The sequence below is a fragment of the Pelophylax lessonae genome, assembly GCF_965119305.1.
Source record: "Pelophylax lessonae genome assembly, chromosome: 9".
NCBI classification, from domain to species: Eukaryota; Metazoa; Chordata; class Amphibia; order Anura; family Ranidae; genus Pelophylax; species Pelophylax lessonae.
Window position 1 is genome coordinate 74,347,318 of NC_138776.1, and position 144,179 is coordinate 74,491,496.

At 42.6% G+C, this 144,179-nt stretch overlaps 1 protein-coding gene across 1 annotated transcript; it reads left to right on the forward strand.

The window, feature by feature from the left end:
* The first annotated feature begins 6,913 nt into the window (after positions 1-6,913).
* On the forward strand, positions 6,914-94,788 carry LRRC27 (leucine rich repeat containing 27). The gene is made up of 10 exons (XM_082269125.1): positions 6,914-7,035; positions 25,561-25,691; positions 27,308-27,366; positions 62,898-63,050; positions 67,124-67,334; positions 75,580-75,669; positions 81,412-81,505; positions 85,736-85,878; positions 87,864-87,990; positions 94,501-94,788. Exons 1-10 carry the CDS (start codon positions 7,015-7,017, stop codon positions 94,645-94,647), a joined length of 1,176 nt encoding a protein of 391 aa, XP_082125251.1. The 5' UTR covers positions 6,914-7,014; the 3' UTR covers positions 94,648-94,788.
* The last annotated feature ends 49,391 nt before the right edge of the window (positions 94,789-144,179 follow it).

Below are 144,179 nucleotides of genomic sequence, written 5' to 3' on the forward strand. Positions count from 1 at the left end.
TCGGTCACCTTGGTGGCTGATTCCGATATATCGGGGAAATTGCATATCGGCCCTTTGCCGATAATCTGTCCATCTCTATTTCAAACCATGCTGAAATTGCAGCAAAATGCGTGCACTTGGGTGGCATGTATTCTTAATGGCACCTCAAACATGGTATAATTTTGCCGCCATTGTCGTGCATCACGAACGTGTGTAGCTAAAAAGTGCACAAGCTTCTTTCGCGTGACAAACGTGCATAGGGCGGCCTATTTAAGTGAATAGGCTGCCCTATGCCCTACACATGGAAAAAAAAGCTAGTGGCAACAAGTGTTCCCGATAGGCGAGATGTGAACGGGGCCTAAAAGAAGCTTGTGTAATATATGGAGCGACAGATGCTTTGCTTTAGACGACAAAATGCTCGGGTGTGAACAGGAACCATTGAAATGAATAGGATTTTGCTTCAAGCTGCAAATCACCCCAATATAACTGGCTCCTAAAATGCACATCTTCATCACATTCTGCCATCTGTTCTTGTCAGTGGCGTACAGACAGGTGCCACACATTGGGGTCGGGGTGTCATGCCGGCGCCGCTTATTCGGCGGTTCTGCTTCCCTTTTCGAGCATAGGGAGCTTTGACCTCTAGTAGCAGTCCCTGCCAAGATGGCCCATGTAAGGGAAATGACGCATGCCCGCTGGAGCGCATTTCTGGCCCCTGTGGCTGGCATGCATTTCACATTGCAGAATAACGCTTTTCTTCATGCCTTGCACACCTGTGAAGACCCCAGAAACATTTACATCCTGATTCCACTGTCACCAAGCGTATCATTCCACACCTTCTTGTCTTGCCATCAAGCACCTCTGTGGTAAGTGTGCGCACAACGGTATTTCACGCTCCGTTCACATATTGGCGTTCTAGTTTGCGGGCAGAATCGCAAATCGCGAGACGCCCGCATGATTCCCGTCACTTCCAATGACACCCCAAAAGTTAGGTGATTTTTGCCGTGATTGTCGCCTGACGAATCGTGGTAAAATTGTGCAAACAGAATCGTGGGATGCCTGTCGCCCCAAAAGAAGTTCTTGTCCTTTTTTTAAGCGACAGACGACCCATGATTCTCTTTGCATGATTTTACTACGACTAGACGGTTGACAATCATGCAAAAGCCACCCCACATTTGGGCCGCCATTGGACGTGGCGGGAATCGTTTGGGCGTCCCGCGATTTGTCGTGATTCGGAATTGCGGCGATTCTGCCCGTGATTCGGGATGCTAATATGTGAACGGAGCCTGAGATTATTTCCAGATGGGGGGGGGGTTGTTGGGGTGCCAGATGGGGGGGGGGGGGTTGAGCCAGATGAGAGTGGTGTTGGGGTGCCAGGGGGGTACCAGATATAGGATCTGCCAAATGCTCTAGGTACACCCCTGGTTCTTGTGACTCATAACAGAAACCTTTGTGCATAAATTATCCAAGCTCTGTATAACAAGGACTCTCCTTTGCTGCAGACACACATGTTATAGAGTTTATTAGTGATCAACTCTCCCTTCACTCCTAATAACGCGCCGGATCCGCTTTGAACACTTTTGGCCCCACCAGGCGGCTGTAGCCCGGCCTCGGTTGCCCCGGTAACGCGTTGTTGTGGTGTGTCAGGTGACGTTGCGCCGTGCACGTGCTGGGGAATAGATGCTTCCACACTGCAGGAGGCTGGAGGAGAGTTCATGTGCCGCACAGAGCACTGTCCGGGCAGGTAAGTAGGTGACACCACAACTCCCAGCATGCTCAGTCACTAGCTGTCCCTGGTGCTGAATTACTGCTGAAGATCTGAACGTGTGTAATTATGTGCTGTGATACAGAAAGTCCCCATCTCCTGCACGGCATGGATCAGGAAGGGAGGACATGGATTCTTGTCACCTGTGGGAGTTTTATCCACTTAAGTCCCCTGTCATTTAGCTCTGCAAGCCTCCATTCACACCATGCAAATGCAAAGGAGAACGCTTTCCCGCACGCTGCTTGTACGTTAGTCTATTTACTTCACCACGCTCGAGAAAAACGCAAAAGAAGTCCCTGACCGTTCTGCAAAATTGTTCCACACCGAATCGCATCGCCGCAACCGCAGCATCATGTGCACGCAAAAAAAAAGTACACCGGGGGGTGCAGCTCTACGGGTCAGGAACGTGATTATGCACACATCCCCGATCTGCGCATATGTGAATCTAGCTTTTCTGCGAGGAACATGCAAATTCCTTGAGGCTCTGTTCACGCCACAGCGCATGCTGGAAACCTGCGTTCTGCACGGGCTTCCCAAGGACTGGGTGCGCAATCTGCTGCAGGTGTCAATATATTCCTAACACTTCAAATGCAGATCGCAAACACAGTGCGTTTGCCTGCACCAGATTGCGTGGTACCACAATACAACGCGAATTTTGTGTGGTGTGTTTTTTAAAACTAGCGCATGCACTACTGTTTGTGCGATTTCAGCTCATTGTAATGTATGGTACCATCAGCTTGCCCAAAGATTAATCAAAATGTTTCCAGTTCCTGCTGAACTGGCTACATTTAGATCTGTCTATGGCAGGCTTTACCCACGATAGCCAATCAAAATTCACCTCTCACTGATCTGATTTAAGGTAAATCTAAACTCACAGTAGCACATTGTTGATTTTGCTAAGAACCTCTGAAAGAAGTCTTACTGCCATGATTATGATGATGCTGGACCAACTTTCAATGTGTTAGTCCAGCTCTAGGAAGACAATGCTGATTGCAATTTTTTTTTTTTCCAAGACAATTTTTATTGAAGAAAATTACAGTATACAATGAGTAGAAACAGTCGTCAAACAGATTGTCATTTTAATCAGACTGTTGGCGTTGTCACCCCATCAAGGGAAGTAAGTTGACACCAAAATTTTAGAGGAATTCACACCTTATACCAAAGCAGCAGTCATTTTTTGCAGCACAAAAAGTAGGGCATGCACTACTGTTTGTGTGATTTCAGCTCATTGTAATGTATGGTACCATCAGCTTGCCCAAAGATTAATAGAAAGTTATCCGGTTCCTGCTGAACTGGCTACATTTCGATCTGCCTATGGCTGGCTTTACCCACGATAGCCAATAAAATTCACCTCTCACTGATCTGATTTAAGGTAAATCTAAACACAGTAGCACATTGTTGATCTTGCTAAGCACCTCTGAAAGAAGTCTTACTGCCATGATTAGGTTTCAAAAATCCACTTGAACCTTGAGGGGCCGAGACCGGAAAAGCCCGTGGTGATTCCTGGTGCCAGCATAAGGCATGTACTGGTGGAGTTACTGAGAGTGGCAATTATTTCTCCTGAATAATGCAGGACCAACTTTCAATATGTTAGTCCAGCTCTAGGAAGACAATGCTCGTTGTCCTTTTTTTTTTTTCCAAGACAATATTTATTGAGGAAAATGACAGTATACAATGAGTAGAAACAGTCATCAAACAGATTGTCATTTTATTCAGAGGGTTGGCATTGCCACCCCATCAAAGGAAGTAAGTGGACACCACAATTTTAAAGGAATTCGTCTCCTTATACCACAGCAGCAGTCATTTTTTTGTTAATTGCCACACACACACCACAGTGCGAGGACAATAATATTTAAACACTAAGTGGACAAATATATTTTCTGGCAGGAACCCAGGTATATTTTTGCAGAAGCAGAGGTTACACAGAAAATTTGGAGTGCACAGTGGGTTTGATTTACTAAAGTAAAATAGGCTTTTCACTTTGCAAGGGAATTTTTCCTTAGCCTAGTGAATAAGGTGAAGTTCTGCCAACGTCCACTATCCAATCACGTGCAAGCAAAAATACTTTTTTTTTTTTCCCTTCCACGTCACGTCCTTCCCTTGCCAAGAGACAGGCTTATTTGCCTTTAGTAAATAAACCTCATTATAATTTGGTGTGCACACACTGTGACCTATATACAGTATCTCACAAAAGGGAGTACACACCTCACATTTTTGTAAATATTTTATTATATCTTTTCATGTGACAACACTGAAGAAATTACATTTTGCTACAATGTAAAGTAGTGAGTGTACAGCTTGTATAACAGTGTAAATTTGCTGTCCCCTCAAAATAACTCAACACACAGCCATTAATGTGTAAACCGCTGGCAACAAGTGAGTACACCCCTAAGTGAAAATGTCTAATTTGGGTCCAATTAGCCATTTTTCCTCCCCCGGTGTCACGTGACTAGTTAATGTTACAAGGTCTCAGGTGTGAATGGGGAGCAGGTGTGTTAAATTTGGTGTTATCACTCTCACTTTCTCATACTGGTCACTGGAAGCTAGGGATGCACCGAATAATCGGCGGCCGAACATTATTCGGCCGAAAATAGAAAAAATAGCACTTTCGGTGTTCGGCCGAATAAGTCAAAAGGCCGAATAATTTTGTGCCGAACAATAGGGCTGAAGAGTAAGACTCACTGAATGTGTGGGGCGGGCTGCAGTGCACTAGTGAGTAATGTATGTATGCGGCTGTGCTCCTTTCCAGGCTCCTACTAGTCCACCTCCAGCCTCCTACTACCACCACTATGAGAGACTGTCTGTCACTGTATAATCTGATCGAGTCCACACTGACACTGACTGACTGTCACTGAGTAATTGATGTTACCACATTAACCCTGACCTTCCCAGTGCCCTGTATCTGCAATTAAAATTTACAAGGCTGCCTGCATGCTTCCTGATTTCCATTCCCAGCATCCTTCCCAATCCCTACAGTGTCACTAACATTAACCCTATGGTACAAGGCTGCAGTGTGCACTGAATCCCATTCCCTACAGTAACATTTAGGGAGAGAGAGAGAGACATGAGAGGACAAGAGAGAGAGAGAGAGAGAGAGACATGAGAGGACAAGAGAGAGAGACATGAGAGGACAAGAGAGAGGACAAAAAATTGGCAAAATAAATGGAAAAAATGCGAAACACCGCGTTCGGTATTCGGCCTTCGGCCTTCGGCCAAACATTTCATTATTATTCGGCTTCGGCTTCGGCCAAGAATTTCATTTCGGTGCATCCCTACTGGAAGCAGTGCCATCTTAAGAGCAATAAAGGGCCCCGGGCAATGCAGTGCACTGGGGCCCCGCCTACACAATCACCCACGAGAACAAAAATGCAAATTATGGATAAGGCGATATTTATTGGTACAGCAGTGCCAGGCTAATGACAGCTTCCAAGTTTGGCGGCTGTGTCCAGTGATCACACACACACACGGACGGGAGTCAGACTCGACTGTCCTGTGTGCGCCTGTTTTTATGGAGGCGGACAGGCATTCCTGCAGTTGTGGGCTCCCCCTCCACGACCCTAGTGGCCTGACACCAGTGCAGGGTCAACAGGCGCTTGCCACCTGCTAAGTTCGGTGGCAGGAATTGGGACTAATGCTTGGCTGGGGCTGGGTCGCTGGGCAGGTGAGGCCCCCGGGCAACTGCCCAGCATGCCCATTCAGTAAGATGGCCCTGACTGGAAGTTCAACATGACACCTCATGGCAAAGAACTCTCTGAGGATCTGGAAAAAAATAATAGTTGCTCTACATAAAGATGGCCTAGGCTATAAGAAGATTGCAAAGACCCTGATACTGAGCTGCAGCATGGTGGCCAAGACCACACAATGGTTTAACAGTACAAGATTCCACTCAGAACAGGCCTCACCATGGTTGACCAAAGAAGTTGAGTGCACATGCTCAGCATCATATCCAGAGCTTATCTTTCAGAAATAGACATATGAGTGCTGCCAGCATTTCTGCCAAGGTTGAAGGGTCAGCCTGTCAGTGCTCAGACCATATGCCGCACACTGCATCAAATTGGTCTGCATGGCTGTTGACCCAGAAGGAAGCCTCTTCTAAAGATGATGCACAAGAAAGCCCGCAAACAGTTTGCTGAAAACAAGCAGACTAAGGACATGGATTACTGGAACCATGTCCTGTGGTCTGATGAGACCAAGATTAAGTTATTTTGTTCAGATGGTGTCAAGCATGTGTGGCGGCAACCAGGTAAGGAGTACAAAGATAAGTGTGTCTTGCCTATAGTCAAGCATGGTGGTGGGAGTGTCATGGTCTGGGGCTGCATGAGTGCTGCCGACACTGGGGAGCTACAGTTCATTGAGGGAGCCATGAATGCCAACATGTACTGTGATATACTGAAGCAGAGCAGGATCCCCTACCTTCAGAAACTGGACCACAGAGCAGTATTCCAACATAATGACCCAAACAAACTTCCAAGATGACCACTGCTTAGCTAAAGAAGCTGAGGGTAAAGGTGATGGACTGGCCAAGCATGTCTCCAGACCTAAACCCTATTGAGCATCTGTGGGGCATCCTCAAATGGAAGGTGGAGGAGTGCAAGGTCACTAACATCCACCAGCTCAGTGATGTCATCATGGAGGAGTGGAAGAGGACTCCAGTGGCAACCTGTGAAGCTCTGGTAATCTCCAAGCCCAAGAGGGTTAAGGCAGTGCTGGAAGATAATGGTGGCCACACAAAATATTGACACTTTGGGCTCAATTTTGACATTTTTACTTAGGGGTGTACTCACTTTTGTTGCTAGCGGTTTAGACAATAATGGCTGTGTGCTGAGTTATTTTGAGGGGACAGCAAATTTACACTGTTATACAAGCTGTACACTCACTACTTTACATTGTAGCAAAGTGTCATTTCTTTAGTGTTATCACATGAAAAGGTATAATAAAAAATTTCCAAAAATGTGAGGGGTGTACTCACTTTTGTGAGATACTGTATCCTTTTTTATTTGTTCCAATAGTGTAAGTAAACTGACAGTTATTTTTTTGTACACTAAATAAGCTTATTTTTGATTGCATATTTTTTTCTTTATTCTATTTGCAGATCTTGGTAACCAATGGATAAGGAATCCCCCAGAGATGATCACAGCAATGATGCTCACTATGCCACTGTGAAGTCCAGTGTTAGAGCAGTGGACCAGCAACACCAATCCAAATCTTCTTCCACTTCTAACACTTTGGACCTAAGCAAAAAAAATCTCTGTAGTCTCAGTGAAGAACTGTACATGAACAGTCCTTGTATTAAGGTGCAGTATACACTTGCGATCCTGCTTCATATATCTATAGGGAATAATTTATACATACTTGCAGCTCTGACAGTGTACACTCCGCTCCGCCATGCTCACACTACCAGGCTTCTGCAGTATGGCAGTGAGGTCAAAGCAGGAAAGATGTCTGTTGCCGTTTGTTCACTGCCACTTGCCGAGTTGAACTAGCCTGGGACTCTAAAAAACAAAAATCTTGCGCTCACCTAAATCTAAAATTCCAAATAGATATAATAAATGCAGAGCAGCAGCACACAACGTTTCCAACTTTCCCTATAGAACCCCACCTGTGCCGCGCTTCAAATATGTGACCTCCAAGTGGCATCACGTGAACGCAGGTTAGGTTAAGTGAAAAAAGGAATTTAGATAGGGATTTCTTTCCAGTGATCAGTTAAATAGGGGTGGGAGTGAGGGGTGAGCACAGGGTTACATTAATCCCAGAGCGGGGCTTTAATTTATCTTTATAATATTAAACACCACCTATGCTACTTTACATAATTTATCTTCATAATAGTAGACACCACCTATGCCACTCTCCAAATGTGTGACCTCAAAGTGTATAATAAAATCAATCAATAGATATACCAATGCTCATAGATTACATATATCAACTAGAGCTGCACGATTAATCGTATGAAAATCGCGATCTCGATTCACCCCCCCTGACGATCTAAACCTGACATAAACCTGACATATTCTCGATTCTTTGCATAGCTGAGGGAGCAGAGAAAACAGCTGTGGAAAACTCCCAGTAACTATAAACAAAATGATTACATTGTATCTTTCCTCCCGCAAATGCCTATCAGCGTTAAGTCTCCCAGTAACTATAAACAAAATGATTACATTGTATCTTTCCTCCCTTAAGTCTCCCAGTAACTATAAACAAAATGATTACATTGTACCTTTTCCTTCCCTCTGCCAGGGAGAAAGGAAGTTTAACCTCTTAAAGACTAGACCTTTCTCTGACACTTGTTGCTTGCAAGTTAAAATCATTTTTTTTGCTAGAAAAGTACTTAGAACCCCCAAACATTTTTATATATTTTTTTAGCAGAGACCCTACAGAATAAAATGGCGATTGTTGTAATATTTTATGTCACACTGTATTTGCGCAGCAGTCTTTCAAACGCAATTAATAAACTTTAATGAATAAAAAAAAAAACGTAACAGTAAAGTTATCCCAATTTTTTTTTGTTACACAGAGAATCGTGAGAGAATCGTGATCTTTATTCCAAGCTAAAAAATCGTGATTCTCATTTTGGCCAGAATCGTGCAGCTCTAATATCAACTCAGTGTATACAGCAAATCTCAAATAAAGTCTTTAGTGATATTCTTCTCCTCTGATTTACCCATAAAATCCACCATGTGAAAAATATAAAGTTCCACCACCTAGAAATAAATGATGGCTGATTTCATCACATAAATGTAATTCTCTTAAAGTCCTGGAGTAGGAGAGACTGTTCACTGTCGTTAGGGCTTCATTCACACCTGGGTGTTTGTGGCTGCTGCGATTCTCTCCGCGATCCCAAAACTCTGTGCAAAAATGACAACACTTGTTCAGGTGCTATTCATTTTCAATGGCACCTGATCGGGGGTGCTATTTTGCCATGATTGTTGTGCAATAAATTTCGTGGCAAAATCACACCTGCAAAAGAAGGAGCAGAAGCTTCTTTTGGGCGACAGCTTTGCGCGCTGCGGTTTGCAGGGTTAGAGGAAGATTTATTGCTTCTTGAGGTTTTTATCACAGCAAAATCCCACCTGTGTTTAGGCGCCATTGAAAAAGAATGGCACTCAAAGCGCTTTGCAATTTGTGATTTTTGCACAGCGTTTTGTGATCGCTGGCAGAATTGTAACGATTCGGTCCGCAATCGCAAACGCCCAGGTGTGAATGGAGCCTAAGAGAATTATACATTTACATGATGAAAATAGCCATTCATTGTTTCTAGATGGTGGAACTTTATGTATTTCACGTGGTGGATTTTGTAGGTTAATCAGAGGAGAAATATATTAATAAAGACTTTAGTTGAGATTTGCTGTATATGATTGATATATGTAATCTATGATTGGTATATCTATTGATTTATTTTATTATACACTTTGAGGTCACACATTTGGATAGTGGCATTGGTGGTGTTTAGTATTATAAAGATTAGGGATGCACCGATCCGATATTCAGATTGGATATCGGCGCCGATATGGCCATTATAGCTGGATCGGGGGATCGGTAACATTGACCGATCCACTGGCCGATCCGGTTTTTGCTTGGTAACGGCTCAGCCATCCCTTACTAGGTGCAGTAGTAGTATGGGATGGGAGCCACTACTTCCTGTATAGGTCCGACTCGCAGGCGGAGTGATATCAGATGCACTCCGCCTGTGAATGGAGGAGCCGTACACATGAAGCAGCGGCTTTGCTCTGTACTGCAGCCACTTGCTTTGTGTGTAGCTCCGGATCGGTATCGGCAATTTCACAATGCCAGATATCGGTATCGGTATTGGGTCCAAAAAAGTCGGATCGGTGCATCCCTAATAAAGATAAATAAAGCCCCGCTCTGGGATCAATGTAACTCACTCCCACCTCTTATTTACCTGATCACTGGAAAGAAATCCCTATCTAAATTCCTTTTTTCACTTAACTTAACCAACACTCACATGACGTTACGGTCCTGAGTCCTCTTCTCTTTTGTTTAGTTCCTGCTTGGCCACGTGAGATTTTGTAACATTTATTTATTTATATATATATATATATAAATTCATTATTTATTTTCAATTCTTTTGCACTAAAAGTTATATTTTAAGTCAAGTGGGCAAGGTGTGCAGTAATTTGAGATTATGCTTGTTTCTGCTTGGGATCCTTCTTTAGCTGTCACTATCCGTGTGACATAGACACTCCCTATTTAATGGCCCCTAGCAGGGGTCTGGCCCCTTATCTCAAGAGAGAGAAGAGGACCGATGTAATCACAGGGGGACAGTAAGGTATTAGTGGTCTTTTTCTTAGGTTTTCTTCATAGGTTAGAGTGGAGTGGGAGGGAAGAGTGGTATAAAATGTTGATTTATCCTGGAATGGGACCTTATGCTTTCTAAAGACACGCCCAATTCACACCTAACCAGTGGCGTAACTACCAGGGTTGCAAAGGTCGCTCTTGTGACTGTGCCTTGGTGTTCTGTAACGGGGCCACTGCAGAACATGGGTTTGGTTCACACTGCCGCGATGTTTGCGACTTCCTTGTGACTTGCTTGCAATTTCCTTGCTACTTCCTTGCGACTTTTGTGATTTAGCATTGCGGTCTATGGCATTCAAATCACAGAAAAGTAAAAGGGCCTCTTGACTGGTGTAAAGGGCCCCTGGGATTAGTAGAAAATACCCAAAAAACAATAAGGTGTGACCACCCTCCTCCTGCGCTTGGTATCCAAGCCCCTTGACCACACTCCTCCCGGGACTCACAACTGGCTTCTTAGATGGCTTAGGTCTTGCTGCCCATAACGGACTGGGGTAGTCTCTGAGGAAGAGGCTGGGCCTCGAAACGCGTCAGCCGTCAACTCATCAGTTATGAACGATTGTATGGACTATACCCGGACGTTTGAGTAATTGAGCTTGATATGACTTACTTTATCTACGTCTGTGAGTAGCCATTTTTTAATGTTACTTCAATAAAGCCTTCTATTGAGGATAATGCGCTAGGTCGGTGCGCCCTTATTAGTAGAAAATACCCTGGGCTCAAAGTGAAGGGCCCCAGGACCAGACAAAAGAGCCCTGGCAGTCAGGGTGCCATTTGTGGTTTCTTGCACCGGGACCCTGAAGGTTCTATTACGCCTCTGCACTTTTGGAGCACATTTCCATAAGTAATGGGCTGTCGTTTAACACTTGGAAAGAGTACAGGGGCTTCTTTGGGTCATGATTGCGCATTTGTGGCCCCAATAGACTTCAAAGGGAGCGTCTTAAAAATGCGCCATTTTTTTACAATGCTCCACAGCTCACCTAATGCTTTCCGGGATGCCATTAAAGTTCATGTGCGTGTAAAAGAAGGTGTCCCAATACTTTTGACAATATAGTGTACCTAACTCCACATGAATTTTAGGGGGTAAATTCCAATTTGGGCTCCAGGGCCTCCAACTCACATATTTGGATAATATTAATGGTTAAACAGTATTGTGTCTATGTTGGCACGTTGTCATATTTGTATTTCATTGTGTATTTAACTGTTTGCCTGGAGTTAAGTTATTTACAAAGTGTTGCAGTTCACAGCAATCCATCAGAAATGTTGTCACTGGTTTCATCTATTAAACTGATGAAATGTCACCTTCTATAAATGATTGCAAATTGTTGAACATAGGCCATAATATTTTGAATGCAGCGATAGTTAGGAACAACAATGTGGTTTTTCTAGTGACTGGGGTGTTTGTGAAAGGTATAAACTGTACCTGTGACACATAATCTATGGATTCTATAGACCGGTATGAAGCCTGGCTATGTTGCTGTTGCCTAGACATTAACAAGTTTACCTGACCATAAAGCACCTGTCATTGCTAAAATGTGGTTAATGAGCCTTTCTCCAGGTCACCTTACACGGTGAAGTTGTTTGATGGGTTGTAAGAAGTGTGTAACCTTTATTATAGTGTGAGTGCAGGCCTCCATGGTGATGCCCAACACTCCCTTTCCCCTGCACTCACAGGAAGAGGGTTGCTGATGCTGGGCGCCATTCAACCCAGGAAAGGATAGATCCCATTATTGGTGATCCTATTGAGATATCACCAAAGAGGGGGTGAATATTACAATGAGAGTTGATTTTTATTGTTTTTACAATTAGTGGGCTATTTTTTTTTTTTTTTTTTTTTTTTTTTTATGACGTAGCCTTAGGTTTAAAAGAAAAAAAAATGTAACCCACACACATACACTGCCCTTCACCCTAAGCTACTAATACAGCTCCAGGCTTTCTGAACCCAAAGCCAAAGCACCAAGACAGTTGGTTGCTTAAAGTGCAGGTCCACCCTAAGGCTCCGTTTCCACTATTGCAACTTGACACATGTCAAGTCGCACAGCAAGTCAAAAGCCATTCATTTCAATTTGGCCGGTTCTAACTGCTGCAACTTCAGTCGCCGTGACTTGAAAAGTGGTTTGTGCACTACTTTTGGGCCGACTTCAGTGCGACTTCCTTCTATAATGAGGGACAAGTCGCACTGAAAGCCGCAAACAACTTACACTACGAAGTCGCGCTAGAAGAAGCACGACTTCGTAGCTGCGATAGTGGGAACGGAGCCTAAAACTTAAATCCCTGCCTCTTTAGACCTCCACAATCTAACACCAACCTTTCTAGTCCTGTAAAGAAGAAATTAATATAAATACCTTTTTTGAAGCCGATCCGGTCTCCAGCGGCAGAAGCTCTGCGGAGGACATGACCGACGATGGCTGAGAAATGAATGGGGAGTGACGTCACCCATAGACTTGCAATGGGGCTTCCATTGTCAGATGTGTCCTCTGCACCCGCCTCCACAGCGAAGCTGCGAATGACCGCTCAGAGTGGGATCGGGTCAGATCGGCTTCAAAAAAGGTATGTATGCTGATTTCCTCTTTACAGGGCTAGATATGTTAGTGTTAGATCATGGATGTCTGTAGCTGCAGGGATTTTAGTGTTAAGGTGGACTTCTACTGCAAAGAACCAGCTGTGTGTTTAAGCAGAGCCACTAATTGTCTGGAAAGGCTTGTTCACACCGTCTGTTTGTAATAGCCATGTGCACTGGGCACACAAATAGCTGTTTGTGTAGCTGCCATTTTGTTCACGCTTAAAGTCTCCCTTGCTATTTTGTCATAAGAATGCATAGCCACAATGTCTTTTCCTCCCTCCTTCCTTTACTATATACAATACACAAATTGTTAACTGATGCCAGGACCTTATCAGTCCATTGATCAGACACGCAGACCTCTCCATTACCCAATCCACAATTTCAGTCTGGAAACCCTAATAAAACTGTCACCCTCGTAAGCTTGTGCAATCCAGAGAACTAACAAATACCGGTCTTAAATAGCTCAGTTGAAGTAAACTGCCAATATACTTTTATGCTAGACTGGTTAGCAGCCAAGAGTCTAAAACGTTAGCATATTTCTTATCATGAAATAATATTACAGCCAGAATATAGACCTATTTTCCTCCCTTAGTTAATTTGTCGCTTTTTAAGCCCAAACACCGCTACCCTAGGAATACTGGGAGCAGAACCAGCCCAATGCCTCTCCTACACGAACTGGGCATCTGAAACCTATCAAATGTATGTTCATTTTGAAGCTAAATTCAGGCTGGACAATAATCTGCATGTTAGCAGGCTGTATACAGAGATATGTATACCTATAGAAAACTGTATCTGGGACATAGTCATAAACATAGTGACATCCCAGAAACTACTCCTCAGGCGCTTAATTGGTCAGATGGCCTTTGTCAACACCCCTTTGGTACCAGAGAAAAGGGGAATGCCAGGGCATTTTGACAGCTCTCGTGTTCAGTACCATCAAGCAACTGAAGACCTGTCAGGTTATGAGAACCAATTGATCATCTTGCTCATTGACTGAAATCTGCTGAAATCTCCTTTTTATTTCTTCTCTGTTGCTTTGTCTCTTTATCTCTTTGTAACATCCTTTTTCTGTAAATACGTTTTTTTGCACCATTCTCACCTTTTCATTATAAAACCCTATTTTGAAAATTGTTGAAATTTGTCTCCTAAAGGCCCGTACACACGTACCGATCGTCGGCATACAAACGTCGGTGGACGAAGGATCTGCCGATTGTACGCGTGTTAGTATGGTGCCTCCGACAGATGTCTGCGCACAATCCGCGGACAAAAGTCTTTCTTGCAAACATGAAAATATTTGTATGCCGACACCAGAACGGACGATTGTTCGCCTGTCAGTACACAATTCTGCCGACACACAGCTACAAATCCCAACACGCATGATCAAACCAAATGAGTTCCCGGAAGAATTTTCTCTAGTAAACTCATCATTTTATTCAGAAAGAACTTTCGGCTCGCGGAAGTCCAAGAAATAGGTGAAATGCGGAGCACATGCTCATCTTGATAAATGTGAGAAGAAGGAAGATGCTGCTCATAATGCCATACTTTTCTAATAAAAAGGCATGTGTTCTGTTATGATGAAGATAATGTTTGTCTATTCTATCTGTTCTATCAAATTTTAGAATTAAATAATTTGAACTCTTCACCATTATTTTTGTATTTTCACACCAAAGATCTAACTATTGATATGACCCTTTATTCTTGTATGAATTAATGTCTAAAACATATTTTTCAGGTTATGCACAATATTAAACATGTTAACAAATTCAGATAGGCCATTTTTTATTTTCAATTTTCTTTATTTTTTGGATCTCAGCAAAAAAAAAACAAAGCAAACATCAATACTTTCCGTATAATAAACTAAACATAAAAAAGGTCCATTTGGACAAAATTAAACTAGAAACTGGCAAACAGGGGTAAAATAAATAATAGGGGGTTACAAAAATTAAAGTTGCTGGTAACTGAAATCAGGTTGCCATGAGGGCAGGTTTGGATCCTGCTGGCCATATTGCCACTGGCCATGTGGCATTTGGCGAGGTGGTGGGTGTTGTGGAGGTGGAGGTGGAGGTGGAGGTGGAGGGCACGGGTGCTCCTGGCATGCATGGCTGTGCTCATTAAGTATGCCGTTTTCAGCCTTTTGCAGCACATCGAGGATGATTTTTCTGGCATACTGACACTGCCTGAGGTCCACCTTATCTAAAATTTTTGCCGTCATGTTGCCGAAGGACTCATTGGCCTCCGGTTTCCGACGTAGGGCTATGGTGGCCTCCTGGATAAACTCGTCGGTGATGTCATCCACGTGCTTCCTCTTTTGCCTCCGTTTGGCAGGAGGAGGTGGTGGTGGAAATAGTTCCACAGGCTCCTCAGGCTCCGCAGGCTCCCCAGGCTCCTGGCTGCAACCTGGCTCCTCCTCAGTGACACTTCCCTGTTGATGAAATGAACAATTGATTAGAATGTTATAGTGTATATAAAAAGTCATGTTTGTTATATTATTGTGAACAAATAGCAGACTTTACATACAGTGGCGTATCTAGGGTCTCCAGTGCCCTTGTTGAGGAGCTGTATTTGGCAACAACCCCCCCCCCCCCCAAGATCAATGTAAAACTGTAACCCACCCCCCCAAAAAAAAATTAAAGGGCATTAAAAGTTTCTAATTTGCCCCTTGTTTGCCCAGTGTAGAGCTCTCTAGTGGGCAATCATTGTCTCAGGTGTGAAAAAGAAAGAGAGGGTTGAGAGATAGAGAGAGGGAGAGAAAGAGGGGGTGTGAGAGAGAGAGGAGGGGGTTGCAGAGAGAGAGGGGCCTGAACTTGCAGAGGACTTGATGTAGGGCATTGAGGGTGAAGCAGTGCAGGGAAACAGGAATAAGGAAGCCACCTGCCTTGCTGACCCAGAGTGAGAGACCAGAGACATGGAAGCAAGGATGGATGGATCATTTGCAGGAGCTGTTAGTTTTGTATTAAAAAAGGTTGAGCCAGAGGAATGCTGAGGCTACAGCAGTGTTTGTTAGGACCAGAGGTGTGCTGGGGATGCAGCAGTGTTTGTAAGACCAGAGGTGTGCTGGGGATGCAGTGAGAGGCAGTCTCAGTCTCCTGGTCTTTTGGCTCAGCTGCTCTCAATGTTTTACACCTGCATGAAGCTGCTCTCAATGTTTTACACCTGCATGAAGCAGCTCTCAATGTTTTACACCTGCATGAAGCTGCTCTCAATGTTTTACACCTGCATGAATCCGCCTGCAAACTGGGGGTTCTGGGGTGTGCAGGCTGAGTGGATTGTTAAAATAAACAATAAAACAATGCCAATGTTTTTGTGACCCACCCCCCTTGGCCTGCGCCCCTGGCGGTTGCCTGTCATGCCAACCCCTTGCTATGCCCGTTTACCTAAAGGGTCAATTATGGTTTAGCTTATAATTTTGTTACATGATTACATTTTAGCAGACAATATATTGTGAAATGCCATACCTGAGTAAAACTCTCCTCCAGGAAATCCTCATCCTGGCTTGGATCTACAGACACTGAGCCCTCTGCCGAAGTCGAAGGCAGCGTAGAAATTGACGGCCTGGATTCCATGGTGTCTGCCAGGAACCGCATGTTATCAAAGTACCACAGCCGTGGTACATATACATTCCGTGCCCCTGCTCCAGACTGGGTGGAATCTTCTATTTTTTTTAACTCCCGCCTGTAGGCAGTGCGAATACTGTTTATTTTTTTGCGGATATAATCAAAATTTGCCCCAGGACAGACGGGCTTGTAGAAGGCCACCAAATGTTCCATGGCCTGTTTTCTGAGTTTTCTATTTTTATAATCTGCGGACTTGACTTGCCACAAACAGGGCAGTTGCCTGAATTCATCAATGAAACTGATGAGAAAGTTGTGGGTGGTGAAATTGTCCACCATATTGCAGGACAGTATATGCCTGCAAGACACAAAACAACACAAAACATATTAAAAGAGCATGTATTTTGGCACATAATAAAGATATTCCTAATAAAAGCTGTATAGGGCCCAAAACACACACTTTCTATTAAAAGAGTCGTACCTTTGTTTGTGGGGAAAAGTCGTGATTCGCCGCTCGATCGTGCTCCAACTCTCGATATGTCCGCTAGCGAATCGTCGGCCGAACGATCTGGCGTCCTTTAAATACATGAAGAAAGGATGTGTATGACCAGTGTTCAAATGTGCCACATCCCTAATGGACAGTACATAGAGAGGGATTCCCCTAAATGGGACTTTTTAGGCACAGAAGGATCTAGTATTATAATAATCAACGGTGATTTAGATAATAATGGTGATTTTTATTAAATGTGTATAAACAAAAAATTAAAAACATATACAAGCTATACCAAATGACACCAATGATCAACCAAATAGCAGAACTTTAACCCGACATGTTTCGAAGATAATAAACTTTCTCTTCTTCTTCAGGGGAAGCTCAAGTAAGTATTAGGGTTGACAGTGTCTAGACTTAAATAGCTTGTACAAGGGGTTAAAACCAAGGAAGCTGGGCTTGATCTGACTGGCGGTGTGGGCTGCTGATATGTATATGCAGCTTAGATGGTATGACAGGGTAAGCTGACCCGAGACCTCCACTATGGGCGTCTGAAGTCCAATAAAGTTAGGAAGCCAAACACGGTGCCATATCTTATCCCTTTTCATAAATGGTGTTAAAGCCAGACAGCTTAAAGGATGTGTAGATGGGCAGACCGATCCTCTCCAGCGAGCAGACAGCAGACAGTATCTGCTGTCTGCTCGCTGGAGAGGATCGGTCTGCCCATCTACACATCCTTTAAGCTGTCTGGCTTTAACACCATTTATGAAAAGGGATAAGATATGGCACCGTGTTTGGCTTCCTAACTTTATTGGACTTCAGACGCCCATAGTGGAGGTCTCGGGTCAGCTTACCCTGTCATACCATCTAAGCTGCATATACATATCAGCAGCCCACACCGCCAGTCAGATCAAGCCCAGCTTCCTTGGTTTTAACCCCTTGTACAAGCTATTTAAGTCTAGACACTGTCAACCCTAATACTTACTTGAGCTTCCCCTGAAGAAGAAGAGAAAGTTTATTATCTTCGAAACATGTCGGGTTAAAGTTCTGCTATTTGGTTGATCATTGGTGTCATTTGGTATAGCTTGTATATGTTTTTAATTTTTTGTTTATACACATTTAATAAAAATCACCATTATTATCTAAATCACCGTTGATTATTATAATACTAGATCCTTCTGTGCCTAAAAAGTCCCATTTAGGGGAATCCCTCTCTATGTACTGTCCTTTAAATACAGCGCAGGCGTCAACTCCTCCTCCAGTGGCGGGCTTGTGCAGGGGTGTGTACGTGCCGAAGATCAGGCCTACATGCGACACTCACACCTGAAGCAGAGGAACAATCTTTTAATCAAGAAGAATGTCTGAAAGATCTCAGAGTTCATCAAGTGGGGGCCGAAGTGATTGGGCCACCAGAAAATCAAGGGCTACACCCATGTCAAAGCCAGAAATGGTGGAGATGGTCTCCATTTTAGAAAAAATGGATTATGATGGCAAGTTGGCTAATTACGAGCGGCCCAATGCCAGGAAAGATGGCATCATGGACAAGGTGGTGGCCTGTTTGGTCAAAAAATTCGGTGTCGAGCGATCGAAAGATCAGATTCGGAAACGGTGGTCTGACCTCAAACACCGTGAGCAGGATCAGCTTTCCCAAATCCATCGGATTTTGAAAAAAAGTAAGTTTTATTTTTTCTTTATTTTTTTAATCATGCAATATGTTTTTTATAATTTGGTGTATGTTGTATTAACATGTCTAGATTATAATGTCTATGTAAAAAGTTAGATTACTCATTTTATTTGTCATGTCGTGATTTGATCGATCTATTGTTGATGTTTTAGTATATGACATTAAAAGTCAGGAAGCCATAGTTAAAAATATATGTATTGTGTTGCAACGAACGTTCTTTCCTGCACGAATCTTCTCAGCAAACATTCCTATTAATCACAGATTATTATTCAAACCTTTAAATAGGAGAAAAACGTAAACTCCGTGCCAAACTATGGGAAAGGAGGAGGAGAGGTCTGGCAGCTCCATCGGCAGTTGCCGAACAAGATGAGGACATGGGCACAGAAGGTGGCACAGATTCCACTAAAGGTAATTGGTTCCTATGCACTGTCAAACATTAATGTACCATATTTTTCGTAGATAACCATGTACATGTCTTCATATTTGTTACTAAAAGAGCTATCAAGCAGGGCACCATGTCCTAACAAATGTACCTCTTGTGACTTTTATGATATGGCCAATGTTTTGTATTATGTAGATGAAGACATTATTCCGGAAATAATCCTGGTGGAGCCAACAAGTGATGAGACACCAGAGCAACAAGAAGGTTGGTAGTCACAGATTTTTGTGTAGTGGGATCATAGAAATATGTGTATTTGCAATGATTGTTTAACCTTATATTCTTGTATTCCCTTACAAATTTACATTGCAGATGTTGCATCATGCCAGGATGTGGCATCCCCAGCCAGGTCAGAAGCCCGATCTCCTGGCAACTTGCCAAGCAGCATGGAAGCCAGTTCCGAAACTGTGGAGGAACCAGGACCAAGTGTCCAAGAGCCAATTGTGTGCCCACGTAGGTTTTTGCAGAATGATTTTTATCAGTGTTATTTTTAGCCTCCAATTTACAACACTAGTTCCCTATGGGAGCCTCTTTATTTGAATGGAAGTCGCACCGTAAGTCGGATCAGGATGCTCTGACTTGCGGGGCCACTTGCGTTGTGAAGATTTTTGAGGGGGAACTACACCAAAAAATTGAACAACCCACCGTGGGTGTCCCCCCAAGTTCACAACCAGGCCTTTTGTGTGTGGTATTGAGTTTGAGGGTATGCCCACAACAAAAAGACAGCGTGGGTTACCCCCAAAACCCCTACCAGACCCTTATACAAGCATGCAGCTTGTCAGGCCAGGAAAGAGAACGAGCAAGCGGACCAAACACCCCCTGGACCACAGCAGGACACATGCCCTCAACATGGGGGGGTTTTGTTGCTTTGGGCCAGGGGGCCTCTGCACCGCACACCCAAAAGCACCTTACTCCCATGTAGAGGAGGACAAGAGCCTCATCCCCACAACCCTGTCTGGTGGTTTTGGGGGGTCATGCGGCCAGGGGGTTCCTAGGACTTTGGAAGCAACCTTTAACAAAGGGTGGCCCCCAGATCCCAGACCCCAATCCCTATGTGAATGGGTATGGGGTACATAGTACCCCTACACATTAACCACATAAATGGAAGTGTATGTGAATAACGACAGGAGACGTTTATGAAATGTTCTTAAAGATCTTCATCCGGTCTTCTCCACTCTGCTCTTTGGATCTTCTCCTCTCCACTCTTCTGCTGTCCAATCTTCTGCTCTTATGTTGTCTGCTCTTTTGCCCTAGGCTCTTCTTCTTCCTCCTGTCCTCCTCCGATGCTGTTGCCGTGCATTCTGCCCGTCTCTGGTCTCTGCATCTTAATATATATACATTACGACCATGCCCTCACAATGACGTCATCATGCGTTCACACCCCTAATAAATCTATAGTAAGCTCAGGAGACCGGCAGAATCATCAGCAACAGCATCGGAGGAGGACAGGAGGAAGAAGAAGAGCCTAGGGCAAAAGAGCATAAGAACAGGGTAGGTATTAACTCGAGAGGAATTTAAGATTACCTGGACACCAAATGTTTCTCTATTATTATGACCTCATGTAGGTGATTCACATTGACTCATTTTTTTTTATTTTTTACAGACCATGTTTTACATAGTTGCACATTAGCCAAATTGACCCGTGAGGCTCTCCAATGCTGCGCAGACCTGGAACAAATAAAGGAGACTGCAACGGCATTACAAATCAAAATGCGCAATTTTGTGGACATGATTGGCAAATTTTAAGCCACAATTTTACTACGTTTTTAATGTTTGTATTGGGATGTTCCTGATGTTACAAATTTTTTATAATGTTTTATGGCATTTTAATTACACTCAGATGTTAAAGAGTGTACCCAAGTTTGGGAAAAGCACTTTACAACACCCTAACCCTAACCCTAACCCTAACCCTGTGAATGTTTGATACTAAAACGTTTTTACATTCAACAATGTGTGTTCAATTCTTTATTAGACTTTCGTTGGGGGGTCGAGGTCTAAAGCTGTGTAAAGAAGCACTAAATGTATGATGGCTGTCCTATTCCCATATTTACATGTTAATGAAAGCATTTTGGACACTGCCATATGCGAGTTGCTGGAGGTGTCAATGAAATGTTAAAGATACCCCCAGTTTTAACGCATATCACAGTGCGATCTGACATTTCACACAGGATCGGATCACACAAGTTTGAACGATTGTGCGATCCTATCCTGATGCGGCTGAATAAATGCATCATGTGCGACTTTTGTGCGAGTGCAGTGCGAATTGAGCCATACAAACTGTATAGCTGATTTTCGCATGAACATCTGATCGCATGTAATAAAGGAGCAGTGCGCTACGATATTACATGCCATCAGATGTGCAGTGTGAATTGAGACATACACTTTGTATGGCTACATTCGCACTGAACACGCATACAAGTCGCACATGACCCTTTATTTCTGATGTATCTGGATTGGATCGCACAGTGCTTAACACTTGTGGAATACAATCCTGTGCAAAAAGTAAGTGGCGGGTCACCCTTATGCAATGCTGGAAGGCTGCAAAGTCGCAGACTTCCCGCGTCGCATAAGTGTGACTCAACACTCAAGGTACTAGCAGTCCTAGGATTCAATATGGCATTGATATTGCCAGTAGCAATCAGTGTAGGGAGATCAGTGTAATCTATAGTGTATTGCTTGTTCGTTGCTCTAGTTCACTTTCCATTACCTATATATATAACACTTTGAGATGAACAATGATCAAGTTTCACATAACACTGACATATCCTAACATTGGTGGGCAGTGAGAAGGATGTCATAAATGAACACAACATAACAGGTGTAGGTACTTTGTTAATACCCTAATGTATTATATGAAATATATAGTATGGGCAACTTCTGGACAATGAACACCAATGTAAGGTGACATTAGATGAACCTTGGGTGTGACCTAGTTCTCAATGTGACAGGGTTTGTGTACATTTTGTGGGGTGCAGAAGGCCCTTGTATTTACACCACTGGCTAAAAAATAACACATGGCCATCATCACTTTGGATCAGCTGGTGAGAGACTACAGTCAAGAAACACACTGATGAATGTATTAACCCTTCCAAAGTCACACATATATAACACATGATTAACCCAAATAATTGTGTTTGGCATATGTGCCCAAATGATTATAATCCACAATACAGAATCATTGCAATTTTTGTTTAATGTGTTGAAAAATAATATATCTCTGACATTTATCTTGTGTGTCCAATCTTTAACAAGATTAATGGGTGTGTGACAGTGATTGCTGCCAGGACACAGCTCCTCTCCCCACGAAATAGTCCAGATATTCCTGGCGGATCTGACGGGCCCTGTGTGATGCCAATGCTGACCGTCCAACTTCCATTGACGGCATGGACTCCACTTGGTTAGAAGGTTGGGCCTCTCCACTTGTACCTGGCATAGCAGGGTCAGTATCCAGTTGCTGCAATACATAATTTTGTGCATTCCTGCGTAGGAAGTTGTGCAAAATGCAGCAACACAAGACCACATTATCCACTTTGTACAGTGCCAGGTTTATGGACGTCAGGAATATCCGGAACCGGTTGGCCATTATCCCGAAGGCATTCTCCACAACTCTGCGAGCTCTGGACAACCGGTAGTTGTAAATCCTTTGGTCTGGGGTGAGGTTCCTCTGAGGGTAGGGCTTCATGAGATGCTCCCCAAGCGCAAAAGCCTCATCTGCGATAAACACAAAGCTCATACCCTCAACAGTTTGCTCCCTGGATGGCAGGTTCAGAGTGCCGTTCTTTAGACGACGAGCGAACTCCGTCTGATCAATAACTCCCCCATCCGAATTGCGGCCATTTTTGCCAATATCCAAAAAAATAAACTCATAGTTTGCATTAACTATGGCTAGCATGACTATACTAAAAAAACCTTTATAATTATAAAAAAATGTGCCGGAATTCGGAGGGGGGACAATGCGGACGTGCTTCCCATCAATAGCACCCCCACAATTGGGAAAATTCCACTTCTCCAGAAATTGATCAGAAATCTCCAGCCATTGCTCTGCGTTTGAAGGAAACTGTGGGGAAAAAATAAAAAAAAATAAAATTAGTGCTTGAGCACATCACATTATTAATTACACACACAGTTGTCTGTTAAATGCTTATGCAACTTGCTAAAAAAATATACAACAGGAAGGCAAAGGTTTGGATATGGGGATGTAACATCTACATACATTTATTTTCAACCTCCTATTGTTCTTATATTGTAAAGGGCCATACACACTAGAAGATTCTCTGAAGACTTTTTCGTGCAGATTTACCTTTTCTATGTAGTGCAAGGGCCTACCAGATTGCATAGGATTTGAAAGTGTTTGTTGGACCTTATATTATTTGGTTTTGGTAAATCGGAAGGATAAATTGTTCTGACAATCTTCTAGTGTGTATGGCCCATTATACTCACCAGCTAGAGCTGAGATTTACAAACTACGGCCATCCAGCTGTTGCAGAACTACACATCCCATGAGGCCTTGTAATTCTCTGACATTCACAGACATGACTAGGCATGATGGAAATTGAAGTTCGTGAACAACTGGTGGGCCATAGTTTGAAGACCTCTGAACTTGAGCTTTGGTATATGCTGACTTTGAGATTTAGCATGTGGGTGGGGGATGGGTAAGTAAAACTGGGCATTTATACATCAATAAGGGCTTGTGGTCAGTGAAGGTTTTAACATCATTACATAAACATACAGAATCATAGGTGGGAATGGATGGACTGATGTATTTTAGATAAATCATTAACTAGGTACTAAAACATTGGCCAAGGAATAATTGTTTGAGGGAAAGCAATAAAATTAGATAAATTCGACATACTGTTAACAGGCAATGCATTTAGGGACACATAGGAGAGAATGGTGGGGTGGTTTGTGGGTAATTTTACAAATGGTTAAAGATAATCTACATCTTTACTACTATGTGCATGCGGACAGAGGGTAGTTTACAAATAATGGCCTGTGTCAATTGCTGTACATCCAAAAACATCATAATTCAGGTGAAACTAGTAATACATGTAATGTAATGTAAAAAATCAAACATACCTTGATATAGTCCTTCTGCAAGACCTTGATGATGGCAGAGCAGGTCTCAGGGATGATGACTCCAAGTGCTTGGGGGGAGATGCCTGTGGTGAACTTCAGATCCTGCAGGCTTCTCCCTGTTGCAAGATACCTCAACGTCGCAATTAACCTTTGCTCAGGAGTAATTGCAAGCCGCATACAAGTATCCTGCTTCAGAATATAGGGGGACACCAGGGCAAGAAGACGGTAAAAGATGGGATCCGTCATCCTCAAATAATTCCTGAAGTCATCAGGATTATTTTCCTGGAGCTCCCTCAGCAAGGACATATGAGAAAATTGATCACGGTTAAGCAACCAATTTTTCGTCCAGGAGGTCCGCTTCTTCTTCCTATTGCTCGTACGTCGTCTCAGAGCCAAAACTCCAACACTAACGACAGCAACGGACGAATTCACGGTCGCCATAATAAATTCTCGAACGATGTCTCGGAAAATAGCGAAATGTCGTCAACCAAACAAATGCTACCGAAATCAGCGCGAGATGCCCAGAAGGGTCACGGCCAAACACTCACTTCCTCTTTTGTAGCGGCGAACGTGCGTGGAACGTAGTGACGTCATTTTCTGTCGGAAGACAAATGTCCTGGGCAAGTTTAGAGCACTTTTCAACAGACAAACAACAAACACACCAGCCGCGAACATTTGTAGGACGTTCCGTCGGCCGACGATCGGTACGTGTGTACGGGGCTTTAGGCTTTTAATGCACACTCAAAGAACCCCTGTCTCTTGAAGAGCTCTCTGAATATACCTGTCTCTCTGGCTGCTGGCACGGTGGCACCTAGATTATATTAAACTATCCAGTGAATTCCAGTGTGACTCTGCTGTTTGTGCCCATACAGCAAAAAAGTGCCCGTGCTCCTAAAGACAAAACACATGTCCAACTTCGATTTCCTGATACATGCCAAAGTGTCCAACATAGACTGTCACTAACAGACTATTTTGACCTTCTATTAGCCCTTCTAAAAGCCCTTTGATTCACACTGCCACACAGCTCAGGGTTCATAGATCCATGTCCTCCAATTCATTTATTGAATGCACTATACACATATCGCAATTTGCTCCAGCAGTGGGTTTTTCTTTTATGAAAATACCTGTGGTGTTAGCAGCCTGTAGTTTCTGTTGGGTAAGTATTCCACAGATTTTGTTTGCAGTTTTGGGTAGAGGACATGGCTTTTGTTTCGGAATTTGAATTAAGGGTTAAGGTTGGGTTTAGTAGTTGGGCTTCTGTAAGGGTTGGGTTGAGATTAAAGTACAACGAAAGCCAAAACATTTATATCAGTGTGGGTAGAGTTAGGAATACTTTAAACCCCTGTCAGGTTTTTTTTAGCCATTTGCGTCCCTTGGAGAAGCTTTCTCTTCACTTTGTGTTTTGTAGACACTACAGTAAATGAGAGACCTCTCCAAAGTGAGCAAAATCCTCTCCCACAGTTGTCACTGGAACCAGTGTTCCCATTGTAGATTTCTTCTCTATTCCTGTTATGGTGACAATTCAAAATTTAGATTTTTCTTTTATTATTAGGCCCAGTGGGGACACACATGGCAACAAAAATGGGCTCTAACCACCAATCCAAAACTGAAAAAAAAAATTTGACTTTAGATACAGTGTATTGGATTATATTTGAGGGATCAAAAGTGGCCTGATCACTTTTAATGTCATCTTTTTATTTTGCTTTCAGAATCTGCACCTTGAAGGGAATGTGCTTAGCTCCCTTCCTGAGAGTCTTTTCCTGTATCTGCCAAACCTTGTCTGGTTGGATCTTCGCAACAATAAAATCACAAGTCTGCCGAGTACAATTGGGAAGCAGAGGTACATTTTTATTACAAAGCAAGCAAATGTAGGTTTATTTGTAATGGGTACAAATTTGACCATGCCACTGCTGGACGCAGTTGTTCACACACAGGGTGTGCATAGAGGTAGTTTCTCCGCCCGCAACCACATGTCTGAATGGGCCCTTATGGTGCCAATGTAACAAGGCTTTCTTTTGATGTTGTTGTCTAAAAAAGATTTTTTGCAATATATTCCAAAAAACAAATATATTGCAAAACAGTGTTTGTTTTCTAGAATGAGTAGTTTTAATCTTAAAACTAGCGTTTCTGTAGCCAGAAACTGCAGATGTATTCCTTAATTTTTCTTCTTTATAATGACTCTGAAACATATTCCTGGTACAAACCATGTACAAACAAAGCTATTTGCATATAAAACCAAAGGTTTCTCTATTTTGTGCACTTTTTATGCAGTGCAAAAGAAAAACAAAACTTGAAAATCGTTAAAGAAAAAAAAGTAAAGAAAGAAGCTACTAATTCATTATATTTAATTTTTATTTAGATTTTTTTTTTAATTCGTGTGAGAACTGATAGAATAAGGGGCACTGATTTTAATTTATGCATAAAAAAAAATCAACATTCATTGTAACAATATTGTTACAATGTATTTATGATTAAAGCCTGCATACATTTGCAGATTTCATTCACACAGAAGCAACTGTCGGCTTCTAAGAAATAGAGCAGGTGGTACGGCCATGGATTGTTTATTTTTTTTTTTTTTGTTTTTGGGCATCCCTTGGTTTTTTAAAAGTATTCAACTGGTTAAATCTAGCTGTTTTCTGCACGTTACTAAAAATAGACATTTCCAATGTGATATTTTACAATAACAGTAAAGGAAAATGGAATAAAAAGTCCCCAGATAGACTCAGGTCAGGTTGATTTACTATATCTTATTTACTGGCCTTAAAAAAAAAAAAAAAATTTAAACTGTGGATAAGCTATAAAAGCTTTTTGTCCGGTAGGGCTTTTATTAAATGTAGTTGATTGAATGAAGTGTGGTAAACACAATACAGTTGTATGGTTTATACAGTATAGATTTCAAAAAATGAAAAAAAAAAAATAAAAATAAAGAACCCATCAGTTGTTAGATTTCCCAATTGTGAGCGTTTTTAGTATCCCCAAACATACGCAGTGAGTATCATATTTTGACTTTTTATACATCAATTGAGCAAAATCAACTAAGGAACTCAGATGGTTTTAAAATACAAGCACCTGTGAATTATTTACTCTGCATGATGCATAATTTAAAGAGGACCTTTCCATTATTGAAACAGTTACAAAATAATTAATGTAATTAAAAAAAGAATAGATAGAAACCAGTACACAGGTACCAGTGTAGCATATGCTGCTGCTGCTTTCCATTCTTGCCTGGCTTCATATAGAGCCACAATACTGGATGTCCTGGAGCACACAACTTCTATTGGGACCAATTGCAGTTGCATGGTCTGCAGTGGCTATAGTATTTTAGTTATTGGTGCTTAGTTACACAGATATCCTTGTTTCTGCACACTGTAACGGATTTCTCTGGATGTTTTCTATGTTAGGTCTGTCCCTCTTTTATGTTGTATATAGGATAAATGTTTATATTCCCTCCCGCAGGCTACTGAAGTATCTTCTTTTAGAAGGAAACCCAATACAGGCCCTTCCTGTACAGCTTGGTAAGTGTGTAATATTTAGTACATATATTTAAATATTTATCATATAGATTACATCATTTGTGGGCCAGAGCTTGTAGAGCTTGAAGGTCTTCTATACCTGGGTAAAGGAAGATCGGATATAAACAAAAAGCTATCTTTAGATTCAAAGGGCAATGCTTTTTAAGAATTATGCCTCAGCTTCTGAAGCTTTGGACAGCTGTTGATATGTAAGGTAGATGATCACTAAAATCTGAGAAACCTCACATTGTATTTTGGGTCTTTGTTCTGGCTACTATTACATCATTGGGAAGCTCTACTTTGTCTCTATTTTCCACCATAATTGACATGTAAGATGTAAAGAGCATACTTGCCCACTGTCCCGTTTTTGCCGGGACAGTCCCGGCAAATAGGAGCCTGTCCCGGGTAATTTACATTGTCCCGGCAATGTACTTATTTACACTTTGCACTTAATTAATGTACTTATTTATACTTTGTACTTTATTTATATATTACATTTTTTGTATGGTCACACCTGAGCACATTTGACATTTTAGAATTGCAGGGAATTGTGACGAGAATTTTAAACTTTAGACAGAAGTAGTAGCTGAATGGGAGAATTATTCCAACTCTGCTACTTTGGCCTCAAGTTTAAAATTCCCTTTTCAATTTCCTGTAATTCTCTCTTTATTGAGTAGACCCTATAATCTGATGATAAGTAGGCAGAGATTAATTACGTGGAGTGGGCGGAGCTTCAGGGAAGTGGGTGTGGTAAGTAATTGATAGCTGTGATGCAAAGTGTCCCTGGAAATTGCAGCGCACTTTTAACACATGTCAATTTCTGCAGTGCATAACATTGTCATTCATTTAGAATGGCTTCCCTGTGCACAAGTACAGTAGCTGCCGGTATACCTCAAGGCATGTACAGTGTACAATTAGTTGTGTTGCCCTGCATTCCAAAAATGGTGTAGGTACATTTTTGTTGCCAGTTGAGATGTGTTGACAGAACCATTCAAAATTAAAGTGCCACATTGTGATATTGTAGCCCAGATGCATATTCCAATATAAAATTAGATTTTACTGTATAATGATGTAGAATAATTGTAAAGGTAGAAAATGCTAAAAATACATAATAAAATCCATCTTTGTCAATATTTTTTTTTTTTTGCATCTTCCTTCCCTGATGAGGGAGGTAAGGCATAGCCCCTGAAACATGTTGGATTTGTGTAGATCACATCTGGTTTTACATTGGAATACATTTGGACTAAACATCATTGTGTTGCGCTTTGAGTCTAGATTTACTCTTTAACTTAAATTGGGCATGGAAACCCTTTGGCTATTAGTCTAGTGCCCAGACACCATACATCAGCACTGTCCTCACACCAATGGGTGGTAATAAGGAAAGCCTGTGACAGCAGGCAGGGGCTTCTCCCCCTGAACCTGCTGTCACATTGAAAATCCACCTGCCCACACAGCCACGTCATTCATTCACAGCACTCTGTAAATCAAGAAAATACAAGTCCCATCTGCCACCATGGCAAGCGACGTATAGTTCTCAATGGACTGCAAGGACAGTAATGACTACTCTCATAGTCCACTGATGCTTTCTCCAGAATTCAAACGGAAAGCCCAGAGGTATGGGCAGAAATCTGGAAAACATATCTGCAGGAACCTGACATTGCACCCGCAATCACCTATTTGCAAGAGCAGTGCTTTGCAGGCTGCTGGGGGGAAAAAATATTAAATGTACTTTTTTTTTTCACTTAAAGGTAAACTTACCTTTTAACCGGTTGCCGACCGCCGCACGACTATATACTGCGGCGGTCAGCCCCGGCCAGGCAGAGTGACGTAGCGGTACGTCACTAGCCTTCGCCGCTCTGGCGCGCGCGCACCCGCGGTCCCGCCGATGACTCGATTGGGTTCAGAACCGATCAGTCATCAGGTCCAGGCCAATCATTTTTGGTCTGGACCTGTTGATCGGTCCTGCCCAATCAGATCTCCCTCTAAGCCTGTGAAATGTAAACACAGGCTTAGAGGAGATGTGCCCTCCCCTCCCAACGGTCTTTTCGGATCCAGCGTGAGAGGAGAGCACATCTAATTGTAAGTACAGCACCAAGCACGTACATACACACTTAGATAGGCACATTTCACCCCCGATCGCCCCCCCAATTAACCCCTACAGCACCTGACACAACACACACTATATACAGCATATAGCATATACCTATATACCTGTATAAGTGTGATTTGTGAACAGGTGTAGCCCTTGCGACTCCCCCTTTTCCACTCAAATTACCCCCCACCCCCCCCTAATAAAGATTTAACCCACTGATCTCCCCTGACCCCCCCCTGATCACCGCCGTTAACCCCTACACCCTCTGTCACATCAGCACTAATACAAACGCAATATACGGTGTTATTGTATTTTTGTATTAGTGTGATTGTGATCAGAATTAGCGCAGGCGACTAAGTTTCTGTCCCAAGAAGGTTTAGGGTCCCCGCCACCCGCCCAATAAAGATTTAAGCCCCTGACCCCCCCCTGATCACCCCTACACCCCCTGCCATAACACACACCGTATACAGTATATAGCATTTTGCTATATACCCGTATAAGTGTGATTTGTGGTCAGGTCTAGCGCTTGCGACCCCCTTTTTTCCACTTGAATTACCCGCCACCCCCCCCTAATAAAGATTTGAGCCCCTGATCTCCCCTGACCCCCCCCTGATCACCGCTAGTTAACCCCTACACCCTCTGTCACATCAGCACTAATACAAACGTAATATACTGTGTTTTTGTATTTTTGTATTAGTGTGATTGTGATCAGAATTAGCGCAGGCGACTAAGTTTGTGTCCCAAGGAGGTTTAGGGTCCCCGCCACCCGCCCAATAAAGATTTAATCCCCTGATCCCCCCCTGATCACCCCTACACCCCCTGCCACAACGCACACTGTATACAGTATATAGCATTTTCTATATACCCGTATAAGTGTGACTTGTGACCAGGTTTAGCGCTTGCCACCGTTCCTTTTATCCTTAGGATACCCGCCAGTCCCTTCCAATAAAGATTTAAACCCCTGATCCCCCCCTGATCACATCCCGTTAACCCCTACACCCTCTGTCACATTAGCACTAATACACACATAATATACTGTTTTTACTGTATTTTGTATTGGTGTCATTGTGACTTGAGTTTGCGCTAGCTAGCTAGTTTCTTTCCCAAAGGAGGTTTAGGGTCCCCGCCACCCCCCCCCAGATCCCCGGCGCATAGTTTAGAAGTAACCCCTTGATCACCACACACGCACGCACGCACCTACACTTCCATTTCTAGTATAGTGTTTGAACAGATCAATATCTGATCTGATCAGAGCTATACTAGCGCCCCCATAGTTTAGGGTTCCCAAAACGCGGTGTTTGCACGATCAGCACTGATTCCGGCCAGCACCTGCGTTTAACCCTTTCACCCAGGTAAGTGTAGTAATCAATAGATTACTGTCACTTACAAAAAACACAAGACACAAAACCGCTGTGTTAGCAGAGTCAGGCCTGATCCCTGCTAGCATTAGCAGTTTTTTTGGTAGCGCTTGAAATAGTCTTCGACAACCAGGTGCTTTTATTACCTGTGAGTCGCATCACTGTACGGGTAAATTTAGTTACCAAAATGTCTAAACGTTCGTACAGTGATGAAGCTATTTACAGTATGATGACCATGTCAGGTGAGAGCGATGGGGAAGCCTCACCGGCAGAATCAGGGTCAGTATACGAACCAGATGACAGCAGCGGCTCCCTGACAGACAGCTCCGACGACAGATGGGTCCCTGTTAGACCCAGGCGTACCCGACCCCATTCTGGTGTTGTTGAAATGCAGGAATCGCAGGGTGCTCGTATGGAGCAGAGTGTGGGTACTAGTGCCGCTCATCCTTCTGGCGACCTGGCAAGCGCCAGCGGCCTAGTACAACCTGGACCTAGTACAACCAGCACTGCAGTAAGACCTGGTGACGTGGCGAGTCCCCTAAGTGCAGTTGAAGCTGGTGCGGTGGCTAGCACAAGTAGTGGCCCGCAGCCACCGCGTATTCGAAGACAGGCCCGTAGAGCCCATAGTGCCCTCCCTGATGCGCTGGCATATCCCAATTGGCAACCCACTGATTCTACAGCGCCAGTACTTCCCCCATTCACCGCCCAACCTGGAATCCACGTGGAGACAGCTGGTTTTACGCCCCTGAACTTTTTTGAGCTGTTCTTCACGGAAGATCTTTTCAGATCTATTGTGGATCAATCAAATTTATATGCTCAACAATTTATCGCCGCCAACCCAAATTCGCACCTTGCCAGACGATTCGGCTGGAATCCTATAACGGTTTCCGAATTTAAGATCTTTCTGGGCCTTTCCCTCCACATGGGCATAACTAAACAAAGTGAATTGCGGCTATATTGGTCCACTAGCCCAGCTCACCATATGCGCATGTACTCTGCCTCCATGTCCAGGGGGAGATACGAGCAAATTCTGCGATTTATGCATTTCAGCGACAATGAAATCTGTCGTCCTCGGGGAGACCCTGCATACGATCGGCTCCACAAAATTCGGCCCCTCATAGACCACTTCAATCAGCGGTTTGCAGCCTTGTTTACCCCCGAACAAGTTGTCTGCATTGACGAGTCCCTGATTAAATTTACTGGCCGTCTTGCTATCAAACAGTACCTCCCCAGCAAGCGTGCCAGATACGGGGTCAAGTTGTATAAGCTCTGTGACAGGGCCACAGGCTATACAGTTAATTTCCGTGTCTATGAGGGAAAAGATAGCACTGTGGAGCCCCCGAACTGCCCAGACTACATAGGGAGCAGCGGTAAGATTGTTTGGGACTTGGTGTCACCCTTATCCGGAAAGGGGTACCATTTGTACGTGGACAATTTTTACACAAGCGTGCCACTATTTAGTCACCTGCTTGATTTACAAATTGGCGCATGTGGCACCGTGCGACCTAATCGCCGGGGCTTCCCCCAACGGCTTGTAAATTCCCGTCTTAGTCGGGGGGCGAGAGCCTGCTTGAAAACGGACAAATTACTTGCGGTGAAGTGGAAGGATACACGGGATGTTTATGTTCTGTCCTCCCTTCACGCAGACACGACAGTCCAAATCCCTACGGCAACTGGCGTTATGGAGAAACCCCTCTGTGTCCACGAATATAACCTTAACATGGGAGGGGTGGACCTTAACGACCAGCTTTTGGCGCCGTATTTAGTTGCCCGTAAAGCCAGACGCTGGTACAAAAAAGTGTCTGTTTACCTTTTCCAATTGGCTATGCTGAACGCCTTTGTCCTATACAGGGCGTCAGGACGAACTGGACCCTTCCGGGAATTCCAGGAAGCGGTCATCCTTGCCTACCTGTACCCAGGAGGCATGCCTGCCCAACTTCCCCTTCCAGATGCAGTGAGCCGGCTGCATGAGAGGCATTTTCCTTATGCCCTCCCGAGTACCCCTACCCAAATACGACCCCAAAGACGATGTCGTGTCTGTAGCAGGCGCGGATTTAGGCGTGACACCCGTTATTATTGTCCCAAATGTCCTGACCATCCTGGTCTCTGCATCGGGGAATGTTTTGAGCGCTACCATACACTAGTGGAGTATTAGTGTAGGGTACAGCACGACACAGTGTAGGGCACATAAACACAGGGTCTCGAAGGATGTTGGATGTCCATCGACATTTTGAGAGACCCAAGCTGGAAGAGAAGATCGCAGAAGATCGCACTCCCTCCCAAATCAAGAAATAAAGGAACAGTTAGAAAGTAAAATAAAAGGATCCAAAAACTGTTGTGGTGTCAGTAATTTTATATGTCCTTCTACTCCTTCCTACTATACTTTTTTCAATGTCCTTTGTTTGTTTTTTCATTCTTTTGTGACCTGTTTCTCTTGCAGGTAATTGTCGGCTACCACGCATTGATTTTATATATTCTGACACAAACAGCGTTTGCGCTCAGCATATATGGATACCTTTGCTGATAGCAGCTGTGGTGATTTTCTGATTTCAGCACTGCAGTTAAAATCTTATTTTGGTATACGTGGATAGCGCCGTGTATACCCATCATTAAATTCAGTGGGTGGTTGTTTGGGCGGTTAATGATGAGAATCCAAAAACTTTTGTTGTGTCAGTCATTTTATATGTCCTACTCTTCCTAATGTACTTTTTTTTAATGTACTTTGTTTGTTTTTTCATTCTTTTGTGACCTGTTTCTCTTGCAGGTCCCTCGTCGGCTACCATGCATTGATTTTATATATTCTGACACAAACAGTGTTTGCGCTCAGCATATATGGATACCTTTGCTGATAGCAGCTGTGGTGATTTTCTGATTTCAGCACTGCAGTTAAAATCCTATTTTGGTATACGTGGATAGTGTCGTGTATAGACATATGCCGGTTTTCGGTAATTCGATATATCGCGGTATTGCATAGCCACGGTATTGTTATTGTGGCATTTTTAAAATACCGAGTTTCTCTGTCAAGTCTGCCTGACTTGTGAATTGATACATTTCAGTGAGCTGGATGACTCATTCACTCACTCAGCTAACACCTTTCAGCATTAAGTCTCCTAACTATAAACAAAAATGATTACATTTGTATCTTTTCCTTCCCTCTGCCAGGGAGAAAGGAAGTTTAACCTCTTAAAGACTGGATCTTTTTCTGACACTTGTTGTTTGCAAGTTAAAATCATTTTTTTTTGCTAGAAAAGTACTTAGAACCCCCAAACATTTTATATATTTTTTTAGCAGAGACCCTACAGAATAAAATGGCGATTGTTGTAATATTTTATGTCACACTGTATTTGCGCAGCAGTCTTTCAAACGCAATGATTAGACTTTAATGAATAAAAAAAAAAAAAAAACGTAACAGTAAAGTTATCCCAATTTTTTTTTTTTGTTACACAGAGAATCGTGAGAGAATCGTGATCTTTATTCCAAGCTAAAAAATCGTGATTCTCATTTTGGCCAGAATCGTGCAGCTCTAATAAATATATATATATATATATATATATATATATATATATATATATATACATACACACACACACACGCATAGCAGCCCACATTACATTATTATATAGCCATCAAGCAGTGTCTACAAAAAATGCAGAAAGCTTGCCAGAGCAGGAACTGCAGGTTAGTCGCATGGTGCAAAAGCAGGATGGATTTCAAGGCCACTGAATTTTAAAAAAATGCTGCATGCACCTTTTTTCTGCGGAAAATGAGGGCATAGCAGCCCGTTCAAATCAATGGGCTGCTATGCCTGTGCAAATGTGGGCCGCCAACCCGCATACATGTGAACCGCCAACCCGCATACATGTGAACCAGGCCTAAAGCAATAGTAAAGTCATTTATAAACAACACCTCCTTCAGGTTTAACCACTTCTTGACCACAAGGATTTGCCCTCTTAATGACCAGGCCATCGGATCGGAGCCGAGCGCCAGGACCAGTTATCACCAGTTAGGCCAGACACTGCTTGATGACCTATTTTAGGCCTGGTTCACAGAGTCTGTACTGACTGACTATATAATAATGTGCATAAGTGAACCAAAGCCCCTAAATTCAGCAATGAAATTGAAGTGAGGTGGAAATTTAATAATTTAAATTTAATAATAGAATACCGTGATAATACCGTATACCGTGGCAAAACCTTAATCAATTAATCGCAGCATGAAAATCTGATATCGTCACATGCCTAGTCGTGTATACCCATCATTAAATTCAGTGGGTGGTTGTTTGGGCGGTTAATGATGAGTAATACTACGCATTATTCCTGTGCTGATTTCTGATAGGTTCTCTTTTTTTCCCTTCAGCCCACAGGCTGCATGAAAAAAAAAAACCTATATGCCAAACAAGGACCAGCAATGTACTGGTACGTTGCTGGACTTTGAGTGGTTGTACCAGGATGATGCCTGCAGATTTAGGCATCATCTTGGTATCGTTTTTTACAGCCAGCGGTCGGCTAACATGTAAAAGCAATCCTAGCAGGTAATTGGCCGCTAGACTGCTTTTACATGCAGTGGGAGGGGTCTCCCCCCCCCCCCACCGCCGCCTTCCGCAGCCTTCCGTGGTTTTTCTCGGGCTCTCCTGTCCCACCGGTTAACCCGAGAGTGCAGCCGGTGGTTCAGTTATCTAACCATAGAGCTAATTGAAGATTAGAATGGCTCCAATCATCTCTATGGCCTAAGATGCCGGAGGCTACGAGCATTTCATGACTTCTTTTTCGCCAGAAATAAACAGGGCCATTGGGAAATTGGGAAAGTATTTTATCACACCAATTTTGGCGTGGTCAGATACATTAAGGTCAGAGGAGAGATCTAGAGTATAAAAGACCCCAATTTTTTTAAAAAAGAGTACCTGTCACTACCGATTGCTATCATAGGGGATATCTAAATTCACTGTGATAACAATAAAAATGATTTAAAAAAAAAAAATTAAAGGAAAGGTGGCAAAATAACATAAAAAAGCAAAAAAAAAAAAAAAAAAATTGAGCCCCCCCCCCTTTCCCCCCGTGCTTGCACGCAATGGCACACGCAAGCGTTGGTCTAGTGTCATATGTAAACCGCAATTTCAGCATGCATGTGAGGTATCGCCGCGATCGCCAGATCGAGTGCAGTAATTTTTGCAGTAGATCTCCTCTGTAAGTCTAAAGTGGTAACCTGTAGAGACTTTTAAAGTTTTTAAAAATGTACGTACGTTGTTGCCGCTGCGCAGGCGTGCGCAATTTTTAAAGCATGTCATGTCAGGTGTCTATGAACTCGGCATAAGATCATCTTTTAAATTTTACCAAAAAAATTGGAATTATATAGTGTATTTGTGCAATAAATTAAAAAAAAATGTATTTTTTTCGCAAAAATTGCGTTTGGAAAATCTGTGCGCAAATACCGTGTGACAAAAAAATTTGCAACATCCCCCATTTTATTCTATAGGGCCTCTGCTTTAAAGAAATATATAATGTTTGGGGGTTCAAAGTAATTTTCTAGTAAAAAAAAAATATTTTTTCATGTAAACAAAAAGGCACAGAAAAGGCTTGGTTTTCAAGTGGTTAGAAGAGTGGGTGATGTGTGGATAAGATTGAGCATAAAATGCCGGGACAGTTCAAACACCCCCCAAATGACCCCTTTTTGAAAAGTAGACACCCAAAGCTATTTGCTGAGAGGCATGGTGAGTCCATGGAATATTTTATATTTTGCTACAAGTGTCGGGAAAATTATTATTTCTTTTTTTTTTGTTGTTTTTTTACAGAAAGTTGTCACTAAATGATATATTGCTCACACATGCCATGTGTATATGTGAAATGACACCCCAAAATACATTCTGCTGCTTCTCCTGAGTACAGGGATACCCCATGTGTGAGACTTTTTGGCAGCGTAGCTGTGTACGCGCCCCCGAAAACCAATCCACATCTTCAGGTTTTCTAATGGCGTAAATTGCTGATTTTACCCCTGACTACCTGTCACAGTTTCAGAGGCCCTGAAATTTCAAGATAGCACAAAACCCCCCCAAATGACCCCATTTTGCAAAGTAGACACTCCAAGCTATTGGCTGAGAAGCATGGTGAGTCCATGGAATAGTTTATATTTTGCCACAAGTTTCGGGAAAATATTTTTTTTTTTTTTTTTAACACAAAGTTGTCAGTAAATGATATAATGCTCACGCATGCCATGGGTATATGTGAAATGACACCCCAAAATACATTCTGCTGCTTCTCCTGAGTACAGGGATACCCCATGTGTGAGACTTTTTTGCAGTCTAGCCGAGTACAGGACCCCGAAAACCAACCTCCACTTTCAGGCTTTCCAAGGGCGTAAATTGTTGATTTCACTCCTGACTACCTATCACAGTTTCGGAGGCCCTAAAATTCCAAGATAGCACAAAACCCCCCCAAATGACCCAATTTTGCAAAGTAGACACTCCAATCTATTTGCTGAGAGGCATGGTGAGTATTTTGCAGCTCTCATTTTTTTTGGAAAATGAAGAAAAAACAGGAAAATGCATTTTTTTTCCTCTTTTTTCAATTTCCAAAACTTTGTGACAAAAAGTGAGATCTGCAAAACACTCAACATGCCTCTCTGCAAATAGCTCAGGGTGTCTACTTTCCAAAATGGGGTCATTTGGGGGGGTTTTGTGCTATCTTGGAATTTTAGGGCCTCCGAAACTGTGATAGGTAGTCAGGAGTGAAATCAACAATTTACGCCCTTGGAAAGCCTGAAAGTGGAGGTTGGTTTTCGGGGTCCTGTACTCGGCTAGACTGCAAAAAAGTCTCACACATGGGGTATCCCTGTACTCAGGAGAAGCAGCAGAATGTATTTTGGGGTGTCATTTCACATATACCCATGGCATGTGTGAGCAATATATCATTTACTGACAGCTTTGTGTAAAAAAAAAATAAATATATATATATATATATATTTCCCGGAACTTGTGGCAAAATATAAAATATTCCATGGACTCACCATGCCTCTCAGCAAACAGCTTGGGGTGTCTACTTTCCAAAATGGGGTCATTTGGGGGGGTTTTGTGCTATCTTGGTATTTTAGGGCCTCCGAAACTGTGATAGGTAGTCAGGAGTGAAATCAACAATTTACGCCTTTGGAAAGCCTGAAAGTGGAGGTTGGTTTTCGGGGTCCTGTACTCGGCTAGACTGCAAAAAAGTCTCACACATGGGGTATCCCTGTACTCAGGAGAAGCAGCAGAATGTATTTTGGGGTGTCATTTCACATATACACATGGCATGTGTGAGCAATATATCATTTACTGACAGCTTTGTGTAAAAAAAAAAAAAATATATATATATATATATATTTCCCGGAACTTGTGGCAAAATATAAAATATTCCATGGACTCACCATGCCTCTCAGCAAACAGCTTGGGGTGTCTACTTTCCAAAATGGGGTCATTTGGGGGGGTTTTGTGCTATCTTGGAATTTTAGGGCCTCCGAAACTGTGATAGGTAGTCAGGAGTGAAATCAACAATTTACGCCCTTGGAAAGCCTGAAAGTGGAGGTTGGTTTTCGGGGTCCTGTACTCGGCTAGACTGCAAAAAAGTCTCACACATGGGGTATCCCTGTACTCAGGAGAAGCAGCAGAATGTATTTTGGGGTGTCATTTCACATATACCCATGGCATGTGTGAGCAATATATCATTTACTGACAGCTTTGTGTAAAAAAAAAAAAAAAATATATATATATATATATATATATATATTTCCCGGATATTGTGGCAAAATATAAAATATTCCATGGACTCACCATGCCTCTCGGCAAATAGCTTGGGGTGTCTACTTTCCAAAATGGGGTCATTTGGGGGGGTTTTGTGCTATCTTGGAATTTTAGGGCCTCCGAAACTGCGACAGGTAGTGCAGAGGTGACATGAACAATTTACGCCATTAGAAAACCTGAGAGTGTTGATTGGTTTTCGCGGTCCTGTACACAGCTAGGCTCCCAAAAAGTCTCACACATGGGGCATCCCCATACTCAGGAGAAGCGGCAGAATGTATTTTGGGGTGTCATTCCACATATACCCATGTCATGTGTGAGAAATTTATCTTTTAGTGACAACGTTGTGTAAAAAAAAAAAATTAAAAAAAAAAATTGTAATTTTCCCGAAACTTGTGGCAAAATATAAAATATTCCATGGACTCACCATGCCTCTCAGCAAACAGCTTGGGGTGTCTACTTTCCAAAATGGGGTCATTTGGGGGGGTTTTGTGGTATCTTGACATTTCAGGGCCTCCTAAACCGTTATAGGTAGTGAGAAAATGCAATGAAAAATGTACGCCCTTTGAAATTCTGATGGTGGTGATTTGTTTTCCGGCTCCCGTACACAGCTACGCTCCCAAAAAGTCTCACATATGTGGTATCCCTGTACTCAGGAGAAGCAGCAGAATATATTTTGGGGTGTAATTACACATATACCCATGGCATGTGTGAGCAATATATCATTTCAATGACAACTTTGTGTAAAAAAAAAAAAAAAAAATTTTTTTAGTCATTTTTCAAACCCCTGTGACAAAAAAATAAAATATTCAATGAGCTCAACATGCCTCTCAGAACATTCCTTAGGATGTCTACTTTCCAAAAAGTGGTAGTTTGGGGGGGTTTTGTACTGCCCCGCCATTTTAGCACTTCATGAAATGAGATAGGCAGTCAGAAATTAAAGCTTCGTAAATTTCAGTATTTACACCATAGTTTGTAGACGCTATAACTTTTGCGCAAACCAATAAAAATACGCTCATTGATTTTTTTTTTGTCAAAGACATGTAGCTAAATATATTTTGGCCAAAAAAAATGACATAAATTGAGTATATTGGATATTTTTTAAAAGACAAAGTTGAAAATGTCATTTTTTTGCAAAATTTTCGCTCTTTTTTTATTAATATCGCAAAAAATAAAAAGCGCAGAGGTGATCAAATGCCACCAAAAGAAAGCTCTGTTTGTGGGAAAAAAAGGACGTAAATTTCGTTTAGGTACAGCATTGCATGACCGAGCAATTATCAGTTAAAGTCACGAAGTGCCAAGTTGAAAAAAGGGGTCTGGTCCTTTAGCAGCCAAATCCTCCGGGGCTTAAGTGGTTAAGTATTCAAAATCAATGGACTTTCTCCTCCTAGCATACGAGAACAATCCGGGTGCTGGCTACTATGGTCAGTCTCCACTCCTCCATCAAAGATATCAAAAAAGTAAATCAACCACACTCCAAACTTTGCACCTCTTGCTGTATTTATTAATTGCCAGCTAAATGTCTGCATGCAACAATGTCTTTTTGGGTGGAGACATTGTTGTATGCAGACATTTTGCTGACAATTAATAAATACAACCAGAGGAGCTAAGTTTGGAGTGTGACCGATTTCTTTTTTTTCCTGCCCTAAAACAACACACGTTTAATGCACGCGCAGTAATACACATGTTTAATGCACACGCAGTAATACACACGTTTAATGCACATGCAGTAATACACACGTTTAATGCACACGCAGTAATACACATGTTTAATGCACGCGCAGTAATACACGCGTTTAATGCACGCGCAGTAATACACGCGTTTAATGCACGCGCAGTAATACACACGTTTAATGCACGCGCAGTAATACACACGTTTAATGCACGCGCAGTAATACACACGTTTAATGCACACGCAGTGATACACACGTTTAATGTACGCGCAGTAATACACACGTTTAATGCACACGCAGTGATACACACGTTTAATGCACGCGCAGTAATACACACGTTTAATGCACGCGCAGTAATACACCGGTTTAATGCACGCGCAGTAATACACACGTTTAATGCACACGCAGTGATACACACGTTTAATGCACGCGTAGTAATACACACGTTTAATGCACGCGTAGTAATACACACGTTTAATGTACGCGCAGTAATACACACGTTTAATGCACGCGCAGTAATACACACGTTTAATGTACGCGCAGTAATACACACGTTTAATGCACGCGCAGTAATACACACGTTTAATGCACGCGTAGTAATACACACGTTTAATGCACGCGTAGTAATACACACGTTTAATGCACGCTTAGTAATACACACGTTTAATGCACGCGTAGTAATACACACGTTTAATGCACGCGTAGTAATACACACGTTTAATGTACGCGCAGTAATACACACGTTTAATGCACGCGCAGTAATACACACGTTTAATGTACGCGCAGTAATACACACGTTTAATGCACGCGCAGTAATACACACGTTTAATGCACGCGCAGTAATACACACGTTTAATGCACGCACAGTAATACACACGTTTAGGCCTCTTGCACACGATACTCCTGTTTGAGCATCTACTTTTTCCAGACCTCTTTTTTTGTATGTATTTGCGAGTATTTCCTGCCCTAAAACAACACACGTTTAATGCACGCGCAGTAATACACATGTTTAATGCACACACAGTAATACACATGTTTAATGCACGCGCAGTAATACACACGTTTAATGCACACGCAGTAATACACATGTTTAATGCACGCACAGTAATACACGCGTTTAATGCACGCGCAGTAATACACACGTTTAATGCACGCGCAGTAATACACTGGTTTAATGCACGCGCAGTAATACACACGTTTAATGCACACGCAGTGATACACACGTTTAATGTACGCGCAGTAATACACACGTTTAATGCACGCGTAGTAATACACACGTTTAATGCACGCGCAGTAATACACACGTTTAATGCACGCGTAGTAATACACACGTTTAATGCACGCGTAGTAATACACACGTTTAATGTACGCGCAGTAATACACTGGTTTAATGCACGCGCAGTAATACACACGTTTAATGCACGCGCAGTAATACACACGTTTAATGCACGCGCAGTGATACACACGTTTAATGTACGCGCAGTAATACACACGTTTAATGCACACGCAGTGATACACACGTTTAATGCACGCGCAGTAATACACCGGTTTAAGCACACGCAGTGATACACACGTTTAATGCACGCGTAGTAATACACACGTTTAATGCACGCGTAGTAATACACACGTTTAATGCACGCGCAGTAATACACACGTTTAATGTACGCGCAGTAATACACACGTTTAATGCACGCGCAGTAATACACACGTTTAATGCACGCGCAGTAATACACACGTTTAATGCACGCACAGTAATACACACGTTTAGGCCTCTTGCACACGATACTCCTGTTTGAGCATCTACTTTTTCCAGACCTCTTTTTTTGTATGTATTTGCGAGTATTTCCTGCCCTAAAACAACACACGTTTAATGCACGCGCAGTAATACACATGTTTAATGCACACGCAGTAATACACATGTTTAATGCACGCGCAGTAATACACATGTTTAATGCACACGCAGTAATACACATGTTTAATGCACGCGCAGTAATACACACGTTTAATGCACACGCAGTAATACACATGTTTAATGCACGCACAGTAATACACGCGTTTAATGCACGCGCAGTAATACACACGTTTAATGCACGCGCAGTAATACACTGGTTTAATGCACGCGCAGTAATACACACGTTTAATGCACGCGTAGTAATACACACGTTTAATGCACGCGTAGTAATACACACGTTTAATGCACGCGTAGTAATACACACGTTTAATGTACGCGCAGTAATACACTGGTTTAATGCACGCGCAGTAATACACACGTTTAATGCACACGCAGTAATACACTGGTTTAATGCACGCGCAGTAATACACACGTTTAATGCACACGCAGTGATACACACGTTTAATGTACGCGCAGTAATACACACGTTTAATGCACGCGCAGTAATACACACGTTTAATGCACGCGTAGTAATACACACGTTTAATGCACGCGTAGTAATACACACGTTTAATGTACGCGCAGTAATACACTGGTTTAATGCACGCGCAGTAATACACACGTTTAATGCACACGCAGTAATACACTGGTTTAATGCACGCGCAGTAATACACACGTTTAATGCACACGCAGTGATACACACGTTTAATGTACGCGCAGTAATACACACGTTTAATGCACGCGTAGTAATACACACGTTTAATGCACGCGTAGTAATACACACGTTTAATGCACGCGTAGTAATACACATGTTTAATGCACGCGTAGTAATACACACGTTTAATGCACGCGTAGTAATACACACGTTTAATGCACGCGTAGTAATACACACGTTTAATGTACGCGCAGTAATACACTGGTTTAATGCACGCGCAGTAATACACACGTTTAATGCACACGCAGTAATACACTGGTTTAATGCACGCGCAGTAATACACACGTTTAATGCACACGCAGTGATACACACGTTTAATGTACGCGCAGTAATACACACGTTTAATGCACGCGCAGTAATACACACGTTTAATGCACGCGTAGTAATACACACGTTTAATGCACGCGTAGTAATACACACGTTTAATGTACGCGCAGTAATACACTGGTTTAATGCACGCGCAGTAATACACACGTTTAATGCACACGCAGTAATACACTGGTTTAATGCACGCGCAGTAATACACACGTTTAATGCACACGCAGTGATACACACGTTTAATGTACGCGCAGTAATACACACGTTTAATGCACGCGTAGTAATACACACGTTTAATGCACGCGTAGTAATACACACGTTTAATGCACGCGTAGTAATACACACGTTTAATGTACGCGCAGTAATACACTGGTTTAATGCACGCGCAGTAATACACTGGTTTAATGCACGCGCAGTAATACACACGTTTAATGCACGCGCAGTAATACACACGTTTAATGCACGCGCAGTAATACACACGTTTAATGCACACGCAGTGATACACACGTTTAATGTACGCGCAGTAATACACACGTTTAATGCACGCGTAGTAATACACACGTTTAATGCACGCGTAGTAATACACACGTTTAATGCACGCGTAGTAATACACATGTTTAATGCACGCGTAGTAATACACACGTTTAATGCACGCGTAGTAATACACACGTTTAATGCACGCGTAGTAATACACACGTTTAATGTACGCGCAGTAATACACTGGTTTAATGCACGCGCAGTAATACACACGTTTAATGCACACGCAGTAATACACTGGTTTAATGCACGCGCAGTAATACACACGTTTAATGCACACGCAGTGATACACACGTTTAATGTACGCGCAGTAATACACACGTTTAATGCACGCGCAGTAATACACACGTTTAATGCACGCGTAGTAATACACACGTTTAATGCACGCGTAGTAATACACACGTTTAATGTACGCGCAGTAATACACTGGTTTAATGCACGCGCAGTAATACACACGTTTAATGCACACGCAGTAATACACTGGTTTAATGCACGCGCAGTAATACACACGTTTAATGCACACGCAGTGATACACACGTTTAATGTACGCGCAGTAATACACACGTTTAATGCACGCGTAGTAATACACACGTTTAATGCACGCGTAGTAATACACACGTTTAATGCACGCGTAGTAATACACACGTTTAATGTACGCGCAGTAATACACTGGTTTAATGCACGCGCAGTAATACACTGGTTTAATGCACGCGCAGTAATACACTGGTTTAATGCACGCGCAGTAATACACACGTTTAATGCACGCGCAGTAATACACACGTTTAATGCACGCGCAGTAATACACACGTTTAATGTACGCACAGTAATACACACGTTTAATGCACGCGTAGTAATACACACGTTTAATGCACGCGTAGTAATACACACGTTTAATGCACGCGTAGTAATACACACGTTTAATGCACGCGTAGTAATACACACGTTTAATGCACGCGCAGTAATACACTGGTTTAATGCACGCGCAGTAATACACTGGTTTAATGTACGCGTAGTAATACACACGTTTAATGCACGCGCAGTAATACACACGTTTAATGCACGCGCAGTAATACACTGGTGTAATGCACGCGCAGTAATACACACGTTTAATGCACACGCAGTAATACACTGGTTTAATGCACGCGCAGTAATACACACGTTTAATGCACACGCAGTGATACACACGTTTAATGTACGCGCAGTAATACACACGTTTAATGCACGCGTAGTAATACACACGTTTAATGCACGCGTAGTAATACACACGTTTAATGCACGCGTAGTAATACACACGTTTAATGCACGCGTAGTAATACACACGTTTAATGTACGCGCAGTAATACACTGGTTTAATGCACGCGCAGTAATACACTGGTTTAATGCACGCGCAGTAATACACACGTTTAATGCACGCGCAGTAATACACACGTTTAATGCACGCGCAGTAATACACACGTTTAATGTACGCACAGTAATACACACGTTTAATGCACGCGTAGTAATACACACGTTTAATGCACGCGTAGTAATACACACGTTTAATGCACGCGTAGTAATACACACGTTTAATGCACGCGCAGTAATACACTGGTTTAATGCACGCGCAGTAATACACACGTTTAATGCACACGCAGTGATACACACGTTTAATGCACGCGCAGTAATACACTGGTTTAATGCACGCGCAGTAATACACTGGTTTAATGCACGCGTAGTAATACACACGTTTAATGCACGCGCAGTAATACACACGTTTAATGCACGCGCAGTAATACACACGTTTAATGTACGCGCAGTAATACACACGTTTAATGCACGCGTAGTAATACACACGTTTAATGTACGCACAGTAATACACACGTTTAATGTACGCACAGTAATACACACGTTTAATGCACGCGTAGTAATACACACGTTTAATGCACGCGTAGTAATACACACGTTTAATGCACGCGTAGTAATACACACATTTAATGCACGCGCAGTAATACACACGTTTAATGCACGCGTAGTAATACACACGTTTAATGCACGCGCAGTAATACACACGTTTAATGCACACGCAGTGATACACACGTTTAATGCACGCGCAGTAATACACACGTTTAATGTACGCGCAGTAATACACACGTTTAATGCACGCGCAGTAATACACACGTTTAATGCACGCGTAGTAATACACACGTTTAATGTACGCGCAGTAATACACACGTTTAGGCCTCTTGCACACGATACTCCTGTTTGAGCATCTACTTTTTCCAGAACTCTTTTTTTGTATGTATTTGCGAGTATTCGCGTCCATTGATGCTTAAATTACTGACCAAAAATGCAGATTTTTCTATTTTGTTCTTACTGAAGAATGCACAGCGCTTGTTTACGCGCCAGTGTGCATAGGCAAATTACAATTAATGGGCTGTATTTTAGCTCAAAAAGCTGTACTGAGCATTTTCAAGCCGCTAGATGCTCAAACAGGAGTATAGTGTGCAATAGGCCTTAATGCACACGCAGTAATGCTGCACAGCAGGTCACTGATGTCTGAATGACCCTAAAGTTTTAAATTGGTGGCTGTGAGGAAATGTTTCATGTTCTTTGTAATGTATTTATTTATACAGCAAGCGTCTTAACATTTTTTTTTTTTTTTTTAATTTTTAGGACTATTTTGTGAGTGATCATTTTTTTGACATTGCTCTTACATATTTGTGTTCTGGCTCTTGCCTTAAGGGCTCTTTCACACGGGCGGTCCGATCAGATCCGCCTGTCAGTTTTTTAGGCGGATCTGATCGGATCCTCCATGCAGCTCTATGGGGCAGCGGGTGCCAGCGGAGACACCTCCGCTGACACCCGCTGCCATCCGCATCCGATCCTGTGCTGAAATCTGGACGGATGGAAACCCTATTTTTCCATCCGTTCAGTAATCGGAGTGGAGCGGATCTGATGAGAGCGGACAAGCGGTCCGCTCTCATCCGATCCCCCATAGAGGGCAGCGGGTGCTGAGACACCTCCCTCTCCGCTCTGCAAGCGGAGACGGAGCTGTCATCCGCCCGGCTCAGCGGGGATTGCGGATCGATCCCCGCTGAGCAACACGGATCCGCCTACGGAGCGGACCGTGTGAAAGAGCCCTTATATCTAAAGTCAGTTTGTATGGAAGCAATATTTAGCAAGGTTCTTCCTGAACTTAATTTCTATGCAGCTAGCAAACCACAATTTACATAAAGAAAAATAAATGATACGGAAATATTTGGTTTTATTTTTAGTTGGCATTCTTTGTACCAAAGTAGTTAATTCACCATTAGCAGAAAACACCTATTTAATCATGTTAGCAAAATGTTGTCGATGTAAAACCTCTCATCATTGTTTCATTATGAAGCAATTTTGGTGCTGATTTGATTGTTGCAGACTAATGAGACTTTAGTATCGAATTTTTGATTACCAATTTGCATAACTGAGAACTGGAGATTATTTCTGACGCTACTGAAGAGATGTAAGTTCTTAAAGTGCACTCACTCCATTAATTTCATAACAGACAATGTACAGTGCCTTGCAAAAGTATTCGGCCCCCTTGAACTTTGCGATCTTTTGCCACATTTCAGGCTTCAAACATAAAGATATAAAACTGAAATTTTTGTGAAGAATCAACAACAAGTGGGAAACAATCATGAAGTGGAACGAAATTTATTGGATATTTCAAACGTTGTTAACAAATAAAAAACTGAAAAATTGAGCGTGCAAAATTATTCAGCTCCTTTACTTTCAGTGCAGCAAACTCTCTCCAGAAGTTCAGTGAGGATCTCTGAATGATCCAATGTTGACCTAAATGACTAATGATGATAAATAGAATCCACCTGTGTGTAATCAAGTCTTCGTATAAATGCACCTGCACTGTAATAGTCTCAGAGGTCAGTTTAAAGCGCAGAGAGCATCATGAAGAACAAGGAACACACCAGGCAGGTCCAAGATACTGTTGTGGAGAAGTTAAAGCCGGATTTGGATACAAAAATATTTCCCAAGCTTTAAACATCCCAAGGAGCACTGTGCAAGCGATAATATTGAAATGAAGGAGTATAAGACCACTGCAAATCTACGAAGACCTGGCCGTCCCTCTAAACTTTCAGCTCATACAAGGAGAAGACTGATCAGAGATGCAGCCAAGAGACCCATGATCACTCTGGATGAACTGCAGAGATCTACAGCTGAGGTGTGAGACTCTGTCCATAGGACAACAATCAGTCGTATACTGCACAAATCTGGCCTTTATGGAAGAGTGGCAAGAAGAAAGCCATTTCTTAAAGATATCCATAAAAAGTGTCGTTTAAAGTTTGCCACAAGCCACCTGGGAGACACACCAAACATGTGGAAGAAGGGGCTCTGGTCAGAGGAAACCAAAATTGAACTTTTTGGCAACAATGCAAAACGTTATGTTTGGCGTAAAAGCAACACAGCTCATCACCCTGAACACACCATCCCCACTGTCAAACATGGTGGTGGCAGCATCATGGTTTGGGCCTGCTTTTCTTCAGCAGGGACAGGGAAGATGGTTAAAATTGATGAGAAGATGGATGGAGCCAAATACAGGACCATTCTGGAAGAAAACCTGATGGAGTCTGCAAAAGACCTGAGACTGAGACGGAGATTTGTCTTCCAACAAGACAATGATCCAAAACATAAAGCAAAATCTACAATGGAATTGTTCACAAATAAACATATCCAGGTGTTAGAATGGCCAAGTCAAAGTCCAGACCTGAATCCAATCGAGAATCTGTGGACAGAACTAAAAACTGCTGTTCACAAACGCTCTCCATTCAACCTCACTGAGCTCGAGCTGTTTTGCAAGGAGGAATGGGCAAAAATTTCAGTCTCTCGAAGTGCAAAACTGATAGAGACATACCCCAAGCGACTTACAGCTGTAATCGCAGCAAAAGGGGGCGCTACAAAGTATTAACTTAAGGGGGCTGAATAATTTTGCACACCCAATTTTTCAGTTTTTTATTTGTTAAAAAAGTTTGAAATATCCAATAAATTTCGTTCCACTTCATGATTGTGTCCCACTTGTTGTTGTTTCTTCACAAAAAATTACAGTTTTATATCTTTGTTTAAAGCCTGAAATGTGGCAAAAGGTCGCAGAGTTCAAGGGGGCCGAATACTTTCGCAAAGCACTGTAAATTAATAGCAGGCAAAATAGGTTCTCACGAGAACATTTATAACTACCAAAACCTTATTTTCTGTGTATTTGGAAAGCCTCCGTTATTGGCTGGTAATGTGCTACTACTGGTTTGAGAAAGGGCAAAAATAATGGAAGAGCTCCATGTGAGAACTGAACTTAAAGTCTTACTACACCAACAGTAAAATCTGTCTGTATATGCAGTAAGCATGCTTGTTATACTCACTGTAGTACCTAAGGGGTAATCCTCTGCAATGTGTATATAGGCTGTGTAATCCTGTCTTCTCTGATCCTACTCCGACCCATCTCATGATAGAACACAGCATTAGAAGTCAGGCTGCACATGCTCAGTTTTGTATGTACTGCTAGAGAGTTTTTCTTGGGAGAGTGCATGTGATCAGCACAGGGCCAATCAGCACTGTCCAGACAGAGGATCAGGGGAGAATGAAAACTCCTCCTACAAGCCTTACTAGGAACTGATAGAAGTCGCAAGACTGCTATATACGGCTGATGAGAAAAGATATTTAGCAGTTTATATTTACTAAAATATTTGGATTTCTGTGCACTGTGGGAGACCAGATATAGTGAATAAAGGTTCTGAGTTTAGTAACCCTTTAAAGCCTTGGTTAAAGTGGAACTTTATCCATAACAACTTGATAAAAAAAATGTTCTTTATCAAGGAACATACATTCCACATAAATAATTATGCTACCAAAATTAGTTTGTGCTGTAAATTGCCTCCAGCATTGCCCCTGTTTCTTCTTGCTGGAGGCTGCCATTTTGCTAAAACCCAGAGCCCCTGAGTGGGAGTGAATCCTAAAGCAGAACTAAACCCATCGATTTAACTGTTTAAAAGAATAGTTACATTCCTGGAATGCCAGGATTGCTAACTGTCACATTTCCTATTTTCCTCAACCAACTGTCAAACCATCAAACGGCTGGTGTCATAACTGAACAAATGTGGCTGAATCATGGCAATTGCAGATTAAACAGAAGCAGCTTCCTTGGCTGTAAAGGATAGGATGGTTTAATTCTGCTTTTAAGGCTATTAACAGATCAGCCTCTACAAATTTGGCAGTGCCTAAAAATAGAGAGCAACTGAGAATCTACATGGCTGGGTAATTCAGTGTATTACTGGATTTTTAAACAAAATAGACACCTATTGTTAATATTTTACATTGCCTTGCCTGCAAAAGGGGTCAGCCTAAAGTGATCTAGAAGGAGCTTATTTTCTGGCTACAATTCCACTTTAACCATCTTTTAGGAGTCATAAGCTTTCCTGAAACATAGAAGAGAACGTGCCAAAAAAATGAAGGTACTTTTTCCTAGTTGTAGCATTTCTCATTACAGGCATTATAATGGTTACAAACCCAAGGTATGGGCAGTACATCTATTATAGATAGCTTTTAAAGTCTTGGTGCACAATGACATATGAAAACCACCCAAGCCCAGTTTATGCTCAGTCTGCCCCTCCCATGAACAATTTTATAAAGCATGTTCTTTTTTAGGAATATAATGTGGGTGAGCTAAATCCATTTTTAATTTTGGGCTAATTACTAGGAGCAGTTGTGCAGAATAACCTATAGAAATCAATCCTATTTGCTTTCCACTAGTTGACAGCAGTCAGAATAACAAATTATTTCTGATTAATCGCTATGGATAACCATATTTTACACATTGCTATCTGCATTAGTTAAATAAAGAGCATAGATTTGTTGTGTCAACTGCTTGGCAACCCATTGGAATCAGTAAGTGCTGTCTTGATTGTAGGGATTTCCTGTTATTTTGATTGTGAGGTATAGAGCTGGTGGAACCTGCGTGAGTGTGTTATTTGTCAGTATACATTCAGGATATTGTTAGCCATAACAGACTTAAGATAGGTTCTTTAAGATTCAATAATGCCTATAAGTACAGCAACTGTGAACTGGAGGTGCTAGAGCTTACACTGTGATATGGGGTCTTCTGGAGTTAATGTTTAAAATCTTATTCCAACTTTTGTAATCATGTTTCATACTCCCATATTTAGGATGTAACATGAAACTTGGTCAAAGTCCAAAGCCCCCACCCACAAACCACCGATCATGTATAAAAGTCAGCGCTGATGCGCGTGTCCCACGGTACAAGGACAGTAGTTCTCAATGAATCCCAAGTACAGTTATGTCACCACACTTGTAGTCCATAGATCTTTCCTTCAGCTTTGTATCTGAAGAGTCATACCTTGGTACAGCCCTGAGCTGGAGGAAGGGTCTGCAGAAGCCGGAGCATTGCATCTGTGATCCACTATAACAGTCACAATGCTTTGCAGGCTTAAATGCAAAAAGTGGAATTCCCCTTTAAAATAAAGAAATACTAAGAGGATTTAATTTGATATTCAGATTATAAACTTTCATAGATAAAATAAATAATAATAAAATTAATAAACAAATGCCGGTTTTTAGAGAGTCTGATCCCTTGTGTACATGTACCCTAAAGGGAAATTTTTTTTTGATTTCTAGGTTATTTTTAAATCCCTTTTGAAATGTTTTTTTTTTTTTTTTTTTTTGCATTAAGAAAGCCCAGCACTTTCTATATGTGTTCTTTCTGACTGTCTTAAATCAGTAGTTAGGACATTTCCATTTTTTTTTTTTTTTTAACTAAACATTTTTTAGGTGTTCTTGTCAGGTTGAGGTCAGGACTCTGTGGAGACCAGTCAAGTTCCTCCACCCCATACTTACTCATCCATGTTTTTTTGGACCTTGCTTTGTGCACTGGTGCGCAGTCATGTTAGAACAGGAAGGGGCCAACCCCAAACTGTTCCTGCAAAGTTGGGAACATGAAATTGTCCAACATGTCTTGGTATGCTGACGCCTTAGGAGTTCCCTTCACTAGAAATAAGGTGCCAAGCCCAACCCCACACCATAATCCCCCCTCCACTAAATGATTTGGACCAGTGCATAATGCAAGGTCCATAAAGACACGGATGAGCGAGTTTGCGGTGGAGGAACTTGCCTGACCTCAACCCGATAGAACACCTTTGGGATGAATTAGAGCGGAGACTGCCAGCCAAGCCTTCTCTTCAACATCAATGCCTGACCTCACAAATGTGCTTCTGGAAGAATAGTCAAACATTCCCATAGACACACTACTAAACCTTGTGGACACAGCCTTCCCAGAAGAGTTGAAGCTGTTATAGCTGCGAAGGGTAGGGCAACTCATCATTGAACCCTACGGAGACTGGGAGGCCATTAAAGTTCCTGTGCGTGTAAAGGCAGGTGCCCTAATACTTTTGGTAATATAGTGTAGCTCCATAAAAGGCAGAAATTATTGAAATTGTATGAAACTTGAAGCAGAAACAGAAGCATTTTTTCTGTATGTTGATATAGGTCCCTAACCCCAGTCTAATAGATGTGTATTCTTCCAACTCTGTCTCTGCACTATTTACGACTTGACTCCATTAGGAGGTTTTACAGACACTACTAAGTACTTTTCATGATACCTCTAGAAGTTTTAGTACCTCCTCCCTGGGATCTAATTTTCTTTGCTTCCCGTCTAACTTGGGGCTGTTTTCTGCTAATTGTACTGTTAACTTTTTTCTTGTCAAAATTATTGCCAGGTGTATTCAATCTAATTAATGCCTAGCATGAACATGATATTTAAACCTGACTGGTTTTTATGATGACCTGCACATTTTGAAAAAGTGAGGGTGGCATGGTGTGAAGTACAACATCCTCATTCTCCTCTCTCAATTTGGGGTTCATCAGACCTAGTTATCATCAGGCACACACACAGGGAACTTGGAATAGCAGTGTGGCTTCACATATATTTTCAAATGCATGCATCAAAACCCTCTGGTTTTTAACATACGTTTTTTTGTCTTTGTTTTGTGTGGGTTAGCTGGTAAGTGTGCTTGGCGCTTTTTTTTGCACTGTGTTCTATTAGCAAAACAGCTGTTATTTAAGACTTCAGTTGTTAACTATCTTTGCTGACAGCTCCACCTGCTTGCTGCAAGTAGTAAATATTTTAAACTTGCTTCTGAGTTCGTCTGTCTTCTACCTTCTGTCTGCAGTCTTTAGCCTATATTACATTTGCAGTGATTTTGGACACTTATGTCCCCTGCCGTGCACTATAGTTCCATTTTTCTGCACCCTATGGCACTGCTGACTCCTGTAATCAAGTAAGATTTAGCATATGGAGTATGGTAAGGGATACAGGCATCTGACACACCTGGAAGTGTTGAATTCTGAAGAGCCTGCCCTTGGACAGGAATAAAATAAAGAAGACATGAGCTGGAGGTAAGTGTACTATCTCTTTTGCAGGGAGCTGCTTTTGATTATTTCTGGAGTTGCAGCAGAATCACTTTAAGCACAAGGGTTGCATTGGGAGATCGTTTGTGTTTCACCTGCTAATCACGGTAGAGGAAGACTGCTCCAGGCACCTTAAGCGCCAACTGATTAGGGGAAAACTGCAGTAGTTTAAAAAGATTTTCTAACTTTCCTATTAGCTATTCCCCACTCCTCACTGCGAGTTTTGTTCTTCACTTCCTCTCAATTGCAACAAAAGATGGCTCTGTGCAACTGCTAGAGTTTAACATAACCAGGCGTGTTTTGATATTGCCGATGTAATCTAAATTTCAATAAAGCCATTAATAGAGCTTTGGCAAATTCATTTGTTGAGACGTGACTTTAGATGGCTGCATTTTTTCCCTCTTTGCCGTACCTTGTAGCGGTTAAGATTAATTGCTGCCATTTTCTGTGCTGCTGAGCATGACTGTTTGCTAATGCACTCTGGAATTGTATTTTACCCTGCACAACTTTGCTTAAATAGACAGTTCTCCAAATGTATTTCATACTGTGACAAAGTAATATTGTTTTTGTGCTGTTTTTTTAATGCATCTAACATCCAAATTAACTACTTGAAATGAAAGGTGTTCAACCCATATTTCTTCGACTGTAGAAAAAAAAATGCAATTTTAGTTAATTGGACTTTGCATTAGCATACAGTATAGGATCAGTAGTTTTCAGCCCTGGAATATCGGAATTGTTTGGTTTTTGTAGTAGGCCTGGAGTTGTTATTTTCATTGACTTAATTGTCTTAATTTTCGTCAGCGGTATATTTCCAGTGACAAAAACTAAACATAAATCACCCAAGATTTTCGTCAATTGACGAAAGCTATGACGAAAATGAATTCAATTTTCTCAATTGAACAATGGCCTCTTATATCGGAATTATTTGTCCCTCTTTTTTGGTAATATAATCAATTCAAAACAAGTTGTGCATACCCACACACCAAAAGACGTAGGGATGACGCCTAAAGATTATTTGGACTTTGTTAGATTGTTTTGTTGGGTGTGTGTGTTTTAACTTATAGGGACGGGTATATTTAAAACATTCCTCATAGTCTGGTTACCTCTATCTGCACTGCAGCAAATAGAAGGATAATATTGGGGAGGTGTCAGAATTACGTGCCACTAAATCTCCTCCCTATTCAAAGGTACTCATGGAAAAGTGTCTCTTATCTTTTGATTCTAACTGGACCCAAAAACTGTCATATGCTGCAGTATACTAATCACTCTTATCCCTGATATAGGAGATTAGCCAGATTGATCAAAACCCCTCCCCATCAAATATATCGCCACGTTGAAGTGATCATGCACCAAAACCTATCCTGTGAACCCGAAGTACCATTCATGTTTCGTCCGGGGTGCAACAAATAAATCATAAGTGCTCAAAGCATAAAGTGCTATAAACACCACATGGCAAAAAGGTGACTCTTCTCCTTCTGTTTCAATTTATAAATATTTCCTAAAATGTCCGCTCCTAAAAGGACCGGCGCCATCTAGTGGTTCTTTAATGGAACATCTTTTGTCCCTGTTTTGGTTATAATTTATTTTTAATTATTGTATATGCCATCTCAAAAGTAATTTTTCCTCCCATCAAAATATAATTTTCATGCATGAGTCACCATTTTGTGATTAACGCATTTCAGTCCCAAATCAATATTATAAACACATTTGTGGATGCTATAAGATACTACTCCCCCACAAAAGGCAAGTAGATGAAGCCTTTTTTTATTCCTAGTGAGGCACGTGATCCCAGAGGAAAGATCCATTTGGCTTCTGTTTTTAATATTCTCTGACCAAATTTGATCTGCTGGAGTACCCAAAAGGACAGGCCATCCGCTTTTCCATTATGCTTTTACGACATATGTCTCAGGATTGGTCTGTCCTTTTTTAGTTCCACATCATTTGTGTGTTCCAGAACCCTATGCCTCAATTGGCGAATAGTCTTACCAACATATAAGAGTGGACAGGGGCGTTTTGCTACATATATTACGCCTTCGGTACTGCAGTTGTAAAAAGATGTAATATCAATTTTTTCCCCATTTTTAGGATTAATGAAGCTCTTTACTGTAGGCACATATCTATAGGCTTTACAATCGCCACATTTAAATCTGCCTTTCGGTTTCTCTGGTAACCATGTTGAGGGGCCTCGTGATATAGGGCTTCTTTCCTCATAATGGCTGTGCACCAACATATATTTTAGGCTGCTCCCCTTTCTATAAGTAATCTGAGATTTTAATTGAAATGGTAAAAACAAACACAAAAAAAGGGTGCACCAGCCTAGCGCATTATCCTCAGCGGGCTTTTTTAATAATAAAGGTTAAAATCAACTACTCACAAACATGCGTGGTAGAACAGCATATCAATTCCAAAAGACAGTTTCAAATGAAAAGTCCAGGGTCATGTGGGGCCTGGCCACTCTATTTAAGTTGTGGTCTTGGTCATGGCCCTCAGGCTCTGAGGAAGAGGCACAGCCTCGAAACGCGTCAGCCCTCCGTCTACAGGAGACATTGGACTTTTCATTTGAAGCTGTCTTTTGGAATTGATATGCTGTTCTACCACGCATGTTTGTGAGTAGTTGATTTTAACCTTTATTATTAAAAAAGCCCGCTGAGGATAATGCGCTAGGCTGGTGCGCCCTTTTTTTGTGTTTGTTTTTACAGTGTGTTCGACCACCCCCGTCGTAGAGGGCAGCAAGGCTTAGCCATCTGGGATGCCTAGTGTGGGTTCCAAGATTGAAACAGCCTGAGGAACTGGTTCTGAGCACAGGAGCAGGGTGCTTAGCTTCACTCTTCTTGATTCTGGATTCTTTAATAGAAAGGGACTGATTAGTTCTTATCCTGTAAGACATGCCAGTATCTTTTTATGATGTTGAAAATCTGATTTTATTGTCTGCAGTAGTCTATTATTTGAATACTCCTTGACTCTTCATGTATCTTCCTTTTGGGGATAAACAGTTGTCTTGGAAGGCCCTTCACTTTTTTAAAGGATCTCTCCAGATCCTGCAGCTTATACCCTCTTGCTAAAACTATTGAACAGTTGCATACTTTCTTTTCTAAATGCCTCCTCTAAAGAGCAATTCCTTCTTGCTCCCATGAACTGCCCCGCGGGTATCCCTCTCTTCAGTGGGACTGGATGATGACTTGTCCAATGCAATAGACTTTTGGTTGTGGTGGGTTTACGATATATCTGTGTATTAATCATACCATTCATTCTTTTTCTTATTTCCAAATCAAGTAAATTAAGGTGATCCTCATTGATTTCACTCACGAAGAACATACCGATACTGTTGTTGTTTAGACCCGTCACAAATTCTAGAACAGTTGCTTTGGGGCCCTGCCACAAGATGAAAATATCATCTAAAAATCTAGCCCACAATAGAATATGTGACGTGTATCCCTCTAAATCTTCCTTGAACACTAGAGTTTGCTCCCACCATCCCAAAATAAATTGGCATATGTGGGAGCACATTCAGTTCGTATAGCTGTGCCCCTCTTCTGTTGATATGTTTTGCCATTAAAAAGAACAAAAATTGTGTTCCAACACAAACTTGAGTAATCTCAAAATCAACTGTGTATGTTGTTGAAATACAGTGCCTCTAGTGTTAAAGATAACAAAACTTTAGTGGGGAAAAAAAATCAGCAAATAAAGAAAAAACAATATAGCGTATACAATTGCGACACAAATCATGCTGTAATTGAATGTTATTAAAGATGACCTTTCCTTTTTAATCTACAGCTGTTGTAATGTTCTGAAAATACAATGCAATATGACTACCTGGGGGTGTTCTGTACAAAAAATTTGAGGGAGGGATCTTTGCCCACATAAACTTCTAGTTTCCTTGGAGCTCTATCTTGGAGACCTATTAGGGAGGTGTTCGGGCGCAAAGCCGGTGAGTATTGGTCATCTGGCTCCCGGCTTTGGTCAATTCTTTTGACCAATGAGGAGATTATCTTTCGGGTACTCTCCAGTCCCGGATATATACCTCCACATTTGTTGCGCCCGCGCCGTAGATGACGCGGCTTCCGGTCTCGTCACTTCCGGCGGAGTCTGAGTACTTCCACCGGAGTTTGGCGCGATCTTCCAGCCGCGTCACTTCTGGTGGAGCCCCATACTTTAGGGGGAGGGCGGCCGGTGCTCAGACACGGCTGTCTCTCCCCCTCAGGCTGTGCGTTCGTCCAAAGGGGGGGGAACCTTTGTTTTTCCTCCATCAAGACTCATCTGGGCACGGGGTTTACACCCCCAAATGGGATTTTCAAGACGGAAGCAGTGGGGATTCAGTGTTACTCACTGGGTAAGTGGGGTGGTTTATACTTCCTTTCCCCTCCCGTCTTCACCCCTGGTGGGCATTTGTTCTTATCGGGTAGAATTGTCTAGGGCAACTTGGATTAACCATGTCCAATTATACACGGATATACGTTTGCAAGCCTTTTTTATGGTTATTTCTTATAGCAAGATGTGCTATGGATGTATTGTGATGCAGATGGCTATACACAGTCTCCTAGGTGTTGTGGGGGCCCCTCCTTCCCCTTTCCCTCCCCCCCCCCTCCCCATTTCCTCTTCCCCTCCCTTTCCCCCCCCTCTTCCTCTTTTGGTCTTCCCCCCCCCTCCCCCTTTCCCCTCTCCCCCCCCCCCTCTTCCTCCCCCCTACATTAACTGTGATGTTACATCAAGTTGTCTTCACGCCTTTCATCATTTTTTCCTTTGGTTATATTCAATAATTTTTTTTCTCAGATGGTATTCCACTAGTACGCCCGGGGTCTGCTTGGTGGTGAGGGAGGCTACCTCTCTGAATGTACCCTGACGGTACGGGACTCGGCACCTTTCCTGGGCTCCCTGAGTGAGGGGTTTTTGGGTTGATTTACCCTGATACCCTCGCCCGGTTGCATCCCTCCTGCATGTGGCCCTGTATGGTCGATAGCGCAGCCAGCATTTCTGGTCTCTTGTTCAAGCACTTTACAGCACAAACACCTTGGTGAGCATCAAATAATTTTGTAGTGAACATGTGCTCAAATGTTCATATGTGTTTATTATCTTTTCCTGTGAACTTTTGTAACTTATGATTTTTTCTTTCTATGATAGTTAACCAAGGATCAACAAACGGTCTTCGATAAAGCGCCATTCTATGCGAAACGCGTCAGACTGATCCTATCTGGTTATAAACCATGTCAATTGTACTGTGTTTGTCTTTTTTTAAAATGTCATGTGTGGAGTTGGCTCCATTTTTACATTTATGAGTGTTAATCACTACAATAAAGTTTACATTTTTATTACATTGTTTGTTCTATTGCTGTTTACAGCGGTTTTGATGCTCCAAACTAGTTGGTTGTGACAGTCTCCTTACCATCCCTTTTTTTGTCTAGAGGTACAGTGGGGGCTGGTTCCCCCTCATGGGGTGGCGTCCCACTGTCCCTTCTTACATTTGTTCCAATATATTACCTAGGATTGGAGTCAGTTCACACCAATACTCTACTAGTTTATCCAACAACACCCTCTCTTTTCATATTTCCTTGGAGCTCTGTCTGTAAAGCCTCCTCCCAGCAAGCAAGGTAGCAATTGTAGCATGCTTAGTGGTGTGGCGTGGCTAGCACTGTGCAGCATTAGAGGCCCCCTCAGACCACCATCCGGAGTGTCTGTGTAGTTTCTTCAAACCTTTTTGTGTAGAAAGGTTTTACACGGCAGTACAAACAGTTGGAGCAAATAATAAGAAAGCATTGGTCACAGCTTTTGAAAAATGAAGTTTTAAATACTAATTTACCAGTTAGACCAAAGTTCATTTATACCAAACCTAAAACACAAAGAATGAAGTTGGCACACAACGTTGTAAACCCCCCCATATAAACATGCACTTTTTTAGATCAGGTTGATTTCTTCAGCTGTGGAAAGTGCATGAATGTAGAACATCTAAACATAGCAAAAGGAAAGTAACCGATTTTTTTTCACTTGTTTATGGAAGACAATATACCATTAATAAGTTCATCATATGTGCGTCCACACATATTACATATTTACTTTCATGTCCATGTAGGTAGGACCACCAGAGAACTAAGAATCGGACTGCGGGAACATGTCACTAACATAAAGAAAGGGTTCCGGTATCACAGTGTGTCAAATCATTTTAGATTGGTTCATGACTGTGATCCCAGTGGTTTAACATTTTGTGGCATTGACAAAGTGGAGGCTCATTGGAGGGTAGGGAATTTGAAGAAAGCAATCTGGCAAAATGAGACCCAGTGGATACATCGCCTGTGGACCCTCCAACCCCGGGGGCTTAATATTGAGTTAATTATTATTTTGTGATTTTATGTAATTTATTTGAGATATGCGGCTATGGATATCATCTTAAAAACTTTATTTTTTATACTCCGTACACACGGTATTGTAAGCAGGAAGTGAGGTGATTTTCCAATCTGACCATCTATTTGCTTTATACAATGAAATCCTATAGACCCCGCTATTTAAATCACCTTTTTGATTTATCTAACAGATTCCTGGATGATATATTTTTTAGCACCTACACGGCCCGACTTCCTGTTATATCTGCGGGGACACGTATATAACACTATAAACAGGAAGTGAGGCAATCGGGCGGTACAATTTGATTGGTGCTCAAGTAACTATTGGCATCCTTAGGAGCATTATAAATTGCATTGCCGTAAGTGAAAGTGATGTCTTTGAAAACGCCCCTTGTAGGCGGGCGAAACGTGTCGACACACTTCTGGCAGACGGCAACCACACAACGTCACTTCCTGCATCTCGTGGAATGCACGCCGGCTGCGTTCCCGGAAGGAGACGGCGATCGTTTGTTCCGATGTGGTTTTCATGCCTTACATACGCTTTTACCCTGTATTATGTGTGAGTATTTTTAATCTTGTATTTAAAATAAAGATACCTTGTGGGCTTCACTATTTTGGTCCATTCCTTCCTTTTTGAGTGACATCGGATGGTTTCACAACATTGGAGATCTATTGACCCACTTACTTCAGAGGCTCATCTATCCTTTTGGGTAACCCCAGAAGGGGACATACTGTGCTGGAGGATCACTGGTTCTTCCCATTCCCAAGGCCCATTAACTATTTAATTCCGGTGAGTGGATCCCCAAAAGGGTTTTTGAAGCACCTTTCCACTTTGTGGAGCACCATAGCACCTTCTTTTTGGCTTCAGCACCCTTTTGAGCTGCACTTTGAGTGGGACTGTTTACCTAATTGTGGACATTTTACACCACTTTCTGCCCCTTCGCACCAGTTATTGTATTTATGCTGTTTATTGCATTTTGCATTAAGTACTATTGCACTTTATGCACGAAATTATTGCTTTTTAGTTTTGGCACCATTGCACTTTAAATGTTTTTAATAATTGATGGCATTTTTTGTTAACATTTGGTATAGCACGACTGCCTTTTACACTATATGAATGCTTACCTCTTAATAATTGATGTTTTTTACACCTACCCATTTTTTTGATAGCTACACTATTGCAAGCGCTGTGTTTGGCATCTTATATTATATTCTTCAAACCTTTAACCACTTCTGGATTACTCGCCGCAGTTATACGTCGGTACTTTGACATTCAATACCAGGGTTATGGCAGCAGATACCCCAGAGCCCTTCCAGCTACACTGACACTAAAAATCCTCAAACTCTTTTTGGAAAGCAGAAACCCCAAGGTGATCTGATTTTTTTTTTTTTTTTGCCACAATTTTTTTGGGAAATAAAGAAACATGTTCGTATTCAAGGGTTTAAAATATGGAGCTTGGTAACTGTGCACTAGATATTGTACATTAAAGCACAATTTACAAAATAACTTTTATAAATGGTTTATATGTACATGATATTATTTGTCATTCTGCCCGTGGGGTTAGTATTCACCCTCCTGACAAGCGTACCCTATTTGTAATATAGCTTTCAGAATTAGTCCGCTTTCTTTAGCTGAAAAGAATCTACAACAACCACTTCTGCATGAGGACAAAAGAAAATGTAAATTATGCATACTTATGCATGTTTCAGTATATCAATCAAAATGATGGCATTGCAGGATGTCAGAGTGAAGATATAACTGATTCCGACACATCGTATAAAAGGTCACAGTCTTCTTCTGGCCTTTTTCAGTCTTCTTTAGTATCATTAGTTTATTACACACTTGAAGGTGAGAGTCTTATTGTAAATGATGTAGTGCAAACCTTTTTCATGCTTGCTTTTTAGTGTCATGTGACACATTGTTAAATGAGCTAATATATTATTCTAATTCTAGATACATTTTATATGGTTCTGTTCATTTTATTATTAAATTATTCTTATATTATACTGTATATTGTGTTTTGAACCGCATGACGTGTATCAAACTGGATTTCTAAGGAGCCAGTTCACATATGTGGGGGCTTGCCGCAGTGCCATTTAAAAAGAGTCAGGTATGATTTTAAGTCCGGTTCAGGTGTGATTTCCAGTGTCATACACTTTAAAAATTTGCACCTAAACTGCTGAGCGAAATCGCACTGACTCTTTTTACAAATCTCACTAAAACCGGCTCTGCACATATGTGAACCTGTTTTAAAGGCAGCAGTTACAGTCTGCGGACTTGAAGATATTGGTTTTAGTAGTACTTGCGCACCTGTGCAACGCTAATCTCTCTTCATCTCAAGGTTCCCCTGTACATGTATCTATAGGGGAACCCACTAACTTTACATTTTGTGATTTTACATGATCCCACAAGAATGGATGAGTTGGGTTACAATGGCCTAATTACTACAGACAAATAGCTGCTCCCTGCAGACTACAGTAGTCGAATAAACAGAAATCTGGTTTTCTATCCTATACACCACAGAGGTGACAAAATTCTAATTAGATATTGAAAAGCAGCAATAAGTTGCCATGGCACAAGGGTGCACTGCTGCTTGGATACAAGTCTCAAATGACTGCTAGCATTCTCCCCTGCACAATAGGTGCCTAATGCTCAAATGGTTGAGAAAGTAAATTGATAGCTCTGATTCCCCAAAATAAATCTAGTTCCAAGAGGTAACATGAAATAGATGGATTCAGATGTGCATTAAGCAGAAGGCTTAATACAGAAGGGTCTCTTGAACCAAGAACACTTTAGACTGGAATGGAAAGGAAAAGTAGACCATATTCCAAAAAAGTCAGATCCAAAGTAACTTTATTCCAATAAAAGTTACAGCATATACAGAAGGGTCTCTTGAACCAAGAACACTTTAGACTGGAATGGGAAGGAAAAGTAGACCACATTCCAAAAAGTCAGATCCAAAGTAACTATTCCAATAAAATGATCCACTAGAATCTCCCCAACCTGTAGGCTACCTTTGTGAAATCCTAGAGCATTATTCCAATGAAATACATTTACTTTGGACTATGTTTTTTTTTTTTTTTTTTTTTGGCACTATTTTTTCATCCAGTTTCACATTTTCAGATGGGTCAGATTTGCCATTTATTGATGTTATTCAAATCTGCTGCTGCTGAGATCTCCAAAGACTGATCTCGGACAAGCAGCTTGATCTTGCACCTGAATTGGCAGTTTTACCAACAAAACAATCATGGTAGGACGATATTTTGTCTTGTGTTTCTTTCTTTTTTTGTCAAGCATAGGCTTACACTCCTACTATACTTTTTCATGTTTCTGAAAACCGCCTTTTGAAAGAAATGTGTACTTCTGTTGGAAGTAAGGCATAAATCCTGATTTGGCATTTTTTCTTCTGTGCAGGTGATTTGACTACACTAAAGGCTTTAAATCTTCGGAACTGCCCACTTGAATTTCCTCCAGAAGATGTTGTGTGTAAAGGACTTGAATCTATTTTATCTTTTCTCAGGAACTCCAAGCAAGCAGATCTCATGTCTTCTGATCCTTATGAACCAGGTATACAATATCTGTAACTGGAAATATAATGTTAAATAGGTGTCTATAAACTTTTCAATATGAGGGCACAAATGTTTGCTGCCCCCCAAAACACAGTTGCATGTAATTTGAATGAATTAAAATGTTTTACTTAGAGATTCTTTTTATAATTTGCATGATATGAACAAAATAGAACTTCAGTAAAACAAATCAAATTTCGTAAAACTTGAGCCATTATTAAAGATTGAACAAAAATAATATACGTATGTACCTTTTTGCCTTCGGATTTACCCTTTTATTTCAGGGTCCCCATCAGTCATTTCCTTGCAGCAGAGTGCACATCAGAGGCCCCCCTTAAATCAGGGTCTCCATCAGAGGCCCCCCTTAAATCAGGGTCTCCATCAGAGGCCCCCCTTAAATCAAGGTCTCCATCAGAGGCCCCCCTTAAATCAAGGTCTCCATCAGAGGCCGCCCCCCTTAAATCAGGGTCTACATCAGAGGCCCCCCCTTAAATCAGGGTCTCATCAGAGGCCCCCCCCCTTAAATTAGGGTCTCCATCAGAGGCCCCCCCCTTAAATCAGGGTCTCCATCAGAGCCCCCCTTACATCAGGGTCTCCATCAAAGGCCCACCTTACATCAGGGTCTCCATCAGAGGCCTCCCCTTACATTTGAGTCCATGAGTGTCTGACCTTATTCGCATATTGCAGTAGAGTAGGTTTAGATGCAGGAAGTTCCATCCTCCTGTGAATGCTGCAGCAAGCATATGATTTGTTTCTAGTGGACCTATGCTTATCTGCAATAAGACCTGTGTGTGTGAGCACAGTGGGCCCACATTGAGGATACACTACTGACCCTAGCTTTGGGCAAGATAAAATCTTGTGGTGGGCCATGTTTGGAGACCCCTGATGTGGTAGATTAAAGCTGCATAAAAGTGATATTTCAGTTTGGGATTGATGTCAGCTGGCACAAGCTTCCTTTATCTTATGCCGAGATCTCTGTATTTCACCTTCCAGGCACAACCAAATACCATAACCATTAAAATGATTGTTTTATCCACCCGTAGCTAAAATGTTATTTTTGGGTGAGCCAACCCTTTTACGTAGACTAAACAGTAATAGAGTGCTGTACTATGGTAGCTATCGATTAATGTGAAAAGTTTGTATTTTAAGTGATATTCTTTATTGGCTAACTTTGTTTATTATAGATGCAAGTTTTTGGCATAACTCCGAAATGTACAAAGCCTGATGGAGGCATCTGATCCCGAACATTTACATCTTTAAATAATTCAAGTTAGCCAATAAAGGATATAATTTAAACTACAAACTTTCTGCAAGCAGACTTAGGGTCAATGCATATTGGGCCTAAACAAAAAGCAGCATTTACAGGAGCTTTACATTTTGCCTGTGGAAGCAGCTCAATGTTATCCTTAAGGAGCGGGAGGGGACGTCTCTCCCACCGCCTTCCATGGCTCGTCGAGTTTCCCATCCCTCCGGGTGACCCGAGGATCCAGCCGCCACATTTGCTGGCCGAAGACCTGAACAAAGCCAGATTTGGCTTTGATCGGGTCTCTGATGTAGAAACCCCAGAGCGATGTCATGACATCACTTCCGGTCACTGAAGCCTTAAAGGCGCCAGATTTTTTTAAAAAATGACCGTATTCAAAACAGCCAAACTTGGCGTTTTTGAATGTTTTTAAGTGCAGAGGAGGGATTTGGAGTCCATAAAAAAAACCTGTTGCTGCCTATTACAGTCACAAGGGATGTTTACATTCCTTGTTTCAGCAATAAAAGCGAATAAAAAAAAAATTTTTTTTTTAAAGGGACAGTGTAAGAGTCGGTTCACACTGGGGCGGCACGACTCTGTACTACTTCGGGGGCGACTTGTGCATTCCCATGCACCACGACTTCAGAGCGACTTGCATGGACTTCACATAATGGAAGTCTATGCAAGTCGCTCCAAGGTCGCCCCGAAGTAGTACAGGACCCTTTTTCTAAGTCGGAGCAACTTGTGTCGCTCCTATTAGAACGGTCCTGTAGCAGTCGATGGACCACAAGGGAGCGCGACTTGTCAGGCCGACAAGTCGCCTTGACAAGTCGCGCTAGTGTGAATCGAGTCTAAGTGTAAAAAAAAAAAAATGATATAAAAAAAAAAAAGGTAAGAAAAAAAAAAAAAATGAAAGCGCCCTGTCCCTCTGTGCTTGCGCGCAGAAGAATAGGTAAGTCGTGCCCGCATATGTAAATGGTGTTCAAACTACACATGTGAGGTATCACCGAGATCACTAGAGCGAGTTCAATAATTCTAGCACAAGATCTCCTCTGTGACTTCAAACCGGTAAACGTTAACATTTTTGGAGCTTTTTAAATACTGTAGTTTGTCGCCATTCCAAAAATGTGCGCAATTTTAAAGCATGGCATGTTAGGTTTCTATTTACTCGGCAGAACCTATTCTTTTACATTATAAAAAATAAAAATTGGGCAAACTTTACAGTTTTTTTTTTTTTTTTTTTTTTAAATTTATGAAAGTGTCAGAAAAAGGCTTAGGTATGAAAGAGTTAAGCTCAGCGTTTCGAGGCAAAAACAAAAAAAACAGAAAACTTTTGGATTGCGTTTTTTGACAGACAAAAGCTAAACGTACCTAAATGTTTGTACAAAAGCGCTCTATATGAGCATTGTTTTTTCTTTCTGCTAAGGGAACTGGCGTTTTTTAAGCCCCATGTGCATGGATCCTTATCATAAGTATTAGATAATAGAGCTTGTTTATGTTTAGTCCTCAATGAATTATCCAAAGGTGTTTAATGTGGAATTCAGCTGCAGTGATGTTTACTAGCCAAGGATCTGTAGTTCTGCTCGGCTGGTATTGTGATGCAGACTACCCTGCCAAATAGCATGAGAAATTCAGTGACCGCATTGTTTTTTACCACATTAAAAGCAGACCTTCCAGTAACTTTATAAGTTTGGTTGAATAAATTGACTCCATGTACTGTGATAATATTATCTTCCAAAAAAATTATCAGCAAAAATCTGTCCTTAAGTTAAGTGCCAAGGACAGTTTAGGAAAATAATGTCAAAAATCTACTCCTGGGTGAAGCAAAACATTTCCTCAGTCTCCCCTCCTCAATTATTCCTCATTGGGACTATTGTAAATTGGAAACCAAAAAAAAGCCAAGATGAGAGCCCAGTCAGGTCCTCCTCCAATTAGGAAGTTCTCTCTCACATATTAGGAAGTAACTAAAGTGTGCAATACTTACCTCTGCTCTAATGGTCCAACACCTGTGAGGTCCTTAACCAGCATTTGCTAGGTGGGTTCTTTGGCGGGGTGCTGTGTCTTCAGCCATCTTGATTAGCTGGCACAGAATGACCTAACTTCCATCAAATGTGCAGGAGTCACCATTCTAGAAATGTAAACTGAGCTGCACATACACAACTCGGTGTACATTTAAAAAAAAAAAAGTCTGCGAACAGAAAGGTAAGTTTATTTTATTGCAGCAAAGAAATAGCATGTCTCTTCTACAATAAAGAGTCTGCCTGCTCATATATTTTTTTTAAATTTGGGCTTTACTACCACTTTAAGTAGAGAGAACTCCAGCAGGCTGCACAATGTGGACCACATTTTATGAATGGACCATACCATTCCGGCTACAGTAACCTAGAGCAGAATAACAGAGAGCAGAAAGCACGAGGGTTATAAAGACAACCAGGCAAGAGGCATTTTCACTAGTCAAGGCCTCCAGTTCTTTTGATGACAGATTTCCTTTAAAATGGAACTATACACACCTACACTCCAGTGCTGCGATGTCCTGGAGCTCCCCGCTGGCCGCTGACATTCCTAGCCCAGCGGTTTCCAGGTATGGACCCCGGACGTTTTAATTGGCCATGCCGAGCTTACATCACTCCCACCAATGCCTCTACTACATTAAAAATCCTGTTTGTTCACTATTTTTTATTTTTTTCATTATAGTTCCACTTTAAAACCGTGTGTAAGTGCAGCTGCTTAGATCACGAGTGCGGTTTCTGCAGTTGTAAAGCCTCTATCCAGTCCTTGTGCAACATGTGATACACAAAGAAATACCATTGTCTTATGCCTTCCTTTAATAGAACTACCTCCTGTAGAGAAACTGGATCTTAAGGAGCTGAAGTCTAGCATGGACCTCTCAGACGAAGAAGAAAAGAAGAAGTTTGAGTTGTTAAAAAGCAAATTGGAAGCAAGAGAGATGGAGGAGATGGTTCAGATTGAATCCCCGTGTGTTCAGAAAAGACCCCAAGGAGTGGAAGGGCCAAATGGCTGGAAGTTTCTAACTGAGGCTAGGTAAAGTTGTTATTGTAGCAATTGTATCATCTTTCCATAAGAAAACATTTGGAAAATGAATTGAATTTCTTTATATAGTCAGCCACCAGTTTACTGACATACTGTATATACAGTATCAAGAAAAATACTATATAGTATCCAGGATGAGAATAAATTACAACTGTTTAACACTAATATTTTTCTGTTTTTAGAGCGGTTTTATTTATTTTTTGGACACATTGAAATAATAGTTTTAGGCCTAAAGAGTAGGTAAAACCTCAAAACATTATATATTTCCTAAAAAATAAGATTCTAGTAGCTCCCATTTTTTTTATGTCACATGATATTAAAGCAACAGTTTATCAAGTTTAAATTCCCAGTAAAAAAAATACACTAAATGGTGAGTTTAATGCACACAAAAGCAATACTGTATATTAACATTTTTTGTAAAATATAAAAGGTGAGGCTGCGCTGAATAATTAGATACTCAACATGTCATGCCCTAAAATTATGCATGCCCGTGAATATTTCGGTACCTAAAATTATCCATAGGCGATCCTTAAAAAGGTCTTACAGTTCATTAGTTTGGATTTAACCGTGATTGATGGCCCTGGAATTGTTGCCCTCACTCCAACATGTGCGGTGATAGGTAACGCGTAGTGCAGTCAACATTTGCGTACCAATAGCCCCTTATGTGATTGCATATTTACAGTGACAAGTTCTCTTTAATGTGACATCATGGGTCTATTAGATCCCTGATGTTTTCCTTGTACTCCACTGAAGTTAATGGAGCACAGACTTTACCATTTGCTTTTTCCAGCCATGGTGGCTGGCGAATGTGACAGTTGAAACTGAAAGTGTCATAAGACATGCCACTTATGGATTTTACTAGTTAGACATCCGCTGGCTCTCTCTCCTCTACATCTGGCGACACGGGTTTGCAGGTTGGATAGTGGAGCCTGGAAGCATGGCAGGGGGTCGTACATTCCGAGGGCTGTGGAATCGATCTGGCACCTGTATAGCCTTCAATTCATTCTTGTCAGAAAGCTGACAGTCAACTTGTAATATTTACACAGAGTGTGTGTAAAACCCCATGCTGCTGACAACGTTTGACATGTTAGTGACAGTAAAAGTCATATAACACATCCTTATCAGTTGAAAATAGAGAAAAAAGTAAAAAAAAAAAAAGAAAAGTAATGCAGCCACCACATTTAACCACTTCAATACTGGGCACTTATACCCCCCCCCCCCCTTCCTGTCCAGGCCAATTTTCAGCTTTCCGCGCTGTCGCAATACTGTACTCAAACAGAATTTTTTTCCTTTTTTTTCCCCCCACAAATAGTTTTTTTTTTTTTTTGGTGGTATTTGATCACCACAATTTTTTTTCTTTGTTTCTGTTATAAAATTTTGTAAATAAGTATGTTTTCTTCTGATGAAGTGGCACTGATGGGCACAGAAGATAAGGCACTGATAGGCGGCACTGATATTCAGCACATATGGGCACTGATAGGCGGCACTGATAGGTGGAACTGATGGACACTGATAGGCCACACTGATGAACACTTATAGGCGGCACTGATGGGCACTAAAAGGCTGCACTGATGGGCACTAAAAGGCTGCACTGATGGGCACTAAAAGGCTGCACTGATGGGCACTTATAGGCAGCACTGATGGGCACAGATAGGTGGCACTGATAGGTGGCACTGATTGGCAGTACTGATGAGGCACTGATTGGCATCTCTAATGGGCACCGATTGGCATCCGTGATGGGCACTGATTGGCATCCCTGGTGGGCACTGTTGGGCCTCACTAGTGGCAGGCATGGGAGTAAGTCACACATGTGCAAGTCTCAAGTCTTAACCTACAAGTCTCAAGCAAGTCCCAAGTTACTGTGGCGAAAAGCAAGCAAGTCAAGTCGAGTCCCTGCCAGAAGTCAAGCAAGTCAAGTCATTTATTTTGGTCAAGTCATAATACTGATCTACCCAAATTTTCACCTTTAAATCAGTTAAAAGTCAGTGGTCAGGAAAGGTTTTGTTTTATTTTCAACATTAACAAAACTGCTTAGTGCTTTTTTCTTGGCATATTAAAGAAACACTTTGAATGCCCAAACAGCTCAAAATCCTTCATCCTTTCGAGTCATACAGAATACCGTGTCAAAGTCAAGTCGAGTATTTTATTAATTTTAGTCAAGCAAGTCTGAAAGTCCTCAAACTGGTGACTTAAGTCTGAATTAAGTCAAGTCATGTGACTCGAGTCCCCCATCTCTGCCTAGTGGGCATCCCTGATGGGTCTGCACTGATTATCAGTGCAGACAACCCCCCCCCCCCCCCCCCGTCATCAGGAGAGCCGCAGATCATCTCTTCTCTACCCGCGCCTTGTCAGTGCAAATAGAGGAAAAGCCGATAGACGGCACTTCCTGGTTATGATGTGACCAGCTGTGATTAGACACAGCTGATCACATGGTAAAGAGTCTACATCATAGGCTCTTTACCAAGATCAGAGATGCGGTGTGCCAGAGCGACATATGGCACGGGAGATCGCTGCGCACCCTCTTGGGATATAGAACACCCAGTCAGGATAACTTAACCACTTTGCGGCCATCATTCTGCTATATGGCAGGCGGGAAGTGGTTAAGAACTGGTAAGCCACAATATATTAAATTTTTTATTTTTGGGTTTAATACCACTTTAAGTTTTGGTGGAGATCCTATAGCATCTTATTACTAGCTGCATTCAGGTAAGCGAATTGACACAGTTCTAGGCAAACATATCGTAATTATTACACTAGCCTATGCTAATCATTAAAGAAAAAAGGAATGCAGAGCAGAAAATGAACATAATTAGAAGCCCTCAGTTCATGAATACTTTGAGGTTGTGACATAAATTGGCTTTTCATACTAGAAATAAGAAAGAAGAGTACAATTAAAGCTACAATTAATGAGACCTTGTTATGTTTGCTTCAAGCTAAGTTACAACACTTTATTAGTCGCTTTCATCTTGTCATTGTCATCTGGACAACAGAGTACTGAAACTACAATTTAATGATGATGTGCATTAAATGTATTTAATAATTCTCTGCTTCTTTGACAATGCGTTTTTAGTGCTGTAAGCCAGTAACATTTTGACAACTCTGCATACACCCTTTAAAGTGTTACTAAACCCACTATATCTGGTCTCCCGCAGTACACAGAGCATGGAAATGCAATTATTTTAATAAATATAAACTGCCAAATACCTTTTTTCATCAGCAGTATAGAGCAGTTATGTGACTTCTATCAGTGTCCGGCCGAGCATTGGTTAAAGCTTGTAGGAGGAGTTTTCATTCTCCTCTTGACTATCCAATGAGGCTGCTTAACCCCTGACCCTCTGTTTGAACAGTGCTGATTGGCCCTGTGCTAATCACATGCACCTTCCCACAAAAAAAAAAAAAAAAAAACTCTCTAGCAAACGGAGCATGTGCAGAGTGCCTCCAAGGCTCTGTACTATTAGCAGATGGATTGGGACAGTAAAAGAAGGGGAAGATCAGAGAAGACAGGATCAAACAGCCTTTTTAACTCAATGCAGAGGATTAGCCCCTTAGGTTCCACAGTGAACATAACAAGCATGCTTTACTGTATATACAGACTGATTTTACTTAAGGCTGCATTCACATGTCAGCTTATAATCGCGGGCAGAACCGCCGCGGTTCCGCCCGCGATTCGGAGATTTATTGCAAATCGCGGGACGCCTAGCGTTGCCCGTTGATTTGCAATAGCCCCCCAAACGCCGAGCGATGTTGCCGCGATTTACGCCCTCCGAATCGCGGCAACATCGCGCAAACAAAATCGCGGGACGCAATACGCTCCAAAAAAGTACAAGAGCTTCTTTGGAGCGTATTGCGTCCCGCGATTTTGTTTGCGCGATGTTGCCGCGATTCGGCGGGCGTAAATCGCGGCAACATCGCTCGGCGTTTGGGGGGCTATTGCAAATCAACGGGCAACGCTAGGCGTCCCGCGATTTGCAATAAATCTCCGAATCGCGGGCGGAACCGCGGCGGTTCTGCCCGCGATTATAAGCTGACATGTGAATGCAGCCTTAGTGGGTTTAGTAACACTTTAACTGTCATTTTGCAGCAGTTGGTAGATGTAGCACATGGGTAATGTGATTTCACATTTCAGTGCTCATTTTGCAGCAGCTGACCGATATACAAAAGGAAAATATTGGTGCCGCAAAATGGAATTGTGTAAATATTCGCCAGCACACCATGGATCTTCTAATAAGTCAGAAGAATTATTTTATTAAAGAAAGATCATAGTACTAAAGTGCAAGGTTTCAGAGCCGCACAGGGCTCCTTTATCAGACATGTGCATCACATACCTAAAAAGGTTCCCTTCACGGTTCAGAAACATTGAACTTTTGTAATAGGATCTTTCTTCAAAAAAATACTGTAACTATTCAGACTTATTTGAAGATCCATGGTGTGCTGGTGAATATTTTTCACAGTGTCGTGCATGCTCCAGCATCCAGCTGCAACACCCGGTACGGATGAGAGCTCATGCCAGGAGGAACGTGTGCGATGGGAAAATGGACAGTAAGCAGAATGAAATTGGACACAACTAAGTAATGTACTTCTCTAAATAGGAACCTTACAGTAAAGATTGTTGGAAAGAACATAATCATTAAAGTGGAGTTCCACCCTAAAATTGAACTTCGGTCCATTTTCTTGCTCCGGGTCACCTGAAAAACAAATGGATAATCGCAATTTTTTTTTTTTCTTACTTACCTTGTTTTAGAAGAAAATATACTTACCTTACTTCCTCTTCCTCCCTCTGCGGCCACGGCCGCCGCCGTCACTTCCTGGCTTGCAATGATTCCTGGGAGCTGAACGTCATCGCTCCAAGGAATCAATGCGCCTGCACCAGCCCCAACGTCAGTTCCGGTGCAGGCGCGTCATACCTTGCTAAACAGCTTCTGCGCATGCCCAGAAGCTGTGCAGGGATGACGCTGCAGCCCCGGAAGTGACCGAAGTGCCGGAGCAGTGCATCGTGGAACCGAAGAGGACGCAGAAGAGGATCGCGCTGGCTTCAGCTGCCCACACCTGAGATGGCAGCGCTGGACAAGACATTTTCAAGGTAAGTATTTCTTCTAAAAGGTAAGTGCAACCTGGGACAGTTCAGAGGCTATCCATTGTGGAATGCACTAGCCCCGACTGTCCCGGGGGTATTTTTATGTAATTTTTTTTGTTTTAGGTGGAACTCCGCTTTAACGGTGTATTTGCACAATCTTTGTTTTGTTATTTATGTATCTATGTATTTTTTTTTTTTTGCTGTTGCATAAACGTATGGCTTAGACCCGGTTCACCCTAGTCTGACTTGGGAAGTGACTTGTGCGACCTCATGTCGCCCAAAGTCGCTTTTCATTACAAATTCAATGTAAATGAATGAGAGCCGTCTTAATATGCACTACTGGAGTCGCTCAGACTTCAGAAAAGGTTCCTGTACTACTTCAAGACGACCTTCACTTAGACTTCAATGGGAGTCGACTCTAAGTCGGATCCTTATCTATTTTCAAGCGACTGTGATCAGACTTTACAGGAAGAAGAAAAAGATTACCCAGGCATTCCCCACAAAGTCGCCTATCATTTAAGTCTTTTCAAAGTCTCTTCAAAGTCGCGCTAAAAAGTCGCTCCTTCATGGGGCGTTTTTCTGGTTGCGGTAGTGTGAACCGGCTCTAACTCTTCCTCCAACTTTTTCCTTTATTTTTATTTTTGTAAGCCTTTTGAAGCAGATTTACCAGTAGTAGTAACATAGAAAACAAGAAAGGTTTCCCCCATGGGGACTGGGATTTTTAAGGTGCCAATAATGTACTCAAAACAGTCAGATAAAATTCCAATATTTTAATTTGAATTAATTTTTAAAAATATGTGCAAAGACAATCAAGATGTACAACATACAAAAATAAATTAAAAAAATGATTCAAACATAGTGGTTTGGAAGGTGATTAGTACAGTCCAGAGTTCATAATGGTTCAGGAATGATAGTCCCAACATGTTTCGCTAATAAATTTAGCTTCCTCAGGGGATACTAGATTATCAAACCTGCAAAAATTAAAAATAATCAACAATACAATATTGAAAATATTATTTGTCATTTCAAGGTAGCAAATAAAATTCATATTTGTAAAAGCCTACATGGTTCATTTTTATGTATTGATTTAAACAGAACATTCATTAAACACATATGTATATGTAAATGTAAAAGAATATTCAAATATCATATATATATATATATATATATATATATATATATATATATATATATATATATATACACATACATATAATATACTACTTCACCGATCGACATTAGCAAAAGGTCTCTTACCACCATGTGTTAGATTAGAACCTAGGGTGTTCGTCCAAAATTTGAGCAAGAGTGTGTCCCATTGCGGAGATTTCTCAACTTCCTGTCCCATAGCCAAACAGGAAGTGAGAGGAAATCCCTGAAAATTAAAGGAATTTCTTGGGGATCCCCAAGTCACCAGAACTAGTGTCCCCATTAAAAGAATTCTCCTCTATTATGGGGATTTTCTTTTACTTTCACTTTCAATGATAATGATAAACAAGACACATAGAGAGTGTGAATCTCCTTAACGGGGGACACAGACAGCAATAAAAACTGACCGGTGTTCTAATCCCTCTCCACTCCATCTAAAACTAAAAAAGCCTTTGCCTTAAGTTATACTTTAAGTCAGGGCTCAAAATTTCAAGTCCTGAGCTACTAGCCGGGCCTTAAGACTTACTCGCCACCACTTGCCCCACCCAATCGATACCCCACCCCTAATCCCACCCCTAAACATGCCTTCGTAAATTATCTCATGAAATTACACAGTTAAATGTTTTATGCAGAATTAAGTTACAAAAATATTAACAACTTTATCAGAGCCCATTAGCACAGCCTCACCAGTGCCCATTAGCGCAGCCTCACCAGTGCCCATTAGCGCAGCCTCACCTGTCCCCATCAATGCAGCTTAACCAGTACAGCCTATCAGTGCAGCCTCACCAGTGCCCATCAGTGCAGGCCTCACCAATGCCCATCAGTGCAGGCCTCACCAATGCCCATCAGTGCAGGCCTCACCAGTGCCCATCAATGCAGGCCTCACCAGTGCCTATCAATGCAGGCCTCACCAGTGCCTATCAATGCAGGCCTCACCAGTGCCCATCAATGCAGGCCTCACCAGTGCCCATCAATGCATGCCTCACCAGTGCCCATCAATGCAGGCCTCACCAGTGCCCATCAATGCAGGCCTCACCAGTGCCCATCAATGCAGGCCTCACCAGTGCCCATCAATGCAGGCCTCACCAGTGCCCATCAATGCAGGCCTCACCAGTGCCCATCAGTGCAGCCTCACCAGTGCTCAGGGATCACTGGGATGAAAGCCACCGGATCACACAGCAGGGACACATGGCTTTGAATTTCCCGGCGGCCACTATCAAACAAAGTTGCGCCTCCTATGATAGACGTCACACTACTTAAATTTCCCGTCATTGGACCAGTGTGCTGTCTATCATAGAAGCCGTCCAGGATGCGGAACTTTGTCAGTGGATGCTGGGCAATTCAAATCCAAACTGTGTCACAGCGGGAGATCCCCCGCTCTGTGTGATCCGGGGGCTCTCCTCTTCCTCTCCTCTCTTTTTCCCAGGAGACCAGCTATTCCTATTCAACCTTGCCTGCCGGTGGCACCCACCTCTGAGGCAGCCCCGCACTTGCACTCAAGGTATTTCCACTCGCCAAATGTGAGCAGGTGAGTAGAAATTTTGAGGGCTGCTTAAAGTGATACCTTTTTATTGGTTTATAAAGGATGCAAGATTTGACGATAATATATAAAGCCCAATGAAGGGATCTGAGTTATCCCAAAAGTTTGCATCTTTAATCATTTAAGTTAGCCAAAAAGGGTATCACTTAAACTACAGTACAAACTTTCAGCATCTTCTGTATTTGTTGCTGTCACAAAAACTCATGGCTAACTCCAACTTTTTCGCCTTCATTTTTTTTTTTTTTTTATAACAGTTAGCAGGGGCTGTAAGACAAAAAAAAAAAGAAAAAGGTAAAACTAAAATTGCAGAAAAAATTTGCAAATATTTGGTCAGACCCTCCCACATTCTGTCATGTGCATATAATAAATCATTCAAAGTGTTTATTTTTGTATGAGTTTTCTTTTCCTTTCTTTTTGAGAATCTTCCTCCCCCATTGTTGATTTTATCTAAATGTTATTTTCTTGACACATAGGCAAGCCACACTCGCAGAGAAAAGAAAACCGAAAACCAATAAACATGCCGAAGAGAGAGAGCGACTCGCCATAGTTCATCAAAAAATGAAGTAAGTTTTTGTTTTTTCTTGCTTGCAGTGTAGCTAAGCAGATTAATGGAATTGTGGCCATGCTATTTGTTATATGAATTAGTAGCAGTGTTCTGTCTTAGTCATTTTGGATTTATCTCCAAGACTACATTCAGATGGCTGAATAGCAGCGGATAGTTTGCTGAGTTCAGAGGTGTCTAAATGCCGCCTCTGGATGCAGCAACACCCTGATCTGTGGCTGTGTGCAAACTTGATAACTTAGCTGCGGCCAGTTTGTATGCAGTCAGAACTCTACAAAAGCGCTGACTGGCTGAATCCAGAGTAGGAGGCTCTTTTGCATGCAGCCATTCAGAGGAGATTCATACAAAGTCTGGCAGCTGCAGCTGCTCTCATACAGTGTGTGCAGGCAATGTTTACAACTGCTGGCAAGAATATACTAATTCTTATTGCCGCCCGTTCCTGGCCGCTGCTATTCAGCCATCTGAATGTGGCCTAAGGCATCCTATAACTATAGAGAAGCAAGCTATGTACATTATTGTCCAGACAGGGTTCGTGCGGTCCTGGAAATCCTGGAAAAGTTTTGGAATTTGTAGATGACACTTTCCAGGCCTGGAAAGGTCATGGAAACTTAGGAAACACACTAAGGTTTTGGAAAAGTCATGGAATTATTTACTGTGGAGGAGCGGGGAGCGGATGCTTAATTATTTTAATTTATTATTTTATTCCCTAATGATATTGTATTGCCAGTGCCACATACTATTTACATTTACTTCGCCTTCCGGGTCCGCGGTATGCGCGTGCGCTGTCACTGGCCAGCAGCAGCCGAGGAGATGATCGTGAACCAATCAGGCAGCGGGGAGGGCCGGCCGCGGTTTGCCTGGAGACACTGTGACTGGCCAGCAGCAGCAATAACAGCCGGGAGATAACAAACCAATCACAGGAAGCGGAAGCATCACTGGAGGGCGGGCCGGCCACATGAACGTGATGATGACGCGGAACGGGGCGGTAACCGTTTCCCTCCCGCTGCCTGATTGGTTCACGATCATCTCCTCGGCTGCTGCTGGCCAGTGACTGACAGTAAGGGCAAACTGCAGACCCAGAAGGACACCTACCTGTACCAGTGCTATACGCTGAATGTAAAAATGCCGCCCCCCCCCTCAGTGCTCTTTAGCCCCCCCTCAGTGCTCTTTAGCCCCCCCCCCAGCGTTCTTTAGCCCCCCCAGCGTTCTTTAGCCCCCCCCAGCGTTCTTTACCCCCCCCAGCGTTCTTTACCCCCCCAGCGTTCTTTACCCCCCCCAGCGTTCTTTACCCCCCCCAGCGTTCTTTACCCCCCCCAGCATTCTTTAGCCCCCCCAGCGTTCTTTAGCCCCCCCAGTGTTCTTTAGCCCCCCCCAGTGTTCTTTAGCCCCCCCGTGCTCTTAGCCCCCCCCCCCCCGGTGCTCTTCAGCTCCCCACAGTGCTTTTCATCTCTTCCCCCCCCCATGCTTTCTGGCTCCCCCAGTGCTCTCCAGCTCCCTGGCTCCCCCCTCAGTGATTTCCAGTTCCCCCCAGACAGTGCTCTTCAGTCCCCCCCCCTCGCCCTCTGTGCTCTCCATCCCCCTGGTTTTCCATGCTCCCCCCCCACGCCTTCCAACCCCCCTGCAATGCTTTCCAAACCCCCCCTTAATTCTCTCCAGTCTCCCCCCCCCCCCCCCCGTGCCCTTCAGCTCCTCCAGTGCTCTCTGCTTCCCCTGTGCTCTTCTATCTTCTATCATGTCCGCAGCCTCTGACTACCTCCTGTATCATGTCCGCAGCCTCTGACTACCTCCTGTATCATGTCCGCAGCCTCTGACCACCTCCTGTATCATGTCCGCAGCCTCTGACCACCTCCTGTATCATGTCCGCAGTCTCTGACCACCTCCTGTATCATGTCCGCAGCCTCTGACCACCTCCTGTATCATGTCCGCAGCCTCTGACCACCTCCTGTATCATGTCCGCAGCCTCTGACTACCTCCTGTATCATAAGAGATGAATTGGTCTGGAACCATCTGTATACCACCTCCATCCCGAAACAACAAGGGAAAAGGAAATTGGCCCGTGGGACTTTATATGAGGTGGGTACATGTGACTGGAAATCGCAAAAAAATATATGGGTAATTGAAAAAATATGTTGATCTTTATTGCAAAAAATGCCAAGGACAATCATAAAATAATACACTTCATTAGAAATCTTGAAATACATGTATGACATATAATACATATAAATATTCATGGGAGTATAAGACATCTAGATTGCAAAGATAAAGAACATATTGTATAATGTTGACATTGCGTATAAGTATCATGCATCTATTCTGACGCGTTTCGCGAGTCACTGCTCGCTTCTTCAAGAGAGAATGCATTGAAAAAAATGATAAATCTGAAAAAACGAAAAGGATAATAATTGGATTATGACTCAAACAAGTATTGTTTGGAAAATAATTTTGTAAGTCATGGGAAACTCAATGGGAGTACCCAATACTTACACTTCAGTGAGCTGTGGTAGCAGTGGGGTGAGTCTGGCCCGGGAGCTGAAGGGTCCCAGCGGACGACAATGCAACGGAGTGGCCCATGGGAGGTAAGTGACAAATGTGTGAAATAAACCATAAGCCTTCCATGTCTGTCCTAAAAATTAACGAATTAAAAGACTCACCCCACTGCTACCACACGGAAATCCATTCCTTGATTCCAGCTCACTGAAGTGTAAGTATTGGGTACTCCCATTGAGTTTCCCATGACTTACAAAATTATTTTCCAAACAATACTTGTTTGAGTCATAATCCAATTATTATCCTTTTCGTTTTTTCAGATTTATCATTTTTTTCAATGCATTCTCTCTTGAAGAAGCGAGCAGTGACTCGCGAAACGCGTCAGAATAGATGCATGATACTTATACGCAATGTCAACATTATACAATATGTTCTTTATCTTTGCAATCTAGATGTCTTATACTCCCATGAATATTTATATGTATTATATGTCATACATGTATTTCAAGATTTCTAATGAAGTGTATTATTTTATGATTGTCCTTGGCATTTTTTGCAATAAAGATCAACATATTTTTTCAATTACCCATATATTTTTTTGCGATTTCCAGTCACATGTACCCACCTCATATAAAGTCCCACGGGCCAATTTCCTTTTCCCTTTTACCTCCTGTATCATGTCCGCAGCCTCTGACTACCTCCTGTATCATGTCCGCAGCCTCTGACTACCTCCTGTATCATGTCCGCAGCCTCTGACTACCTCCTGTATCATGTCCGCAGCCTCTGACCACCTCCTGTATCATGTCCACAGCCTCTGACCACCTACTGTATCATGTCCGCAGCCTCTGACCACCTCCTGTATCATGTCTGCAGCCTCTGACCTTCTCTTGTATCATGTCCGCAGCCTCTGACCACCTCCTGTATCATGTCCGCAGCCTCTGACCACCTCCTGTATCATGTCTGCAGTCTCTGACCACCTCCTGTATCATGTCCGCAGCCTCTGACCTTGTCCTGTATCATGTCCGCAGCCTCTGACCTTCTCCTGTATCATGTCCGCTAAATGTACAGTGTGTGTCGTAAAACGTTTGACATTTCGAACATGGGAGAGGCAGCGCTGTCTAGCCACGCTAAAGGTGCAAAGCACCAGTCTGCAGCTGCGTGCTTGACAGCTTCCAATCCGATCGCTGGCTTTTTCACCCGTGCGCCTGAAGTGACACCGGCTCCCAGCTGCGGCAGCGGTGCTTCCATCTCATCCACTGTAAAACAAGGGACCATTTTGAGTCACGCTGTATCCAGAAACGAAAACTTAACTGCAGAAGTACTGTACACTACAAAGATTGTCATTTATTTTAGTAAAAATATGCTGGGTGTGACATGGATGTTCTTCTTATTTAACATGTATACATAGACATTTCATGAAACATTAGGTCATGAATATTTACGTGAAGTCATGGAATTTTATTGGTGAAAATGTGTATGAACCCTGCCAGGGGTCATCATCCCACATTAGAAATTTGTAGCAGAAAAGTAATGGGTGTTTAGAGATGACCACTATGCAAAGAATAATGTCTTATTGTTTGCAATGTTTATTACAAATAATTCAATGAAACAGCCTTTTTCAACCAGAGTACCTTCAGGTTTCTTCAGGGGTGTCTTGGCAAAATGCCTAAAAATTGGCCCAAAATTGTATACAAGCCAGCAGATTGATGAAGCCTGCCTTTAAGTTTTACAAAGCCACAGGTTTTCATTGTGCACCATTACAATCTTCCAGCCATCTGTGTCCTAATGACCAATGATGTCATTGGTTGAAAAGGAGAATGTTGGGTGCCTGCACAGCATCCTTGTTTGCCCCTCTCCACCAGCACTAGGGTCACATTAGCTGAGTGAGGGCTAGAAACTAATATGAGAAATGTTGGAATATTAGTCAGTATCAGTGTGCAAAAGTGCATTTGCTTTAGAAGAATAAATCACTAACATTGGGTGTCCTACGAGTGTGGATGTTGCTGGGTTATGTTTAGTCCATAGTTTTAGTTTTTCCATAATTTAGAATGGGGTGCCTCGACATTGTGCACAATTTTAAAAGGTGCCTTGATTAAAAAAAGGTTGAGAAACATTGCATTAAAAGACCTAATCCTAGCCTTAAAATCACATGAAACCCATATTACCTGCAGTGTCCATGTATATTCATTTTGCGTATGATTCGCTCTTTCAAGAAAATAACCGTGTCTTAGGGTTGGCAAGAATAAATTCAAAAACTATTATACATCTAGGATGAGAGAACAAATTACCAGTCACATAACGTACTAAGTCCTAGATCCTATATTGTCCGGACAGGTGTTTCTGGACAATCTGTATATCATAATTGATATACTCTATCTATGATTTCATATGATATAGGACTTTGTATTTTATATGACTGTTAATTTGATCTTTCTCATTCTATAGATGTATAATGTTGTTGAATTTATTCTTGCCCATCCTAAGACACGCAAAATACGTAGATGAATATACATAGACCCTACAGGCAATATGTGTTTCATGTGATTTTAAGGCTATGATTATGTCTTTTAATGAATTATTTGTAATAAACATTGCATTTTTATGAGACATTATTCTTTTTTGCCTAGTGGTCATCTCTAAACTCCCATACTTTTTCCCTAAGACTGGCAACTGTACATTGCTTTATTTTAACTCAGTTGTCGGCCCCAGTGCCCCTTCAACTTGGCTTGTACACAGGGGGAAGGCAGCAAGGTCTTCCTAGTCATGTGACTGACTACTGTGATTGGCTGTCACAGTGGTCACATGATTGGGTTCCACCCCGCAGCTAGACCATTCTCTGCAGCTTCTTCTCCCCTACGCTCCAGCAGTCTAGGGTCCTGACTTTATCAAGACCAAAGCAGGGTCCATAGCTTTGTATTGGGTGTGATGACACTGAGGGTCAGATGAGAGAGCACCACATGCAAGGGTATCCAGAGGATCAGGTAAGTAAAATTGTTTCTTCTCTCCCCTAGACAAAACAAACTATTATTCCACACAGCAAAGGATCATTTTAAACATTCTTGGAGTTGGGCTTTAACTCTGAAAGACAAATTCATAAATAACCTGTAAACTTGTTACTGCTATGTGATGACCTAGGATCCCTATATACACACACTATTGATCATTAGAAGCAATTGCTAATAAGTTATGTTTCCACTGAAGTGGAAAACGTATCTCCAGTGGATACAGAATACACTCACTTTGTAATTCCTTGAAGGAACCAAGAAATTCTTAAAGAATGGCAAAAACAGACACAAGTCATGCAAAGTCAAAAAGCAAAGAACAGGAAGAGAAATGAGGTCCAACAAGAGGTATGTAAGATTTTCCCATTTCAAATTTCTGTGCTATAAATTAGAAGCTGTGCTGCCAGCAGAGGGCACTGTGGTATCACATGCTTGGCTGCTGGAGGTCGAAGATCATCATAGCACTGACATTAGAAAATACTTCTTTGTATTATTATATGTTTTAAGAACCAAAATCCTCTGCAGTGCTATGCAGTCTGTAACCATCTAAAATGTACTTTAACTATGCGGGCATTTATTTAAAAAAAAAGCTTGGGGGGAAAAGTGTTGTAAAAGTGAGAATTAGACAACAGTAAACAATCAGCTGATTTGTTTTAGTTTTCCTGATAATAAAATATGAAATCAGATCTTCTTTGATTGCGTTTTCAAATGTATTTTTTTTTAAATTATACAATCTGTATTTTCTGTAATAGCCCAAGCCCATCCCCCACAGTTATTACCTCTTGTATCTCTTGACTGTCCCTCTTAGATTGTAAGCTCCAACGAGCAGGGTCCTCTGATTCCTACTGTATTAAAGTGTTTATATTTGTACTGTCTACCCTCAAGTTGTAAAGCGCTGCGTAAACTGTCGGCGCTATATAAATACTATACTTTGTAGTCCCATTGGTGTCCTGCATACTTTAAGGAGAATCTTACTTTTAGCGAAATTGTCCTTTAAATTCCTTAGCCCCCACTTAAAGCCACCTACCTAATACCTCCCTTAAGCCCCACTTACAGGATCTTCACTGAAAGGGTAGCCTGGTCTTGCACAGCATTTGCAAAAAATAAAAGTCCCAGCCATCTCTAGTTTAGACTGCATGTGCCCCACTTGCCCCATTCTATGCTATGGTTTGGTACATATTCTTCTGGGTGGCTGGAGGAGGGAATGAATAGGGTGGGGGGGGGGGGAGGCAGAAATCGAGACTGTAGAGACTGTTTGGATAGATATAAGAAACAAGGATTGATATTGTTTTTTACATATTCTACCTGGCCAGTAGAATGTCTTCTGGTCATACAAACAAGATCGAAGATGGTTCTTTGAACAGGGGCTTATTATTGAGAGAGATCAAAAGGTATCTGTAGTATTTTAAAGAAGTAGAACAACATTTAAAGGAGAGATTGGTATGGAGCAACTGCACAATTTGGGGTTGGAGCAAGATGTTTTAAGATTTCAGATTTGAGTAGTTGACCTTAAAGGTAAAAAGTGTTTCAAACTTCTGGCATTTGTGGACTACAGAAAGCATGGAAATCTTTGGCTGGGCTACCTACAATAAAAGATCATTGGCAAACAAGGTTGACTAAGCATGGGTAGAGCTGACCATTAAGCTTCATCTATTCATTTTTTTGTCTCCAAGCACCCACCAAGTGTTCCATCATGAAAACATAAAGAAGAGGAGAAAGGGGGCAGCCCTATTGAACGGTGTTGGTAGTAGGGAACCTGGATGACAAAGACGCATTCACACAGACTGTGGCCGAAGGGAAGGAATAAAGCGCTAGAATGTTAGATATTTTATTGGGTCCCAGGCCTAATTGTGTGTTTAAAAAAAAAAAAAAAAAGATAGCTATCAAAGGCCTTTTCTGCATCAACCGATATGAGGTACATGGGGGTTTTCGAGGTTTGAGCATGTTGCACCTTTAAGAGTGTTTTAACCATATGATCTTTGCTACTTGACCTTGTACAAATCCTACGTGATCTTCATGAATAAATATGACCATGCCATTAGCCGAGATGGTGAACATCCATCTATAGCTTGGTCTAGATGGGTACAGACAGGGATGTCGGCCTCCAAGAATCAGAGCTGGCAGTTGGTCTGGGGTATGCAACGCAAACTGTCTGGTGCCCCTCTTTATCTGAATACTGAAGGGGAGCCCCTGTTTTTATATGAGGCTCCAGTCTGGTAAATGACCTTTAGCAAGGGACTTCACCACTCTCCACATGTGTATGGTTAAGCGGAAGAGGTCTGGGAGCAAGTGCACCAAGGTTTCATTGCTATCTATCGGATCAGATTGCCATCCTCCCTGCATGATCTCTTTCAGTGTTTAATAATGCACTCTATAAAGTGCTTTCCAAGGGTAGTTTGAAAGGTCCCCCAATGGGCCAGATACTCAATAAACCCAGTCCAAGTCTGCCGCCTTTGTGGGTTCCCCATCCAGGATAGTAATAATTATGGCAATCACTGTTGGTCCTAGCTCCTGGCCTGTAGTTGCTTCAGTCAGCTCTCATTTGTGGATATTGTTCAGAGCACCTCTTCCTGACTTATTTTTAAAGGAACGGTCATGAGAGAAATTGGGGCCTGCCATTGAACTCCTGTGCTGGAAATCCTAAATGCCTTGCTCTGTCTGACTTGAATATTTTCCAGTTGCAGACCCAGAATACGGATGTTGAAAATGAGAGTTGGAAAAAATGTCAGATCTATTTACTGTATCTCTAAAATTGTTCTCGGTCAGTGACTCTGAAAACATTGAAATCAGAGCATCAGAATGACAGCTTCCATTAATCTCTCAGATCCCCTTTAAAGCTATAGGCTCCAGGATGTCATGACTCTTGACTTTGCTACATAGCTTTGATTTGTAGCAAGCATGCAGCCCACAAAGTAAAAAAGATATTGATCTTGAAATGACAATGTTTTCCTAGAGTTTCACTTTAATGTGTATGTAAATTGGGATATTGAACTTCCTTTTGATATGTTACATATACCAAGTGTTTTGTTAAAATTGCTAGATTAGTGCAAAAAAAAAAGTTGATCCTGCCAGAAATATAGTACTGCCCTGCAGTGCTGGGACAAGGTCATCTGGTCATCTAGAGCCCAGGGCAAACATGCCAAAATGCGCACCGCCCCCCCCCCCCCCCACAAGATGTATGAGCATTACTTGTCAACAAAAATCCCCTCCCCAAAAAAATTGAGCACTTGATCTGCATTCTTAGCTCAAATCCTCTTTCTACATGGACTCCCAGCACAATTATCTCCCCCCACCAAAAAAAAAAAAAAAAACCCTCCCTAGCACAAATCCTCTACCCCTCAAATTTCCCCTCAAAGTACAAATACTCCCCCCCCCCCCACTCCAAATCCTCCCTCCCAGTACAAATTCCCTTCTCCCAATCCCCCATCCTAGCACAATTTCCCCCCCCCCCCCACCAAAAAATAAATAAAAAATCCCCTTGCCTAGCACAAATCCTCTACCCCTCAAATTTCCCCTCCAACTAGTACAAATCCTCCCTCCCAGCACAAATTCCCCTCTCCCAATCCCCCATCCTAGCACAATCCCCCTCCCCCTCAAAGTTCCCCTCCTAGCACAAATCCTCCTCCCAAAAACATTTTTTCCCTCTTAACACAAATCCCGTCCCCCCTCCCACCATATTACCTTTTCTAGCACAAATCCCCCATCCTAGCACAAATCCTCTTCCCCCCCCCCCATTCCCCCCCTCTCAACACAATCGTGCCCCCCCCTCCCAAATCCTAACTCCTAGCACACCTCCCCAAATTTCCCCACCTATAACAATTCCTACTTCTTGCTGCCCCCCCTCCAAATTCCCCCTCCTAACACAAATCCCCTCCCCTCAATCTTCTTGTGGAGCCCCTGAACCTCACGATACCACAGTGCCGAGGGCAGCCTCCCCTCCTGCCCACCCCTTGTCCCTGCCCACCCCTTGTCCCTGCCCTGTTCCCATATTATGTCATACAAAGTGATCAGAAAGTGTGTTAGGGCTATAGAGCACCTATCCCTTATGTTAGGAAGAGTGGGAGGTGTTTTATAGTACAAACACTTGTCCTAGGATGACAATGCTGCTCCTCCATAAATACAGTACAGTGAGTGAGCATTGTCATCGTAGGAGGTGTGGTAACCGAGTAGAAAAAAAAAACGAATGCAGCCACCACATCTAAGCATTGATAAGCTGCATTGCATTGAAGTTCTATTGAAATTTTGTTTTTGTGTGTTTATCCATAAAACATGTACTGTTCATAAGACTTAATAACTGGTTTACAAAACCCTTCCCTAGTGTAGACTGCTGTGGAATATAAAATAATAAATGTATAGTAATTGAAGCAAAGTTTTGGCTTCCCTCGCATTTTCCCACACGCTTTGATGGTGTAAAGAAAAATATATAAAAGTTGCTTGTGATTTATGGTAGGATTTCATTTTCCATCCAATATGCCCTCTGGTGAGCCTGGTATAGTGTGGTGAATGTAAGTACTGTATGCCCTTTCGACACACACAGTTGCTCTTTTTACTAGTCAACATGTCCTTTTACATGCCTAGGTGCCCGTTGCTGTTCCTCCATATGCCACAGATCTGGAGTCTTCCCAAAACGGGGATAAGCAAAAGCCTTTTGGATTTGAAACGCCGGAGATGATGCCAAGGATCATGTCAGTGAAATCATTGAAGGAAATGCAGAAAGCAAGGTTTGTCTTATAAACAGTGGCCATATTCACTGTGATAGAATGTAAACTGTGTCGTTCGATGCCCTGTGGTACACCCAAACACACGCTCATCCTGGCTCATTATCAAAGTCACAAATAGCAAATTAATTAAATTCAAACGTCTTGTTTATGTAAAAGACCTGTATACATATTTCACAAACGGGCTTATATATATAAGGACTTTGAATTTTCATTTACATCAATATTTGTGAAAGTTTGAGTTCCTGAGCAAAATAATTTGTACTCTAATGGAAGGGGGGATACTATGTACTATGGACTACCTGTGGAATAATATCAAGGTATAATAATACAGTCAGCCTCAAATGGCTGTAAAAAATGGCTGTGTAGGTTGTAGTCAGTTAAACAAAGGTTAAAAGTGAAGTATAGCCAAAGCTTTTTTGGTCATACTTCCCTTCTGGGTCACAGGAGTGCACTTACTTTCACTCTCCTGTGACTCAACTCTTAGCAGGCTAAAGCCACTGTCGGCTGACCTCACAGCCACTCTAGGCTCTGGAAATATCCTGACAATATTGTCAGGATACACCCAGCTGCTTGATTGACAGCTGACTCCAGCTCTGAGCTGAAGCCATCCCCCTCTCCAGCCCAGTGCTCCAGTGAGGCTGGAGGGGCAGAGAGGAGAGCGGTGACTGACAGTCTCTGCTCTCATAAGAGACTAGGAACTGAGTAATCGGAGGTCATGTGATTCCTCAGTGCTGACCAGAGACAGAGTGATGCTGCAGTGAGAGGTTTGTTTTTTAAGGGGGGCCAGACTGTGGCCAGCGAGAGTAGAAAATCTATCCGAACTCCCCACCTTAACAGGTGGTGTCAGAAATTAAAGAAAAAACAAAATGAGGTGTTGACATGTAGCCACACCCCTCTAACTCCTACTGTAATATGTTATCAAGAGTGACACTTTAGCCATTAAAAAAAAAAAAGATCTCCCTTCCTTCTCACACTATAACACAATCAAAGCTGTGCTGGAGTTTAGTTTGCTGTCTAGAAGTATCAGGGCTGTGGGTCTCTCACAATTTTCTTTAATTTGTGAATGGTGACAGTGTGTGCCATGTTGTTTTCCTGTTGGTTTCCTTGTCCAGACAGGGATTTTATATAACTGACCAGCATGTTGGTAAATTTGCTAAAAGCTTTCCCCTTTGCCTTTTTTCTTTCCTCCTTTCTGTCTGTGACCAACTGTATAGCTGGTTATGTCTATATCACCCCATTATTATATTAATGCATTATCTAACAGATCAGCTAGCTTTATGTCGGACTCTAAATCTGACCATACAATATGATTGTACAGGCTAATTTAGATCTACTAATGTCTATGCAATTGGATGCAGATTGAACTGATAGTTTAGACAGGGCCTCATGCTGTATTGGTGTTAGTAAGTACAGAGTCTACAGAATGTAACCTACATGGGAAGCTTAACAGAACATAAGTATGTTGGTTTAGAACAGTGGTTTCCAAACTGCCCCCCCCCCCCTTTGGGGGCCAGATGTGGCCCTCCGCTTGCCCTTATCTGACCTTTTGGGGCACTAATTCACCAACTGACACCAATGATAGGGCACCATTCCCCCTACTGACACGATCAGTGGTGCACTATTCTTCCATTGATACTAACAATGGGGCACTATTTCTCCCATTAAAACCGTTGATGGGGCACTGATGTTGGGTTATTTTCTACTCTTGCTGGCCACAGTCTGCCCCCCCTAAAGCCTGTAGGCCCTTTGCTTAGAAATTTTAAAGATCCCTGGTCTAGAATTGATGTCCTTCCTTCTTCTTTCAAAATGATACAAGTAGTTCCGAAAGCACCAAGTAGGTAAAATCTACGTATCCGCATCCTAACTGAGGTTTTTCTGGCAGACTTCCACCTTGGCATTCATCCCTTAAAAATCAGGTCAACGTCTTTTAGCAGAGACAAGAGAATCTTTTTGTGTTCTCAAACTTTATCATTTCTTCTGCATAGAGTGTCCAGAGACCTCCGACTGGAACAACGCATCAGAGAGCATATCCAGGCCATGCAGGAGAGGAAGAGAAACCCCAAGCATTCCGCACAGGAAGAGATGGAGGCAGCCAGGAAGGAATTAGAGATGGTAAGTTACTTTTTATTTCACTAGAACGGGCAAGGTGACACAACTTACTACAATGTACTTCTACTAATAACTGTATAAAGGAGATTAAAGGGCAGCCCCACCCATATTCAGTTTTAGTTGGAGTTGGGCTGTATTTGATCCCCACTGAAATGTTGTTGTTCATTAATGTAGTCAGTAAGCCGTGCTTCATGGCCAGTCACAACAATACACACTGAATGAATCAATTTAATTCATTAAAAATGGTTGCCAGTGAAATTCAATGATCTAAGGCAGGGGTCTTCAAACTATGACCCTCCAGTTGTTCATTAACTACAATTCCCATCATGCCTAGTCATGTCTTTGAATGTCAGAGTTTTACAAAGCCTGATGGGACGTGTAGTTCTGCAACAGCTGGCGGGCCGTAGTTTGAAGATCCCTGATCTAAGCAATCATAATGTGTAAAAAATACTGATCACTTCCCTAGAGTAGTACAATGTTACTATGGCAACACTGTATTGCTTTGTTCAGTGTATTAAAAAAAAAATTGATAAATTAAATATTATTATTATTTTTTTTTTTTTTTTTTTTGGGGGGGCGGGGTTCTTTTGTTTTTTTTTTTTACTGTCATCGGTCAGTGTCCCTGATCACCACCACAAAGAAAGAAAATTGTGGAAAATAAAAAAAAAAACTTTAATTATTTTTCAAAAAATTGTGAGAAAATATAACAAATTTAAAAAATTCGCCATGCCTCTAAATGCTTTGGACTTTCTACTTTCCAAAAAGGGGTCATTTGGTAGATTTTTGTATTGTCCTGGGGTTTTCCGGCCTCCAAAATAGGATAATTTTTATATATATATATATGTATGTATGTATGTATGTATGTATGTGTGTGTATGTGTGTATGTATATATATATATAATATATATATATATATATGTATGTGTATATTTATATGTGTATGTGTGTATATATATATATATATATATATATATATATATATATATATATATATATAAAATATATATACATTGTAGACTCTATACCTTTCCTACAGACTCAGTAATAACTGGACATACTGATAGTAAGAAAAAGCTACAGAGTGACAGAGAGATGACCTTATCCATGTGCATCTTTTCTCACTGTCCAGTCGCAGGCTGGGGGAGGGATGAGACCTGTAAGTGTTACTGAACTGCTGCAGAGAAAAATCAGGTCTTCTTTGCTAGAAAGGGTTGTGTAAATCTCAGGACTCAATGGGCAGAAAAACAAACCCATTAGCAGGTAAAACAGCATTTATATGAGTTCCAGCTTTGTATTTAGCTAATTGCATGAAGAGAAGCTTTAACCCCTTTGTGTCGGAGGGTAAAACAAATCCTAACGCCTAAACACAATTCTGCAAGTTTGACATGTGTTAGTAGTAAAGCTGTATATATCATTGCAACTATTTTGTGTATCCTGGTGGATTGTACCTTGTTTTTTCAGGACATATTGGGCTTTCATTTGGTGGGAATTTTTTTTTAATATCAAAGGAAAACTGTCCCAAAGTAGTAATAAAATACAGTGCATCCAGAAAGTATTCACAGTGCTTCACTTTTTCCACATTTTGTTATGTTTCAGCCTTATTTCAAAATGGATTTAATTCAATATTTCTTAAACAATACCCTATAATGACAACATTAAGGCTGCATTCACACTTGAGCGTAGCGTTTTTGCGCAATTTTTACCGCGACTTTTACCGCGATTTTCAGGCGTTTTTGGAGGCAGGCATTGACATCTATCAAAAACGCTGGTAATCACCCCCAAAAGAAGCTCATGTACTTTTTTCAGCTACAGGCGTTTTGCTTCAGGCATTAAAATGCTCAGATGTGAACAGGGGCCATTTAAATGAATGGGGTTTTACTTGTTGGGCGTTTTGGAATGTTTTTATTTGAGCGTTTTTGGAGCTGAAAAACGCCCAAAAACGGAGCCTTAAAGAAGTTTGTTTAAAATCTTTGTAATGTTATTAAAAATAAAAACCAAGAAATGTCCCATGTACACAAGTATTCACAGCCTTTGCTCAATACTTTGTTGAAGCACCTTTGGCACCAATTACAGCCTCGAGTATTTTTGAGTATGATGCTACAAGCTTGGCACACCTATTTCTGGGCAGTTTCTCCCATTCTTCTTTGCAGGACCTCTCAAGCTCCATCAGGTTGGATGGGGAGCGTCGGTGCACAGCCATTTTCAGATCTCTCCAGAGATGTTCAATCTGGTTCAAGTCTGGGTTCTGGCTGGGCCACTCAAGGACATTCACAGAGTTGTGCCATAGCCACTCCTTTGTTATCTTGGCTATTTTCTTAGGGTCATTGTCCTGTTGAAAGATTAACCTTCACCCCAGTCTGAGGTCCAGAGTGCTCTGGAGCAGGCTTTCATTAAGGATGTCTCTATACATTGCTGCATTCATCTTTCCCTCAATCCTGACTAGTCTCCAAGTTCCTGTTGCTGCCACCACCATGCTTCACTGTAGGGATGGTATTGACCAGATAATGAGTGATGCCTGGTTTCCTCCAGACATGACGCTTGCTATTCAGACCAAAGAGTCCCATCTTTGTTTCATCAGACCAGAGAATTTTGTTTCCTTCAGGTGCCTTTTGGCAAACTCCAAGTGGGCTGTTATGTGCCTTTTACTGAGGAGTGGCTTCCATCTGACCACTCTACCACACAGGCCTGATTGGTGGAGTGCTGCAGAGATGTTTTTACTTTTGGAAGGTTCTCTCTCCACAGAGAAATGCTGGAGCTCTGTCAGTGACCATCGGGTTTTTAGTCTTCTCCCTGACGAAGGCCCTGCTCCCCCGATCGCTCAGCTTGCCTGGGCAGCCCACTCTGGAACCACCGGGACTCTTCCGAAACTTCCCCCATTTACGGATGATGGAGGCCACTGTGCTCATTGGGACCTTCAATGCTGAAGACATTTTCTGTACCCTTCCCCAGATCTGTGACTTGATCTGTGCCTTCATGGCTTGGTTTGTGCTCTGACATGCACTGTTAACTGTGGGACCTTATGTAGACAGGTGTGTGCCTTTCCAAATTATGTCCAATCAACTGAATTTACCACAGGTGGACTCCAATCAAGTTGTAGAAACATCTCAAGGATGATCAGTGGAAACAGGATTCACCTGAGCTCAATTTTGGGTGTCATGGCAAAGGCTGTGAATGTTTATGTACATGTGATTTTATTTGTTTTTTATTTTTATTACTTTTTTAAAGATTGCAAACAAATGTCTTTAACGTTGCCATTATGGGGTATTGTTTGTAGAATTTTGAGGAAAACAATTGAATCCATTTTTGAATAAGGCTGTATATATTTTTAATTTAACTGTGTATTTCTTGCTGTTACTATAACATACCACCAAAAAACAACCCAAAATAAATTATCATGACCATTGCAGCGATACGACCCTGTAGTAGCGCTCAGAAACGATAATGCTCATTTTGCTTTTTTTTATCCTACCTAAAACACACTGACACTAACTGACCCTGATGCTAACTTAAAAAATGCTGTTTCAACCACTTCCCATCCAGCTAATTGTCAAATGAGGACTGGGGGAAGGAGAAAGGGGTTGGAACTTCCGAGGGACGGCACCGCGGCGCTGTCTCCTGGAAGTAGGGAAGGGTACCTGTCAAAAATAGGTACCTGTTCCCCCCCTGAAAGGTGCCATATGTTTCATCGGAGGGGGGAGGAAGCAGATGAGAGGAAGCTCCCCAGTTATGTATGGACAAACAAAATGATTTTATTTTGCAGTACGTTTTTAAATCACATTTAGTAATAAAACAACTTTAACCGATACACTCACATTTGTAAAAACTTGTACATCAAATCAAATACGATTACTTATGGTACAGAGAGCGGCTTCAGCTCACCAGCTCACTGATGCTGGTCATGGTGACACTGGATCGGACGTCACTGGCTTCTCCTACGCATTGTGTCACTGGTCACGTGACTTCTTTAGGGTGGGAGCACAGTGACAAAAGCCGGAAATAAATAGTCTGCTGCTCATGTATTATCGTTGTCCTAGTAACGTCATTCCGATTGCACAGAACGAGCCATAGAGCATGCAATCAGCTACGTGCAGGAGTAAATCAACATATAACTGAAAAGGCATTATTTTACCACTAGTACAATTTAAAATAGGGTCTCTAAGTTTGCAAATCTAATGAATGCTAATAATAAAAGCAATATATTAGAATACTAAAAAAAATAAGAATATTGTCGATCAAAAAAAGACCAATATAAGAATAAGAATTATTTGTATAATAAATAAAAATCTAAAATCATAACCCCTGATGTTTATATGCATCACCAGTGAGATAATAGGAATTAATTTAATGAGGGTCAATATAAGATTTAATTATGTCTATCAGGGTGTGTTTAAATATTACTCCATCTAGTAGTTTATGATGGTAATTTTTGGAATCTAAAAATTAGAAATAAAACAATATAAATCAAACTCAATATTATGGTCTTTAGGATGGAGCGTACCTAATTCAAAATCCAGTAAGATTCACGTTTACCTATTTCAATAACTTTGTGTTACTTCCTCTCCAGTTTGGTTTAAGTTTATCTATCACCCAGAATTGTAACAAGGTTGGATCATTGTTAGGATATTGCCTTAAAATGTCTTAATATATTATGTTTGGGGAAAACCTTTTTGGGTTTTTTGTACATGTTCTTTTTTTTCCACATAAGTCACTTTGTTTTACCAACATACTGTTTTTTGCAAGGACATTGGAGTACATTATGTATGAATGTAGCAGAATACATTTGGCCTAAGTTTATGAAGAAAGATCATTTATTTGCAAAGTTTTATAACCGAAACAAAGAAAAGCACTTTTTTTTTTTTTCAAAAGTTTTTTTTGTTTATTTAGCAAAAGGTAAATAACGCAGTGGTGATTGAATACCACAAGAAAAAAGAACGCGCTATTTGTGTGAAAAAAACGCTAACATTTTCATTTGGGTACAATCTTGCAACACCGCGCAATTGTCATTCAAAGTGTGACAGCACTGAAAGCTGAACATTTCCCTGGTTAGGAAGGGGGTAAAAGTGCCTGGTATTGAAGTTAAAAAAAATCCTACCTAAAATATACTGACCCTAACACAAACCCTGACACTGGCTTAGATCAAACCTTGATCTAGCTTTTTTATTTTACACTTTTGCTTGTTTACATTTTCTCCCCTGGAGAAAAAAAAAGGAGAGAAAGATGCAATTTTATTTTTCTCTCCTTTCAAAGGAAAAAAAAAAAAACACACATGGACGGGCTGCACAGTGACTAATCACTCTGATAGCCTCTGATTTTCTATCAGGTGATTAGGAACCAGGACTCCCTGATTCCTGGTCAGTAATATGAGATCCAGAGCTCTCGGCGAGAGCTCGTCTCTGTGCTGGAAGCACGCTGTACAGCACACTTTCAGCACAAATGCATATACACATATATGCAGCCTCCCAGAAGAAGTGCAAAAAAAAAAAATGCAGCTTTTACAGGCATTTGACTGCTAACATGTATGGGTAATTAGCTTTGTAGCCACGCCCATAAGAGCTGTATCTCCTCCCACAACCTTGAGGTTCATGTGGAGGCCTTGTCCACTGTATTTAAACCATGGACCCAGCCATGGCCTCCAGGCTCTGAGGAAGAGGCACGGCCTCGAAACGCGTCAGACCTTCGTCTTCACGAGACATTGGACCTTTAACAAGGATGTTGCTCTATTGAATTGATATGCTGGATCATTTGGCATGTTTGTGAGTAGCTGATTTTAAACTTATGTTATTAAAAGCCCGCTGAGGATAATGCGCTAGGCTGGTGCGCCCTTTCTTTGTTTTTATTTGCAGTGTTTTGTTGACCACCCCGGTCGTAGAGGGCAGCAAAGCTTAGCCAAAGTGGATGCCAAGTGTGAGTTCCGGGATAGAGGCAGCCTGAGGACCTAATTCTGAGCGCAGGAGCAGGGTGCTCAGCATCCCAATTTCTGTTTCTGGAGTGTTTACAGGCATATTAGAAGTGAAGCGTTTAGTGGCTGAACAAAAATAAAATACGCACCACCACCAGAAAAATTGTAGTGCATGCTCGGCTTCCAAATAGGAATGTCCAGTACTAGTTATATACTTGTAACCTTTTAGATAGAAAATCTAGACAAAGGAGGGATTCATCCACTGATGTCCTGCTGTTTAGGTCACAATACAAAATACCTGGCACCTCTCTCCTATCACATACAATGTGAATATTTACTTGATTGCATATTTTTTTAAAGTGCACAATTTTTACTTTCTGTGTTTGCAACATAATAAAATATTAATAACATGAAAAAAAAACTGCTGTACATTTTCTTAGAAACCAAAATAACCTCCATGATTATTCAGGCTTGGTTGGATTGATTGATGCTGTCTGCAATATAATTTCCAAGGATGCTGTTTCTATAATTTAATATGTTTTATACCTTGTTTTAAATTGGGGGGAAAAAAAGCTTAGAAACAATGTTTTACTGTTAACTTTGTGTATTTCCAGGCCACTGTGCTTCAAGCAGAAATACTACAGAGGAAAAGAGAACAAGATACACCTCTGGAATACCGTTTTACTGCCTTCACAGGGGAAATTTCCCCTACTACCTCTCCAAGAGGAAAATCTCAAAACATCTTTGCAATGACAAATTAAAAAAAAAAGATTTTTTAGTATGGTTTAAGCAACAAGGTATATATGTTGAATGCTTAGTTCTTTATTTATGTTATTGTATTCCTCACCACATTGTGAAATGTTTAGTGTTAATTTAAAATTACAGAACAATTATTCTTTTAATTCCTTTTGTCTGTTTTTATTATATTTTTTTATTTTTATGCAAATGATACAAAGACATATGTAAAAATCTTGTTAATGAAGAGGTGAATCAAGGTATTATTTAGAGGCTTTGTTGACCCTAGCAAAGCCATTATATCCTAATTGTGTTGGTGAATGAAAAATAAAACTGAAGTTTAGGTAAAATTCATTACAGGTAAGTGATTTGACTAAAGATGTAAGGAAGAATGTAGTGCAGGCAGCTGGGTCCTGGGGAAATCTTCATTGCAGGGATGCCTGTCATCTTCCTGTCTCTGTACGTCCAATATTGCAGTAAATAACTGCTTCAGGCCTTTAAGCAGAACAACAGTACAGATACAGACTCGCCCCTTCCTTCCTGCTCCTCCAATAAGAAACTTTATTTAATTGAATACACTGCTTGTAACATGATCTGTAAATGGGAGAGAGTCTGATTGGTCACCGGATTCTTTCCCCCATTCACGGATCCTGTTACAAGCGATGTAAACAATGAAAGACATTTTCTCAATAGAGAGGAGGAAGAAGGAAGGGCTGGTCCCTGTCGAACCATCTGTACTGCTGTTCTGCCTAAAGATTCAAAGGTGTTAACCATTTCAGTACCAGGAGTTCGGAGACAGGAAGAGGACTGGGATTAGAGGGTGAAAACCCCTACGGTGGTATGCCCACTGTTGAGGGTGAAGGATAGGGTTAAATCCCAGGCCATATGGTGGGACCAAATCCCCATTTTTATTTATGGATTGTCTTGAAAATTTGGTAATAATTTCTTTTGCATGTGTGCGCTATTTTCTTTTTTTAATACACATGTCTTTTGGTTCATAGCTGCACCAGCTTTAGAAATACATGGGTATGCTCCCCCAAAATCTTTTGCTTGTTTATTATCTATTCGGTCTGACCAGACTACCGAGGTTGAGCAACCCTCACCCACCCCCCACACACACCTGTACTCTATCAGTGTCCACCATCAAGTGGATATAGGAGGAGTCCCCTGTAGTGCATTTGCACATCTTTCCTAGCAAGGAGTATTATCTCCAAGGATTAGAAAGGCTGGATTCATCTCTTTTTCATGGATAGTGTAGGACCCACTGATAATGGGGTACTTTGACGCAGTGGTGGGCTTGAGCACTATATGGCCATATGGTGGGACCAAATCCCCATTTTTATTTATGGATTGTCTTGAAAATTTGGTAATAATTTCTTTTGCATGTGTGCGCTATTTTTTTTTTTAATACACATGTCTTTTGGTTCATAGCTGCACCAGCTTTAGAAATACATGGGTATGCTCCCCCAAAATTTTTTGCTTGTTTATTATCCCTGTTGTTCCTGCTACTGAATTTGGTGAATATAGGGCAGAAACTTTTTCCCAGGGTGCTCATTTTTTGCCCCTTTTTGGTCATGCTGAGAATGCTTTCCCCCCATACAGTGGTGCCTTACTTTGGCACCTGCTTTCCCTGTTATGCTAGAGGATGTGTAATGAGGGCACTGTAGTGCTGTTTGCCCTTTGCTCTGTGGCATTGTACTGTATCTGCACAGCCTGAAGCATGTTCTTTGCATGCACTACCTGCCTTTAAGGAAAGTTACTGCATGTGCACCCTCTTCCTCTTTGGATGCAAGACACTGGCCAAACAACATCTCCTGGTTCTCAGCCCTGCACTACCAGTTTGTCACACTTCCCATTGGCCTCTAAATGCCCCCCAAGTGTTCACCAAGGTGTCTGTCTGAGTGCTTTCTTCTCAGATAATTAATGTCTTTGGGTACCTGGACAATCTTCTTTTAAAGGATCATTGCTCCCTGTCTCTGTCTGCCAACATTTAACTGATGCTATGGGCTCTGCAGAGCCAAGATTGGTCCCATCTCAAAGGCTGAAATACCTGGGTCTGACGCTGACGGACATGAATTTGCCCAGAATTTTCTGCCTCAATACAAACAACTGTGTATTTGTTCTCATGCCATGGCCCCTCAGGCCCAGAGGAAGCCCTTGGGTTCATGCATGCATGAGGGCTTGTCTCTAATAGTAGCCTCCTTTGAGGTGGTGTATACACAGTTTCATTCCACACTGTTGAAACTCTTGCTGCTTGAAACAATGCATCTATCTAAACCCCATGACCAGACCCTCCCTTATGTGGTGGATTTCCAGTCTGGTTCTACACTAAGGCAAACCCTTTCGTCTGCAGTCGTGGGTGGTTTTACCAACAGATGCTAGCCTGTTAGGCTTGGGATCAGTCCTGAATGCAGGGGGCTGATGCAGGGGACTTAGTCTTTGGAGGAGGCTTGCCTTCCTATCAAAATTTTGGAACTCTGGATAATTCAGTTATCCATTCAAAGCTGGACTGCTATTGGAAGGAAACCCTACAAGAATACAGCTGGACAGTGCCATTGCCGAGGCCTACATCAATCATAAAGGAGGCACCAGAAGACATGTCCCTCGAAGCAGATTTGACCCTTTCTGGGGCAGAGCTTCACGTTCCAGCCCTGTGCTCTGTCCATATCCTAAGTGTGGAAAATTGTCAGACAGACATTCTCAGCCATCAGCGAAAAGATCTAGAATGAGCTCTCCATCCAGGGGTCATTCAAGCCCTTTGGCACAGGTGGGGAATGCCAAAGCAAACTGGATTGGTTTATTACCACATTGAGGGACTCTCAGGCCTTCACAGTAAACGCCCTGGTGAGACACAATTAGTGACATTAAGTACAATTAGTGACTGCACCTTCAGATTATCCCTCACCTACTCTGCAGGATTGGGAAGGAAGGCATTCTGGTGATACTCATCACAAGTGAATCTACTGGTGAACTAGCACTCTCAGTGTGAACAGACTTCAGTAGTATCCGTATAGTAGTTGTTCCACTGCAGTGAATCTAGTGACTCAATAGGACTAGCATTCACCTTTTGTCATAGATCTAACATAAAAATAGATAGGTCATCCACTTTTGCATTCCTCTGGGGTAAGGATGTCACCTGGTCTGAATAGCATTAACCCTTTAAGTGGTTCTCAATAACAGGCTTTTGCAGACTTTGAAGCAAGAGGGAGCCCATGCACCGCAAGTATGTGAAGGCATGAGAAGCAGACTCCTCTGGGTCACTGAGGATTACAGTATTTGGAACTACCTTCTCCCAGCCATGTTCTACTCCCAAGGGTTCTGGGGATGGAAAACCATATGTTAAGGGTTGACGTATGTCCTGATCTGCTTCAGTGCCTGCCAGAATCCTCCTCCTCTTCCCTCACCCTTGTGTGTTCTGTGGTGTGGCAAGAATGGTGTTTGCATAAAGCGGGCCTTGAGAGGAAAGGAAGTCCTCCTCTTCCTCCCGCTGCTCTGCCTCAAGTGCTCTGTCCATAATGCCATGCAGAGTCTGCTCCAGCAGGAAAACAACCGGGATTGTGTCACTGATGCATGCATTGTCAGGACTCACAATCCTTGTCGCCTCCTCAAATGGTGACAGTACAGTGCATGCACCCTTTATCATCGGCCATTGGCGTAGGGGAAAAAAAGCTGGGCCGGCCTGAGCATGTCTCATTGTGCCATACTCACACAGGTACTACTCATTGACAGCTCTTTGCTGCATGTGCAGCCGCTGCAGCATTGCCAATGTTGAGTTTCACCTTGTGGGCAAGTCACAAATCAGGCGGTTTACGGGCAGGTGGAATTCCTGCTGAATTTCAGCCTACAAAGCACTGGCTGTATATGACCGCCTGAAATGGCTACAGACGCTCCTGGCCTGCTTTAGCGGATACTCCAACCCTGGGTACCTATTTAAGAAACCAAATGGAGGACATGTGCAGGGCATGGCACACATGTTAACTTTCCCTGTCTAAGGGCAGACAGGAGGTTTGTGCCATTATTGGACACCACTATTCCTGGCTCCAACTGGCATAGCGTGAACCACCCCTGGGTCTTTCCCCTGCAGAGCTGCAAGTATCACACCAACTAAAGCACTGCATGGCACCCTTCAGCCTGACTCATTGAAAAGCCCCTTGAATGCTTAGGCGGTACTTGTGGTTGATAGGACAATTCAGCAAGGAGGAGGGGGGGGGGAGCTGAGAAATCTCACATCATCACCACTAGCTGTAAAGAGACGTGGCGGCACAACAAGCTGCAGCACTGAGTCCTGTCCTGCATCCTTCCGAGTTGCAAGCAGAGTTACCCAGTGTGCTGTGAATTAAATATATCCTCCCGAACCATGCTTGCTGGACCACATGTCAGCAGTAACGTGGACCTTGCGGCTGACTGCCTTGCCCAACGATGCCACAACATTGCCTTCTATGTGATGTAGCTGAAAGGCCTTGCGTGAAAAGAAATAGCAACTGGGAACCTGCCATTGTGATACAGAACATTCTGCAAATTTACAAAAGGAGGCAGAATCCACCAGACAGGAAAGCAGGAGTTGTAAAGCCAGAAGCTTTGACAAGCTTGCGTGTAGACACTAGGTATGTGGGTGGCAGTGACTGTTTTTTTTTTTGCTGCAGCAGATGGGGCATAGAAATGTAACTACCAGTGGCGGCCCGTGCATAGGCCCCCCCCCCCCCTAAAAAAAAAAGAAAAAAAAATAGGAAAAAAAAAATGACAAAAAGAACAAATAAAGTTTTGAAAAAAAAAATTGTGTTCGCAGGCCTATGCGCTCGGCCTGGTGGCTATGGGGGGGGGGGGGGTTTACGACCCAGAAGAGGCGCCGATTGGCTGCCTTCTGGGGGCGTAACCTGGGCGCAGGGAAAAGCGCTGAGCCACCCCCACCTTCGTGATATCCTGGCTGTGATTGGTCCAGTCTCCACCCTGGACCAATCATCATCCAGGACATCGCTGACTCGCAATGGGGGCGGTGCCGGTGCGTGCGTCAGTCACGCACCGTCACCGCCGATCTCCTCTCCGCCGCCCGGACCGGAAGACAGAAGACTGAAGAGGAGGACGTCCACGGCGCTGCTCGTCTCGGTTCCCGGAATCCCGCCGCCGTCAGAAGGTAAGTGATTGAAGCCGACCTGTGCCCTCACCTGTGCCATGCCTGTACCATCACCTGTGCCATGCCTATGCCATCACCTGTGCCTATGCCATCACCTGTGCCATGCCTATGCCATCACCTGTGCCATCACCTGTGCCATGCCTATGCCATCACCTGTGCCATCACCTGTGCCATGCCTATGCCATCACCTGTGCCATGCCTATGCCATCACCTGTGCCATGCCTATACCATCACATGTGCCATGCCTATGCCATCACCTGTGCCATGCCTGTACCATGACCTCAAAGTCATGCAATTTTTTTACCGCGTTTTTTGCCGCGAAGCAATACCTATTACATTTTTCTTTTTGCGCCCCCCCCCAAAAATTTTGAGCACCAGCCGCCACTGGTAACTACTATAGTCTACAGCTGGTGGCGTGCTACTGGCAGATGTGCTACAAGAAGCTGGGACATCCTGCACTATACCCTCATCCCTGTCAGTGGAGGCTGGTGAGAGGTTGTGTGATATGGCAGAGGTAGACTGAGGTGAGTAAGGAGGAGGAACAGAATGGCATCCCTTTTGTGTGGCTTTTAGGTGCTCTTACCTATGGGCGGAGTGGTGGGAAGTTAAATGCCTTGTCAAGCATGTGGCCCTCAAATTCCTGGTGTCTTTGCCACGCGTGATGTGCTTGAGGCAAAATTTGCAAATTGCAACAGTGCGATCAGCTGAACATGTGCTAAAAAAAGGCCCAGACAGCTGAGCTGTGGGAAGTGGGCCAGGACATACTAGCTCCACAATCTAGTTGATTAGGGTGGCTGCCCTTTACTCTTCCATGATGGCTGCCTTGTCTGGGTTGTACCTCACCCTTATTTTCTTCCTCTGCTATATCTGGCACCCAAGTCGTGTCAGTGACCTCATTATCACTGGAGACAACTTGGCAATACGCTGCGGCTGGGGGAACATGACTGCCAATTTGTGTACCAGTGTTCTCCCCTCTCTGTAGGCTCATGATCCTACCTTCCTCAACCTTAGAACCAAAATCTGAATCAAGTAATGGCTGTGCATCGGCAAGGGCCAAGTGGCTGACGCTTTGTTCAAATAACTCAGCTGACTCCTCCATGCCTTATGCTGGGGCTATGGCAGGAATAGATGTGGGCAAGGAGGCAGAATAAGCCACAATGGCAGCTTCAGTGGAGTGTGCACTAGACTCTGCTTGGATGACGGAGGAAGAGTATGGTTTAGTAAGCTAGTCCACCATATCCTCTGCATGCTGTGGCTGGATAGCACAGGCAACATCACTAAACAGAGGAAATTATGCCCTGCCTGAGGACTGACAACGTCCATCTTTGCCTGTAGAAACATATGCTACTGGCCCCCTCACAATGGGAACATCTGCCTCTCCTTGTTGGCCTCCCAGACATGTTGGGGGGGGCTCTTATTAACAAAATGTCATAAAGATGTGAAAATATGTACATAGATGGCACTTTAATCAGTGGAAAGTGGTGTCTGGTGCACTTTAACCTGAGTACTCACTACACACACTACACTGACACACTACAATGTACTGCAGTAAAACTGCACTGCAATATACTGCGTTTAAACGTGCAGTTACAAAAAATAAATAAAAAGTCCATATGCAGTGCTCCAAGTTGAACTAAATGGGTTTAGATCAGAAGGAGAGATGAAAGATGAATGTCCTCCACCAGCATGTGTGTCGATAAAGCACACCGCACCACCGTGATATAATCAAATCTTCTTACCAGACAATCATTAAAATTGCGCAGTGTATTAAGAGACTTTCGTAGCTTTTTCACAGGAGGACCCATCCACTCACTGACCAGCATACCAGCGTGCTGCCACTGAATCAAAGATCCAAACAGCTATGTAATGTCTTTCACTCGATCAGACCATAAATGTGCACACCCAGAAAATATAGAGGCTCATAGTGCAGTACACAATCAAAGATGAAAATTTAATAAAAATCGTACTTTTTTTAATAAATTTTCATCTTTGATTTTTTTGATTGTCTGGTAAGAAGATTTGATTATATCACGGTGGTGCGGTGTGCTTTATCGACACACAAGCTGGTGGAGGACATTCATCTTTCATCTCTCCCTCTGATCTAAATCCATTTAGTTCAACTTGGAGTACTGCAAATGGCCTATTATTTTTTTTTTTTTTTGTAACTGTCATTTACAATTCATGCTGGCTGCTTATCAATCACTCCTATTTACCTGATTAGCATAGCGCGGATACTCCTCTTTCTTTTTCTTAAATGTGCAGTAACGCACTGAAATATACTGTGTTAAACGTGCCGTAACCCCGCTGAAATATACTGTGTTAAACAGCACTAATGCACTGAAATATACTGCATTAAACGTGTAGTAATCTACTGAAATATACTGCAATAAATGTGTGGTAATGCACTGAAAAATACTGCAGGAACCCTGCCCTGAAAAAATAAACTGACCCTAAAGTAAAAATGAATGGTCACACTACACTCACACTGAACTATTACTAGATTCACACTAAACTGATATTCTACACTGACAATAGAATGACAATAGCACACTAACTCACTAGCAGCAGTGAACAGAGCCCTGTTCTATCTCTCTCTCAATGCTAATATCACACCACAAATGATCGCTGTTGAAAGAATAGTTTATAGTGTAGGATGGGACTAAGAGCAATGAGCCAAGTTTGGATAGAGCTATCATTACTTTCTCCAATCATGGCTCTGACGGTGCTCTTTGCCCTGATTGGGCAAAGCTGCCATTGCTTCAGCCATGTTATGTTAAACTTACCTGATAACGAAGCCTTCCAGCGTCGCACTGGCACCACTGCAGGTACTTCCATCTTCACCCGGCCTTCTTTCTGGATTTGCAGATTCTGGAATATGGATTCTGGAATATGGATTCTTTACAGTATTAAATCTATGTATCCTGAAATAGGGCAAAGGTGCAGTGGCAGCCTTTGTACTAGGCTGCAATTTCAGAGACAGAAGCTATTCAGGTTTTATCATGAAATAAAAAAAATATATACTGTATTATTTCAGAGACAACCACCATAAATATTGTACTTGACTCCATACACACTTTGTAAACACTTTTATTAGGCCACAGTTTTGCAAGATGACACACCACACAGGTTTTATTCTAGAAGTCAAATCTATTTCACAATAAAATAAAATGAATATTGTACTGACTCCATGCACACTATGTAGGTATTACTAGACCGTAGTTTTTCAAAGACTGAGACCGGGCAGGTTTAAATCTAGAAATCTACAAATTTTGTTCTGACTCCATGCTCACTAGGTAAGCGCTTTTAATAGGCTGCAGGGAAAGACATTAGGCAAGATTTAATCTAGAAATTTAATTTATAGTAAACTTTTTCACAGAAAAATATGTATATATGCACGCTATGTAAGCTTTACTAGACCACAGTTTCATAGGGAGAGAGAACATGGAGGTTTTAACTAAGAAATAAAAAAAAAAAAAAAACAGCAATATCATACTGACTCTATGCACACTAAGTAAGCTGTACTAAGCAGCATTTTCAAAGAGCGAAAGAGAGCAGGGAAGCTTTAATTAGGAAAATATGTTTAAAGTGTACTATTTCACAGAAGCTAATATTGTACGTACTCCGTGCATACTATGTAAGCAGCACTAAGCTGCTGTTTCAGAAGCACACAGATTGGGTAGGTTTTAATCTTGAAATAAAATTTAGAGTGACTATTTCAGAAAAAAATGATATTGTACTAGGCCGTGCACAAGCAGCAGTAAGTCAAAGTTTACCATGGAGAGATCGGGTAGATTTCAATCTAGAAATCAAATTTAGAGTGGTACTATACTGTCAGCTGCAGGTGTCTATAACAGAGGGAGGGAAAATATCTGACAGTTTCTATTTGGGAAGGGGTATCAGGCAGGGTTGCCCCCTCTCGCTGCTCCTGTTCGCTATGGTGATTTGAGCCACTGGCTGCATGCATTAGGGCTAATGACCTACTAGTGTACTTCAGGCATGGCAGTTTACAGGAGAAGATCCTACTCTATGCGGATGACATGCTCCTGCTACTCTACTAGGGGAAAACTGACACCTCCCAAAAAACCTGCATGTCCATTATTACAGATTTTGGGCGATTCTCTGGGCTGACAATTAACTGGTCCAAAGCCACCCTCCTTGCCATTGGAACAAGTTGTACGCCCAATTGGGAACCTTTTGTCCGGTACCTGTAGTAACATCCTTCAAATACCTGGGAGAAGTGATATCTCCACTGCCGTTAGAATTTTTCCCTTTTAACATCCTCCCGTTACTGGTGAAACTTAGGGATAAGGTCAAGATATGGAATAAAATGTGTCTCTCTGTTGCCGAAGAAGCAAATTTCATCAAAATGATCTTAATGCCACAGGTATTATACCACCTTTAGAAACTCTCCGGTAGTAATTCCATTGAAAATATTTATAGTTGTCCAAGATCAGTTCCTGTTCCCAATTCACAGGATCTGTTACAAGGTGTTGGGTCCTCCTCTTTCCTGTCATGCAGGCAGCTGGATTGAAGCACAATAGCATGCAGCTACCCAAAAAGACCCAGAGAACACTTTGCCAACTGTTTCCAGAGTACTGAGCCTTAGGTGTGGGTGCCCTGTGCTTACCGTCATTCACTTGTGTGTCCAGACCACAGACTGTTCCTGTCGTTTGCCTGTGGAACTAGTCCTGGGATCCTCCAGCAGCTGCTTGCTTAGAACACCAGAACCAGCCTACCTCACTGTGCTCGAAATGCTGTCTCAATGTACTGTTCCTAAATAACTTTTCCAGAGACTGTTGTACTGTCAGATAGTATGCTTACTGAGAAACAGAGACATTGCTCTTTGGACCTCCTGGTTGCATAGCTTCGTTATATGGTTAATGTGGGTCTACACTGAGTGCATGATCATTGCCTTTTTGACCCTGTTGTTTTATTTTTAATCTGCAACTATTTGGTAAAGTTAATCTTAAAGCTACTTTCTTTAATCATTTGCCTGATTTCCCACTGTTACAAGTCAATCACGAAACTCACAGTTAGTGGAGCTTGTGTTGTAAGGCAGTAAGGATTTGGTGTGTCATAATCTTAATCAGTGACTCATTAAGAGTCATAGCTTCCTGCAGGAGCTTCATCCATTCTTCTCTATTGTCAACCGCAGCCCATCATCTTCTCATTCATGTCTTCCTCTCATTCTTATAGGTTTCATCCAGCCATTGTGCTTTGGGTTGACAAAAGTGTATTTTTACACAATACTCTTTGGAATGCAATTTTCAGTCATCTGTTTATTATAGTTTTTGCTAATAGTCTAGCACCCTTAGATCTTTTCATGGGTTATCTTATTATAAAGTTTGTTATCTGGATCTCTGTACTTTTAAACTACACCTCCAGATATTCCCCTTAGCACATGCCTAGTGTATCTTTAGCCAAAAACAAAAGTACTACTTACAGTTCTTAAGTGTGGTAGCTGCATTGTTTTTTTTTTTTTTGTGTTTTTTTTTTTTTTTGTGTTTTTTTTTTCAGGTTAAGTACATTTAAGCACAGTAATCATCTGTTGATTTTGCCTGAATTACAGTCCTTGTCACTTCCTGCAAGTTAAACTGAAACCACAATATTAACTTCCTTCTGTGGAAGAGGGAAAAGGGGACCAATGGGTTGGACTTTAAGGGCAATTAGGACTACAATGTTTGTATAAAAAATATCCATATTTTATTTACAGACAAAAAAGTATAAACTCAAGAAATATACATAGAACAGTGCCATCTAAAGACATGTATTCATACATGTAGAAAATACGGCCAACAAAGGCCCAATACTTCGGATATGTGGTTAATGTTGATAGTTTCAGGTAACTGAGCTCCTGTGCGTCAACGCGTTTCATTGATCAGCTTCCTCAGGACACACAGAGGTAAATAAAATAAACACAGGTCTCACTTTATAAACAGAAACATTTGCATACATAAAGATCATTGTTTCATACAACAGCCAATATAATAGCCACATCAAGCACAGTAACCAAATATATTTGCATTCACCTTGTCTGGATATGAATACAAATAAATATGAGTCTCCCTGGGCGGGCACTGGAGCATAGGGGAAAACCAAGCAGTGTTTGACCCAAGAGTGGGGAAGTACAGTAGCAAACTATAGAATAAAATATAAAAATAACCATAGCTAGTCATGGGGCAATACTAAATATTTGCCTCATAAACAAACATGACTGTGTTAGCATGCCACATGAACCTGGATTCTAAATATAACATACTATTATGGATGATGCTATATTGCTAATATATAACTATGTAAAGAGGTCCCTCATGCTAAGCAAGACAGTGAGCAAATTCATGCTCAGCAAAAAAAAGTGAGCATATGAATAGCAAGAGCTGACTAATAAAAAGTCTGAAAATAGATGATGGCTGCATTCATTTTCTAAGTACTGATAATCTACAACATATTGATTTATTGTTATTGGGTTTTGGATGGTTGCATGGCCTTTGTCATGTCTGGTCTCCTGATGGTGACTAGAGATGTCCCGAACTGTTCGCCGGCGAACAGTTCCCGGCAAACTTTGCATGTTCGCGTTCGCCTCGGTGGGCGAACATATGCGATGTTCGGTCCGCCTCCTATACATCATCATTGAGGCAAACTTTGACCCTGAACCTCACAGTCAGCAGACACATTCCAGGCCAATCAGCATACCTCCCTCCCACACCCTCCCACCTCCTATAAATAATCAAGGGCAGCATCCATCTTAGATCATTCTGAAGCAGTGTGTTAGTGAGAGCAGGGAAAGTGCTGCTGCTGCTGCTGTTAATAGCTAGGGACAGTTGTTAGTCAGTGTTCCCGGTCTTGTTAGTCAGTGTTCTTGGTACACTCCTGCTGTAAGGACAGCACCCCAAAAAGCCCTTCTTAGGGCTGGTATTTGAGTTTTTATATATATATATATATATATATATATATATATATATATATATTATATTTATATTGTCCCCAAAAGCCCTTTTTAGGGCTGGTATTTGAGTATTTTTTTTCTATATATTTATCGGGGATTTTTGGAGGCAGGCATGACTTTTTTGGGATTATTGTCAGGGGGGTCTAAAAAGTGTACCTGTGAAGTTTCAGCTCTGTAGCATGTCCAGAACCAGAAATAAAAGATCATATACCGTATATACTCGAGTATAAGCCGACCCGAATATAAGCCGAGACCCCTACTTTTACCACAAAAAAATGGGAAAAATGATTGACTCGAGTATAAGCCTAGGGTGGAAAATGCAGCAGCTAAATTACTGTAAATATCATATTAAAAAAAGGAAACCTTGAGTTGTGGTCAGTGGTACATTACAGTGGTACATAGCAGCACATACATTACACCTCCACCCCCAACCCCCCTCAACCCACATTAGGCCTTCACCTCACCTCCATTCCCCCCCCCCCCCCCCTAAACTCACATACCAGTACCAGTAACAGTTTTGATCAGTGGCAGAAAGAGCCATCACCAGCAAATAGGTGGCATCTCAGAGGAAAGCACATCACTGTCCTTGGGGATGTTACTTGCATTTTTTTTTATTCATTACAGGGCTGATTCTGGATGCCATGGAGAACACACATTATAATAAACAGACTCCAACCCAGGTTAATCATAAATGCTGGTAAATAAAAATAAATATATACCGTACCGTAATGCAGATGGTGGCAGGTGTTCGGGTACGTTGTTCCCTCACTGCCTCCCGCTCCCGGCCTGGCCCTGTCACTTCTTCACTACTTCTTCTTCAGCAGCGCGGCTGCCAGCACTGGCTCCTCCCACGGTGTGACGTGCGGGCGCAGCTCATCCACTGACTCTTCGCTGGCTGTCTCCTCTGCTCCTCTGCTACAGAGGTTTTAGGCGGCGGGTGATGTTATTTCAGCCTTTTAACTGTATTAACGGCGGCGGATACGGGGCGGGAGGGTCGGGGGTGAGATACACCATTATTCCCGGTCATTCCTGATCCTTTCTGGCATGTCTCCATTTTCTTTTTTTTTCTCACTCGAGTATAAGCCGAGGGGGTGCTTTTTCAGCACAAAAAATGTGCTGAAAAAGTCGGCTTATACTCGAGTATATACGGTAGGTGTAAAAGGAGGGTCCCACCATCCCTGCTCTACTGAAAAATGATCTTTTTTTTCTGGTTCTGGACATGCTACAGAGCTGAAACTTCACAGGTACACTTTTTAGACCCCCAGACACTAAATAACACAAAAAAAGTTCTTAAAAATTGTCATTTTTGATAGAGAGCCAATTATTGAAAAAATTAAAAAAAAAAAAATTCTTTGGATTTAGTGTCTGGGGGGTCTAAAACGTGTACCTGTGAAGTTTCAGCTCTGTAGCATGTCCAGAACCCCCAAAAAATTAGCATTTTTCTTTCTTTTCAATTTTTATTAGAACAGGAATACGGCTTCTCTACAGTGTTTTTTCTTGCAGGCATTTATCGGGCATTTTTGGAGGCAGGCATATACACCTATATGATATTTTTTTTCAGGTTCTTGACATGCTACAGAGCTGAAACTTCACAGGTACACTTTTTAGACCCCCCCCCCCCCCCCCAGACACTAAATCTAAAGACATTTTTTTTTTTTTTTTTTTTTAAATTTTTTCAATTTTTTAAATTGGCTCTCTATCAAAAATGACAATTTTTAAGAACTTTTTTTTGTGTGGTTTAGTGTCTGGGGGGGGGGGGGGGGGCGGGGGTTTAAAAGTGTACCTGTGAAGTTTCAGCTCTGTAGCATGTCCAGAACCAGAAAAAAAGATAATTTTTCAGTAGAGCAGGGATGGTGGGACCCTCCTTTTACACCTATATGATCTTTCTTTTCTCGTTCTGGACATGCTACAGAGCTGAAACTTCACAGGTACACTTTTTAGACCCCCCCCCCCAACACTAATCCAAAAAAAGTCATGCCTGCCTCCAAAAATGCCTGATAAATATATAGAAAAAAAATAAATAAAAGCAGACTGATATACCAGCCCTAAAAAGGGCTTTTTGGGGTGCTGTCAGGATGCTGTCCTTGCAGCAGGAGTGGACACAGAACACTGGCCTAGCTAATGATTTCCCTATTAATTCAGCAGCAGCACTTTCCCTGCTCTAACTAACACTGCAGCTTCAGAATGAATCTAAGATGGATGCTGCCCTTGCTTTTTTATAGGAGGTGGGAGGGTCTGGGAGGGAGGGTATGCTGATTGGCTGGAATGTGCCTGCTGAATGTGAGGTACAGGGTCAAAGTTTGCCTCAATGATGAAGTATAAGGGGCGGACCGAACCGAACATTGCATATATTCGCCCGCAGAGGCGAACGCGAACATGCGAAGTTCGCCGGGAACTGTTCGCCGGCAAACAGTTCGGGACATCTCTATTCGTCCGTTCAACAAACACCAGAATTATCAGAGCATTCGACCGTTTGTTTGGCCCACCGCACAACCACAATGCTCTGTGCCGCCGCACAGTGTATTGGAAGCCCTGATTGGCTGAAGCAATGAAAGCTTTGCCCAATCAGGGCACAGAGCACTGTCAGAGCCATGATTGAGCACTGTTATGATGACTCTATCCAATCATGGCTCATTGCTCTTAGTCCCACCCTGCACTATAAAAATATTCTTACCATTGCGGCCATTTGCAGTGTGCTATTGCCATGGAGAGAGATAGAAGAGGGTTTTGTTCAGTGCTAATAGCGAGTTAGTGTGCTAAAATGTACTATTGTGATTCGATTGTGAGTGTGTCAGTTTAGTGTGACTCTAGTGATAGTTCAGTGTGAGAGTAGTGTGACCATTCGTTTTTACTTTAGTGTAATTTTTTGTCAGGGCAGGTTTCCTGCAGTATATTTCAGTGGGTTGCTGCACATTTACCATAGTATATTGCAGTGCATTAGTGCAGGTTTACTGCAGTATAATTCAGTGCGCTATTGCACGTTTACCGCAGTATATTCCAGTGTGTTACTGCATGTTTAACGTAGTATATTTCAGTGCGTTACTGCATGTTTAATGCAGTATATTTCAGTGCGTTATTGCAGGTTTACTGCAGTATTTTGCACAAAGTGGTCACCGCCTCCACCTATAACTGGTCTTAGTGGTAAGGAGCACTGGAAGGGTGGACGCAGATCAAAAAAAAAAAAAAAACAAAGATTTCCAGTCACAACTTACCAACCAGCCAGCGAACAACCGAATTGACCTGTCTAGCAGTATGCGTTAAAAACAGGGGTTTGGTTGCACACATTTGCAAATACATGCGTAAGCTGCAGACCCTGACAAGGCACCCTGTGATCTGCAGTCCCTAAAGGCCCGTACACACGTACCGATCGTCGGCATACAAACGTCGGTGGACGAAGGATCTGCCGATTGTACGCGTGTTAGTATGGTGCCTCCGACAGATGTCTGCGCACAATCCGCGGACAAAAGTCTTTCGTGCAAACATGAAAATATTTGTATGCCGACACCAGAACGGACGATTGTTCGCCTGTCAGTACACAATTCGGCCGACAGACCGCAGATTTGCAAGACTGGGCATGCTCAGAAAATAGAAAACACAGGGAAAGTTAACCATTACATGACATCACTTCTGCAGTCGGCGGACAAAATTCTTGTGCTGTCCTTGTGCTGTCTTTGCACTTTTCAGCAGACACCGACATCCCGGGGAGAAAAGAGGAACATTTGTAAGCCGACCATCGGTACGTGTGTACGGGGCTTTACTCTACAATTTAAAGAGTCTCTACAATGAGAGCACATGCATTTAATGGGATAGATGGAGGACAGGTGACTAGAGGGTGCCTTGTCGGGCAATGCACTGACACCTTAGCCGCCATTGTGCGATGTGCTGGGTGTTCAGTGTGACCCTGTGCCTTTAAGGAGGGGTGGGGTCCGCCGCAATGTCGCAGTCCCGCAAAAAGAAATCGCAGATCGCCGCCATTACTCGTTTAAAAAAAAAAAACAATAAAAATGACAAAAATCTTTCCCTTAGTTAGTAAACGCAATAACTTTTGTGCAAACCAATCAAAATACGCTTATTGAGATTTTTTTTACCAAACATACGTCGCGGAAAACAAAGTGGCCTAAAATGTTAAAAAAAAAATATTTTTACATTTTTTTGGGGAATTCCATATAAAAAAAAATGTGAAAAATATTGTTATTTTTGCAAAATTGTCGCTCTTTTTTTGTTTATAGCGCGTGATCAAAAAATCGCACAGGTGATCAAATACCACCAAAAGAAAGCTCTGTTTGTGGGGGGGAAAAAGGACCTAAATTTTATTTGGGTACAGCGTCGCACGACCGCGCAATTGTACGTTAAAGTCACGCAGTGCCGAATCGCAAAATACCCCTGGTCAGGAAGGGGGTAAAATCTTCCGGGGCTTAAGTGGTTAAAGGGGATGGGAGAAGGGAATGAGTGGGATACTCCTTGAGGCTTGAACTAATCACATGTGGGACTTTACTACTGGAAAATGTCAGTTGGCGCTTCCTTGACGGCAGCCAGCGCCAGCCAACGCTCACTAACGCTGTAAATATCCTGTATCCTGGACTAAAAGTGCTGAATCCTCGACTATTAGTCCGGAATAACCAGGACTGAGAACTGTAGAACTCCTGGCACTGTTGTGCTGTAGAAGTCACTGAATACTGTCCCCCACTTTGACTAGCTTGAGGTAGTATGAAGTAGAACTCTGTAAAGCTGTACTTGCAACTGACACACTCTGTACAGTTCAGGGCCCAACCGCAGGTGCCCCCATTAATTTGAACTCTTTAGGGTCCACTGACTGTGTACCCCCTCTGTAGCTTCAGGGTCCTCAACCCAGGTACCCCCTTTACAACTAGCTGGCACTGGATCCCAGAACCTCTTTCGGAGTGGTCCCCTCTAACTTCAGGCGAACCCCCAGGGACAATCCTCAGTACTCACGACCTGTGTAGGCTTTCCTGGGACTGGACCCCTCTCTCTCTCTCTCTCCACAGACTCTCGGCACACCGGATCCCCCTCAGCTCGCTCAGCACTCTCTGGACACTCAGGCGACACCCCGAGACATCGACCTTCCTCAGACAGGAGGAGAGACAGCCGCACTCTCCTTCCTGGGACTCTGCTCCCACCATAGACATTGAGTCATGTGCCACCCCCCGAACTTATACCCACTCCCAGAATCCTTTGCGGCATAATCTGCCTCCTGGGGTAGTTACAAGCCTGGATGTGTCCCCTGATTGGGTTTCCTCCACCGCCCTATGAGAAGCCTCTCACAGGAGCCAGTGGGGAGACTCCCCCTTCAGCCGACACACCTGGAAACCATGACACCCTGACTATTAAATCATAGCCCCGCTGTTAAGCAGACAAGGCCCACTATATCTTTACCTAGCACCTACCTGTAGGGTGCTACACACAAAAAAAAAACAGTTTCACATTCACTGACAGAATGAACACGCTTTACTTGATGACCTCATAAATAACCTGCACACTTTTTAACTGCTATATAACATAGGACACCTATTTATACACTCACTATTGATCATCGGAAGAATTGCTAATAGTTTGTGTTTCAGGTGTCAATTTGAGGTGCAAACACATCTCCAACAGTTTCTTAATACACCTTTTTTTTTTTTAAGGAACAAATACATTTGAAAACAGGCACAAAGCATGTAAGATCAAAAAAATCAGTGAACAGGAAAAGAAATAGGGTCTAACAAAAGGTATGAAATACTTTCGGCTAACAAATTTCTATGCTGTGAACTAGAATCTGAGCTGCCAGCAGAGGGCACCGCGGTTCTACATGCATGACTGCTAGAGGTCAAAGATCATTGCACTGACATTTGAAAAGACTTCTTTGTGTTATTACATGTTTGAAGAACCAAAATCCTCTGCAGTGCTGTGCGGTTTATTACCATCAAATATATGCAGTAACTACGTGAGCTTCTAACAAAAGAAACTTGGAGGGGAAAGAGAGGGGGTAAAAGTGTGAAGGAGCTGATGGTAACCATTGAGATGCTTTGTTTAATTTTCCTGAGAATAAAAAATGAAATATGACCTTCTGTCATCACTTTTTTTCCTGAATTTTTTTTCTCTTTGCTTTTTATTATATCAATACAGTCTGTATTATGTGTAATAAATGTTCTACATACTTAAAGTGGAGTTCCACCCTAATTTATACTTACCTCCATCTTCTCGCTCCGGGTCACCTGAAAAATAAATGGATAATCGCATATTTTTATTTTTTTTTACTTACCTCGTAGCGAAGAAAAAATACTTACCTTACTTCCTTCTTCCTCCTTCCTCGGCCGCGGCCCGTCGTCACTTCCTGGCTCTGCAATGATTCCTGGGAGCTGAACGTCATCGCTCCCAGGAATCATTGCGCCTGCACCGGCCCCAACGTCAGTTCCGGGTCGCGCGCGTCATCCCCTTCTAAACAGCTTCTGGGCATGCCCAGAAGCTGTGGAGGGATGACGCGCGCGACCCGGAAGTGACGGCGGGGCCGGCGCAGGGCATCGTGGGACCGAAGAAGGCGGAAGAAGACGCCGAAGGGGATCTCGCTGGCTTCAAGCTGCCCACATCTGAGATGGCAGCGCTGGACAAGACGTTTTCAAGGTAAGTATTTGTCCTAACAGGTAAGTGCAACCCGGGACAGATCAGAGGCTAGCCATTGTGGAATGTACTAGCCCTGACTGTCCCGGGGGTATTTAAAAAAAAAAAAAATCCAGGGTGGAACTCCGCTTTAACCAGTTCCTATCTAGAGCAGTTTTTTAATTTGTCGCATACATGTCCAGTGTAGGCTATCAAACGACTTAAAACCAACAGAATATTTTAGATTTTCTGAATGCAAAGGCCATATAGAATAAATAGATAATACAAAAGAAATAGAAGGGTGAGTATGACTTTAAAGGTAGCCACTGGTAATCCCATAAGGAAACACAAGTACTCAACAGATAAAAAAATATGAAAGGTATTATGACAACATGATAAAAAATAATAAAACCATATCATATAGAAAAAATGTATATGGTAAATACAGTACAGTATCTCCCCAGACAAGGTGGGTATATAGCACAAGAACCTGTTACATGCTTGTATCAAGCTAAGATCTGGTATAAAGGAACACAGAATCTGCCATGATCTTTTGGATATCCAGGCCAAACTGGAATCTCAAGCATCATAAGCCAATGGATTGCTACGCGATTCACTTACAGCTTCCTCAGGAGATCCTATTGGTACCTGACCCCAAGGGGCAAACAAAGGGAGCATATCCAAAGTTTTCCAGATGGAGGGGTATCTCACGGCAAGGATCGGCACAAGTAGGAGCAGTAGTTCCATATTCCCCTGGAGAGAAGTTGTGACACGGGGACTCCCGAGATTAGAGGGACGACCTTATTACCATACACTACAAGTGGGATTGGAATCCATCTGCAATTTGTGGCTACTTTGCAAAGTTTGTGTGACCCCAGGACAGGACTCCTGCTGTTTTGGCTATAGAGTATTTGGTGTACACATCCCCCTTTGGAACTGATGTGCGTGGCACCATTCCTCATGCCCCGTGCTGGTCCAGGTGCTTCATGTACTCCCTTTGTTTCCCCCATGGGGTCAGGTACCAATAGGATCCTACTTTGTACATACAGTTCTGTTTAAAAAAAATAGCAGTCCAATATCACTAACCAGATCCCTGTTTTTGGTATAAATTATATTTCTACATGGCAAATACAGTCATGACATGCATGCTACTGATTCTGTGTAATTGAATCATTAATTGAAAGGGACATGTTCAAAAAAATAGCAGGGTGGAGTTCAATTAGTGTGGTCATTCAGTCGGTGAAAAAACAGGTGTCACACAGGTGGCCCTTATTTAACCGAGCCCATTTTTGGCACTTGTTGTTTACAAGTTAAAATCAGTTTTTTTTTGCTAGAAAACTACTCAGAACCCCCAAAGATTATATATATATATTTTTTTAGCAAAGACTCTGGAGAATAAAATGGAGATTTCTGTGTCTCACGGTATTTGCGCAGCGGTCTTTTTAACCACTTAAGCCCCAGAAGATTTTACCCCCTTCCTGACCAGGGGTTTTTTTGCGATTTTTTACTGCGTGACTTTAACGGACAATTGCGCGGTCGTGCGACACTGTACCTAAACGAATTTCACGTCCTTTTTTTCCCACAAACAGAGCTTTCTTTTGGTGGTATTTGATCACCTGTGCGATTTTTTGATCATGCGCTATAAACAAAAAAAGAGCGTAATTTTTGCAAAAATAACAATATTTTTCACTTTTTTTTATATGAAATTCCCCCCAAAAAAAATGTAAAAATCAAATTTTTTAACATTTTCAGCCAAATTGTTTTATGCTACATATGTTTGGTAAAAAAAATCGCAAAAAGCTTATTTTGATAGGTTTGCGCAAAAGTTATCGCGTTTACTAACAAAGGGAAAGATTTTTGTCATTTTTGGTGTTTTTTTTTTTAACGAGTAATGGGGGCAATCTGTTATTTTTTTTTTAGCGGTACTGTGACATTGCGGTGGACAGATCGGACCCTTGACTGACATTTTTGACACTTTTGGGGGTATCAGTGACATTACTACAGTAATCAGTGCTATACATATGCACTGTTACTGTAAAAATGACACTGGGAGGGAAGGGGTTAACTTTATTGGAGAGGGAGGGGTTAAGTGTGTCCCTAGGGGCGTGTTTCTAACTGTCATTGGATGTTGCTGTGTGTGTAACAGCACAGATCAACGGGTCCTACATAGCAGGACCGAGTGATCTGTGCTTTTACACAGGGGAGAATGACAGGCGGCTTTGTTTACATTAGCCGACTGCCTTTCTCCCTCTCTACCCGACGATCACCGGACACATGCGCCGGCTTCGTCGGGTACGAGCGGGGGCGGGAGCGCGCATCCGGCAGCGCGCGCTCGCCCCCTATTCGCTCCCAGGCTAGTGACATACCGGTACGTCACTTTGCCTGGGAGGGGCTAACCGCCGCCGAATATAGTCGGCCAGCGGTCGGCAAGTGTTTAATAAAGCAAACTCTGCCTAAAAAAAATATATATATATATATATATATATATATATATATATATAGCAGTTGTCTTAGTTTCTCTATCTCAAAAATGTGCCTACCGGCCTGTGGAACGTTCCCAGATCCATAAGACCCCAAACATAGATGAGCATATGAAGAGACAAGAACTCACTGCTCAAGGTGGTCTAATTGCCTGATGACTCACACCGGTGCATGCCCCGGCTCGCCTCCGTGATAATTATTAAGCACACAGTCAGTGTGTGAAACGCGTCTACCTTGTCACGATTGTCATATTTGGATGTCCAGTCAATAAATCTGGATTTTGACTCAACCTGGAGTGCTGCCAATTCCTTTTCCTTTATCATAGATGAGCATAGCATGGTTTAAAAAGTACATTTTAAATGGACACCACTGTTTATAAGGCCAGAGAGGTATATCATGGATGAAAAGGAGTTCTAGACAGGTTATGTTATGCACCCAAAATGGGACCTCTCAAGATGGAAAACCCGTGCCTTAGTCTTAAAAATGTCTCCACATCAATAGCAAGCTCATATAGCTTATATCTAAGAAATGTGTTGAACAGGCAATTGGCAAATTGCTAAGGACAGGTAAAATATACTCCCTAGCCACAGATTGTACACAGGAGTAAATGCGAATTTGTGTAACAAAGCCCATATGACTGGAACTTAACTGGTTGGAATAACTACCTAAACTAGAACCAAAAGGGTCATGTGTCACCTGTAGCACAGGAATGCATAAAATTCAATAGTACCCATGGACACAGCAGATCAAGGAAGACTATAAGGCACTGTAGCATGGAGAACATTGAACCTAAACATGTGGAAAGAACGGCCTGATAGCTTCATTTTTGAAGACTCATTAAGCACAGCATGAAAAGGGTCCATTGGATGGGAACTTGGGGCAGCATGCAAAATGCAAACATCCGGGATGATTTTGCATTCTTCTTTAGGTCTCCCACAGGACATTTACAATGGCAGCCAGAGGCTGTGGGATCATTTTAAAGAAGGACATCTACAATTGCTGATCTATTTTTATTCTTTTCTGCAATAAAATAGTGATCACTCATATCATCACTATAATTGTAGTTATGTATGTATGTATGTGACTTTCTGTAAACATAATCACTTATTGATAGGATTTCCTATAGCTTTAATAACTACTTCTCCTGAAAAATTAGCACGGGTTTCCATAGATCTAGGTAGTTTTGCATAGTGCAAATCTTTGGAATACTGACTTTTAACAGAAAAAAACCTCATAATCAAATTCACACATGGCTCACATGTCTGTAAATACATACCACTGCAACATAACGGTTCTAGGCAGGTTTGCATAATGAAAATAAACTCTTTTCAAGTATGCAATGCAATATTATTTTAAAAGCATACCTAGGAATGGGTCCCATAGATTTGTATAAGTTTATTTTTGTAGCCCCTATGTGGAAGGGTTTTTTTTTTTTTTTTTTTTTTTTTTCAGGAGACTGCCCCAAAATTTCCCATGACCTCTGTTGCTTGGTATGGCTCTTGTACTGAGAATACCTAGGGTCATACCGTACAAGTTGCTGTGAGCCCTTACCATACAAATGAAAGCCTCCATGTTGAAAAAGGACGATTCAGACTCCTGCATCCTGCTGAGAGTGCTTAAGTTGCTGGGAGGATGAAACAGGTAGGGGCAAAAATGCATGAAAAACAGCTTGTTTGTATGTTTTCAGGGCCGCTGATAGAAATCGCGTGGCCCTGTTCAGACTACCTGGCAGAACCCCCGCCCCCCACTCCCAAGAAAACATTAAAGCTTTATTTCCATAAAAATGCAATAAAATCATTACTAGAAGACACAAATACAACATAACTCACAGAATTCCTGCTAAATCTAAAAGATGAAACTGAGTTGATAAATAAATCTCTGTGTGTGAATGAGGTGTTGGGCCTCATGCACATGGGTGCTGGGGTCTGTGAATCAATGGTTCATTTATGTGGCCACCTGGACCTGTATGAACACAGCTGAAGGTCCTAATTTGACAGTTGTGGGGTGCAGATGGACAGCCGCACATAGACAGTGTGCATTTGGGGACCACTCACCTGCACACCTGTCCAATTAGGACCTGCGTTCATACAGGAGCTGCATCCCCGTAGAATGACAGGCGGCTCCATCCCAAATCCCTCCTTCACACAGCCAGAGTACCTGTGTGAATGAGACCTTAATTATATTTTTAACCTAAAAAACAGATCTCTCCAGCGGTGTGCTGTTACTACTAAGAGGGATTCCATCTTCATCTGGTCTTCTCTCTGGTTTCTTGGGCTCCAAACGTTTGGCTAAACTGCGATGATGTATCTCACACGCATGCGCGCGGTTGTCATGATCACAGCACAGCTCTCTCAATGGATGGTATGCTACAGTAGCGGAACTATCAGGGTCGCAGCGGTCGCGCTTGCGACCGGGCCCTGGAGTTCCGCTACCTGAGGGGGGGCCCGCCAGCCCCCGTTCTCTTACCGCGGCCGCGGCGTGAGGGGGCCCGTCCGTCCGCCTGACTGTTCCGTGTCCGCTAGTGGCTGTCTGGCTGAGACTGAGAGACGATCGTTGTGCGGGCGGGCGAGGGGGAGGGAGAGGTGTCTAAAGCAGCCAGTTTTCTGTGTAAAGCTGCAATCTGCTGCTGTGCTGCCTGCACCGCCCCCAGCCCTGCCGATCCTCCAATCAGAGCTGATGCAGTGAGGCAGTGACACCAATAGTGTGCAGGGGGAGGAGGAGTTCTCCCCTCTGCGAGTGCGAAGAGACTACATGCTGTGCCTGCTAGAAGTGTGCCTGCCTGGCTGGAGTTGCTGAGTGACTGAGGGGGAAGCTGACTGACTGCTAAGTGCTAATTGTAAGTGAACTAACTTGCCTTTTTGATCCCAAACTCCACCCTTGCTGGAATGCTGCCTCTTAATGATCCCAGACCCGTGTCTGGCACAGAACAGATCTCATCCCTATCTACAACAGAGGTGTTGGGGGGTGTAGGGATGAGATCTGTGGTGGTGGGGGGATGGGATCAGTAAGACAGGGGTGGTGGTGGTGGGGGAGGATGACACCACATCCCACCCCTCCTCCACCCCCCCCCCCACCATCACCCCCACTGATCCCTCTCCACCATCACCTCTTCACCACCGCCATTGATCCCACCCCCTTCACCATTACCGCCACTAATCTCACCCCCCTTCACCACCATCACCACCTCTGATCACACCCCCCTCCCCACCACCGCCGCCACTGATCACACCCCCCTCCCCACCACCGCCACCACTGATCAAACCCCCTCCCCACCACCGCCGCCACTGATCACACCCCCCTCCCCACCACCGCCACCACTGATCAAACCCCCCTCCCCACCACGGCGCAACTGATCACCCCCCCTCCCCACCACCGCCACCACTGATCAAACCCCCTCCCCACCACCACCGCCACTGATCACACCCCCCTCCCCACCACCGCCACCACTGATCAAACCCCCTCCCCACCACCGCCGCCACTGATCACACCCCCCTCCCCACCACCGCCACCACTGATCAAACCCCCTCCCCACCACCGCCGCCACTGATCACACCCCCCTCCCCACCACCGCCACCACTGATCAAACCCCCTCCCCACCACCGCCGCCACTGATCACACCCCCCTCCCCACCACCGCCACCACTGATCAAACCCCCCTCCCCACCACGGCGCAACTGATCACCCCCCCTCCCCACCACCGCCGCCACTTATCACACCCCCCCTCCCCACCACGGTGCAACTGATCACCCCCCCTCCCCACCACCGCCGCCACTTATCACACCCCCCTCCCCACCACGGTGCAACTGATCACCCCCCCTCCCCACCACCGCCGCCACTGATCACCCCCCCTCCCCACCACGGCGCCACTGATCACACCCCCCTCCCCACCACCGCCGCCACTGATCACACCCCCCTCCCCACCATTGCCGCCGTTGAACCCAGAAACAGAAATGTTTTACTTTGTTATACGTTGGAAAAAAAAAAGTGTCAAAAATATGCTTTTTCGGGGGGGGGGGGGGGCCCTTCATGATTTCTTGCACCGGGGCCCTGAGAAATCTAGTTACGCCCCTGGTATGCTATCACCGGCTGCTGCGTTTAGGAGATATTCACTGTACCTACATGTAAGCCCTATTATAGGCTTACCTGTGGATACAAGATAAAAAATGGAGTTTACACATGTCAGATCAGTTAGTAAATGGGTAAATAGAAGGAGGTGATACATGGATTTGCAGAGGGAACAGGGAAGCCCAGCTACATAAAGCACAATAAACTGCACAGGGACAAGATAACAGGCAACTATGGAACCGTTGTAACAGTAAATTCTTCACCCCATCGGAATGCAGCTGATCAGCTGTGACCAATGTTCCCTCTAATTTTTTACTGTGCTGAGCAAATAAAAAAATTTCTGAGCGCAAACCTTTAGACTGAGCAATCGGGGGGGGGGGGGGGGGGGGCACATCAATGCAGAGTGACCAGCGTGCCCCCAATAAATTGCAGAGTGCCCACAGCATTGCCCCCAATCAATTGCAGAGTGCCATAGCATTGCCCCCAATCAATTGCAGAGTGCCACAGCAATGCCCCCAATCAATTGCAGAGTGCCACAGCAATGCCCCCATTCAATTGCAGAGTGCCACAGCAATGCCCCCAATCAATTGCAGAGTGCCACAGCAATGCCCCCAATAAATTGCAGAGTGCCACAGCATTGCCCCCAATATATTGCAGAGTGCCCACAGCATTGCCCCCAATCAATGCAGAGATGCCAGCTTCCCCCCCCCCGAGACCCGTGCACTTACCTCACGGGTCGACGAGTCATGGCAGCTTCTCTTTAGTCCCCGGCTCCCGCGTCTCCTCAGTCCTCTTGCCTCCTCCTCGGACCTCGGCCAATGGCATGGGGTGGTATGCCTTTCGGCCAATCAGGAAGCGGGAGGACCCGCTCCCTGATTGGCCAGGAGGAAGATCCGTGTGACAGTAGCGAATTTTCATTCGCTATTGTCACACAATGGACGGGCTCTTGGGGCGCACTGCGCAGCTCACTACCTTCACCGTCTTTACGTCGTCTGCGGCTCTGCGGCTGCGCCATCTGACTTTGTGCTGCGCGGGACCGTCAATTACACTGCACTGCCACATGCGCGCAGCTTAAAGGGAACATTGGCTGTGACTGTGTCAGGAAGACAGAGCAAAGGGGGGAGATATATGAAAAAATTATACAGGCTGGAAAAAGGAGTATAGGAAGAACTGCAAGGAGAGAAACAAAGTTACAGAGATAACAAACTCAGGAACAGAGCTAACATTGGAGCCAGGGCTGAGAGAGAGGGAGAGGGGTCCACACAGGGAGGGGGATTAGTCAGGAACAACTGTCTCCTTCTCAGTAGATAAAAGCTGGCAGCAGGGAGAGGAGGAGAGAATAGCTTTCAGGTGCTGGAGGGAGATTTCTGTAAATGTCGTTCATCACTAATCCCCCTCCCTGTGTGGGCCCGCCTGTTTGCTCGGGCCCCCTACAAGAGGACTGGTGGTCCCCACCTATCAGCTCTATGTTTTCACATGCTACCATTGAAGTCTATAGGGCCAGAAATGCTTGATTCTACCCCAGAAAAAGCTCATGTACTTTCTCGAATGACAGGCATTAGGATTTAAGCAACACACTCCTTAGATGAAATCAGGCACAATTGTAAAAAGAATAAGATTCTTCATGTTGAACATTGTCATTAGGAAATGCACAAAAAAATGGTCAGGTGTCAAGGGGCTTTAAAATGCAGCATCACTTTTTTGGACAAATCAGTATTGGTGCGTTCCATTTTTTTCCTGGCACAGATACAGATTTTCTGTAAAGTAGAAATAAAGGATTATGATCCCCGTCAGTATTTTTTTCTTCTTTTTTGCCATTGGTGTCCTATTGGGGAGATTTTCTTTTGCTTTCTGTCTTTCCTGCCACAACAGGAAGTAAGGGAATAACTGGTAGTCATCAGGGTGACCAGAACTAGTGTTCCCATTGGAGGATTTCTCCTCTACTATTGTTCTGGGGAATACAAAAAATGTGGGATTTTCTTTTACTTTCAGTGATAACGGTAAACCTGACAAATAGAGAGGGTGAATCTCCCTAATGGGGCACAGACAGCAATAAAAACTGACAGGGATTTCTAATTCCTCTCAAATCCAAACTAAAACTGAAATAAAATGTTTACTTTAACTTGTAGATTGTGCTCCCAAGAATGGCATAAGTACTTTTCAAAAAAATACCCAGCACAGCTCTTTCTTTGAAGCATGTAGTATCTCTATGTGTAATATGGTGTATATGTAATATGGTTTGCAGCTAGTGTGAATGATTTGCTGGTGCAGAGTGTTTCCGTGTCTCTGTCATACACTCAGAAGTGTGAAATGCAATATGTTCTCGTGTATACTGTCACAATGACATCTCTGTTTTTAGCTTATACCCCAGTGATAAATAGTCGTATTACCTTTCTCTGAGCTCTAAATACATTTGGACTGTCAGATAAATGTTGAGTCTTCTAGGTTCACAGTTCAGCGTTGTCATTTTCATTTGTTTTTTGCGCATATTTTATGCACATTTGTACACCTTTTCTGTATTTTTTATTTTTTTTGCATTTTCCAGCATAAGTGGTTTTGTTTAGGCCAATTACTTTAGGCAGGGCTTTTTTTCAGCGGGAACGCAGGGGAACGCAGCTCCGGCACCTCCAGCAATGAGTGTATGCAGGGCTTTTTTTCTCAGACAATAGGTGCAGGAACTCCCCTCTTTCCGAAGTACTCCTTTTCTCTGGCCCTACCCACCTCCGAGCACCATTCCTTGGTTCCACCCCCTTCCCACCTCCGAGCACCATTCCTTGGTTCCACCCCCTTCCCACCTCCGAGCACCATTCCTTGGTTCCATCCCCTACTAACCTCCCAATACTGCCCTTTTAGACAATACAGAACCAAATATCATTTTGTGGTGCTAAGTAATTTTGTATACAATTTGGGAGTGATAACAAGAAACGTAGTAAAATAGATCCCCTGCAGCCAGCAACAATAGATCCTCTTAACAATGGACCACAAAATTCCCCCCCCCCCCCCCGGGAACAATAGACTCTGACAGCAACTACAGATCTCCCTACAGCTAGCATCAATCGACCCCTCCCTCAACAGTAGATCTTTCCCAACAAAAACTGACCCCCCAGCAACATAGAACCCATCCCCAGCAACAATAGACTCCCTTGCTAAAATATATCCCCTCCAGTTAGAGTAGATCCCCTCACAGCAAGCATCAAGAGACCCTGCAGCACACCCCAGCACCCCTTACTATTACATACAGTCAGTTCTGGAGGTGCCGGAACTGCGTTCCCCCGCGTTCCCGCTGAAAAAAAGCCCTGAGTGTATGTAATGAAAAGGGGTGCTGGGGTGTGCTGGAGGGTCTTTTGATGCTGGCTGCTGGGAGAGTCTATTGTTGCTAGTGGGGATCCATTTTTGCGCAGGGGTCTATTGTTGCTGGGTAGGTCTATTGTTGCTTGTGGAGGGTCAGTTGTTGCTGGCAGGGATCTACTGTTGAGGGAGAGGTCTATTGTTGCTGGCTTACGGAGGGTCTATTGATGCTATTTTGTTGTGGGGGACATTGTTGCTGGGGGAGTCTATTGTTGTGTGGGGGATCTATTGCTGAGAGAGGTCTATTGTTTCTGGGGGGTCTACTGTTGCTGGGGCGGGGTCTAATGTTGCTCACAGCAGGGGAATTATTTTTCTGTCTTTCTTCTTAGCATTAACAATTAACGTGCAAATCACTTAGTAGCATAAAATGATACTTGGTTCTGTATTCTGTAAAAGGGGCAGTACTGGGAGGTAGGTAGGAGGTGGAACAAAGGGACGGTGCTCAGAGGTGGGTAGGGGGCAGAAACGAAGGCTGACTCATTAGGCCGGAGTTCCTGCACCTATTCTCTGAGAAAAAAAGCCCTGGCTTTAGGTGTTTAGGGCAGGTTACTAAGAGGGGATGGTTGTTAGATGCGAAAACTGTGTGTTATGTGTATTTCCTGCTGCTCATATAAAAAAAAATGCCCCTTCCTTCCCTGGAGAAGCTCTTGTACTCCTTTGGCATGACAAGTGACAGCACATCGTTTAGATTTGAACAGAAGCCCCATATAAAGTGAAATATCGAAGTGCTTCTGAAAATGTGCTTTAAATCGCAAGGGAAAAACAAGGATTACAGCAGTCAGTATAATTTCAGAAGCTAGAACATTGTGCACACACACATCAACTATCATGCAATTTCAACCATCTTCAAGCAGATTTTGAAAGCTAAAATGATTGAACAGATCAAAGTAACCTAGCCCCCTTGAGGTGGGCTGAGGCTACCATTTAGACTGGGGTTAAGACAACACTCCAACTTAAAAGCAAAGCTTCTCTATAAAGATATGATCAACTCTTTGTAATCCATGGACAACCTTCTGTAACTCTTAGAATTGTACACTATGGACAATAGTTCCTCATTACTTCATAACTCTTCTCAATCTTTGATTGTGCAGCATTTCTGACCAAGCTTGACTCTTATACAACATCATGCTTATTTTCTCCTGATTTTCTCTCCATCTTCTGTGACCTAGGGGCTGGGTCCCTTGAATGCCCCATGTCAAAATGTCGGTCCCATGCTGGAGTATCAATCACTAAGGAAGGAGCCTAAGCACACAAGCTTCTTCGCCACCAGGCCCATCCATCATCTATGCCACAGCACACCACTTCCTGACCAGCTGCTGCTTATGCAATCAACACTAGTACGGAAGTCATTGGGAACAGCAGTAAAGCCTCCTCCGAATAGCTTTACTGCACGTTAGACATCTGTACTGCCTCTTCTCTATCTCATTTCATCCCCTGTTAAAAACCCAGTGCTGTGATATGCCAAGCATGCATGCGTCCCTTTAAGGTCATTCTCAAGTAACTTCAGACCAGGCAAAGTTAAATACCAACAAAAGTTCTTTTACTGAAGTTGTTTAACTATAACATATTAGCAATTCCACAAGGATGTCTTCAATGCTCGTTCCTGTACATGATCTTCCAAGTGGCCCTTGGTGCCCCTGCCCCTTGAGATAGGCATACCTTAGTAGGTGAGAAAAGTCCTTAAAATCCATAAATGAGACACATAAGTCCATATCCTTGGAACCCCGAAAGCAGCAAGTAGTATTTACATCTCAAATGTCTTCCTTTACTGGGGTAACCTGAAACTGTACCTCTGGTTGTCTTACAAACTGTGGCACCTCCAAGAGATGGTTCCCTCGCTTTTTATGTGTTTTCCCCAGCAGAGAGCGGTACTTCCCCAAAAAGCCCAGGAAAACCTGACCAGCATTATTAACCCTTACCTTCCAGGGAGTACCACCACAGCAGGGCAGACACAAATACACAGTGCAAAACATTTATACTACAACACAGAGGTTTAACCACACGCATAAACTTGAAAACACTATAACATTTCAATAAATTAAAAAAAAAAAAAGAACATTTAACATCCACCTGCCTACAGGTAGGTTGCCCTTAATGCACTCCATCATTTACTCGATCAAACCCTAACTGTGTTTAAAATGGCCTAATAAATACTATAAGCAAGGCCACCACAAAGGCTGGCATGACTTGAACTTTTTCTTTTTTTAGGTAATAAAGCTACATATCTACACAAATGTACAAACTCCCAAATAATACAGTACATCGGGAAAGTATTCAGAGCGCTTCACTTTTCCACATTTTGTTATGTTACAGCCTTATTCCAAAATTTAATAAATTCATTATTTTCCTCAAAATTCTACAAACAATTCCCAATTATGATAACGGGAAATAAGTTTGTTGGAAATCTTTGCAAATTTATTAAAAATAAAAAACGAAAAAAAATCACATGTACATAGGAATTCACAGACTGCCATGACACTCAAAATTGAGCTCAGGTGCATCCTGTTTCCACTGATCATCCTTGAGATGTTTCTACAACTTAATTGGAGTCCATCTGTGGTAAATTCAGTTGATTGGACATGATTTGGAAAGGCACACATGTGCATGTCAGAGCACAAACCAAGCCATGAAGTCCAAGGAATTGTCTGTAGACCTCTGAGACAGGATTGTATTGAGGCACAGATCTGGGAAAGGGTACAGAAACATTTCTGCAGCATTGAAGACCCCAATAAGCACAGAGGCCTCCATCCTCTGTAAATGGATGAAGTTTGAAACCACTAAGACTCTTCCTAGAGTGGGCTGTCCAGCCAAATTGAGCGATTGGGGGAGAAGGGTCTTAGTCAAGGAGGTGACCAAAAACCTGATGGTCACTCTGATAGAGCTCCAGTGTTTCTTTGTGGAGAAAGGAGAACGTTCTAGAAGAACAACATTCTCTGCAGCACCAATCAGGCCTGTATGATTGAAGTGGCCAAATGGAATCCACTCCTCAGTAAAAGGCACATGACAGCCCACCTGGATTTTTCCAAAAGGCACCTCAAGGACTCTCAGACCATGAGAAACAAAATTCTCTGGTCTGATGAAATAAAGATTGAACTCATTGGCCTGAATGGCAAGCATCATGTCTGGAGGAAACCAGGCACTGCTCATCACCTGGCCAATACCATCCTTTCAATTAAGCATGATGGTGGCAGCATCATGCTGTGCAGATGTTTTTCAGTGGCAGGAACAGGGTGACTAGACAGGGTCGAGGAGTGATGAATGCAGCAATGTATAGAGACATCCTTGATAAAAACCTGTTTCAGAGCGCTCTGGACCTCAGACTGGGGCGAAGGTCCATCTTCCATCAGGACAATGACCCTAAGCCAGTGTTTCTCAACTCTGGTCCTCAGGGCACACTAACAGGCCAGATTTTAGGTATTACCTTGGGGAGATGTAGACTAGAATACTGCAATCACTGAGCAGCAAATTATATCCCCTGTGATGTATTTCAGGTTTCTTGCAAACCTGGCCTGTTAGTGTGCCCTGAGGACCGGAGTTGAGAAACACTGCCTTAAGCACACAGCCAAGATAGCAAATGAGGGGCTATGGGACAACTCTGTGAATGCCCTTGAGTGGCCCAGCCAGAGCCCAGACTTGAACACGATTGAACATCTCTGGAGAGGTCTGAAAATGGCTGTGAACCTACATTCCCCATTCAACCTGAAGGAGCTTGAGAGGTCCTGCAAAAAAGAATGGGAGAAACTGCCCAAAGTTAGGTGTGCCAAGCTTTTAGCATCATACTCAAAAAGACTTGAGGCTGTAATTGGTGCCAAAGGTGCTTCAACAAAGTATTGCGCAAAGGATGGAAATACAAACTTCTTTCACGTCATTATGGAGTATTGTTTGTAGAATTTTGAGGAAAATAATGAATGTAATCCATTTTGGAATAAGGCTGTAACAGATGTAGCCAGGATCGGACAACTGCAATATATATACTGTATACTCGCACGTTTATTGTTATTGTTGGAATTGCCTGTGTGCCCTTTAAGACAGAAAGTGGAAGAATTGGATTGTGGGAGATATAGTTCTGTAGTAGGAGCAGACTATTGTCTGGATAGCTGAAGGAACTGTACTCCCAGGGAGCAATGGGAAAGTGAAGGACCATTGGAGAGACTATAGATCTACTGGCTTCGCAGTGTTCACGCTCTCTTGGTTCTGGGACCCAGTGAGTGCAGATCAGTCTGTTGAGTGCTCACAGAACTGTCGGTGGCTGAGGCCTTGTACAAGAGGTCTAACCCCAGTGCGGAACACGTCCTCAGCAGAGCGGATGCTGATAGCTACACTGTGGGTGATGACACATTATAGCTGAAGAGGAAGCGAGTAGAGGCCAGACAGACTGACCGAGGCAGCAGAGTATCGCTCACTCCAAGGCGCAGGAGCATGGGAGAGCGCATTGCCTGTATTGCAGGATCCTCACATATGGACATCAGAGAGAGAAAGGGTGCCTGTGTGGAATCCTAACCACAAATATAACCTTTTTCCATCAACAGATTGACTGCAGACAGTATTGCACATATTGATATTACTTCCTTTGGGATTACAAATATCACATTGGATAGTGATAAGAGCTCCAACTGCCGGCGAATAATTTATCAAGGCCTTGCTAGGAGAGGGGTTGATACCTGTTACATCTTAAAGGGGACACACTGATTGTACTTTATTGCATTATTAACTAGAATAGTCATAGCACTGGTTCTTTCCTCTAAGCAACAGTTATAGTAGTGCTATAAAGGTTAACAGTCATTGTTCACAATCTTAGAATATTATGTTACTGTTGTTCATTGATATCCTTTGTTTGCTATTTCTTTATATATCAGTCCTGCTGAATCTCACTGGCTTTGGTGGGATTTGACTGACTGATAGAGTTAGGCCCCTTTCCCACATAGGTCTGTTTGTCTGTTTTTTATCCATCCGTTGACGGATGAAAAACAGATATCAATGCATCTCTATGTAAAAACGGATGACAACGGATGATCACCCGTTAACATCCGTTTTCATCCGCTTCCGTCAATGTCCGTATTTTGGAACGGATGAATGCCCTATTTTTCATCCGTCAAAAAAATGGATCGGACGAAAACCGGATGTAAACGGACAAACAGTCCGTTTTTCATCCATTTTTGCATTGGTAGTGGATGTAAAAAAACGGATGAAAAAACGGATGGAAAACTGATACATTTTGACGTGACTGAACTGATGAACTGAACGGACCATATGTGTGAAAGGGGCCTTCTACCTGTTTATCCTTTAAGTAAACAAGCAAAACGTCATTCCTTTTGTGTCAGTGTGTTCTTAAAGGTATACTTACAATGTCAGAACCTAGAGTGTCAGGTGGGTTGGAAGGTTCACAGGGTCATATGGGGTGCTGAGGAACACCCATCAACCAGCTGCCCTCAAAGGGGCAGTGTTATACACAAAATGTGGAAAAAGTGAAATGCTGTGAATACTTTCCAGATGCACTGTATACTTCACAACCTCGAGCATGGAAAGCAACATGTTACATAATAAAAGTGAATAAGTAACTGAGTCACGTGAAAGTAATTAAACCATAATATGTGGGTCAATGAATACGGAATTTGCTGGCTGAATGCATGCAAATAATTTTTTGCTCCGGGAAAAGTCAAACAATGTGATAGACTGCCGTCTCTGTAAAAGTGAGAAACTTCTCCATCTGCAAACAATTCAAATCTTCTTTGTGTACACATAAAACATAAAGCGTTACCCTTTGTATAAACTGTTATTGCTGGCTCTACTTTATCAAAAGTATTTAAGCCTGCAGCTGCATGTGCACGGGAGCCTCGTCTGTGGCACTGCGCTCTACATTCAATGGCATTCTGTGTACACTGAATGCAGAACATCACTATGCATGCACGGGTTATGTCATTGGCTATTGTCAATGTGCATATCTCCTAAATGGTACACGTTTAGGATATATTCCTTTAACCACAGGTAAGCCGAACCTGTATGCCCCATTCACACTTGACCTCAAAGTCTCATGACAAGTCGCACCCTATGTTTCCCAATGAGTACCATTCTTATCTGTGCTACTTTTAGTAGCAGCAACTTTAAACTAGTTCCTGCACAACTTTGGTCTGACTTCCATGTGACTTGAGGGCCATAGACTTCAATGTAAACCCTCAAATGGTGCATGAATGTCGCACCTGCATGATATACATACACGACTTGTGTGTGAAAAGAATGCTTGCAATTAAAAATAAATTAAAAAACAGCATGGGGCCCCCCTATCCATACCAGGCCCTTTGCGTCTGGTAGGGATTTTAAGGGGAACCCCACGCCAAAATGTAAAAAACAAAACGACATGGGGTCCCCCCAAAATCCATACCAGACCCTTATCTGAGCATGCAGCCCAGCAGGTCAGGACAGGGGGGAGGGGGGGGGGGGACAAGCGAGCTCCCCACCTCCTTAAAGCGGAGTTCTGGTCAAATTTTATTTTTTGGGATAAAAATACCCCTAGGACAGTCAGGGCTAGTGCATTTAAGCAACGATAGCCTCTGAACTGTCCCCTGTTTAGTGTACCTGTAAGAAGAAAAACTTACCTTGAAAATTTCTTGTCCAGCGCTGCCATCTGCGGTGTGGGCAGCTGAAGCCGTAGCGTCCCTCTTCGTGTCCCTCTTCCTGGATGTCGGAGTCCCAGAATGCCATGCTCATCACTTCCGGGGCAGGGGCGACATCTCACAGCTGGTTCTGCGCATGCCCAGAAGCTGTTCTAATTAATTTAGTAGGGAATGACGTGCCTGCGCCGGAAGTGACGAGGGACTCCGGTGCAAGTGCATTGACTCCTGGGATTGATGACGCTCATCTCCCAGGAGTCAATGCAATGGAGGAAGTGACGTCGGGGGGCTGCGGCCGCATAAGGAGGAAGAGGAAGGAAGGTAAGTTAATTTTCATTAAAAATGAGGTAAGTGAAACAAAAAAAATTATAATTATCCAATTCTTTTTCAGGTTTTCAATCTAACTGACAGTGTAAAGTGAAAAAATAGGGTGGAACTCTGCTTTAACCATACCAGGCCATGTGCAAAGGCCTCCTCGTCATAACCCTGGCCGGTGGTTGTAAAGGTGTGCAGGCAGGGGGCTTATCGGAATCTGGAAGTCCCCTTTAACAAGGGGGCCCCCGAAATCCCGCCCCCACTTATGTGAATAAGTATGGGTTACATAGTACCTCTACTCATTCACCAAAAAAAAGGGGGAAGTGTAAAAAATGACAGTAGGCAGGTTTTGACAATTCCTTAATTTAAAATATACATATATAAATATAATATACTCCCTCTGGGCTAGCACCTTTTCTTTTCATTCATGTTTTCACTATTGCTATCCCTTACATCTTTGGCAATCTGCCATGTCCTACCACTACCGTTCATCCCTCTTTTCTTCACCCAGTCACTTGGTAGTCCAGTCACCCCTTTTTCTTCCTTGCATCCACTTTTCCCTCATTCGGTTGGGTGTTCCTCACTTGCACTACACAAGCCCTTTCTATCCAATTCATATATGTGTATGTCCATATATTGGCAACACTATGTCACTTTTTCACTTTCATTTATATATGACAGATTTACAAGGTGCACTTCTCCACCTCACATCTACCACCCACCTGCCATGGACCCCCCCTCTCTGGTCGCCATCTTATCGGGACCCTTCAGCTCCCGGGTCAGTCATGGTCCGCCACTCCCACACGGGAGTCCAGTCTTCCCATTTGGTTTTTTATTTGATCCGTGAGTATTCAAATACTCCTTTAGCTTTGATTATTTCATTAATCCTTTTTTACTCTATTTTTTCATTTTTATATTTTTTACTCCAACCCATCATTATTTCTTTTGTAGATATATTTTGAATATACTGAACTCTGAAGAAGGGAGATTTTTCTCCCGAGACGCGTCAGTTCGTTATGCAATATACTGTATCAATATGGAATTCTAATATATACTACTTAGGCTATTATGAAAACCAAGCGGTTACACCAAGATGTTTGCTTATATGCGATGTAACATTATTCATGTCTTATACATTTTATATTTCAGCTATTGAGCTATGCCGTGTGCTATTTGAGTACATGTTGTTATTATTTGTATTTATATGATGCAATAAAATCATACATTGCTTTACACATGTATTGTGCATCCTATTGATCTCCAGCCACTAGCACCCACCTCATCTAAAGTCCCGTGGGCCAATTTCTCCTTTCCTATATATATTTTGGGACAGAGGCGTGCTTTGGTGGGAACCAGACCATTGCCCCTTGTTATTAAAAATGTATGACACTCCTGCGTGTTTGTGAGCGTGTCAAGAACACGCACAATTTGCGTGTATTCTGAGACACATTGTAATATGAGCCAAGCCTTAGACTGGGGGGCCTCCAGACTGAAAATAATTTCAAGGGTTCCCTGACTGGAAAAAGATTGAGAAAGACTGGCATAGAGGAACCCATCTCTCTATTTTCCTCCTGCCTGTGGGAGGGAGAGAAGGAGAAATGGGGTGGGGGAATAAAGAGATTGGTTCCTTTTTATGCAGCTGCCCCCTCAGCTCCTCCCATGCAGCTGCCCCAACAGCTCTTCATATGCTGCCCCCTGTGTGCTCTCCAGCCCCCCTGTGCTTTTTCCTGCCCCCCCCCCTCGTTCCTAAAGCTCTGCAAGGTTTCCCCCTCCCCTCTCCCACTGGCTGCTGTGGGGGATCTGTCAGGATGAAGCCTTTTCTGATTGGAGAGTCAGTGATCCGTACCGATCACTGACTCTGTCTATTCATAACTGAAACATAGTAAACTGCGTTTACAATGCTTCAGTATGGGAATGAATGGGAAGCCTCTGTACAGAGCTATTCCTATCCATTTAATATGTGCAGCTGAGGCTTCAGAGAAGGAGATGGAAAGCTGTGTCTCAAAGGTGGAACATCAGAGGTCTGTTTAGACTCCTTATATTTCACCAAAGCCCCCCAACGGGGCTCCTAAAAAATAAAAAAAAAACTTTAAAAAAAAAATAATATTGTAAAAAAAAAAAATGAATAAAACAAATGATAGAAAAAATAAATAAAAGTAAAAAACTACTGGTACCAGTGGCAGAACTACCACACAAACGTTGCACTTGCGACCCGAGCCAGGCATTCCGTCACCGGGCTGGGAGGAAAGGGCCCCGTCCAGGGGGCCCTTCATGGTTTCTTGCATCGGGGCCCTGAAGGTTCTTGTTATGCCACTGATGACACCCCCAGATCGGATTTCAGATCGCAGTGCGAACTGTGAAATGGTGCAGGAATTGGATCGTATAGGTGTGAACAGCCATGTGATTCGATTCCAGTGCAGACCAAAAAATGGTCCTGCGCCATTTGGTGCGAATGAGATTTCAGTTATACAGTCTATATGGTTGATTTTGCATCACACAGACATCACATATGATCTGCACAGCAATCCAGTATGAATCACATGTGATGTCTGTGATTGCACAAGGGTGAACCCAGCCTTAAATAGGCTCTGCCTGACCCAGGAGGGCTGCTAGAATAACAAAGAGCAGCATCCATCAACAGTATCGCTGCAGAAGAGGGCCACCTGCCATAGAAAAAGCAGACTTAACATGCCTACATGTTGGTTGGGATTCAAACTGAGGACACCAGTGTTGCAAAGCAGAAGTGCTAACCACTAAGCCACTGTGAGGAGAAAAGCTTAAAGTGGTTCTAAAGGCAGAAGGTTTTTTATCCTAATGCATTCTATGCATTAAGATAAAAAAAAACCTCCATGTGCAGCAGCCCCCTCATACTTACCTAAGCCCCATCTCTGTCCAGCGATGCTGCACAAGAGACTCGGCTTTCCGGGACTCTCCCTTCTGATTGGCTAAGACACAGCAGCAGGCGCCATTGGTTCCTACTGCTGTTAATCAAAGTCAGTGACCCAATGAGGAGAGAGAGAGAGAGGGTGGGGCTGCTGTGTCTAAATGGACACACAGTGTCTTGCTGTGGGGGCACTTGGCAGAAGGGAGGGGCCAGGTGTAGTGGCAAAGCACCCGAGAAGAGGGTAAGTATTAGATATTTGTTATTTTTAAACAAAAAAAAAGAGAGAGACTTTAATATCACTTTAAAGCGGAGTTCCACCCGAAAATGAAAGTTCGTTCAATCTTCTTGGTCCGGGTCACCTGAAAAACAAATGGATAATCGCAATTTATTTTTTTTTTTTTACTTACCTTGTTTTAGAAGAAAGTATACTTACCTTACTTCCCCTTCCTCCCCTCGGCGGCCACGGCGAGTCGTCACTTCCTGACTTGCAATGATTCCTGGGAGCTGAACGTCATCGCTCCAAGGAATCAATGCGCCTGCACCGGCCCCGACATCAGTTCCGGTGCAGGCGCCGTCATACCTTGCTAAACAGCTTCTGGGCATTCCCCAGGGATGACGCTGCGGCACCGGAAGTGACGGCGGGGCCGGCGCAGTGCATCGTGGGACCGAAGAAGACGGAAGAGGACGCAGAAGAGGATCGCGCTGGCTTCAAGCTGCCCACACCTGAGATGGCAGCGCTGGAGAAGACATTTTCAAGGTAAGTATTTCTTCTTGCAGGTAAGTGCAACCCGGGACAGTTCAGAGGCTATCCATTGTGGAATGTACTAGCCCTGACTGTCCCGGGGTTATTTTTATGTATTTTTTTGCTTTTTAGGTGGAACTCCGCTTTAAGCACTTCCGGTTTGCCCACCGAATACTGTGGTTCTCAGGTTCTCAGACACAGCAGGAGCCAATGTACAGGTTTTTTACTCTTGAGATTTTGTATGGTTCTGGGAGTCTATGTATGCCACATTTTTCAATTAATAAAGTTCTTTCTTTGCATGCATTTTGTGTCCATAGTTGACCTCTGTCTAGGGATAATTTCCTATCTTCTTTACTTTTGTATATTCAATATTTTTTTGGTCAACGGACTACATTAGGAGTGGGGGGTCCCCCTAGGGTGTGGGACTTTAACGGCAAACGCACTTCCACAAGTAGGTAAAAATTATATTGTTTTATTAAACAAAAATTAAAATCGATCTTACATAGATCAAATAGGTCACATGTATTGTACAAAAGATGTGTATGGGTGTAATATTCAAGAGAGATTGTGATTCATATACTCAATGGTACATGTTGACATCTTGAGGGAAATCCTCCCACCCGACGCGTTTCAGGCACGCAGGCCTTTCTTCAGGGGTCAAAAGTGGGGAGGTTTGTGATTTCCTACATGATATAATAAACATTATTTAGATTAATTGCATGAATGGTATTGTCAAATATAATGTAGAAACATTATTAAATACACTTTAAATATTGCAAGTGTAGATACAGCTTGGATTCTTAGAAATTCATACCTGAGAGCTACTGAGGGTGTGACAAGAGAGTCACGGCTGTTAAAAGTAAGAGGAGAAAGAAGGATTCCGCTGTGCCAGATGCCGATGTGATTGCCACTGGGTCCCTGAGGCTGTAGGTCCTCCCGTATGTGGCTCCAGCGAGGATGCCTGGGGGAAGGTCACACTGGCGTCTGTGTAAATGTATGCGTAACAGACTACATTAGCCCCTAATAGGGCAATAGGGGGTATAGAGAGCATCTCTATCATCCCCCCATCTGCTCCAATTCATTATATTCATATAGCTGTATAAGAGAGAGATCCTTTGTTTTTCATTACAGCAGGAGCCAATCAGCGGGTCCGACAGCCACAATGGCTGCCGGCCACCCGCGATCGTGCACGGGAATGACAGAACGCCCATCTACCTATGTAAACAAGGCAGACGGCTGTTCTGTCACAGAGGAAGAGTGTGATCTTGTGTTTTAGCTAAGCTGAAACACAAGATCTCTCTTTTCCTCTAGTACATCCATCCCTCACACATTTAGAAAGCACTCCCTAGGAGCACACTTAACCCCTTAATCACCCAATTTAACTCAATTTAATTTTTTTTTATTGGGAATGTTTTATAGCAGAAAGTAAAAAATAATGTTTTTTTTTTTTCAAAACTGTTGCCCTTTTTTAGTTTATAGCGCAAAAAATAAAAACTGTAGAGGTGATCAAATACCACCAAAAGAAAGCTCTATTTGTGGGAAAAAAAGGACATCAATTGTATTTGGGTACAGCATCGCACGACCGCGCAATTGTCAGTTAAAGCAACGCAGTGCCGTATCGCAAAAAATGGCCTGGTCATTAACCACTTCTGGACCCGAAGATTTTCCCCCTTAATGACCAGTCCATATTTTGCGATTCGGCACTGCGTTATTTAATGGACAATTGCGCGGTTGTGCGATGCTGTACCTAAATAAAATTGATGTCCATTTTTTTCCACAAATAGAGCTTTCTTTTGGTGGTATTTGATCACCTGTGCCATTTTTATTATTTGCGCTATAAACAAGAAAAGAGCAACAATTCTGAAAAAAATATATACATTGTTCACATTCTGATATATAATATCCCCAAAAAAAAAGTAAAAATCTAAATTTTTTAACATTTTAGACCAATTTGCTTTCTGCTACATATTTTTGGTAAAAAAAAAAAAAAAATCACAATAAGCGTATTTTTATTTGCGCAAAAGTTATTGCGTCTACTAACAACGGGGAAGATTTATGTAATTTTTATTGTTTTGTTTTTTTTTTTACTAGTAATGGCGGCGATCTGCGATTTTTTTGTGGGACTGCGACATTGTGGCGGACAGATCGGACCCCTGACTGACATTTTTGACACTTTTGGGGGGACCAGTGACATTACTACAATATTCAGTGCTAAAAATATGCACTGTTACAGTAATAATGACACTGGCAGGGAAGGGGTTAACAGTGTGGGTAATCAAGGGGTTAAATGTGTACCTAGGGGCGTGTTTCTAACTGTGGGGGGGCGTGGCTTGTGGAATGACCATATAAACCAGTGATCCTATATAGAAGGATCACAGGGGCTCTATGATCATTCCAGGGAGAAGAACGGTCGGCTGTGTTTACAACAGCTGACTGTTCTTCTCTCTCAACGGGGAACAATCGCGGGTGTCAGGCAGCAATCAGAGCTGCCTGACCTGTACATAGGCTTCCCCGCTAATGAGTGTGGGTGGGAGCGCACCAGCGGCGGCACGTGCTCGCCCCCTAGCTGCAGGCGAGCGACCGACGTAGCCCTACGTCGGTTTGCCTGGGAGTAAATACACGCCGTGTCGTCGGGAACCGGTTAAGAGGGTAAAACCTTTCAGAGCTGAAGGGGTTGACATAACTAACATACCGTGTTTCCCCGAAAATAAGACCGGGTCTTATATTAATTTTGGCTACAAAAAACACACTAGGGCTTATTTTCAGGGGATGTCTTATTAATTTACGGTACGTACAATAATTTACATTTATTCGAAAACAGTCATGTCATCATGACGCTCCTAAAGTGGTTGTAACCCTAACAAAAAAAAATCCTAATCCTTTAGGGCAGGGATATCAAACTCCATTTCATTGTGGGCCGCATCAGCATTATGGTTTCCCTCAAAGGGCTGGTTATATCTGTAGGATTAGATGTCCAGAGCACCCCATGTCCTGGGGGGGGGGGACAAAGAGGAGCCTTTCTACAGCTGCACAAAGGAGCGCAGGATCTGGCAAAGGAGTTCTGTCCTCTCTGCTGTTAACTACAGAGACAAGGTGGGGGCAGAGACAAGGGGGGTGCCGCAGCTGCAGGAGAGGTGCGAGGGCCACATGAAATGGCCTTGGGGGCCGCATTCGGCCTGCGGGCCTTGTGTTTGACACCTGTGCTTTAGGGCATGATAGACAGCACAGTGTACTGTGTCATTTACCCCTCTCTTTGTTCTAAAAAACCTGGAATGAAACAATAAAATGTTTTTAAAAAATGTCCTGTGTCCCCTGTCTTCCCTTTCAGCTCAGGAGTCAGCATTAGGGCATTCTGTAATCCCAAAAATAAACCTTGGTCAAAATCAGTTTTGTAAAAAGATTATAGAATATGCAGTTTGTCTCCTTTTGTATTTTTATAGTGGAAAACACCCTATTTACAGCACCGTTGGGTGCTCACATGACCCACCGGAACTCTTCTTCCCAGCTTTGAGTACTGCAGAGTAAGGGGCCGCTGACGTCAACCGGGAGGAGAGCAGAAGATCTACGGTGGGTCATGTGGAGCACTCAGCGGCACTGTAAATAAGGTATATTCCACAATAAAGTTACAAAAGGAGACACAATGCATATTATATAATCTTTTTACAAAATGGATTGCATGTTTTTACAACGACTTTAACTAGGGCTTATTTTTGGGGTAGGGCTTATATTGCAGCCATCCCCAAAATTAAAGCTAGGTCTTATTTTCGGGGTAGGGCTTATTTTCAGGGAAACAGGGTAGTTACAAAAAGACATCAGTCCATCCAGTTAAACCTATGATGTGTGTGTGTGTTTGCTGTTAACTGTACAATGTATACCCCTGTATGTTGTGGTCTTTAAGGTGCCCATCTAGTAGTTTTTTTAAACTATCAATGCTTCCTGCTGATACGACTGCTTGTGGAAATTAATTCCACATCCTTACTGCTCTGACAGTGAAGAACCCCTTGCGTATTTTAAAGTTAAACCGTTTTTCCTCTAGTTTTAGTGAGTGGCCACGTGTCTTATTGTATTCCCTTTCTCTGAAAAGTTTGTTCCTTATGCTAGGGTCACCAGTACAGTATTTGTACATTGATATCATATCCCCCCTCAGAATAAGTTCAGTGCTTGTAGTCTTTCCTCATAGCTGATGTTCTCCATTCCCCTAATTATTTTTGTTGCCCTTCTCTGGACTTTCTCCAGTTCCAGCACATCCTTCCTGAGGACCGGTGCCCAGAACTGGACAGCATACTCCAGATGTGGCCGGACCAGAGTCTTGTAGAGTGGGAGAATAATCTCTTTATTTCTGGAGTGAATCACCTTTTTTATACATGCCAGGGTGTTAACGTTTTTAAACAACTTGTTTGTATATAACTACAGTATAGATTGTTAACTTCCACATGTATAACCCTCTGAATCCTCCTGTATTGAATTGTGTTGTAACTGTACTTTCTCCCTTAATTGAATTTGTAAAGTGCTTTGCAAACTGTTAGTGCGATATAAATCCTGTATAATAAAAATAATAAAATATACAGTGTGTACATGTGGGAAGCCATAGTTGCTTACTCCGGTACTCAAGAGGATATACTTTCTGCTTTGCCAGATACAACAGTTGCTTCGCTGCTTTTCCACAATTCAAGTCTATCAGTCAGATGACTCACTGAAAACAATGTACTCCCTGTATGGTTTATATTTTAGCTCTAGGTCATTACATTCGTTTATCTTCCTGCCTCTACAGAATTATCTACAAGCCTCCTACATTTAAAGGACAATTGTACCCTTAAAACAGTTGTCCTTTAATGAACCCCTAGATCCCGTTTAGTACAATCCCCACCTAAACAAATACTTACTTTACTTCCCGTTCCAGTAATTTTTACTGTGCAGCCCTCCAAACTGCCTTTGTGCACTGCAGCCCCATTTATTCCCTTGAGCGAGCTGCATCAATGGAAGCCTCTGGCTATTGGTGTACATGTACTGTAATAAAAAGAGACCCAGTGGGGGCATTTTCTTTAAAAGGTTGTGCAGTATAAGGTAAACACAGCTAAAAGTTAGTAAAGGTAATATATAGTTTGACTCTGAGCTTAGCCTGAGCCATGAAATCTGGGTCAGGGTTCATTAGAGGTCAGGGACGGATGACTCATCCTGGCAGCTCTCTGGTGCATCCCCCTGGTCTAGAAGGTTGGAGAATCTTCTATAATTAGAGGGTGGGGGTTAGGAGGAGCTGTCATGCATTTTTATGAGGCCTTAGCCAATCCTCAGAAATGGGCTGGCAGGAGGAAGAGAATACCTCAAAAATAAACATGGGTAATGTCAACAGGGGCAGTCGGGTGGAAGATGGAGATGAAGTGTTGAGGAGGCTGTCGGTGGCTCTTGAGGCAAACCCCCTAGGGTGCTGGAAGGATCCTACCGAATACACAAAGGTGTATTCGTGCTGGGATCAGTGGCCATAGAAGAAAAGTTACATGCTGTTTCACTATATCTAAACTACACTTAAAGGGGCTGCAAGTTCCTGCCTCTAAAGGGACTTTTGCTAAATCTGACTGGGAGCCCGCCAGATCCTCCAAAGAGTGGATCAGCTGGAGCAAGCAAGTGTTTGTGTTCGAGGAAAGAGGAGAAGAGACTGTATATAGATGTATATAGAAAGTTGTCCCTAAAGTTGTTGAGGTCAAGTGGGCATCCCATAACCTCCTAACCCTATCCAAGTTATTAACCCTCTAATAAATAAAAACAACAAAGTCACAGACTGTTCCCTGACTCTGGGTGCTTGTGAAGATTTGGTGTGCCTGGCTGTGCAGGAGTGGGGGATCGCTTTCACCTGGAACCCCTACAGGGGTAGTACTACATAATTATATATTTGTATCACTGAAAGTACATTTTACTTTGCCTTTAATAAAAAAAGGTCCACATAACCCTTGAAGTCCAGTTACCACAGTACTGGGCAATTTACAAATATTAAGGTAAATATTATGTCATTATGTGCCCATATCCTATAAATTCTGAGCAGCACATCAATTTTTGTATCTAAGGCCTTTTTGGGGCATATAGCCGATTGTTGGCACAACATTAATACATATGTTAAAATCTGCAAATTTTTATTGTGCAAATGCTAAAAAAAATATAACAACATGTCCACTTTGAACACTTTTACCAAAAGTTCCCAAATATTCTGCAAGCGTCAATAACCAAGGACACATTCCACATGCAAGTTTAACACGTTTCCAGCATTCGCTTATCTTCTTCAGGAGAACATGTGAAGGACATCAATGTGATTGAATCAGAACTTGAAACAGAACTATGTGTATATATACTGAGGCGTTGTTGCTGAAAATCCATATTTCTCCAGGGGCAGGAAAAGCGACACCAGGCCACAGACCTCCCCAGTCCTAACACAAGGGATGCCACTAAAAAAGAGCCGCCAGGCCAGTTTCTATAATAAAGAAAGCCCAAAATATTGATCCAATCTAAAAAGGAGGCAATCAACAAGTCTCCTTCGGTCAAAAATCTGGGCCACAAAATGTATCGATCACAAAGGTCTGGCCTCAAGCTCCAATAGCGCCAAGCTGAACCCCTGTGCAATTCAAGGTGAGCATAATGAAAAATGTCCAAGCACAGGTTACCATCAGGAAAAATTGCATGTAAAAATAGATAAAGATCCAGAAATATAAGCAAATAAATGTATCTGCAAACAAAGCTTTTAGGGCCCATGCACGCTAAAGCGATTTGTTGTAGTGTGTTAACACATGTTAGGCATGTAACAACAAGCATTGCATTAAGGCAGCACATTTATTATGAATGGACTGCTAAAGCACTACAATGAATAAAAAACATGAATTTTTTTTTAAATACAATGCACAGAGGGGGACATTTATCAACACATTAGCAACACGATTCCTTGCGAATCAGAATGTTTCATCTTCAGCAAAGTCTCTGCGACAGGTTTACAGACCTGTGCATCTGTATTCCTGGGCAGCCAAGTGTAACATTTTGCAAAAACAGATTTATTATTTAAGATAAGAAGCTTTCCACTCTATGCAAATGCCTAATTAGGAAGTGATCAGGGTCAGGATTCATTCAGTTCCAAGTGCTGCTTTAGAGAAGAATTTATGACTAAATCTGTAACTTTGTAATAAGTCTATGTCACAATGTATTTTACAGCTTCTGTTTAGAATTGATTTGCCTTTGGACAGGATTGGAGAAATATCCCCCAGTATGTGCACTGTAGTGCGCTAATATGCGCCATGCATTGCACTCTACTGTACAGTGCATTGGGCTGCCATTCACAATAGCACCACAACCCGTCTCACATAGAGCACAAGTGTGAATAGGTCCTTAGTGTAAAGGTTAAACCTGGCTTCACCCCTCACTGTGTTCAGTTTAAATAGTTACAACAACTTAGCTTCAATAGGAACTTTACTCGTGTACTTCAAAAAGAAAGGTCAGCAGCTTCTCGTAAAGCAGCTGCTGACTTTTAACAAACAGGAACTTACCAGCACATAGAGCAAAGTGCTGTTCACTTTGCGGGCCTTCAGATTCTCAGCACTTCCATCTTGATTGTGGGAGTCAGCTGTGACTTCCTGATATCTCCCATTTGGCTCTCCACTGCCCAAGCACAAGATTGCACAGCACCATTATTTGTCCTGCAGCCTCCTGAGATGAGTTACATGTCCCAGCAGGTTGTGGGGGGAGGGAGGGCCAGACTGACGTCATCCTCGCCTAAACAAAGATTGAGGAGTGGGTATGTGTGAGAAAAGGTACTCGCTCCCTGAAAAAAACGTTTGAAAATGAAATTCAGTGGTTCTTTAATTTTTGGGTGAAGGTCCACTTTAAAGAAAGTTTACTTTGTGAGTGGATATTTCCTTTTGAAAATGTTTGTTTGTCACGAGGCTGAAAATAAATGAATCATGCCTTATCCCTGATTTTTTTTAAATGTCATAAAAAAGCTAAATCTTTAGTCACAGACATTTTCAGATCATGCACATTGCATCCAAATATGGTTGTTGTTGTTATATCTTGTGTGCAGGTTTCAAAGGGAGAAATGAAGAGCATTCATACTTATGTTGTCATTTAATTATAACAAATTACTAAGCTAATTAATATGAATAAGTGAAAGTATGCTGGAACCCTGGCTTTGGGTAGAGCTGTATGTCATATTGACATGATGACATTCTAAGTAAACTAAATGAACCAAATTAGTGCCAAACACAAGGCGTTTGTGCTCAAGTTTTAGTACATTTTTATATTCAAGGAATAGAGATGAAAAGATACTAAAAATAAAAACATATAGGGCCTGCTATACAATTTTGTGCTGGAGTAAGGCATGCACCGCAACAAGCTTTATTATGCGCTGAAGGATTCTGCTTTATTGCAGCTAATGCATTTTGAATGGGCCCTAACGCAGAAGTTTATTGTGGAAGTTACAGATCTCTGTTGTCTAACAAGTCATAATGGCCTCACTGTCCATCCTGCATTCGTTTTTTTTAAAAACCTGTGTTCTAGAATAACGTCAAACCTTTTAGTCAGCAACCTCTAAACCAGCCTTTTTCAACCAGGATGCCTAGGCACCCTGGTGTGCCTCCAGGTATCTTCAGGGGTGCCCTGGCAAAATGCCTAGAAACTGGCCAAAAATTGTATACAAGCCAGCAGGTGGATCAAGCCTGCTTATTAGTTACATAAAGCCACATGTTTTCATTGTGCACCATTACAACCTTCTAGCCGCCAGTGTCCTAACAACCAATGACATCATCGGTTGATAAGAAGGATGTTGGGCACCTGCACAGTACCCTTGTTTGTGAATGGGTGACGCGGCCGGGTGGTCAGAGCCCCAAATGGCTCTGCCTTTTTCAGATTGTGACAAGTAGGTGAGGAAGAAAATCACCTGATTACTGTCAATATGGGGATTGGGGGGATGCAGGGGCTGGTGCATATGTAAAATGTTACACCCAGAATATGGGTGTAACATGTAACATGTTACAAAAGGTGAACTTATTCTTTAAGTTTCTGTGATGACTAAATGTAATGAACATAGGGTCACTATGCTGACACTTTCAGAATGAGAGTGATTGGGTCAGTAAACTCAGTGGTTGACCCTGTACAAATGCAGCACCTGCCGCCATGTGTTTTAATGGAAACATGCACGTATCTGCTGTAGCAATTCTGACTTTTAGGAAACATCTGTGATGCACACAGTCATGCCAGAAAGGGATATGAGAGAGGTTAAATTATAATAGCGTTCTTCAAATAGACATACATTTTTTAAGGTTTTACCTAGAACAATTGAGATAAAGCTTAGTGATTTTTAGATAACGTTTAACCACTTGCCGCCCACCCACAGTATGTGGGCATCACAGGCAGGCTGGCTGGCCGGTTAATGTACATGTACGCCATCCAGCCTGTTCCGGGTTAGGGGCACACAGCACGTCACTCCTGCGACTGTGGATCCTAGTACCTGGCTGCTTCAAAGGTCGATTTAGTTTTATTCATTGTCTTTTGACTAAAATGCCATTTTAGTTTTAGTTGTATTTTAGTCATCTGAATTTAGTTTTAGCCTTATTTTAGTTGACTAAAATCTCCAGTACATTTTATTTCACCAAAATCTCTGTTACATTTTAGTCGCCTAAACTAACCATTACATTTTAGTAGACTAAAATCAAATGGGTTTCGGTAAATTGTAATGCATTATTTAAGCATTTCTCTAGAATTTCCAAACTCAATTCTCCTGGAGTAAAAATCGAATAACATGTAGTGGGGATGGGGAAGTAAAGGGGAGTGAGAGCAGAGAACTGGTCTGGGGAGGCTGTTTATTTTACACAAAGTGCTAAGCACTGCTACCTTGCAGGGATGGGAAAACTCACTACGTGGTTTGCAGGGCATTGTTCCAGAACTCCCAGGAAGCAGGCAGACAGAGGGAGCCTGCGTCTCTCAGCCAATACAGATTGTCAAGGGGGCTTTAACAGGCAGTTGGAGCTTCAAGGAAAGCAGAAGTTCAGGTGGGTAAACGTCCCTCCCTCACATTTTCGTTTGTTGACAAATTGGAGTTGATTTTCATCATAGTTTTCATCAATTGACTTAATCCAATTTTTTTTTTGTTTAGTTTTTGTCACTGAAAACACACAGCTGATAGGAAAATCTTTGCATCGATGAAATTAACATTAGCATTTTGACAAGACCTCAAATTATTTCCAAATGTTGAGAGTAACATAAAGAGCAAATAATATCAGATCAAACCCCAGAGAAAGTCTGGGCATTTAAATCCACCTAGATCTGACTCTGGAGCAAGCTCTTGGAACTTTAAGCCTAGTTTTACACTGAATGCGGGTTTGAAATCGTGCAAGTTCAACTGAACTCGCACAATTTCAAACCAGCATTTCAGTCTGACTTTGGGGGGCGATTTGAGAGACATCTGTGCGGAT

Coding starts and splice junctions, on each gene's coding strand:
- LRRC27 (XM_082269125.1), top strand. CDS start 7,015: ATGAACAGTCCTTGTATTAAG. Junction 7,036..25,560: donor TGAACAGTCCTTGTATTAAG/GTGCAGTATACA, acceptor TTTTGCTTTCAG/AATCTGCACCTTGAAGGGAA. Junction 87,991..94,500: donor CCAGGAAGGAATTAGAGATG/GTAAGTTACTTT, acceptor GTGTATTTCCAG/GCCACTGTGCTTCAAGCAGA.